Source organism: Rhamphochromis longiceps, linkage group LG19, assembly GCF_057381845.1.
Source record: "Rhamphochromis longiceps isolate RC_006_pf linkage group LG19, R_longiceps_female_GT1.1, whole genome shotgun sequence".
Classification (NCBI taxonomy): Eukaryota; Metazoa; Chordata; class Actinopteri; order Cichliformes; family Cichlidae; genus Rhamphochromis; species Rhamphochromis longiceps.
The window spans coordinates 13,244,903-13,374,545 of record NC_140575.1 but is presented as its reverse complement, the minus strand read 5'-3'; the positions used below and the strand labels follow the sequence as shown (position 1 = coordinate 13,374,545).

General features: G+C 41.5%; 2 protein-coding genes and 2 long non-coding RNA genes across 8 annotated transcripts; 1 reads left to right on the top strand and 3 right to left on the bottom strand.

Annotated features, from left to right (window-relative positions):
* Positions 1-8,631: 8,631 nt before the first annotated feature.
* On the bottom strand, positions 8,632-52,032 carry LOC146646367 (uncharacterized). Its single transcript, XR_014908771.1, has 3 exons — positions 51,947-52,032; positions 9,436-9,492; positions 8,632-8,785 (listed from the first exon to the last, which is right to left on the bottom strand). It is a non-coding gene; the product is annotated as an uncharacterized LOC146646367 (long non-coding RNA).
* Positions 52,033-52,052: 20 nt separating this feature from the next.
* On the top strand, positions 52,053-76,365 carry kiz (kizuna centrosomal protein). 4 transcript variants are annotated; one of them, XM_085391363.1, is made up of 16 exons: positions 52,053-52,240; positions 52,626-52,688; positions 53,096-53,258; positions 54,544-54,612; positions 55,843-56,146; positions 56,279-56,458; positions 56,541-56,790; positions 59,602-59,721; positions 60,335-60,499; positions 61,624-61,774; positions 63,714-63,870; positions 64,285-64,347; positions 65,678-65,764; positions 66,172-66,241; positions 74,517-74,563; positions 76,059-76,365. In XM_085391363.1, exons 1-16 carry the CDS (start codon positions 52,068-52,070, stop codon positions 76,154-76,156), a joined length of 2,160 nt encoding a protein of 719 aa, XP_085247489.1. In that variant the 5' UTR covers positions 52,053-52,067; the 3' UTR covers positions 76,157-76,365. The 4 variants fall into 4 exon arrangements, 3 of the variants coding, with proteins under 3 accessions (XP_085247489.1, XP_085247488.1, XP_085247490.1); XM_085391362.1 differs by having other exon boundaries at positions 55,843-56,458; XM_085391364.1 differs by lacking the exons at positions 52,053-52,240; positions 52,626-52,688 and adding an exon at positions 54,258-54,456 and having other exon boundaries at positions 53,102-53,258; positions 55,843-56,458.
* Positions 76,366-81,120: 4,755 nt separating this feature from the next.
* On the bottom strand, positions 81,121-81,786 carry LOC146646365 (uncharacterized). The gene is made up of 2 exons (XR_014908861.1): positions 81,381-81,786; positions 81,121-81,297 (listed from the first exon to the last, which is right to left on the bottom strand). It is a non-coding gene; the product is annotated as an uncharacterized LOC146646365 (long non-coding RNA).
* Positions 81,787-114,466: 32,680 nt separating this feature from the next.
* Positions 114,467-116,944, bottom strand: nkx2.4a (NK2 homeobox 4a). Of its 2 annotated transcripts, none has more exons than XM_085391201.1 (2): positions 116,361-116,944; positions 114,467-115,862 (listed from the first exon to the last, which is right to left on the bottom strand). In XM_085391201.1, exons 1-2 carry the CDS (start codon positions 116,728-116,730, stop codon positions 115,180-115,182), a joined length of 1,053 nt encoding a protein of 350 aa, XP_085247327.1. In that variant the 5' UTR covers positions 116,731-116,944; the 3' UTR covers positions 114,467-115,179. The 2 variants fall into 2 exon arrangements, with proteins under 2 accessions (XP_085247327.1, XP_085247328.1); XM_085391202.1 differs by having other exon boundaries at positions 114,467-115,835; positions 116,361-116,943.
* Positions 116,945-129,643: the final 12,699 nt, after the last annotated feature.

The window sequence follows — 129,643 nt, the reverse complement described above, 5'->3', positions numbered from 1 at the left end:
CGGAAAGAAAATAGATGGCTTTGTCACTCAGTATGCATAAACTGTTGGTCTGCTCGCTGTCAACAGAAATGATAGCAGTTCTATTTGTCTTATGAGAGAGACATTGTTACAAAGTCTGAATAGCAGTTTTCATGAAAGGGATTGTTTGTCCATTCTGAAGTTATTTTCTTCAGACATATCTGCACGAACCCTTTTAAATGCCGAGCGCCCTGTCACAAAGTGATATGTTAAGAGGGGAAACAGAAAAGTAACTGGTACTTTAATGAGTTACAGATTACTAGATGAGCTGTTAAAAATGTAATATCTAATGTTTGCATTTGAGATTTCTACACCGGGCAACAACAGTCCCCTCCTGGCTATAAATGTTTCCTTTGAGGCTGACAGAATTTGCACTGCAGCAACGTTAGTGCCCTTTTCTGAATGCGGACGCTGGTGTTGAATATCCGGCAGTAAAAGGGGTTCTTGTTAGACAACGCCACCGCCCGCCTTGGTGTCTGGATGACTGGACACAGGTGCTTAGAGCAGTGCTGTTGATTTCCTGCCAGACAAGAGGCGGGCAAATCAGATGACCAATTGAAAAGACGCTGAAAACTTAATTTATACACTGTTATTGACGCCATGACAAGAGAAAATATACCCTGATGTAACTGGGATTTCATTTTTTTCCCCTTTTTGAAACTTTCAAAAATTCACTTCATTTTGGTACCTATGTAACTTATGTTATCCCCCAACACTGTGGAAACGCTCTGCCTATCATCACCTGACATACACTGGGTTAAATTCAGAGGTCGCATCGAGCAAAATCGAACAAAAAACAAAAACTTGATACAAGTGCTGGTAATTATGAGCTACTCATCCAACACTAATAGTACACCACAGAGATTACAATTTGTCTCTTTATCTGAAATGACAGACTGTCATACACACTACCCGTCCACATCCACCAATGCGGTCTCATATCATCCCGCACTTGAGCCAAACATATATTTCTACCGAGGCGTGGGGAGAATAGCATCCTCCGTTTGGCGCAGAGGAGGTGTGTCCCCTTCTATCGCCGCGAGAGAGGGAGCGAGGAAGAGGGGAGAGAGAGAGAGAGAGAGAGAGAGAGAGAGTGGGTACCTCTCTTTTGTTCACTCCCCTCTCTAACTGGTAGTGTTTGACTTCCCCCAGCCAGGAGTGGGTAATTCTGGAGCCCTGTGTGAGGTTGTTAGATCACTGAGGCCCAAGACAGCACCATTCTTTGCAGACCCTTGACAGCAAATATGTGGTAATGATATTGTCTCCTGCTGGGTAATAACACACAATTCAGACCGCCACATACTGCAGTTGCCGGGGAAAAAATGGAGGGGAGAGAAAAAAAGAATTACACTGAAGTACTGGAGGAAAATGACAGGAGAAATGTCTTCAACCTGAAGTGCTACACTGAAAAAAAAATCACTCCTGCAGGACACTGCAGCGGGAACAACTGTTTTATTCTGCACTTCTCGGTGATGTAGCACAGGATGCAATGGCTGCCGATACCTGGGATAGGCACAAGGTAGTTTCCTCACGCAAATGCCTGTTTCTGGGAAGATTACTCTTCTTTAGAAACAGCCTTTATTATTATTTTAGTCAGCCTACCGGAATGTGGTTAACCACTCTTAACAAATGCTGTGGCTTCAAATGACTAAAGCCAAAAAACACTTTGCGTAGTGCACAGTGTTGAGTATAAACAGCATTTTCCCACCATGGAGACCTTTCATTGTTAACTAGACCACACTGGCAGCTTCAACCTTGACCTTTGTGTTGCTCCACTTGCTACTCGGCTTGTAACTGTCAACACCATCCATCACTAGCCAATCTGGGCCTGGGATGGGGGCCGGTCCCCCTGCTGTACTGTGAAATTGTGGCATGTGATCCTTAATGTGCGTGAAGTAGACAAGGCCTCGACACAATGCATCGAGCTTCAGGGGGGCTCCTCTGGGCTAGTCTATTAGCCTCCCGCTGTGCCTCTGGCTGCCTGGACTTATTCCTAGGGATAAGTTGGAATAATAGTGTTATGTCTGCATGCATCCAATACACTAGCCTCAGCCCTGCTCATACTCAGGGCTGGCTGTCAATCAGAAGCCTGACCAGGACAACCAATGTATCTGTCCTCCTTCCTTTTTAAATAAAAAATTATTGCTGACAGACGGGGAGGATATTTGGACAGTCTTCAGCTCAAAAATGAACCCCCTCCTCACAGAATCATCTTTGCCAATACGAATGAGAGTATCCATGATCGTAGATGCAGAGAAATGGTGTATGTGTGACTCCCTATCCTTATTCATACATTTGACTACCGGAGAAGCGCTGTGCAATGGGCTAAAATAAACGAGAGCCCCGCGTAAAAAGGTAGCCTTGATACCGTGCAACTGGGTGAAAAAGGGAGGCACATTCAAACGGAAGAATTCATCTTTTCTATCAGCCCCTCCGCTCAACTCGTGAGCAGAGGGGCTGATGGGTTCAGTCTCAGCCGCTCAGATTTGCATAACACAGACAGATGAACTCAAGTGATTGAATTGGGCTAGGTGGAGTGAAAAAAGAAAAGAAAATGAATTTCCAAGCGAATTAGGAAAGGATGGAAATGGCAAAGGGTACATTATTTATTTTTCACACTGAAATAATTACAGAATTAACCTTTCCTTCCCATGTGACAGCCCTCTGAACCCTCTTTATCGCAATGAATTTGGCGTGCCGGACTCTGTTGAAAAAGAAAACTGGGATCTGCTGATGAATAAAACAATGTTACCTATGCACCTGTGTGGTCTGCTGATCTGAATTCCTTGGCCAAGCCCCACCCACATGTCATGTCTTGCTTCCCATCGCTGATGTAACACTAATGTCCGTGTACCTTCCGCCGTAACTGGTAGTGACCATTTTATAGAGTCACAACACTACAGGAGGGGAAAAAGCAATTTCACGGTTCACTCTGTGGTTAATGTGCTGCTGTAATCTTTAGAGGGGCCTGTCCGTTTTTGTTTAAGTTTCACAGAATAAAGGGTTGAACTATCGGGAGCTCAGCCCAATTAATCACTTGGCTAAAAGGTGGCAGAAGCATCCACCAAGAACAGGCTCATGGTGGACGTGTGTCCCCATGAGTGTCTGCTTGAGCAAATAAGTTCTTCCAAGAGAAGTCGGGCTTTCGTTTTGTTGGTGTATGTGTGACCATCAGCTGGTGTTTCTAAGGAGAGGGTAGGGTTGGGTTACTTACTGTGTGTACCTTGTGTGTGTGTGTTTGCATGCTGTGCTCACACAGTCAGGTAAGCCTCTCTAATTGCTGCTAGGTGCATTAGCACTTAGCCACCACTCTTTAGCTCTCTCTCTCCCTCCCTCTCTGTTTCTCGCTCTCTTCCCGTGTCTTTGTTTTTCCTCTCAGTGCCAGTCTGTGGGCCAGAAGACAATCAGACCAGAAGGGTCATTTTCTGCAAGAGCTCACCTCCCTCCTCCGAGCCTCGCCGCTGACAGGCTCACGCTCGGCAGGAGCCCTAAATTAACACTTGACGTCTGCGAGGCTCAGCCCTGATGAGGCCACGGAGAGACAGAATGTCACAAAACAAACACTCCATCATTTTTGCTTCATTTCCTCCACTGTTGGAGAAACACACTCACCTGGAGGGTGACATTCACCCCCGTATCTGTTGCTGTGGATCAGCCCTGACGCCTATGGGCCGGGGTGAGAGGTTGAGACCAAAAATGAACGGAGGGATGCTGAGCAGGAACTGGCAATTAAATAATACTTCTCAAGAAACGAGTGGATTGTGTCACACCTGTTGGGTTTGCACGAACTTTCATATCATCGAATCAAGAAAGGAATGTGACTTTGATCTATAAATATGAAAATACATTTGATCAACATGAATGAAACCTAAATATTTTTTTCTTTTTTCTTTAAAATGTTTACAAAAAAAACCCCCAAATCCTTATTTCCCTTCACTGGGGTTGCATTTATCTCCTTTCTGCTATTACAAAGTAAATGATTTGTTTTCCCGAGCACATCAACAACAACCCTTGTAATTATTCCTCGCTGGGGATGTTCACAACACTAGGACTCAACACTGTGGAGTAGTATGATACTATTTGAAGCCTACTTCAAACACAGTGCCCCCAGCGAGTTCCGATAGTGCCCGTGTCTATTTTATTATTTGCTTTATCTCTTTGTTGCGTGAGAGTTTATTTGTTTACATGAGAGGGATTGGAGGTTTGGTGATCTGAGCAAATTGCAGCAGAAAGTACTTCAGATAGGAATGACTGTAATTAGCATGCTCTTAAATGTGGAACGCTCTCCTAATGTTTTTGTTTACATGGGGCAGCTGATCTGTGACTTGGTGCGGGGGCGGCCCACAGGCAGGTTAAAATCACTTGTCATGCCAGAGATCATCATTATGAGCTTACAATTGGTCAGTGTTGAGGAACAATCGATGCAGCGCCAAGCAGACACTCAACCAGCAGTCTATGCTGTCAGATTTTCTGTTTAATTTTCTATCTATAGTTTGGTCTTCCAGAGTGGATAATTTGAAAATTTGAGTGTGTTTATGTGCGTACATTTGTTTGCGGTCATGCTCGTGCAGATTTTTTTTTTTATTTCATTTTTCCGCTGCGCTCACCGAACTGGCTTTTCCTAATCTTAGCATCTACACTGAAGCATATGTTCCATGACACTCATTAAGAGCCAATTAAGAATTTGCTGCTGTGCCCAGTTATTCAGTCAGTGATTATATTTCACTGAAGGATAATATCCAGGTAAATTAAGATTTCGATTTAATTCAGCCCTGGTTGTCGCTGCATCTCCATTTCACATCATGGAACAATTGAGATCTTATCAAGGATTAAAGTGGGGGATATTACACCTAATTTAAAATATGCACATCTACGACTGCTCGCGCTGCTTAAGCATCTGCTATGATAATGTGGGGGGGAAAAGGAGAAGAGCGAAACAATTCTGAAAGCGCCTCACCTACAAAACTTAAAAGGCTTTGAGATACAATTCATCAAACTGGCAGAAGAATTCAGGGCGGAAATGCTGCCTTAAAGAGTTCTTGAGAAAGATGAAGAGAGGCGGCTAAATAGAGGGACACACGAAAGGAGCAAAGAGGAGACAGGAAGTTGGGAAACACTGAAAAGGGGCTGCCATGGTAGTCAGGTGACAGTGTGACAAAGTTCTGCTTGTTTAAAATGGAAATCTTCCCAGACTTCCTCCCTCTTGCCCTCGTTCCCTCCTCCACCCCCCTTAGAGCCCACTGCGAACACTAAGCTCCGGCATCTGAAGTGGCAACACTTGAGATGGTGAAAGTGACAACATCTTAACATAAGCTGAAGGGCTAAAGTGAAAGTCAGTGCAAACCCCCGACGAACCTCTCTTCCCACCAACCACTTTCACTCCTGCTCTCTCGTTCCTCTTAACTCCTCCTCCACCGCCCCGCGCCTGGGCCACACAGTGCCCATACTGTGGCTGCTCGGACATCCAGCCTGCCTTGTACAGTGCGATAGCTGCAGCTAGAAAACGACAAAAAAGACCACGTGTGATTCAAAAAGTCAACATTAGCGTTAAGAAAGAAATAGACTCGACAGAAAATGAGGGAACTTTTCCTTTCGCCTCTTTCTGTGCTTCACTGTTGGTTCTTGATTCCACCTCCAGTCACAGGTGCCTCCAAACAGAACTGGAAGCATGTAATCCGCCCAAATCCAGCCTCTTCCGAGGAGTGTAAAACCAGGAATGTTCTGTGGGGGTCACTGGATTAGACAGAATTCATGGTGGTAGCTTGGCTTGAGAAGAGGAATTAGAGGAGTAGGGGAAAAAGAGAGAGGAGACTGAACTGGTTTTGTATTAAAATGAGCTTACCAGGTGGTCTCCCTCCCAAAAGTGGACACAGTGTGTCAAGTAATCTGAAAAGCCCCCGGTGTTTGTTGCTCATTGGCCAGAGGCCTGGTAAAAAGAGAGCGCGGGGGACTGAGAGAAAGCGACAGAATGAAGGGGGGCTGGCTAGGGAGGTGGCACTGATGTAGCCATTGAGGCCTCAGTGAAATGTCTGTCAGGCTTGGTTTACCACAATCACAGCAGTGATTAGGGCCCTTTTGATGACAGGTTTAGTTTTCTGTCCATTGGCAAGAAAGTGAGAATGGACAAGAGGAGGGTGGGGAGCGGGGGAGCAGGGAAGCAGGGTTGGGTTGCATAGGGAGACTTTGGGGTGGGAGTTTACGCACTGTTGCAGGAAAATGGGAGGGGTGGAGATGGGAGGGGGAGGAGGGGGGGTGTATATTAATGTCTTGCACCAGGGAGCTCCTACGTAATTTCCCAGCAGGTCGTGGGGTCAGGTTTGTATTTAGTTAGTGGTAATGATCTCGTTAGGGATCTGAATGGACCACCGTCTAAGCCCATTGAGGATAGCGAGTGTGCTCCCCCATCCCCCACCCCTGCCTGCCTTGTGTGGGCTTACACAGCCCGTGAACTGTGATTAATGGACTTCCAGGGCTTAATAACTTGCAAAACAGTATTAAACAAGGGAGGCCCCGGGACAATCGGAGAGGCTACCCAGGCGGAGTAGGAGGTGGCTGTAAACAGTGCCCGGCAACAATTGCAATGCATGGAATTAACTGAGATGGGCCACTCACAATGCTACAGCTGGCTAGTGGCAGGGAGCCAGGCCTGGAAGAAAGCTTCACTGGTGCTTCCAGGTGGCCCGGACAGGGCCTGGCCTTTTCAGTTTTGTAAGTGTTAAAAAATAGAAGGGGAGAAAGGCTACATTTGTGATGGGAAGACAGTGAGAGGAAGCCATTGAGCAGAGACAAGAAAGAGATTAAAGAGCACAGAGAGTGATAAGCAGATAATGGGGGGGTACATTCAATAGAACAAGTAATCCTTGACATGCAAGCACAAATATGAAGCCTTTGGTCTCTTGTGTGTAATTCAAGCCAGGATGTGTAAAGTGGCGACGCAACAATGGCGATCCACATAAACAAGTACACAGACACAGATAAAACACACTCGTCTGTTCAAACGCACACAAACACACACATTTCATCACCGGCTCCCGCCCCACACCAACTTCCCACATCTCCTGGATGTCTTATATTCCTTTTTTCCCACCCTTGTGCCCTCTTGTCTGCAAACAAATGATCCCAGCATGGAATCGTGAGTACTGATGTGTAGAGACCACCCTCCACTCTGCCACAGAGCTTGTCTTTTCCCCCCTTTAGTATTAGTGTGCACTTTATGCCGATGTAATGTACCTCAGATTTGTAAATATAAGCAAAGGGCCCCACTTGTGCAGAGGCAAAAAGCACTTTTTAATGGAGCTGGGAACTACATTTGTTTCTCAGCTGAGTGGATGTGCAGTTAGTGACAAATACAATTTAATCGGGAAATTCTCAGTTATAGTCACATTTCCAAAGAAATTTGAAATACAATTCAAAGAAATATTGTCTCATTCCAAAACACGTGTGGACGTATGTCTGAAATGAACAGCAGAGATAGCACTGTTGATACAAACATGTCAGTGTGATTTTATTGCAGAAGACAGATATTGGCACGAAACAGCAAAATTGCACAGTGTGTGTTCAATTATAGGCAATTATGAAACGATTTGGAAAGCATTTGATTAAAACATGAACAGGTAGTTTCTCCCATCACGAGACATGCGAGATAAATGTTTGTGCCGAACATGACGTAGCGACTGTTTTTATTCCTTAATCTCTTAAAAATACATTTGGAGAATGATTCCCATGGAAAACAAGGAGAAAACAGTTTTAGCATGTTTGTCTAATGTTACGAAAGGAACAAATATGAACATTTGCATGTAATAAAAAAGAAAAAAAAGCGCTACACAAAGGAGGCTTAGCCGTTTCTGCTGTTTGACATTCTCTCCAGTTTGTTTGGTTTTTCTCGACAGCATCTCATCTCCAAATGAGTGACACCGGGGTCATCCTAATCTGCTTTTCTAGCAGATCAGAGATGAGTTGGACAAAAGCTCACTTCGCCATTCATTCTAGTATAGAAGTCCAATATGTCTCCAAAATATTTGCCCAAACCCTTTACTTAATCATGAGATGAGAGGTTATTCAGCACCCCAGTCTGATGCTCCATCCTCCACTTCTCTCGTGTGTGTGCGTGTTCGTAAGATTTATGTAAGAAAGAGAAAAAAACACTTCTACTGAAAGCTCACGGCAGAAACTTACAAAAATGAAATAATCAGGTTGGAGTTGTTAACCAATGCGATTATGTGGAGGGAAAAATATTTGATCTGCTCGTATTGCAGTTTGAGGTCCATTCACGTGCAGTAATGACATTTAATATATGTGTGTGGGAATACATACTGTTGCATTATCTCTCTATCTCCCTCTCTGTCCTCACAGCTGTCGCCCGAATAACCCCCACCCCACTCGCCCTCACTTGCATCAGGGTGTGGGTGCAGTGGGGGCCTTGGCCCTGATGAGGCCGAGAAGGGAGCCACTGCTGCGCTAAGCCTCTGGCTCCCTGCTCCCTCCCCACCTCCTCACATCATGAATAATGCATCAGAGAAATACATTTATCTTTTAATAGCCCCGGCCCCCTGGCTGAGACCGTTCAGTCTGGCCCAAACCGCCACAGCACAGGGCTCCCCCCTCCCATGCCACAGCACCCCACCCATGATTGTCTCTGCTCCTTTTGAAGTTGGGCACTTCTTAGTGTCCTAGAGATGGGTAATCAGGCTTGATTTTGGAAGGGTCAGGCCATCTTTTGAAGGGGCGGTCATCTTCAAGTTCAACCGAGGAGGGCCGCGCTCATGCTCTGTGTAAGAATTACTGTAATTTTATTACACACATACACGGCCCAGTGCAGAATTAGATGGAAAGAAAAACAGATGGAGAACAAGGTGGTTGTGACACGAATATTTTACAAGGATTGTGTAAGAAGGCACTCGAGCACTCGCTAACTGTAAGGTAAATATAAAGTGTTTGGCTTTTTTTCTTTAAAGTTGCTGCAGGAGAGCAGACACTGACGTAACCGTCCTGAAAGAACATTTGTTTACATGTTTCTAGCATTTTTTATAGTGCACCGAATCCTAAAACCCATGACTCGAAGAAGGACAGATTTATTTTGTGACACAATTTTGTATTTTTTCCCCTTTATTTTATTTTGTTTTAAAAAATTAAAAGCAATTGAACCAAAAGAAAACTTGCACCCATTAGCCTCAGATTAACCTAACAGGCAGAAATCTCCTGTCTATGAAATAAAGACAGCATCCACATGTGTCGTCACACTATTTTAAATAAGATTTCAAATCAGTCAAGGCCCTGGCGCTGGTGCACCGTAATGCGGGAATAGTGCCGTCTTTCTTGTTTAATCAGGATCAGGAGGATTTCGATCCAGCCTCCTTGCCTGCATTGGTAATACATGTGTACGTGTGGACTCTGGGGAAGGAAAGTGTAGCTGGTTACCTTAACCCTCTGTTTGTCTGTGATGATTTAAGGCTCAAACGGCTCTCACTGTGACACCTGCGGGAACAGATACCCGAGAGGGTTTAATTTCACACTCTATTTGTTACAATGAGAACATAGCTTATAAAAGAATTTTTCACAGTATAATCAGTTAGTTTTGGTTTATAGTGCATTGTGTAAGTGTATTAGGACTGTGTACCCACCGGCGTGGCTTTTACCCAGAATATGAATGGACTTTTATTTTATTTTTTTTATTTAAATGTCTCCATAACTGACACTTTCATTTTAAAAAAGAAAAAAATATGAAGGAGCCTTTAGTGAAGTTCAAAGCAGAATTTGCAGTTATTTCAAAAAAGATTTGTAACATTTCCCAGAAATTTTTTTATTAAAATATAATAAAATTTTACACATGCCATACTCACATTCAATGAAACAGCATGTCAGCAACACCCTGATACATTTCAGTGATTCGGATCTTTCATATCACTAACTTGTGGTCAGATTATCACATAACTGAAAAATACAAAGAACAAAACGCACTCGAGAAACACTGAAGCTGACATCACTTTTTCAGCCAACAATAACAAGTTCAAGCACACACTTCTTCCCAACATGCCCCCTCCCCGCCCTCTCCCAACACACACACACACACACACACACACACACACACACACACACACACACACACACACAGAGCAAAAACTAAATCTCTTTTCTCCATACCCCACACACACGCACACATCACCGAACCCCTCTTACCCACCACTCCCCTGCACCCAAAGCCTTCAAGCAGCCCTGGGCTTGTGTAGTCATGCGTCAGTTGCCCGGCACTGGGGATGAGGCCTCGCTAGCCGTGGCTGTAGCTGGGTCCTAGCCAGCAACTCCTCAGCTCCCTGCTCTGCTCTATGGAAGGCAGAGAAGCTGAAAGCACCATTTATCATCACTTGTGTGGGCAGCATCACCACGGCAACGCTCAGGCTGGCAAATGCCACTGCTGTGAATACTAATGAGGCTCTTGGCAGGCCTGTGTTGGCGTAAATGGGGCCAGGGTTGTACTCTGTGTGAGTGTGTGTTTGTGTGTGCATGCGTGTGAGCGAGTGCTGGGCTCTAAGAGGGCTACAGTAGAGGTAAACAGTCCAAAGGAAATCAATTAAGTGTTTCCACAGTGTTTGGCAAGAGCTCTAATCTTCAGCACCACATTTTAAAATAAGGGCGAAATCTGCCTTTAATACCTCCTCTGCCTTCTGCATGACAATAAACAAGCAGGCGACAATAAACAGCCGAGCACAGCCGAGCTTGACTAAGTCCTCCGGTCTCTACTTTGAGAAAACACAAGTGAAGTCATTATTCCCGAGTTCTTTCTTCCCCGTGCAGTATGTCTTTTCTTAAAGCTGAACATTAAAAACAGTAATTATTCCCTCACCGTTTCATATTCTACACTATTTATTAGTGAAACAATCGCCACTGACTTAAAGTTGGAAAGCCAGTGTAATGAAGTATCAGCAGTGCATTGACATGAACTGGAGCATACCTGCCTGTCTGCTACTGACACTGGCTTTTAGTTCGAGCTGGGCCTCCACCTGTCAGAGAAGCGCCCTCTCTCCGCTTCACTCTGACTCTCATGTTAGAGTGACGCTGGGAATAAATTGGACTGGAGCATGCCTGCTTGGCTCTTTATTGATTCAGGCACTTTGATTGAGCGGGGATCTAATCAATTCTTCAGTGGTAGTGAGACGCCAGAGTAAAATTATTCTTAGGCAAACCCTTCAAACGACTTGTCATTAATTTGCCTCTTTACTGGCACTTGTTTGCTGGGAACGAGATGCGTTTTGGGCTTTCTCCGTCTATTAGCGGGGTTGCGCTCCTGGGATTTTCATGGGCTGCTAAGCTTGGGGCGGGAGGGAAAGAGAGAATGTGTGTGTGTTTGTGTTTTGTGCACAAATCTGTTTACGCATATGTGAACTAGAGGTGATTGGGCACACTATGCTTGCTCATCCTTACAGAGTGACTTATTAGTGCTAATTGGGAAGGACAGTTCAAACAAGCACAGAGGAGTGGTTGTCACACAAGCGTGACAAGAGTGTAGAGAGGCAGGCAGTGCTGGGTGCTCTTCTCAGCTTCAGCCCTCCCTTTTCCCAAAGCCAGCCCCCCCTGCCACCACCCCCAATGCCCCCAGTCATCCCTGGCCCCCGGCCTGGCCACGAAGAGTGGACACAGAGTGGGCTCTTTGTCCGGACACAGCCATTAGCAGTCAGCGGACTTCAGAAATGTGAGCAGGACAAGGCAGTGGACAGAGGCGCAGACAGAAACACGGCTGTCTGAGACACTTAGGAAGTCAACAGCTGACGGAAGGGCCACACAAAGGAGGAGCTGCTGAAGCATGGGGAGCGTGATCAGCATAGAATATAGACCTCCCTCCCTTCACCCGTGGACTTTGTGCCAAGCAAGTGCACACACACTACATGCAACCACATTACGCGCATAAACATGTCTGATCTGCTTGTGAGGAAGGCACACACACACACACACACGCAGACAGAACTGCGCACAGACGTGACTGTGATACATCAGCGCCTCCATTAGCTGGTGCAGAAGATGCGCTGACATCACATGATAAGAAAGGCATTCTCTTTGCCCTGAACCCTCTAGCTAATGATGAATCAACTGGTGGTGCATCGACATTAAGACCTCTTCCTGGAAAATGCTCCATACTGTTATTTAGCGCTTTTTTTTTTTTTTGCTGAAAGATGCTAATTCCAATGATTATTTAGTACCATAATAGCTGCAATTATATTCTGCACAAACTGATATAAGGTATAAGCACCAATTAGTAACTGGTCATTATCTTAAGCATTTGGTTCAGGGAGAGTGAAGTAATAGGCAACCATTCAGTAACCCTTGCTCAGAAAAATGGCTGCATAGTGCCTCAGTAATTAGTGGAGCTTGTTTTGCCTTTAGTCTTGAAAGTGGGTTGTATTTCCAGTAACCTGCATTACTGCTTATTGCTCGCAGTCATATTTTGCGATTATAGAGACAGGCATGCTATTAATGGGTAGCATGAGGACAGTGCCACATTTAATTATTCTCTCTTTGGTCATGGCAAGAGGGCACTTTCAATAAAAAAAACAACATTTTTCTAGCTTTTTTAAATTTTACTTTTTCAAAAATGAACACATGTGCAATGAAACCAACCAAACATTTTTTTTAAACCATCAACACACAAAAGTGTCAAATAAGCCAAATTGTTATGCAAACGTGGTGGTGCCCAGAGGAAAAAAGGGGGATTTCATGACAAATAATAATGGAAAATTCAGCACTATGTGAAAAAAAGCACTGTATGTAATGGTGATGGCCTGAGCTCTGTGCAGTGTGTGTGTATGCTCTCTCAAAGCTATGGCAGCGAGGATCACAAGAGCAGTATCAAAGCACTTGGTCACCATGCGAAATGTCTTCTCGCAGCAGGAGGTTGTGGGATTGTTGTCGGCATTCCAACTCTCTTTGAATGTCAGCCTCACTAACAGGGCAGTTGGCCTACATGGCACTGCTGACAACATAGCTACACTTTCAACTTTTATTCTTTAATTTTTTCCCCCATTTTTCTTTTTTGTTGTTGCTGTGCCTGGCACAGCGCCTCTCAGTGGCAAAGAAGATGACAGATGCGAGAAATGCTCTGACGCACTTTTACTTCATCCCCACGTGTATGCGAACATGTGTTAAGGTGAGTGTCGGGTCAGCGTGCATTATTTAAAGCGGCGTATGCCATGAAACTTTTTGTTCACGGTGACACGCACAGGACTTGTGGAACATGGAGCCCAACATGCTGCTGAGCATCGGGGACAGCTGAGCACAGCAGCTTTGGACATAAATCTAGGCCACCCCAACAAACTGCTCCGCTTAATAGATGTTTAACTAAACCCCCTCATTTGAAACAGTTTGACCCCAGTTCGCTAAAACACAATGCGAGAACTCCCCGAGGATTAGGCCCTGACCTCACCGGGAATGGAGGGAATGGCCCACACTGGTTATAAAGGAGGCTGCCATTGTCCTGTCCAGGCATGGGGGAGGACAGTGTGAGGGAGATACATGCCAGTGGGTGGAGATAGCCTTGTTGTAACGACATCTTGATGGAGCATCTTTCCCACCCACCAGAGCAGCACCAGCTCTGTATGTATTTTAATGAGGCTTTGTGTCTGCCCACATATAGCCCCTCTACTGACAGGGAACGTGTTAGCAACATGCTCACCCTTTGTCACGACACCCAATCATATAATCGACTGGCTGGCTAGATTTATTCTCTTGACACTGTGTGTGTGTCCATATGTGCAGGGAGGTAAATAGTACGTGACCTTTTGCAGACAGTGCACGGCATAGTTGGCATGGGCTGTAAAGCTGCTGGGGCGAACTACAAAACCCATGGAGCTTTTGTGAGCTCCCTGTATGTGTGCGCGCAGGCATGGCGGAGCTTAAATAAAAAACGTCAAACTTTAACAAATCCACAGTTTACAAGGGTCACCGCGATGACAAAAGTACTTTGCAAAATGCTTGTCGTGAAGATGAATTTGCCTTTCATATTGCAGGATCAAAATAATAATTTTTACTTTTGAAGCACTGTCTTTTCATACCAAAGTGCCTCTATTGAGGAAACGGTGAATGTGGGGTAATTTTATTTTCTTAAGCGGGGATATGGCAGGGCTGGGGAATCCAATTGTGTGCCAGGATGCAATTCACATTTTATTTTCTTAGTTACTGACCTTGATCGAGGGAACTGCAGGGTCAGAGCCTCTCCAGTCTCTATTGTGGGCTCAAATAGAATGTTAATGAATTGGCGCACTGAATATTAAAACGCAGACCCGCTTTCAGCACCCAGTCAGACTGCTGCGGCATGTTGAGTGCTTTGGCGGCTAGACATGCAGTCTGCCTTGCTTTGCTCAGAGTCTGCTGCTGACTGGAGAAAAGGTGGGTGGGAATACCGAGGCTGATTCTTTTCTTTCCCCCCCAGCCCGGTCTCACCGATCGGCAGAGGGAGGGAGAAGGTATGCGTGTGTGATTTGTTGGTATGGATAGCCCACAACTGGGTGCTCTGTGGCCCTTAAGATTTTTCTTGCAGAGGACAATGGCTGATTTAGGGTGCACCCTGGTCCTTCTCACCGGCCCCGGAAGTGCTTCATTTTGTTCACGGGACAGCTGCACAGCTCTGTTCATCTTCCCTCGCCTTCTGATTGGCCTGGCATGCTTGACAAGGGCACGAGTCCTGATTGTTTCACAGAGAACCTGGCATGCTCTCATTTGGGAGGATTGTTTATTGGGGGGGAAAGGCAGCACAAAATCAACAAAGAGAGCCAGGAGCCAACAGTGGCTCTGAGAACATCCAGGGACAGTCTTCAAAGGAAACGAGCATCTATACAGCAGCTCCAAGCCACCGTGAAATATTACAAATGGCGACAGAATACTCATCTCTCTAGTGCCACCTTTCCAGTCAAGTATTAACCCCCGCTAAGCAGGAAGGAGCCACATGACATCAGCGGCCAACGAAGCACAGATCACAAGCAGAAGAGTATAAATATTAATTATTACATAAGCAGCCACCATGTTGGAGCTTTGCAGTTTGCTGTCCATGTTGATTTTTATGGTTCATCAGTTGAGGACATTTATCAATATATCCATCCCAAAATGTTCCGCGCGATGACGACGGGGTAATTTAAAATCAAAGGCACACCAAACGGACTCACTGACACGTGCTGAGATTTGAATAAATCTAATTATTCGTTTGCGGCTGCAGTTACAACTGCGTTTATTTACTCAGCCTATTAAAACGAAGCAGCATATTTAATGTCACCTAACTGAAAAGTTGAGCTGAGTTTTGGTATCTAAATGGAAAAAAAGAGGTTATCCTTTTTGAGTTCAGCTGAATAGAACAGATCCCAGAATTCATTTAGCCATGCCTATTTCTCTTTCACGGCCCTGCGCTGAGTCCCTCTATACAAGGATGAGTGAGTTGTGGCCTCGCGCTAGCCTCCATCTCCCTGAAAGAGGAAAGGGAGAAAAGGCAGCAAGTAAACAAAAACGCATCTTGGAGTTGCTTTTCCTTGCCTCTCCATCCTACTCATTTTGAAGCAGCTGTGCAAAGAATGTCAAAAATTCAGAGTGTCCTCTTTTTATATACCTTTCTGTCAAGTATTTCTTTTTTCCCTCAGGTTCAGATGGAAACCAATGTCTGATGACACATCTGAGGTACTCTAAAACGACCCGGAGAGAAAGGGAGAGCAAGAGAAGTTGAAGAAAACCCCTCGGGTGTGTATTCGAGCTCGTCTGCGGGTTTCAGTCGGTGCACGTGCCCAGCCGGGCGTGAGTGTGTGCGTGCGTGCGCGCCACGCGCCATCTGAAGATGGTGCAGATGTCCACGCTGTGGCTCTGCTCTCGCACACTGTTCAACATGCCTCAAAAAGAAGGGATTTTCCCTCTTTGTTTCAAATTTCACAGGCTGTCCAAATGGGCACAGGCGTGTTTCCAAAATAAATAAATAAGTGGATGTATCAGTGGCCAACATCTGCAGATTATGATTAGCATTTGGAAATTGCGTCCTTGAATGAGATTTGGATGTCGACTGTCAGTCTTCCTTTATGAGTGCGACTCCTATTCTGGGGAACTAGAGGGTACCGCTTTGTCCTTAAATTGGCTACAATTTGGAGGGAGAAAGAAATCCTCTTCTCTCTCTTCCCCTCTGCCCGTTATGATGTGCCGTCTGAACAAGAAAGAGACACTATTAATTGTGTTGAATATGAATAGCTGTATTTGGTTAAACAGTTTCAAAGGAAATTGGCCCAAAGGAACTTCTTTTCCTCTTCTTCCCCCTACTGTCTGTCCCTGCTTTTTCTTCTCTCTTTATCAAGATTTTTTCTTCCCTCTCTAATTTTACACTGAGCGAGCTGGCTGCTTTAGTGCGGCTGCATTATCTTATGTATTCAGCTTTCAGCTCCTCTCCCTCTCCCGATGAGGCGAGGCTTAATTGGGCTCTGGCTTTAAAGTCTGTAGAGCTCTCCACTTGCTCATAGAAACACATTCAGGGGCTGCTCATTCACTTCGAGTATGTGTTAGATGTACAAATATTATTTACTTTTATACTCCAAATCAAAAGGCGCACACTTCCTGCCTCTCTACACACAGTCCGTGCAGGAGAATTCACAGTTCAATTCACTTCAGGGTATTTTCCCCCTTCTTGGTGAGCCGCGCTACTAGAATGTGCTGCTGCTTCACAACAAAAGTATTATTTAAAAGGACTGTTTCATTACAGTGTAATGGCATTGTTGATAAGAACAGCGCTTTTAAAAGACAATAATTATTACACTGCCTTGCGGTGCTTGGCAAAGAAAATGGAGAAGCTTCCGCATTTTCAATAACCGGAAAAAAACCATTAACCAGAAAAAAAATGTAACAAAAAAGAAACTGTACCTGCCGACATCTGTTTACTGCAACAGATGCAAAAATGTGCTTTTTACTGCCACCCAAAATTTCCTTTCAAATCTGAATAAATTCCTAAAACAATCCAAAAATATTAATTGAGAAATCCAGTGAGCAACAGACTAAATTATTCCTAAATGACTATACAGTAAAAAAAAACAAACAAAAAAACCCCCCACACAAGTAAATAAAAACAGACACAGGTGGCAAAAGTGGAAAATCAAGGCTTCGCCTCTTGGAAATCAGGCAAAGAGAATAGCTTTGTACAGCCACTCCTGCATTCCTCACACCTAAACAACCTCAGCAATTAGCTGCACCATTAGAGCCTGGAGAAGGGGAAAGGAGCTGTTAAGAGAGACATGCTGGAAAGAGGAGGAGAGAGAGAGAAACTTGGCGGTTCTTGTTCTACAGTGAGCCGCGGCGCTGTTACGTGAAGTGTGGCGGTGCCGCGCAGCGTCGATGCCGAGGCCTTTTCGGGCGGGAGCTGATGAACTGCAGATGAACAATTTCACACTTCCCTTAGACCTGAGCTTACATACAAACTCCTCCTCATTAGTTTTTGTCACTTGCTCGTGTGCCAGGCACAGGAATAAATGAGACCACTATCAGCTGCCGCCTTGATAAGCTGCCTTATCTCATTAGGTTCCACATCAAAGTTAATCAGAGATGGGAATAGTAATTGGCCGACTAGACAATGCCATAGATCATGGGGCTTTTGTAGTGTATGTCATCTCCAAAACATCAGCAGGCTGGGGCTGGAAGATAGGGTGCATCTGCTGGAGAGAGAAGGAAAGAGGAGTGCGTGCAAGGGGTGCGGGGTGGGAGCGAGAGCTGGGAGTGAGTGTGCATGATGAGGAGCAGGGGGTGGGAGAGACTGCGAGAGAGAGAGGGGATGAGAGGGGAAAGGAGTAATGGCAGAGGCATAACAAGCAAGCTGCTCAGAATTAATGAGCTTACTCAATAAGAAAAGAATAACCAATCAGTGTGTGTTGGGCAAATATAATTTGGGAATAATTGCTTGATTGCTTTTCTATAGTAGGCTGATTTGACCACACACAAGAACTGAGAATTAAGATGTCAAGACAAGAATTAATTTGGCAAGCGAGGGCACACAAATGTTCCTCTCGCTCCCCACCCAGGCGGCTTGGAAGGCAGCAGAGCCGCGAGTTGGAGCGCACTAATGATGAAAACACAGTGGTAGATTGCGTATTCATTTCCCTGTCTCTATTTTACATAAAGAGAGCCATGGCTAATGCCACAGATGTTGGGATATCATACAAAAAAAAAAAAAACTGTGCGTATGCTAACACATTTAATTGGCATTTTTGCATATTCCACTCCATTGTTGATAGCTAGTTGCAGCTGATTGTTCAGTTTGTGTCCTCACTGATTTCAGTGGTTTTTTTTGGAGGGGTAACTGTCTGTGGATAGTAATTGGTGTATTTTGATGCTTCCCATCCCCAAACAGTGCTTATTTCTGAAGTCTTCTCTCCTCTCTCGATCGCCAATTCATGAAGGCTTAGAGTGAGTCTTTCATTACTCGCTACCTGCTTTGAGAAATCAGTGTCAACCTCACTCACACACACTTGTGTAAGAGGCAATGAGGAAATGTTTTTGTCCTCTAACAAAGTGCCGGTGGTCAGAGTAACACATTAGAGAATAACCGACAGGACTGCGGTTAGGAGAAGAGCAAAATAACACCCACCCTAGGACCCTAATGGCCAGCTGCACCCTGCTAATGATACGCACGCGTGCACGTGTGCACAAGCACACACACACACAAGCACCGAAGCTCTGTTTCCATTACAGGCTGCTGTATACCGTCTCCCAATGTACACATGGCAGGAGTATATTAATAGTAATCACGAGGCATGATGCAGGATAGAATACAATATTAGTGCCACATTTGGAATGGATTCAGCCCAGCCCCATTCAATTTAGATTTGAATAAGAAATGTATCCCAACCTGACCACATGCATATGAATCACCACATATATTTGCTCCCACATGTGTCTGGTACTTAGTTCCAATTAGGCTGAAAACACTGCTGCTGTGACGGAGGCTGCTCACACCGTCTCAGTTATCACTTCTCTGCAGGTTCAGCAGCTAAGGCTATTCATTTTCAAATGTGTGTGTGTGTGTGTGTGTGTGTGAGGGTGTCAGGGAGTGTATGTCCGTGTGCTTGTGTGCATTGACATTATTTGAGCAGTGAGGTAAGTAAAGGGAATAAATAAGCAGGCAGAGGTCCTGTCATGATGATGTTATTGCCGCCCTGGGTTTGCCTGCGGCATTATGAGGACAGGCACGCTGCCATATCCCTCACTGTCACATGCACACACTTCCACACACACAGATGCCTGCGTGCTGGGGATCTAGGGCACATGCTCTAGGTAAATTTGCTTTGATCCGCATTGCACCTAATTGAGTCGCAGGCAACGTCTCTATTCCCACATCAAGGAATTTGAAAATGTTAGATTATTTCGCATGGGGATTAAACCTAATTTTCGTGTGTTACGCATTAACCTATTAGGCTGGTTCATCTGCATTGCTAATGCCCTGGTGCAGACAGCTGTCACTACCCTGGAAAAAAAAAAACATGATCGTGCAATCCTTGAATGAGTGATCCCTGCGATGATTAGTGGCAGTGAACTTCGCTGAGCCCAAGCGATAAGGCTGCAAAATTCCCAAGTTGCCAATAGCTCCGAAAATTATCAGACTGTAGGCAAAGGAGAAATTGTGCCTTCCGGCTCAGGGGCTTCAATCCAGGGTTTGCCCAGATTGACATTATTTAAAGCTATGGAAATGGGCTCTGGCTATCTGGAGGATTGCTAAAATAAGAAATTTTCCGGCAACATTTATGAATACGCTGACAGGAGAGGATAGGGACATAAAAAAAAAATATATATATATATATATATATATATATATATATATATATATATATATATATATATATATATATATATATATGCTGTGCACATTCTCGAAAAAGCAATTTTAGGGTAATTTCATCATTTTATGATCTAATCTTGGTAAATAAATAAACAGATATATGTGGAGCAAAAACCCATATGGCTGTAATATTCTTAAAGGACCTCCGCAATCTCTACTGAGAAGCTACTTTAGCAGGAATCACTGTGTACTCTACGTGTAGACCAAGTGCATTGTTTTCTAACCTGATGCAGCAGAAATGGAAACAAAATCCCTTCAATCGCCTCCTGTTGTTTAGCCCGAGACATACTGGCAATGCAACATCTGCGCAATACATGGAAAATGCATTTTATATTTGTTGGTTAGTAAAACAATTCAGTGTTTTTGTAGATTCAGCTTTAGTGACTGCTGTGATGATACAAAATAGTGGACCTCCATCGTGGACAAGCAGAATGACTGCTGGCACATCAGCTCTCTTCAACATGCACAAGCACTAGTGAATTGCCGTTTTGCATAGCTTAACACAATTGCGCACACCGATCGAGAAAAGCCATTTTTGTGCAGGAGAATATGTTGTATGCGTCTGTATGCACGAGCGCAACACCTCAGTCTTCGAGTGTGCACGTGTCTGCGGATGGATAAATGTTATCATCACCTGTGAAAATGCGCGCTGGGTGTGGGGTGGAACTCTGCCCCTGAGTGCCAATTCAAATGAACACAAACATCAATCGCTGGCCAGCCCCTCATGTTTCCAACCTTGCTGGGTGACACTGCCACGCATATGCTCCACCCACGATGCATCTGTGGCGTTTTAATGACAAGCAGATTATTAATCCTGTCTGCCTGTTTACCGGGTTTTTATTTATTTAATTACCTGTTTTCACTTTTGCTTAAGCGCTATGCAAATTGAGGCATATGCATGTGTGTGTATGTGTGAGTCTCAGGGCTGTGTGAATGCAGTACTGGACACTTCAGCTTGGCTAATGGATACAACTTCATTGGATATGGTCATTATCACGGATGCTCAAGAGTGATGTGACCTCACATTATCACAATAGATCCCGTACTGTTCTCATCCACTGTCTAATTATGTATGGGTGCTGGGCGCAGTCCACTGTACTCACAATATCCATCTTGCCAAGGCTGAATAGATTTTATCTGTTTTTGTACGCTTAGTACATTTTTCTTCCTTTAGATGTAAAATCAGCCCAAATACTGTAGCTCATTGTAACAGGTACAATGTAAAAACAAAGAGAGTCTAGTCAGGAGAAACGGTGGTGCGGAGCTAACTCTGCATACTGCCCATTGGTAACCCGGCGGCTGCAGCCTGAATGTGGGGAGTCGTGGAGCACAAAGGCTAATCAATGTCAGGGTGGAAGCGGAGAATCCCTTGGCCCACCCTATTTGACTTAACTGCTCCGTTTGTGCTCCTACTGATCCTGTGGTCTTTGTGTACATTGTAATGAGTGCTGACATAATCCTGCGGATTTTCCTGGAGGCCAAACCTTTGCCACCCCCATCGGGCCTGGGGTTTCTCCTCCGATCAGGAGGGCTGCCAGAGGGGGGAAAGACAGAACCACAATGCCCCCCGACCCCCATGAGATACTTACATTTAGGGATGGTTTGAAGCTCTCTGTGACTGAGCTAGTAACCCATTTTAATCCTATTAACACTAGCCAACAAAAGCTAAATCTGCTGCAGGACAGGCAAGGCTGGGGCATGGAGGCTGGGCTGTGGATTGAAAATGGGGGCTGAGGGAGATATTGTGGGAGTATAAAAATTGTGCAGTAAAGGGAATAAAAAGATGCTGAACTGAAAAGCTTGCCCTTAAGGGCGCTTCTTTTTTTCATAGGTAAAGAGATGCGAAAATAGGGAACAAAGAACAAGGAGAAGAACATAAGGAAATGACACAGAACCTTGTGAACAAAAAGACCCTTTGTGCCAAATCGGCCTCAAAGAGGTGGGCCACCAATAACTGCTGGCAAATGTACACAAGGTTAACGCATTCAGCAAACATCCATCTTGAAGCTTGAAGGACATGTTTCTGACAGACCGGGATAATAAATGTACAGCAAAGCGCCAAGCAGGAAGTTGAGGCCGGTGTCTTGTGGCTGCTGGTACCTCGAGGTCGAGAAACAAAGACCAGGGAGCTCTCAATGCACTTTTGTTTTGGGTGCACAGTGGGGCAAAGAGGCCAAGCATGCTGGTGGTCCTTGCCCTAGCACCAACAGACAGGGAAGGGTTTTACACAACTAGTGTGGCAGCTTAAAACTCCCCATTGTAAGAAACAAGAGGGGAGTGACAGGACCCATACAGACAGAAAGTGTTGTTTTTAGCCAAACAGGGCAGGATATGACTCTTTAAGGGGCAACAGGGTGAATGAACAATAACTTCCATGGAGAATGAAACCCAGTGCAAGCGACACTGACACTGCCATTACTCTCTAGGTGTCGTCAGCTCTGTGCTTTATGCCTGGACATACTGTATTCCCTCGCCTCTTGCCCTTCTCTCTCCCAATCCACAGCTCCTTCTCCTGCCTCTGCGTCGCTCATAACCATATCAATTTGTATTAATAGTGGCTTCATCCAGCAGTAAAAGCTATATATATGATTATAATTGTCACTGTGGGGCCTAAGTGACGAGGTGCGATATGCCATTACAGCTGCGCGGGGTAGTCTTTGACATGGGTCATTACAGACAGAAGCCTTAACCAGAGATGCGACAGGCCATGAACCAAAACTCTAGGGGAACAGCGGGCACCCGTGTTCATGGCTCCAACATCATTATTTAGACACATCAACACAGAAAACCCTTTCCCAGCGGAGTATCTCCAGTGTGTCCTGGGAAGTGTGCATAATGAGTGAAGTGAGACATGGGATTGGCTGCGTGGTTGAGACAGACAGTGAGCTCCTGTGAACCTCTTGTGAGGTCTGCCCTTCACACTTCCCAGGGCAAAGTCCTTTAAAGTATTCTAAGATCCTTCTCTGAGAAGGACCGTGCTTGTATACATTTATGTATGGGTCTGACCTTTCCTATAACGAGTTCACATCATAACCACTGACCTAAAATCAATTCAACAAAATGTTCTCAGCAAAATGAACCACAACTGAAAAAAGGAAGTGTGGAAAAGAAATGAGGGGCGAGAGAATCGCACAGTGAGAAACCACATCAGAGGGTGACTAATGCTGTTCACGCGTAAAGTACCGTTTTACAACATGTTAGCTGGCAGCTAATTGAATAACAGCTTACCAGCGATCTTTGATATTGAAAATAGTTTTTTATAAAGATCCTCAAAGTAAAAATAGGACAGCAACCTCTCTGCGACTTGGAAAAATCTGTGGTTGTCCGACGAATGCATTGAACTTTTCGACATTTGGCAGGTAGCTATGACGCAGAGATTGAACATGCAACACACTGAACACGCAGCGATCAGCATAGTCAGTTTGACACTGAGTTACATTGAACTTAAATTAACTTGAAGTGATTTTGTTGGCCACCTTACGTAGTGTTAAAACTACACTTAAGCGTAAAAAAGGCTCCTCAGCGATGAACCAGTGAACCAACTTAGCAAAGAACCCATTTTAAATGGTGTCTTTAGGTTCTGTCGCAAAAACATTCTTTAGCTGAGTCTATGACAATGAGATAACACAGGTTGACATACACAACATAGTATTTTTACATCAACACCTCACCCTGATGTGTAACAGCTACTTAAAAAAATCTGAAAAAACTGGACAAATAACCTACATTCAATTTTATTTATATTACAATTATAATTCACACCAACAACAAAGAAAAAAAACTGTTACAGCAGATGAACAGGCCCTTCAGCTGATTCATCTACTGTTCACTGAAGCTTCATCAGAGATGGTCGCAGTGGAAGGACGGCTATCAAGAAGATGTTCTTAAGGAAAGAAAACAGGCAGAAAATTCTGCGGTATGCCAAAGTACACAAGAACAGTGGCCACAGGCATGCTCATGGTCAGGAGGACAGGTGGCAGGTACAACAGTGAGTGTATTCAGCCACCTGTAAAACACAGTGGAGGTTCTGGGTAGTTTTCATAGTTGCATTTCAACATCGCTGGCTGAAATGCAGCCCTATTTCAACACCCCATTGGTGGTCTTGTCGAAATTGATGTGCAAAGTTCTGAGCGGATTCGGTTCACCGTGCAGTTCCATCAGGAAAGCATCTGATTGGCAGCGGCTTCATTTGACAGCACGACAATGATCCCAAACGCACTGCCAATGCAGTAAAAGCATACCTGGATAGAAAAACACAATGAAGCAGTCATGGATTGGTCTCCAGAGTCTGGACCTTAACATTAATGAAGCAGTGTGGGATCATCTAAAGGAACCAAGATTCAAAGAAGAGTTTTGAATATAATTGAAGAAGCCTGGAGAAAACTGCCCAAGATTTCATTCTGTGATGAAGAATAAAGGCGGTGATACCAAATATTGTCTTACAAGGTTGTTAGAATTGTACAAATTGTCTGTTAGCCCACTGTCTTTTCATATATGTCAGCACGTGTTTCAATAAATGGCTGGACCCATACTTTCTGAAGACTTATGCACACCACTGTACAGAAGAACATCTTCAACACTGGTTGAGCTCTGCTCTTGCAAAATCAACCCTGCAAAGCAGTTTGCAGAATTTGACATTTCTCTACACAAACTCTTTTTTTTGACGAGCATCTCTGTCGGAGTTGAATTAGACTAAACAAGAGTTATATTTTTACTCTCAACTCTAACCCTGAAAAGCTAGCATTTTAGATTTGACTGTGCATCAGAAATAAAAACAAACAGTCAAATATTTTACATGCTGAAATAAATAACACATTTTGAAAACTAGGATTCAATAATTGAGATGCTGACTGGGATGAAATATTTGATCTTTACCATGAAACGCTGAAATAGCTTTCTCTTTGGCTCCGAATAAAACTCCACAAATCACTACATACGTTCAAAAATATTTATCAATCAAAGTTGGAGACTTTTAACACATCCGCATTGTTATATGTATAATAATCTCAGTAAGCAAAAATGTGGTTGAAATCGAATGTGTGCGTTCGCGCCTGTTTGTGAGGTGGAGAATAAATACCTGCTGTGGCACAGTGTGAATACCTTGACATCCTTGCGCGCCCTGTTCACAATAGAAGGAACCAACCTGCCAGTTCAGACTGCAAATTCAACCAGGCAAAGCGGGCTTGGAGGAATTGCATGGCTGTATTGGATATGGCCTCCTGGCTACAGGTATATGATAAGCACTTATCTATTTGCACTAACTGAGCACGTGCATTCAGAGGCTTCCTTCGCTTCTGCTCGAGCGTGTCTTCCTTGTACACCAATGCACACGCGCACAAACGCAGTGCAAATGTTTACGTCGCAGAAATAATATCTCCATACAATGGAAAGAAAAGCAGCAAAATAAGTAGACGCCCACCCTGCTCCTCACCCGGGTTCATCCTTCTCATAATTAGCTCTCTTGTGCCGTTGTGTGCCGCACACAGCCGCCACAAAACAAGTGCTTCACGGGAGGAGGTATTTATCAACATTTCCATTTACTGTGTACTAAAAGGACATAAGCAGCACATTCTCCTCAGTTCATGGACAAACTCTTTTAATTCAGCGAGGAAGCGAGCGAGTTTTCAGCACACGCAGCTAGACAAGCATATCGCAAATAGTGCCAGGCAGGCAGATAGGGGCTCATAACAAGTGATCATCAGTAATTTTCAAAAGTACTGAGTTCCGCCGCGAACGTCGCTCAGCGGGTCAGAAAGTGTACTTGACAGGAAATATGCATACTGAGTGGATCCTACTCCCCTGCTTTTCATTTGCATTGTGTATTGATTTTTTTGGTCCCATTTAATACAATATTATGTGTGGGTCTACGGCGGCTTTTAGGTGTCTCTGGAGTGGACCGGTTCCATTGGAGGCTTAATGATAATTGCAGCTGGTAGAGGCAAGCTCAGGCAGATTTCATTGCAGGGCCATCAGAGCCCTCTCGCCCACCTCTGCTTCCATTCCCATACCCTCTCCTTATGTTCCACGCACGCACACAAACCGACACGCGCGCGCAAATTCGCACGGGAAACGTTGCAGGACGAAGGAATTCATCAAGGGAGAGAAAGCACATGTTGATGACTTTTGTTTAAAGCAATCAGTCCCATTGTTATCATTAAAGACTGGCCATTTACAGTTTGAGGGAGGTGCTCAAAACCCTTTAGCTTGCTTCTGTTTTTCTACTGATAATCTTTTCTAGCGACAGCCTACTACGCATACGCTGATATTATTAGAGAGCCGTCAGCTGCTGCAGTGCAAATCACCTCTCTCCTCCTCCCAAGAGACCCTGATTAATGTCATTATTGTTATACAATCGGTCACAACGTGGCTTCCTTTGAGAAAAATAAAGTCAAATATGTAACTCCCTAATAACACGATACTTATCGCCGCGCTGGCTTATAAAACTGTTAAACCATGACACCAAAACACACAAATCATATTAAGATCCCGGTCACGCTCCCCAGCTCTCTCTTTTCACACACCCACACCGAGGTTAGAGATTATTAAACTGTCACAGACAGTGGGAGTGATAAGCGGCTATTTGGTCTACAAATTAGGCATAATTAAGGAGACATGTTGCCAAACAGCGATGCAGATATCTTCATCTGGCCCAAATATGACAGGACCCTATGCCTGGATTTACAGAGACGAACGAAGCTGGGGAAGAAGTCCCGTGGCAGGGAGCAGATAGCGATGTCTGCACGCGTTAAGTCTTTCAGCTGTTCTGTGTCTCTGTGGCTTAAAGGAAGCCGATCCAAAGTTGTATATCCAGGGAGGAGCCCGGCGGAGTCGATGACGGCCTTCTTTTTTTTTAAGGGCTTAATGCTCATCCCTTGTTTATATCTACAGGCACCAACAGACATGCACAAACATTAATGAGATTAAGAGGAAGCGCTGTGCAATATTTATTAGGCTCGACAAACACTTCTGGGCTTTAGTGTGCTGGGAACGGGGCTCTCTCCAGGGGCTTCCGCTGGCACAGGCTGCCCAGGCAGGAGAGGCAGATGTCGCCAATTGCCAAGAGGATCTGCCTGCCTGCCGCCCTCAAGATTGCTGCTCCACTTCTCCACGCAACTTTAAAATACACTTGCATGTGTGTATGTGTGCGTTTGCATCTCCGCCTGCACCCGATAAATTCCCTCCCTCCTTCCGCCTCTCTAATTTTTATTTTCTCTGTGACCGCTCTTATAACTTAAAAATGCTAATGTGTGGATTGTTGTGATCATTGATGAGGACCTCTTTGTATTGTGTGTTAACCTCCATTAGGCAGGATTACAGGGACAGAGGCACACACTGGCATTTGGTCAGTGTCACTGTGACAGCACTTGCTGCTGGAATGCCCGACTGTCACAGTCGGCTTTATCGCTGGGCTTTCTCTCCTCCGAGTGTGGACTAATAAGCCTAGAAATTACAATTGCCTCCCTGCTGAATCCCTGATAGGCGGAAATAATGATATCAGTGCCCTGCTAATCTTCTTGGCTTGCCGCTTGGCATCAGCCTATTGAGGCACCTGTCATACTTACGTCTGATGAGATGAATTTAATCTTTCTGTCCGTAATGACAATAGGGGGCATTTTAATGTTATGGATGATATTTGTCAGGGTTCTGTCTTAGTGCCTTTTTTCTTTCCCCAACCCTCCTCATTTTCTAGCACGTAGGCTATTGAGACATTCTGTCAAGGTATCAGGACACTTGGACATTAGCTAAACACATAGACTTTCTTAATTTTCTCATTTCATAAAGAAAAAAAAACAAGCTGCGATAGGGGTGCCGTTTTTGAATTTAAATAGATAACACGTAAAAGGTTTCTCAGAGTAATAGGATGTTAAAGTACTGGCTGGGCTAAGCAGATGTACCCACACTTCTGTCGAGAAAATATTTTATTTTCTTCCTTGTTAGCGTCTTCCACATCACTACCGGGTCATTCAGTGCTCAACAGTGTCCTTCAAATCATCATAATCCGAAGGACAATGTTCAGCATTCTCACAATAGCAATGCTTTTTAAAAAAAATACAAGGGATGCGTATCAATATGAAGGCATTTATGCTTCTTCTAGTTATTACTGATGTCCTCTTTGGACAAACAGGCAGTTTCTAAGAAGACTGCAATTTATTCTCTGCCTGTTGTTCACCGCCCAAAACCACAAAAACATTGTTGTGACACAGCGGGGTCACATGACAATGACCTGTTTGGTGCAAAAAGAACCTAAAAGCGAGAATTTAGCTAAGTGTTTTGGAGAGTCCAAGAGTGGAGATATTACTGACTCCATTTACAGATGAGTGCTTACATATAATGTGAGCTGCTTAACTATTCCTGCAACACCTGAAAAATGTCACCATTAGTTTTGCTTTCGCTCACCAATAGGAGATGATATACTTTCAGTTAAAGAGAAGGAGAATCACAGCGGTGGTGTCATCATAAAGGTCAAATGAAACTTTAATTATTTCTTAAATTTTAAATATCCATTCTCAATCATCTGTATAAAACTCTCAGAAGCAGAATGTGAGATTTGTTTCATCAGGTAATATTATTATCCATTAAGGCCAAAGGTTGACTACATTTTGCAGAAATGCTTTAAAAGATCCAGCCGCTTTACAACCGAGCTAAAAATTAAACTCTTGAACCAAAGTAGGAAGAAATTCGTGTAGTAACATTACAGGTAAAATTTCCTCTTCAAAAAGACACGTAGCCTGTTTCATGGTGCGATTACAACAATCTGAGGTGTTGTTATTGTGTTGAAGCCAATAGATTTCAGTCTTTTTGTTGACTCGGTGTAAAACCTCGGACACAACACCACGTGTCTGGTATGAAAGCACCACCTGCCTCATGTGACGCAAAGACATGCCACAGATTTGTGCTGTTATGAGATAATTGCAGAAGTATGTGCTGTATTTGTAGTGCAGCGACAAAGGTAATGCCTTTTGTTTACCTTTAAAAGAACGGCTACATTGCTCATTCTGCTGAACCAACAGTGAATACTAAAGCATGCGGCATCTTAGGAATGTATTAAAGTAACACCTCTAAAAGCAAAGTTGCACATGGCCACAAAGGATCTCTGTGCACTGATCCTGAATGTGCTTCACTGTGTTCAGCTAATGCAGGCAAATATTTGGCACCCCCCCCCCCCTCCCCAAGAATCACACGCGCACACACATCTCAAGCTGCAGGAGGATCGATTGTCGTCATAGAAACTCTGTCATTAGATAAATGACTGCTTCCCCGAGCTGTCAGATTAACTTTGACAGAACAATCAACACTATGTTATTTATGCCTGGCTGACAAAGAATCGTTTTGGCTTGGCGAGAACCGAACAATCCCACTGTGTCCCTAGTTGTCCTATTCACTAAAGTACGCCACGACAAGGGTTGAGTTATGGAACATTGGACTTCCTTTACTGCCTGTTTATAGGCCAAGATTTGAATCACTCTCCTATGTAGTGGAAATAAACCCTTGGTTATTCACTGGCAACTTGTTGAAATGTACTTCCTGTCAAGCTGACAGTTGATGTTTGAAATTAGGCAAAAAGAAAAAACATATGCTATCCCAGGCACAAAATAACAACAACCGATAACTTTTGTCAATCCTATGCTGCCAAGTATCAGCAGGAAAAACACAGCAGACATATATTAATATAAAGCATATATACAGAAGATGTTTGAAGAACAGCGGGGCGACGATAATTATCATTACGACTTGACGTGCCTGGCATCAACAACATTTGTTCCGGCAAGTTAGGGCGCAGGATTATGTTTTCCCGTGGATGCCTTTCATATGTTAACTGTGATCGAGAAATACAAAAGATGCAGAGTTTGCAGCAGTAATCACGGCCAAATGTTCACTAACTTTAAACCAGCGAGCGTACACAAATCCGTGCGCGTGGGAAGAGAATATCAATGCGCCGTCAGCTTTGTTTCCATTCTCGGTGTTTTTCCAAACCGTTTGCCTCCTCGCTTTATGCTCAAATTTTAAATCTGTTTGGCTTTTGTGGAGGAGTATTGTTCTTTCCTGCACTGTGCTGTTAATGAGTATGGTTAAGAACATCATTATATTTTAAGTATCATTTGGGTGTTCACAGTGGGTGATCTCGACAATAATCTGTTTTCTTGTTTCATATCCAGAGTGACAGCAGTGGGTGCCTCTTTAATACCCAGAAAATCATTAGCGCTGAGAATCTTTGGTATGCTGGAGAGAGAGGGAGGGAGGGAGAGAGAGGGAGAAATTGTAATGAAGACGTATTAACTACGGGTAATTTGGTTGTTCTTCAGCTCGAGTTTCCCTTCGCTCTGCTAGTTGGTTTTATTTGCATTGATGTCTCCTCAGAAGTAGTTTGCTTCTTGAACAAAGGGGCTGGCGTATGTTAAGTGCTTTTGAAATCACAAGCGTTCCAGCCATGAGGGCCGGGCCTGATGAAAGGGTGTGAAATACAATGTGAAAATCGATTTCGCTATCTTCTCATTTGGCCTTGCCAAAGCACAATTTTATGTCAAAGCAGCAAGCACGGGGCTGCCATGCGCGCATGTGTACATGCAATGAAGCACTGAGGAAAGGGCAGGCTGGCTTTAAGCGTGATAAACTCCCGGCGCCGAGCTGCGAACAAAAACGCATTAAGGCTGTTTAGATTTGACATAAAGGCTTGACAATTGCAACAAAAAATAATAATAGAGCGTGGTGGCATGAAAGCATGCGACTGCACCGTCAGCTTGAAGGCCACCACAGCAAAACACTGAGCCACTTATAGGATACAAAGGTCAAATACTTGATTTTCATTTCCTCAACAACAGATACAATCGCAATACAGTGACACAAATGTGAATGCTGTCATTCATAAAGGAAGATGGGTGGAAAAGGGGGCAAATCGCAGGAAGTAGGGGGTGCTTACATAGTGTATGCACATCATTATGCTCCTCACAATCAGTCAGAGCTGAGCCAGGCTAGCATCATCAATTTCTTTCCATTTCCAGAAAAACTGCTTTTTGTTTTTCCGAATAGCTACGTTGTTGCCATGACTCGGGTCATCCATCCTTTCGACTATCCATCCGTTTCCCCGCGTACGTGTCTGCTGAATGTAAATGACAGCTCAATGTCTACGCTGTCACAAAGGGCCACAGAAAGCCGAGGCGACGGAACAACAGTGTAAGAGCTCCACTGTGCAGAACTGGCAGTACCATCTGTGGGCTTGGGTAAACAGGAAGCGCACACAATGAAATTATAAGGCTTTCCCTCCCTCTCTCTCTCTCTCTCTCTCCTCGCTTTTGTGATTAATGGCAGTGATATCTGTCAAGCCGTTTCACCATATTCAACACGGCCACAGCAGTCTGCAGCTGTATTTTTTCCAGCGCAGACAACACGAAAGCAGAAAGTAGCAAGAGACCAGCTCGGTCGAAATACAGATTAATCGCTCCTGCCTATTCTGGCACCCAATAATGAGACCGTTTGACATGAGCCAAAACAAGTGATACGACACACATCGCGTTTCTCCGAGCTTTGCCCTGCGAGATGAAGACTCTTATTGGTTGGGTGGGATCAGCGAGACTCCAGGTCAGGCAATGAGCTAGGGGAGTCAATTAAAGGAGCTCCATCTTAATAGGGCTGTGATGTGGAGCCATAACAGTGTTATCTTGGCTCTCGCTTGAGGTGGCCAGATCTCTTTTGTGACACGAGCCAAGTAAATAAATAGCCAAATGAGGCCGCACAAAAGCATCGGCAATATCCCAGGGCACCTATTATGCAAGGGGCAGGGGAAAATTATGCCCACAACAAATTGCTAATGATGAGCCAGTGATGTCTTGTTAAGCGACATTGTTTTCCCTCAGATCCCTTTGTGTCTGTGCCGTGTTCTCGGTTTAACGAGACACGCGGAAAAGCAGCCTTTCTTCTCTCTCCCTCTTCTCTCTTTCCTTCTTCTTCCCCCTCTTCATCTCTCCTTTGCAGTTAACTTGTGTCTGCGTCTCTGTTTTTCCATCCCCTCACATCCGCTGCCACTCAGAGGGCCTGATTTGGCGCATGAGAACATGCTAGAGTGGGCCTGCTCAGCAGGGAAGGGCCTTTTGATGCAGACCCCCCTGGGATCCATCCACTGAACCAGCAGTACGTATCACAGATGTGACAGCTTTCATCTAACAGTTAACTTTTCCTAATTAAAGTCCCAAGTCTAATTACACACTAGCCTATCTGATATTTCTGAGATGGTCATAGCAGTTCTGGGGGTAGAGCCCATCAAAGATCCAAGCGTTGATGATTGGGAGGGTGGGTGTGTTTTTTGGAAGAAAATGGAGCCTTGCTTGCTTCCCTGTGTGGGCTGTGTGCTCACCTGGGTGTGGGGGGCCACGAGTGCCAAATGGCAAGGCCTCATCTCATTTGCAAAGACGCTGCCCCTGAATGTCGATGTGCAATTATGAATCGGGCAGGAAAAAACTGCTAAAAGAAAAAAAAATTCCATAATTAGCAAGGCAACTCCAAGCACAAGCGATGGAAATTAGTCCTGCTGTAATAAATTATCCTGTGCATATATTACATGCGACGGGCACCCTCGGGGCCTCCTATTAGCCGTTTTGGCTGTACACTTCTGTGTGTTTGAATAAAGCAGTCACTTCTCTGTTATGGGCCCAATAACAGACATTTCTCCTCAAAACCTCATTTTTTTTACAACTCATCCCCACGGTGTCAGCTGGGTGTGGTCTCTTTGTCTCCATAATACAACATGGGCTGTTGCATTCTCTGCACAGCCTCCCAGCCTTCATGGAGCCGTAATCATTGGATATTTTGTGTTCTATTTTACATTGATTAGAGTTACCCATTTCTCCCTAGCCATTTTCTCCAGCTCTGATAAACAAATGTGAAATTAGAACCAGTTGAGATGAGCTGGGAGGAAATTTGCATCAAAATAATACAGTGTGCAGCTAACAATCCAAAATCAGATAGCAGCAACAAAAGCTGGCAAATTGCAAATTAAAAGGCATGATGTAAATGGTATTTTGTCATTAAGCTGCAGCAGCCATTTTGAGGGCGGGAAAATCGTCGACGGTGGTGGCGAGGCGAGGGGGGGAGGAGGCTCGCGCTGCTGGTTGTGATGAGTCTTATCCAGAGCGATTATTCATACTTGTCCTTCTGCTTGAATTAAAGCAAGAGTGCTGGAGCCAGTTAAAGCCAAATACTTGAATGGCTAGTGAACTCTCACCTTCACGCGCATCCATTTAGCTCACAAATGAAAGCCAAGTACAGTCAGTGGAAAGCCATAATGGGTCTTTCTTCTTGCAGAGTGTGGCCATTACATACTAATTTCTTCTGGAGGCTCTTCAGGAATTTAAACACTTGGCTGGAGCTGCCGAGTCTTGTGCTGAGACGAGCCGACCCAACAATGCCAGCACACAGGGTGTTTGTGCCGGTCGCGCTCGTGCCGACTGACCACGATTGTGCTAAACTGGAGGGCTACAGCTTGTTGTTGTATTCAGATAAGGGACTGCATCTCTGTGCAGTGGAGTCTTTTTTTATGAAATGCCTTTGATTGCTTTTTACTTTTGCTATTCTGAATCTGTGTTTATGCAAAAAAATAAAATCTCTCACACACGTCAGGTAGCAAAAATGAGATCTGTGCTTTAGAGATTTTCACAGGTGTCACTTCATTTAATCTTAGTGCTTTTAACAAAGCGATTACACTATTTGAACTTTAAAAAACAACAACAACAGAACATAAAGAGAAATTACTAATCCAATCAGCTGAGACGGTGTCTACGCTCAATATATCGGCGACACTGAAGCCGGCCCGTTAGCCGGTGCACATTATGGAAAACTGACCATAACCTTTTGTGCGAGTTGCTGTGGTCCTAGCCATCCATTAGCATTATCAACTAGCCCACATTGTTGATGAGTGGTATTTTTGCGCCAGATTACCCACTGCACATCAGTAGCACCCAGGAGGCAGTGATTTAATTATGCAATTAGTGTGGTGGATGATTAAATGGCTTAATTAATAGAGGCAGATTGGGAATTTGGCTAGAGTTGACAATATTTAGCTAGCTCACTAGTTTGTGTGGATCTTTCAATAATTAGTCTTTAGCTCTTTTGTTTAGTGTAATGTACTGGTGTATGATGAGAGCGATGATGCTCAGACAGCCACTGAAAGACTTCAATGCCCGACAACAGCCGCATTCATTTGGCTAATATCAGTTTTAAGTGACATTCTTTTCAACGTGGCTTTCCACAACAATGGCTAATATTACTGTAAGAGACGTGTTAACTAGCTAATAACTCTACTCAGTGAATCAATAAATATAATTATCTGTCGCCGCACCAAATGTTTCTTGCTCTGCCTTACATGTAGGCTCAGCTGTTCCTGGGAAAGAGTCGGATTTCACACTTCATGCCTGCTTTGGAGTCATTAGATTCCTGTGTTCCCAGGTTTCCTCCTGTGGTTTGAGACTGGATCTTCAGACAGGATTTTTCTCCAGTCTGAGCTTTTCTTGTATTTACTGGATTAGTTCAGCTCTGAGCTCTCTAACACAGCGTAGTGTACACTTGTCCGTCTGATTGACGGCCCGCGGGGACTGAGGCAGGCAGTTATTTACTGCTCGTTTGTTTGCTCTCGCGCTGAGATATACGGCGATACCAGATTGTGAGGTAAAGTCAGTGGTGAGTTACACGGGCCTTTGTCAATCACAAATAGTTGTGGCAAAGGCACAATCATTGGAGCATGTCGTCTCCTGAGTCGAGCAGTGCTTGCTGTGAGTGCATATTGTTTGCAGCACTTGACACTGGAGCGTAGGCTGAGAGAAGCCGCTCACTGGCGCTCAGAAGCGTGACGTCGTCTTCCGTGTGGAGGAAGACGACCCCGCCGTCGAAGATGCTACTCAACATAATTACCGCCAGCGCATGACAATTTGTGTTATTTCTTCTTTGACACTGTGTGCGCACGTGTTTTTTACTGCTGCCTGGAGTGGCGCTTTAATGCTTTAAATCTACACATTCTGAAAAGAAACACAGTGGCGCAAGTCCACCGTTTTTAACAATTTAACCCCTGTAGCACAGTGAAAGCTATGTGTAGCCTGAACTTTCAGCTCCACTGGGTAAATCCTTTTCATGGATCAATTTAGAAAATGGACCATTCTATTAATTTACTGCAGCACATGTATTGTGTCCAGTCAATCAGACTGTCACTACAGTCACACGGTTGCCAGATATTTCTGTGTCTCGTTGCGAGCATAAAGGCAATACAGTAGATATAATTACACTATTTTAATCACATACTCAGCAGTCATAATCAAATGGACAAATTACTAAGTGTGCGATTTTCCATTTGTCTCCACAGAATTGCACTAATAGAGGCTTTAAAGCTGGATATAATTATTTGCTTTTCATTTTGCATGGTTACATTATTCCACTTTATTTTGAGCCTTCTGTCAGTTAATAGTAGTAGTCGGCTGCCGGTCTTACCTCCTAGTCACTCATATTAAATAAAACATCGTATCTCACTCAATAAAAATCCAGTTCTTTGCTCATCCTCAGTTGGGTCACAATTTGGTCACCACTGAAAATCTAAAAATCACAGTAAATTAAAGATTTTTTTTTTTTTACTGTATTTATTTCTGAGCCAGGTGCAAATACATGTGTGCATTCATTATTGCCTTCTTTCCAACACATATATCAATATAGATATTTATGCATGTCTATCAGATGGGGAGTAAGCTCTCTCTTTTTGAATTGTGTTTATTCTAAATCAGCGCTTTTGCTTTTTTGTGCAGTAAATAAAACCTAAAGCAAAAATCATGGTGTTTTCAAAGGGCAAACCTATTATAGGTTACAATGTAACAGCAGATTTCAACTAAAAATCATTGGCCTGTCTTATTTGACTAGTAAAGATTCGCTTTTTATTACCGTGTGTTTACATACAACTATATCTGAAGAGCTAAAAGTTTTTTAATTACTTACAAATCAAATCTAGAGTAATAAGAAATTTAAATAAAGTTTGAATCTTACAAACAGCAGAAAAAATAATTTTTTTCTGATCAGAAACAGCGTATCCCGCACAGACTACCAGCCCCGTACAAATCTGAAGCAGGTGTTGCTGCTGTCAGCAGCCTGTCAATCTGCCACACTGTGATTGAGACATCAACCTAATCCATGTTTACACTGTCCTGCATGTGTCACGCCTAGCCGTTAACCACACAGAATTAGGCCGTGTTTGACACCTCCTGCAACCCACCACTTGAACCCATCATCGACTTCAGGCTCAAAGAGCAGTTCCGGTGCTCTGTAAGCAGTTACTGCATTGTCAAGGGCCCAGAAAGCAAAAATAAAGCAGGAGGCTATAAGGGGATTGGGGTGAGGGCATGTGGGGGGGTGGAAGGAGAAACGATGGATAGCTATGGGTAAGTGCCACTCCTTGAATATCCTCCCTTCCCACTCTGCCCCTCTCCTTCTGTCCTTCATTTTCCTCATGTCTCTCCTCCTCCCATCTCTCCCCCATTCTCTCTATCTTCCTCTCCTTCCCTCTCTCTGTTGCTTACTCAGAGAAGCTGCCAGTGTTTGCTTCTCCTTATCCAGGTTTCTAATCCGCTGCCAGTGAAAGAGTCCACTAAATAGGTGCCGTCGAAAAAGGGGGAGAAGGACAGGCAGAACCATTAGAGGAGAGTTTATCGGAGTCGCTCAATCTGTTATCACGCCTGTCCCTCTGTCCCTCCCGCCAGCCGCCACCTCCCTTCCTTGTCACAGAGCTACTGATTATAGCCCCAACCAGTCCCCAAACACACACACGCACACACACACAGCCCACCTCTGCGTATATTTGCGCATGTCTGTTCAACAGCTTTGTTGGTGTGCCTTGCCATAAGTGAGCGCATATGTTATTGTGCACTGCTGCCTGTCAGTTTCTCCACCACCTGCAAATGGCTGCAGCCGAGAATAAATAAAAGCCCCCCTCTTTTCATCAAGGGTGTACTCTCGGTTAACTTCCTGTGCCTGATCACAAAGAGCCCGAGAAATAACATCAAATGTTGAGTATTTCGCTAGAAACCAGAGAGGAGACACCGAGTGTCCCTGAGGGCACTTTGAGGTGCGAAGCGGAGGTGCTCTAAAATATGCCTGCGCTGCTTTGTTGGCACGGGTGCCACTGGGACTGAGAGGGGAGGGCGAGAGTTTACCTAAAGGATAAATGTCAGAGGATCAGCTAAATTAGATCCTGCCTGTATTAAGACATCAACTGCTGCTGAAGTGTGTGGCGTATGTGTGTGTGCTCTGTGTGTGTGTGAGAGTCTGTTCCGGAGTGTGGACCTCTGCTCTCAGTCAGACTGCGGTCCAGGCTAAAATGGAGCTCAAAATTGAAGTGGCAGAATAAGCCGTTTCCTAGAGTTTCATCTAGTGCAGAACAAACCAGGAAGGAGGGACAGTCTTCCTCTCACGTGTTACGCCGTGCAGCAAGGAGAGAACAGATCGTTTCACCAATCGATAGGCGATCACTTCTCTTTATCAAGCCTGGCCAAAAACATTTAATGCCTAAATACCTGAAAACAGTCGGCTGAGACTCTTCAGCCTCTGATATAAAGTGCATCGGAGCTCCTTGACCAGTGTAGCTTCAGGCATCCTGTGCCTATCTTTGTTTGCCATTAAGGCTATACAAGTACACAGTGCAAGTAGCGCTGTGGCCCCTGTGTGCAAGACAGGAAACGGGTCGTCTCTTACACCCCAGGCCCTAAACACAGTACGCCGACTATAACGACACTCCTGGTGTGATGGGTGCCCCGCAGCACACCTCCGACTACCATATTTGTTCTTATATCCGAGGCTACCGAGAACACAGCCCGAGAAACATGCTGACTATCAATTTTATGTGGAAATACAGACGGGAAATGACTGCATTTGGATACGGCTCCTGTAGGTAATTTGCTGCGAAAACATTACAACAGGCTTTATTAGAGTTTGCGTTTCTCAAATTTGGATGTTTCCAGCTTGGTTTATGGGTAACCGGGAAAACGGCTGCTGCCGAGTGACATTTCTGCCACTCCGTCCATGTTCCGTCATTTAGAAGTAATGGCCGTGACCACTGCCTCCGTGTTTACATAGGAGTGGGCTCCCAGCACACAGCCTGTGACAAATTATAAAAGCCGGGCCTCTGTAGCCGGCCTGCATTTCATTAAACTTTAACTTCTCTTATCTGCAGCGACAGAGGATGGAATAATAAAGGCTGACAGGTATCTAAAGATGTATGTTTGGACTAGGGGACAGGAACAGCATGAGAGCCTTAGCCAGCTTTGTCACCAACGAAGGGACATATGTTGCGGGCTATAAAAACTGAAGGCAGATGTTGCTGTTTTACACATATGTCCACCATGAATAGCTGTCTGCTTCCCGACCAGTGTTTCTGGCTGCTCGCGACACAAAAAAGAAAGAAAACAATTCCAGGTGTATTTTTTATCTGCTCAAACACAGTGAAAATATAGCATTCAGTAAAAACCAAAAAAAAAAAAAGAGCCTTATCTGTTGCAGCCCCTCATTTAATATTTTATCTCTTGTTTTTGTTTGTTTTAGCAAAAATGTGTAACCAGAGGGAATATATGTGCAATATAAAGGGCAAAGTTCACATCAGGGAAAACCTGACATATCTAAACATCTAGAGATAGCAAAACTGCACAAATTTTATATAACAGCTATGCACTCATACAGGACTCATTTTGGAGAAAAGATGAACATACATTTTAAAAAATGACTGATTTAAAGATGTTTTTGACTACGCTGAATGAACGAGTCGAGGTGTGCTGTCAGTCATTATTAGCGAAAACAACGCGCCTCAGCCTTGCTTGTCTCTCTCTGGTTGTGTTTTTTCCCCACGCTCAGGCCTCTCTCAAATCCACTCTACACAAAAAGACCCCTCAGAAAAGAAACTTGGATCTCAGGCGTAAGTTGGATGAGGTTTATATCTCAAAAGGACAATGTGGCAAGGCCAACATTAAACCATGTTAAGATCTTCTGAGAGAAGCAGTTGATTGATTCCATAGAACCTTGTTCATCAAGGCCACCAGGTCTGAACCAAAGATATTTGGAATGTGAGGAAGAAAGAGGTAGTTACGGCAACAAAAAGCCGCTGAAGCGGCCTTTGTAAGTATCTGAAAGGACCTATCTGCAGCCTTCTAGGCTCTCCCGTTGAGCAGACGAAAGACTACCGCGTAAATAAAAGCCAAGGGTGAGCTCACAACTTTGCCCGCATGAATAAAAATGGCCACAATAACATTACAGATGCATACACAAATAAAGCCAGCCATTCATTTCCTTGTAATACTCGGCAGGCATTTTCTCTTTTATTCAGAGCTGCAGAAGTATACCGATTTCTTGCAGTTCAATTCATAATAAAAATATAAATTCATTTTCTCTCTCAAATTTGGTGTGTTAATGCTTTTTTCTCACCCTGTAATATCCAGTTTCAAGACTGACAAGGCTGTGCCGCCAATTTCGAGATGTTTTTTTTTTTTTAAACTCTCCATGAAAGGTTGTTTGTTTTGTGTGTGTGTGTGTGTGTTGATAGACAGCTGTGCAAATGCTGTGATAAGGTCAGAAATGGCCTTCCCTGTGGGTGGTGGTGGAGAGTATCCGCCAGCCTGAGGAGTGGACTAGGTGGCTGAGATAGCCTCCTCCTGCAGGCGAGTAGGTCTGGAGTGCTGCTGCTGCTCTCTCCCCCCAGCAGCCATGTCCTGCTGGAGTGAGCCCCTTCACCACAGCTTTGTCTGGGAAGAGAGTAGCCGAAAGGGCCCTCTGACACTGGACAAGACCCCTCAATATACAAGCGCCACCTCCACAGCCTCGTAAGCAATCTTGACTGCAAGCTCGCGCACACAGCACTAAGTCAGCATGCGCACGCACGTGTTTATCTGCTGTTTCGTTTGTGCGATTTTAGGTTTAACAGAGTGCCAAACTAAAACACAAACACGAGGCAGAGGCAAGAGCAGACCGCCACCTGCCCCGTTCACGGCCTATCAAGCTTTCAATGTCCATTTCCAAGAAGAAAACCTCTGCATTCACTGCAAACCAGGGAAGAGAAAAGAAGCGAGATAGACTTGTATACTGCAGAGTAAGTTTTAAATAGTTCTTTATCTACAGTGGTTTTTTTGACTGTGTCCATGGAGGAAATAGAGATGTAATCAATAATGGACAGCCTTGAAAATGGCTGTAAACAGATGGCCTATTGAAAAGAAGCATGTTTTCACCTTCTTCCCTCCTATATTTGTGTTTTCTAATTTACAATCAAAAAAAGGAAGAAGTTTTCTCCATCGCCGAGCTTTTGCCCGCATTTGTTCCTGAAAAGAGATTGCAAATCTTCTATTCAATACCAGCGCACAATTGTCTTTCACGTTATCATAAATAATAAGCCACCTCCGCTCGTCTCTCAGCAGACATTTTCCCCACAGATAACTCACACCATGTGTCACAAGGCGTGACAAAGCCCACCGTGTGACATATGTAGACAAACGGAGAGAGAAAAAAAAGAATGAAGGAGGAGCGTGAAAGAGGAATGCAGTATAATGTATAGTGGTTTTGTCCAGGTAACCGTTGGCTTAAATGCAGCTGTGACACATTTGAAATTGGCCCTGGCCTGCCCACAAAGCCGGAAAGAGGCGCTGCAAGCACTAGCCAATCCATACTCTCCAGACACCTGCTCGGCTTGGAGAATCCTCAGATATTGACCTTCAATTCAGCCGGTATTCAGAGTTGATGAAAAGAGATAAGCACTCTAATCTGTCCGCCGTCTTCGCGCTCCCATCTATCGACTAACTGACACAGACTTATTTTAGCACTGCCTGCACGCTGACGCCACATGCCAGTGTGATACATAAACCTAATAGATGTTTATTTGAAAAAGCCTAATATGAAAATTGCTTCTAAAGACACATGAATCAATTTTCAAAACCAAACATAATTGGATATTCTGAGGCACTTATTAAATGTGAATTGGTCCGGGTCTTCTCGTCTGTCAGAGAAGTCTCTCCCTCCTCTTTGCTGTGTTTCCTTTTGTGACATGTTATTATGCTCCGTCTCCCTCGGTCAGTTGCCTGCCACGGGGGAAAAGCCTTTAAAATCTCAACGGACGAGTGTTAAACCAATGAGTGCATACGACGCCTGAGCTCTAATGGGCACGCGTGTTTGCGTGCACAACTACATTTACGCGTTCTTATGTTCCGGTAGGTCCTTTTGTTACCCCTCCCGACGACACCCTACATTTTCACATGACAGTTGTAGGCTGGATGTTAGAGCCACTTGACAACGAGTAGAGGAGTAGGAGGAAGTGCTTACTGAGATCCTTTGTAGAGGACAGCGATGCCTACATGCTGGCGGTGTCACAAACCGGCCACGAAGGCGACCGCGCGGACAGAGGCGCGCGTTAATCGAAATGTGCAAAGATTACTGGAAAGATTCACGCACACCCGACTACACATGGCCACGCATCCCATATCAGAGAGCCATCCGGTCATTTTCATATTCATATTTACATGTATATGAGAGTCGGCGCATCCCAGGAATACAGATCTATTTAAATTTGGAATCCGTAAATACCCACCTCCGGAGAGCCAGGAGAGGCGGAGAGAGGGGAGGAAGAGGCCAGTATATTTATTTGAGTGACATTGTCTAAATTGAAGTTTGACACTCTTCACCACTCTAACCTTTATGCAAATGTGAAAACATCTATATGTGATGGACAGAATTCAATTAACTGAGATGACAGAAAATAATCTAGTGAACTGAATACATCATGCAGTTGAAAGGTAACATAATCATCCCGGTAGGAAAGGGTTGGAGGGTGGGTGGGGGTGTCGGCGCCAGAGAGACAGAGAGAGAAAGAGAAGGAGAGAGAGGGGGTGGAGGAATGGGAGGGAGGGCGCAGAGGAAGTAGAAGATAGAGCCCATTTCTCCGTCGTCTTATCGAATGGCACAAGCTCTATTTCTCCAAAGCGGAGTCTTCAGTCCACTAAACTCTTGATCTCAAATGAGAGACCCTGGAACACTGTTGCTAAGCAATTAGGGGGGCTTATTGAGCCGCTGATTCTCGCCGCTCAGTGTCCATCATTACAATTTCTCCTCACCTCATAGACTTCCATACTGATGAACAGCAGCCAGCGCCCAGTGGCCGCACACAAGAAAATGGGCTCCTCCGGCAAGGCTGCAAATTACACCGCCTGCACGCCACCGCCCTCATTTCACCCGATACTGCCCCAAAACAACTGTTGCTGCCTGGACCCCGGAGGTGTGTTTGGTTGAGAAAGAGTGAGAGAAAACGCAATCTGCAAGCACAGAGTGCTTCCTTTTCACTCCTATTCCACATTAAAAACCCAAAAATCACACGTCTAAAATGATTGAAATCGCATCAGAATTTGCATGGATAGCTCACATAAACAACCCATATTATCTAACAATTAGCTCTCACAATAGAAATCAGTGCAGTGAGCAAGCAGAGGGAGGGAGTAAGCAAAGAAACCGCCAGCACTTTGGCGAGCTGTCGGCCAGATGGGGGCACCCTTAACCAAGTTATGAGAAATCATGCTACATTAGAGGGGGCAGATTGCCACAGTAAAACAAGCATGTGCAGAGGACCGGGGATGTTTGTGGCTGTACTTCAAACTATTCACAACAACATATGGGATGCCACAATGAGCACCTACACATATTTAACTCAAGAGGAAACGTTGTCCAAAAAAACTCAACGTGCCATCAATTCAGAATCCCGTTTCTTCTCTAAGTTTTTATAATAGTATGCTAATATGCACCAAAACACATTTTCAGTGTATTTTCTCTGTGGTGGTGTGCCGAGTGACGACACTAGGTGGCTCTGTGCACTGCTCGTGGTCCTGAAGAGCCTCTCGGTTATACTGGATTGCTTCTGTGTTTGCATGCTGCTTATTTTTACAAAAGCTTGTGTCCTCACATAAATTTGAACTGAACTGGAACAAAAAATACACAGTGATTATGTGCTGTCTAGAGTACAGTGCATTTATTCATTTCAGTAAATAACAATGTAGCGTGAGACAGGAAGCGTGCAAGTTGAAAATCTCAGATAAATACAAATTTCCATCTTTTACACGTGTCTAGAAAGCCGCACCACAAACTGCCGCCGTAATGGATGGTTAAGTGACTCCTCACCAGATCTCTTACATATAATATAAGTTCCATTAGCCCGGAAATGGCTACTGTATGGCATTTAATTAAATATAGCCTTTCAAAGAAACCCACGGCAAGCAATTTAGAGTGTGGTAATATTTGAAGCTTGTGTGAGGTTACTAGTGCTTTTAACTACTGCACCCACTGCACTGACTGTTAATTAACATATTTAGAATGAAGTAGATTTGCCATGCACTAATCATTCTCTAATTCACTAAGAACTGTAGCCTTTCAAACACTGGACAGCAATCAGTGTGCCCGGCCTAAACATTACATAATCTGTAATTATGTTTCCCTGAAAGGAGAAATATATAAATAAGGGTTTGTGAATTAGCAGAAGCCCGTTGATGTGATTGGTTAATGGATGCCTTTAGGTGTTGTGAAGTCTAGGTCTGTTTGCCATGTATAAAGCGAAATACACTTTGTGACCTAAAATAGACACATTCACGAGGATGTTAGAGAGGGAGAGTCAGAAGACGGCGAGTGCTCTCAAGTGCTTTCAGCTAGTCTCAATACTTCCTGGAATGATTTATTAACCGCATGCAAACTGCGATCTCCATATGGACTAATAAGGAACGCATGAGAAATATCTGAGAAATATCACTGATGCAGCACTAGAACCACCTCACCCTGTATGGTGCAAGGGGTGGGCCTGTCCCAGAGGCACCGGTGCACCATGGGTAATGTTTTGACTCCTCAGGTATAATGAGTGAGCTGTGGCTCAGCTGCTGAGAGAGAGAGTGGCAGCACTCCAGCTCTGACCCCCTTCTAATCCCGGGAAACCCATCCTGGGCCGACTGCTGCCTCGCTTGCAGCTTTAGGGTTTGAGGAGCGAATTGACAAGACTGTTGCTGCTCGGTCTCAGAGAGGACCAGGAGATTCCATGTACCTGTGCCCATTAGCAGTTTAAACATCGGCCTTACTCTTGACTGTCCTACACAGCTATCATTCTCTCGTCTCTCACAGCTCTTACGGGATCACTAAGAATAAATGATATCTTTGCTAACAGATTTCATTTTACAGTTAAAACAAACCCCCTTGGTTTGTTACATGCAATCTTTACCCAGCATATAAAGCTGCACAACAGCAGAAAGATTTAGCCCTTTTTATCTCTCAGCATTTCTCATCTGTGGCAGAATTAGCCATGCAAACCGAGGCTGTGAAATCAGAAAATGTAAAGTCAAACTTCACAGCAGGAAGGCAATCAGCGTATGTTTTGCTCATGACCTGGGCAGACAAAAGCTAAAGCAAAGCTGCTCGGCATTATTAATTATTTGTGCAGAAGTAGTTAGTTGTTATCAAGACTTTGGTGACATGAAACTTAGGTGCTGTGAGGATCAAACGTGCACATATTCTGATTGAAAAAGGACCAATAAGCAGAAAACTTTCTGGGGGCTGAGATTTATGTATTTTTTAACATCGCATTACTTCCATCCCCGAGGCCTGCGGTTCCATCACATACACATTAGGGGAAGATCACACAGCATGCAGGCAGGCCTCTGCTGTACTGGCTGTTGTCAGGTGACTCTCTCTGCAGCTTCGGCGGCGGCAGATCCCAGCAGGGGACATTGCTGATTGCTGACCACGCACACAACAATATCGCCTGTGAACCCATTGCTCTGTGGCCGCCCCGGCTTTGATGCGACATCTAATTGGCCGAGATGAACTGTTGCTGTGGCAGCTTGAGACCCGGCTTCACTGTAAGCCAGTCCACACAGTCGCTGTCTGCATTTAATTAGGTCCCCTCTGCCTCTTGTGTGTGTGCGGACTGCATGTGTACGTGCGCAAAGTATATCGATATGTACATCTGACTTTGTGTTTTCAACCCCTTCTCTGCATCTGTGTGTACATGCACTTGTTTGTAGCATTAAAAAATATCAATTTACTATTTGCTGTCACCAAGCAGACAGGTGCAATTGTGATTTCACAACAAAAGGAGGTGCATCCTTTTAGAGCCTGATGTGATTACTGTATGGAAGATTTAGGATGGAGAGGTTTGGGGCTTTATCGCCTGGTGGTTTGTTTTCTCAGTTATTAACGTAGCTTGCAGTACTAGTGATCGGGTTGGACATTGACAGGGTGCAGTCGAGCAGAAGAAAGAGTGAAGGGTGTCATAGCGGTTTGTTTTCACAGACCCTTCACTTCTCAGCGTTTGGTGATGGGTCTGGAGCCTGTTGTCACCACAGAGAGGCTGTGTGTGAGTGGCGCTTTGTTTAACTTCCTCTCAGTGCTGGAGAAACCAGCAGGGCCTGGTAATGAGTCTGCAAACAGGACTCACGAGGAAAAGAAGCACGTTCCTCTTTGCTAATTGCACAGCGAGAAAGCAACGTGTTACGTAGTTTAGCACAAGACGTTTATGGCCGTGTGCTGCGATTTATCGTGAAAAATTACGAGAGCACGTAAAGCGCTTATACCTAACAGCTAGAAATTCGTGTTACACACCGGCAGACATTTTCATGTTAAAAACAAGGGCAATTTCAGAAAGTGAGTTGCTTTGTTTATTTGCATAAAATTGAAGAAAAAACACAAAGTATCATGAGTCTCAGCTTGTGCTAAACTCACCAGTGCACAATAACTGATTATGGCAAATTACTATCCCTGTACGAGCTCCCGAGAATCTGCTCTCCGTGCTGTATGCAGCCCTGAAGCAGGGGAAGAGAAATTGTTCCACCCAAGTACCATAAAAACAGATTGGAAGCTCGGCACTGTGAATTAGCTGCACAGGAAGCCCCCTAAACCCCCTGTTTTATTCATGAGCATGAAGGCTATCGGAGTCTAAGAAACCCCTGTGGTTTTGCCCGCCACATCAAGGTTGCATGCCGCGTCCATGGAAGGTTGCATTTTATTTTTTTTTAAACATGCCACGCTGACGCCACAGTAAAAAGCATTAGAGATTAACTGCTGCTGTCATTTGAAAGTATATAAACACGCGCTCCACTCTTCAGTCTAATGCATAAAGCCGCGCTGAAAGATTTTAATGAGCAAACTTTCATTCAACTCATGAAATCCTGCTCAAAATGTCCCCAAGTTACATTTTGGGCTTCACAGCTTTGTTTGGGCAACAAGGAGAAAACGAAGTGAAGGAGGGGAGTGGAGAAACTTTGCGCAACTGTTGAGGAAATGCATTGTTGCTGGTAATCCTTTGGAAATTGAAACAGGGAGAGGCGGTGGCTCCCAGGGGAGACTGATACAGTGGACACACATACAGTACGGTACCAAAGCACGACGGAGCCTGAGGAGGTGGAGGCAGCCATAGGGGCTACGCTGAATTGGGGCCAAGCGAAAGGAAGGTGAATAGGCCACATCTGCCAAAACTGCAGAGGAGGGTGTGAGGGGGAAAAAAAGGAACTTGTTCAACTTAGCAGTGCCTCATGCAGACTAGTTTAGCATGTAATTATGACAATACTTGAATCCCCACTTCAGTTTAATGTGATGGCACAAACAGAACCTAAAAATATGACAACATGCACACATGCATTCAAATTCACAATAAGGCGGTCGCTATAATAAATCCATGGCTGTTTGTGACTTTATTTTGAAAAACAGACAGGAAGGCTATGTAAACAGAATACACTTATACATTATATCTAAGCGATGTTTACACCCACGTGCTTGTCACAAATAAGGTTCTCTAGCCAGACTGCAAAGCCTGAAAAACAGGATTTTAAATTGCCTTTAACAAGCACAGAATCAGATGTAAACAACTTGCTTTAGCAATGAGCGGGGAATTAATTAGTCTATTATGCTAATGAACAAGCAATAATAAAGAAGTTGCTACTATGACAAGAAGAACCCAGCGGAAGGCCATTTATGGCATTTCCTTTTTGAAATCTCCTCGAAACCTATTAGATGTTTCTCACAGCGTCAGGCCAGAGTATATGTAAAATTCAGAGCCATGTGTCCTTGTTTACTTGGTTTGTCAGGGCGCCAGCATTTCCTAATTGTCCTCTCTGAATTTAGCAACTTGGTCTCTTGTCATTACGGTGGCACTGAAGTCCTAATGAGTGGAATTGTTATCTGAAAGATGGCCCCCTTTTTCCCTGCTGCGAAAGCACATTAGATCCAGACAGCTCATTTCCATTCCCCCTGTCATCTCTCTAGAAATGACGTGCAGTGCTTGAAACTGTTTATTTCCAAATTCAGACCTCCTCCGCGGCAGCCATCGGCTTCAATTACCAGTTTTTCCTGAGCAGAGCCATCAGGCAGCCTGACACTGAGGTCCAACCTAATTCCCACCTTCTCCAAAGTCAAGAGCATAATGTGCAGATAAAAAAGGTGGAAAATAGCCTGCCGCTCATTAGCATGCAGCGCCTGTCTGTTCATTTGCTTGCTGCGAATGAAAGTTCTGACACTCAGCGCCTTGTGCAATACGAGAATAGTCCTCTTCAGACTGCCTCGTGTCCTTACTGCCACGGAAAGGTCATCGCAGAGGTCTGCGCTCGCCAACCTGGCTGACTGCTCTTCACTGGCCCACCTGGGAGAGGGGTTAGCTGGGGGTATTGATTCAGGGAGAACCTCATTACCTGCTGAATCAACATATTATTGCCATGTTTCACCCAGCCGATTGTTTACAAGTGTCTTTAGTGCGGGCAAAAGCCTGCTCTGGTGGGCCATGACCGCATTCATTAGTCCCTGACCCTGGTGATTATGTGTTATCTGATACGCTGCTGTCTGGCTTGGCCGCATGAGCAGGGCCACTGGCCTGCATTGGCCTGGGCCCATTACAACCCCTCTCTTTTTCCACTCTCTGCTATTCTCTCCCCCTCCATCCCTCTTTCCCTCTGTCTGTGCTCCCTATGAATGTATCCATTAGCCTGGCGATGTGTAAATTGTTTTCACCTGCACCACGGGCAGATGGGGAGCAGTGTCTCTGTCGTGCTTTCCTATGCATGACCTTTCTAATCAGAGAAAGGCGATTCCCTTGTTTCTTCCCAGAACAAGGTGCGCTTACGTGAGCGTGCACACATACATTACATACACACAGCACCGCAGCCGTGTGCTCGCACTCACAATTTGCAATCAATATGCATGCTGTGTAGTGGGGATATTGGTGCAGTGGTAGCGGTGACAGGGTTCATTACAGGAGCTCACCTTACAACACTGTGATGGCTTAATACTGAGGAGAGGGCCTGGGCCCTGGGCTGATCCTTGCTGCTGCCATTCCCAATTTCAGGTTGAATTGAAGGATAATTTGACCTGGAAGACTAAACCCACACAAGCGCAATGACTTCCAATTGCAGTGTCAACTGAGTGTGACCTACAGAACTGACAGGAGAGGATGTCCCTCACGCAAACAAATAAAGCATTTTCTAATGCCTTAATGTGGATGTGACATGTGCCCCGTGGGCCTCTCCAGGAGGATTGGGTCAAATGGGCCATCCAGGACTGGATTGGCTCTTCGGGTATAGGGAAGAGGCGCTCATTTACTCAACTGTCTCTTCTCAGGTCTACTGTTCCTTCAATGAAAAAGTTACCGATCATATTAAAAAACAACTGCTTCTTGTGAAACAGTGGCAACATCCTTTCAAGCAGAACATTTTTAAGAAAGATCAGTGTTTCTGCACTTAAGCTGCATAACATGAAAAATGCTTTAAAGATAATAAACCCTGTTTTGGAATATAAACTGAATAACAAAAACTATGCCAAACAGAACTAATAACATAAATGTTGAAGTACAAACGAGGTGTTTGAAGAGGTTTCAGAACCTTTTCTGAGCCTTGCAGGGGAATACCTATAATCAGTGTAATCAATTCAAAACCTCAGTAAGCATGACACAAACAGTGAGACAAGACAAGCTATCTGGTTTTATTCACCACTCAGCAGCTGGTTCACTAGCACCAAACCTAAGCTAGCAAACATGGGGCAAAAGAGGGCACTGTTGTAACAAGGCAAGGCATCAGCATTACCAACCAGCACAACGACATAATAGCAAACATCAAGTCCTGACTGTCAGCCATCTGACCTAAACAGCCCAGCCCACATGAATCTCTTCATCTGATAACCACACACACACTGCCCCCGCTTGCCGCCGTGTGCCACACCGCTGCTCCTATCAGCTGTCGGTCAAACTCTAGACTAAAAGACTCTTGTCAAACTGTGAGATGATCCTCTCCTTCCTGTCTCTGTCGCCCCCAGTGACTGCAAACATGTGAAAATGACAGACAAGAGTCTGGGTGACACTGGTAGAGGATGCCCAAGAAAAAGAATAAAAGTATAAACAACACGGAGAATGAATCCACTCTGCAAAATACAACATCACAAGGCCTACATGTGCTAACAACAACAAGCCACTGTCATTAGAGCTTGGAGTCTTTGTTCAAAACCACAATGAAGCATTGTGCTCTCAGACAGCACTCGAGACTGCCCTGATGTTTATTCAGATAACCACCAAGTGGAGCAACGTGGTGAATCTGATCTCCTCGCTAAAACTCAGTAACAGAATAGACAATATCCACAGAGCCGAAAAAGGAAAAAGTTTAAAGCAAGAACTCAGCATGTGAAAAAAGTTGCACAATGTATTAACGCGGCTTAGCGCACCCTCTTAGCGTTCAATTTCTTCTCAAGTTGCAACCGAAAAGGTAAGCATTGGAAACTAGTTCCCCTCCATCCCATTCCATTTTGTCAGCTTTCTTTTCCATGAAATTATAAAAGGGATTTGTTGCAGCTTTTCATCCACTTGATAGCACTTAACTAATTGCTGTCCTCTCATAGACAAAAACGTACTTGCAAAATATCGACACACAAATAAACTGCACGCGGGCACACGCACAACACATAAAGATCTGTCTGTGATATTTTGTATCCTTTTCAAATTTAATCAGGCCTGATTTTGAACAGATACTACTAATATCATCCTCCGGACATGTTTAATCTTTTTAATATACCTTTGTGAAAATAAAACTATACCTGTGCCAACCACAAGAGCCTGCTTTTTGAAATGATTATAAAAACCCGGTCAAATCTCTTTCACTGTTGGTATCAGCCAATTATAGAAACAAGTGACCATTGAATTAACACGTGGAACTTGAAAGCTTTTGCACTCTGGTGCAGAATGCTCTCTGGAAAAAAATATGTCAGACCTTAATTTGTAATTTCACAGGGAGTCAGCTGAGTTGTGGGCTTTTGCAGAACGGAGGCACTGCACATGTTCAAATGTGCTGATCAATGTCACAGTTCTTTCTGAATATTTTTAAATGCTACCCACACAGAGCTGTGAATGAATAACAAATGTTCCGACAAAGTTCATTTTAAACTTGCCACAATAGGAAACTTCAGTGGATTTTTTTTTGCCGCAGATGAGAGTTGAGGATTTGCATTAACCCCAAACACTGCTTCAGTATCTAAGTGATAGTGAAAGGAGTGAAGGGAGAGCCATTAAAACCAGAGCTGTGGAAGAACAGCCACAAAAGACAGATAAACCCAACACCACAGAGAGGTGAGCCAACTGTCTTGCACAAGGAAAGGAAAAAGGGGAGGGAATGGAGAAGATAATTTAGCATTTGTGTAAGCTGTTTATCAAATTATTAACTGCACAGATGTTTCTGACTAGCTGGGGGGGCTGAACATGGGCTCTGCCAGGCAGGGGGAACAAAGGTCTGAAGGATTCGACGGAGATGTGCACTGAATATCAATTTAATTTACTTGCTGTTAATTCTCATGCAAATTGTGACCTCTGTTAGGGCATATCAATGGCCATACAGATTGTATGTTTGCACAGGAGCAACAGAGAAAGCCAGTGTGGAGACACTGTATAAAACTACAAAGAGTAAAAGTAAACTATATTTTCTCGGACCCTTCATGCAGTAAGATTTGAAAAATGGCACCTTTTTGTTTACATTGATAAGCACTTGTTAAAACTATTACTACTTTATCAAAATAATGGTTTTATTGTTGCAGCATTTTGGACTATATACTTTTTTCCTAACTAGGAAATAAGTATACTGTGGATAATTCACTGTAAAGCTAATGTTGTTTAAGAGATATGTGGAAAGGAATGCATTATAGATGAGAAAATGGGAAATCTGAATTTATTCAGTGCACCTGTTATTTCATAACTCACCTGGATGAATTAAGTAAAAAGTTCAGTTCAGAGTTTTCACATCAATTTGGTGTGCGATCTAACACGGGGGCCTAGTATATCTGGATATTACAAAGATATTAAACAGTGGTCGCAAATGTAGTCTGCATTGGGAGGCCACAATCTGCTGAAAATAATCACAAATGCATGTATGACATCCAACAAAGACTGATCACAGGCATCAACCTTGGCTGAGCTCAGCTGGAACGGCAGTGCTGCAAGTCTCATTTTCTTCATCACCTCCAAAGCACTGCCTTCCAGCTCTCCACGGCACAAACAAAAAGCCTGGCAACAATATCAATTATACATGCAGGAGGCAAACAAGGGGATTTATTTCACAACAAATAGCCTCATAGAGAGATACTGAATAGGGGTAGATTAGCATTAGAAAAGAACAACAAAACTCCCCAGTTCAACAGATAAAGAGCAGTTTGATGGGACTGGAATTGGGGAAATTGGCTGATTAGGGTGTGCATTTGAAGGAGCAGTCAATTTCAGTATCCCAGCAAGAACATGTAGTGCTGTCGCTTTGAGAAAATGACTCAGTCAAAACATGACATTCTGAGAAATGTCAGCGATGAACCTTGATAATGCAAGACAACATCTGGGGATGATGCACAGCAACCATCAGAGAAAATCAGACATCAGTGTGTGTGTGACAGAGCAAGGGAAGCTTATCAAATAAAAGTCAGACGTTTGATGGCTGGTATCTAGCCCAGGCGGGTTAGAAACTCTGATAAATAAACAGAAATGACATTTAAACACCTTTACGAACATCTGTGCGTCTTTCTAAATAAAGGGAATTTACGTTCGGGCAAATACTCCAAATACGCTGAAAAACAAATTCTTACCCAACATTTAGTCGATTTTTTTTCTTTCATTATTACTCTCGGATTTAATTCGTGCACGTCTCCGTGCTCCAACCACGTGTTCTCTGTGTTTATCCGCAAGGCTTTCTGGGAAGCGGTGCGCATGGCAACCAACGTAAACACCAGTGGCCCCCCTCTCCCCCTCCTCCTCGTCTGCCTCTTCTTCCAATCGGCTTTGCAACGGCGCCAAAAGCGGGAGAAAATGGCAAGCTCGGCTCGCAGCGAGGACCACTACTACGAAAGGATAACGTCAGCTCAGCAGAGCATACACGAAAGGTGAGGACAGTTGGTGTTTTCGTATTATAAAGAGCACGGCCCCGTAGAACCGCGGACTCGAGTTGTCACCGTTGCCGTCTGATAGCCTCACCTTACCCGTTAGCTTCCTAGCGAAGTCCGCGTACACAGAAATGAGCAGAAGCTAGTTCTTTAGCCTGCTTACTTGGATTCGTGGATGTGTATAAAGCAGTAACTGATTAGCGTTTGCGTATTAATGAAAGTTAGTCAAGTTCCCATGAAAGTTGCTATCCTGCATTAGCATGTGTGTTATGGAAGCTCGCTGGGTTCATAAGTCTGACGGTTTGGCAATAATTAGCCCAGGAAACCACGGAGGTGCTGGAGCGGTGTGTGTGGGTAACACCTTCTCTGTGCGCTCTGTGTGCAGGGAGAAACGGAGGCTGGAGCTGGAGAGGGAGCTGTTTGCTTACTCCAGATCCGATAAAAGAGCGTAAGTCACTGGTTTGAGTTAAATATCCAATTATATGTGAGTGGACTTTCATCATTGTATATGAAATTGATTTGAAAAAATTCCCATGTATTCATAGATTGACAGCTGTTTTATTATTTTCATTTGGGAATAAACAATCCAGGCATTTGTGTCAGTTTTTATTTAATACAATGTGTACAAGCATAACACTGCTTTAAAAAAAAAAAAAAAAGATGTAAATCATGTCTCATAAACACCAACATGCCAGGTCCATCCAGCAGGGCTTAGGTTGATGGGCGACTTGAGAATGAGATTTAAATTTAAAACATATTGTGCTTAACCTTTTCTCCTGAGAAGTCGAGCTCTTATTTTCTGACAATGCTCTTAGATAATATTTCTTTTGAATAATAGTTCTCCACTGCCTTCAGCTTACAGATAAAGTGTTCCAAACTGCGCAGTTATCTCAAGGAAATCTGTGACAGGGAAGCACGAGCGAAAATGAGAAACCTTGAGCTTCTGAGAGATGTGGAGTGCATAGAAATTAGCATGAAGGAATATAGTCCTGACCATGCCCCCCTCCAACAACAAAAGGTAGAACACACACATGCTCTGTCTCTCTTTCTCTCTCTCTCTCACACACACACACACACACACACACACACACACACACACACACACACACACACACACACACACACACACATTTGCTCAAGTTCATTTGTTCAGTGGAGTAGCTTTTGTCATTATGGAGTCGTACTGAAAGCAGGCTTTTAGTATGAACAAACACTCCTTTCACTGCGGTGGAATCAGATTTGACAGTTGTACTTTTCTTCTGACATTTTTAGATTCACGTGTAATAACCAGTAATTACTGCTGTCCAAGCTGTACGTTTAAGAAAACCGTAGTTCTACGAGGTTAACTTTGGAATAATGGCCGCCCATGCATGTGCAGGTATATATAAAATATATATATTTATTAGGGATGCTGCGTTTTTATAAATGAGCGTGTTGTTGATGCTCATTTGCCTTAATGCCTTGCTGCAATTTTAACAGAGTAGACATTCGCTTGCAATGGCTTGATGTGACAATAGTAAACACTCAAACTGTGCAATTTATCATGACAAGCAAATGAACGGGGGAGAAAACAATGAGCCAGTCAGATTATCACTTAAAACTCAACGACAGTGCTTGACAGCTTAATATCAAATTAACAAAATTGGCTAATTATGACTCACCGAGTTAATTGCCCAATATAGAGACTCTGAAGTGCTCCAGAGATTTAGCCATTCTCTCCCCTCAAGCAGTTGTTTTATTTCCTCTTGATGCTTTATGAGTCCTGCATGTTTGCTGTTATTTTGGTCGTCCTGTTGCACTTTGTTTCCATTGTGTAAAATCAACCACGGTTTTTTTCTGGTTGAACCGTGATGCTTTTGGTACAAAGAAAAACACATTTCTCAAACAGACAGTGAGTATATATTCCCTCTCCGATTAGCATGTATATTTATCTAGATTTTATTGTATTTGTATTTTTGGTATTTGTGCTGTATGTTAAAAGACACATTTTTTAAAGGTCTGTTTTTGTAATTTAAAGGTGTGGCAAAGGTTCTGTTGGAGTTGGCAGTAAGGCAGTGAGTCCGCCCGGCCAAATGAAAATGCTAAGGGGTGTCAGCGTCTGCATAGAGGACACTCACTTAGGAAAACCCTCTGTTACTGATAGGGGCTGCTTTCAGCTACTTTCCTTATTTTTTTTCCCCCCACTTTTACACCACATCCAGCTAATATTCAGACAGGTTAGACGAGTTTGCATGACACATGCCAGTTGAATATTAAAGAAGTCATTTATCTTTTAATTATTAATTCAGTCTTATTTCATACAGGCTGAGTGTTTGAAAAAGATTTCCAAATTTATGGAAGCAAAGAAGAAAATGGAGCGGGAACCAGCAAAGGTATGCAATAGCATGTGATCACACACATCACATCCTTTATGTATCAGGTAACCTGCACTCTGTTTGTTTGTTTTATATTTTTTGGATGATAAATGGTACTTATTTCTTTTTTTCCAATGTTTAAAGGTTTATGCTAATTTCAGTTCTATCAAGTTACGTTTTTAGGTTTGGAATAACAAAGGAACGTAGACATTATGCCTGGTAAATCTGTAGAGTCTACATTTAAACTGTGTATCTGTAATAACACAGGTGTCTAATCCTAGCTGCTGAATCTGTACAAGCGATGTAGTTCAAGCCCATGGCTGCTTTCTCCCTTCACTTAAAGCAGTTAAAGCTCTTTTAGATGAAATGTCTAAGACATCTCATAATAACTTGGAGCATGCTGTCTAGAGCAGTCACTTGTAACTGTGTGCAAAACCCCCCTCAGTCTGTCGATATTGTAATGAGCAAAATGGTACCGTCACTCCATTATGCATACAAGCCATTGGCTGGCAGTGTGCATGTCCCTCAGGCTGCAGCATTCATTAAGGGAAGCTTACCGGGCTGAAAGCTGGAGACAGATGATAACGGGATATGATTTTCATATTTAATACATTCCTTGGAAGAGCACACGCGTGCCGCAGATTGATAGAAGAATCAATTGCTACTTTAGTGAAACACTTTCTACTTTGCCCTGCAGCTACCGATGGAATCACTCAGCCAAGAAATTAACTTTTCCTCTTTTTTTACCTACTTTGTGGATCTGCTGGGCAGGCTGCATGGTTTACAGTGAATGTTATTAAGCAGCTAACTGTTTGGTATTTAAGACGCTTATCAGAAAAGAAACAGAAGCCATGCTTTTTGTTATTATGTTTGGAGGGAGGCTTTTTTGCTTCTCTCTCTCCCCGCCCTTGGTGACATTGCAGACATGAATCAAAACTTGTCTAAAGGATTTCTAATAAGATTAAAAGTTAAAACATTGATCCTGAGACATTCTTTTGAAAAATGTTGTGAAAAGAATTCTGACCTTGGCCCAAATAAGCTACATTTATTCAAATTTCTAAAGTGGATAGCTGACATACTTGAGTTGAAATTCTTTCAAAATAGCACTTATTTAACTGAAACAAGAACTTTGACATTTTAAGCGATCCATATTCATGCCTGGAAAAAAATATTTTATGAGGTAATGAAAAGTTTAGCTGATAAAATGAATATATTGTGTGTGTGTGTTTGTTTTCTTCATGAGTGCAGGCTGAAGCTGTTCGTGCACAGCACCAGGACGGATACGTCTCTCACCCAGCTAAGGATTTTAAACAAGCACCAGTGGAAATTTTTATGGGCCACCAGACCTCCAGAGGGCCTGATGCAGAAGCTGGCAGCACAAGTGTACACTCACACCAAGCATTGCATCATTCACCCAATCGCAGCCTGCACTCCCGCGAGCGTCTACCAAGTGGCCTTTTGAAGGACTTCACAGTCGGCGGAGAGGATGCCGCCAGCAACCGAGCACATTTATCAGATGACATTTCAGGCTCAAACGATTCCCCTGACGACGGTAATTTGAGTGACAAACATGAAAGAACGATGGGGCCGCTCCCATCTGTTCGTGCCTTAACAGGCACAGCTGGCGGTGTGGCTTTTGGAAGTGATGATGAACGGGAACCTTCACCTTTGGCGACCTTGACAGGGCCTGAGAAGAATCCATCTCCTGGCAGCAGAAGCCCGACGAGGACTCAGAATTCCATCGCAGAACACACCGACTCCAAAGAGGTGGCTCACGAGGCACGCACGATGGAAGATGAAGAGAGAGGTCACGGCCATTTGATGCTAAAAACCACTTTGGGAAAAGAAGCTGAAGAGAGAACAGGTTTGCAGTGATCTTTCTGTCTGTGCTAGAATCTTTTAAAGCACTTTTTTTCCTTTACACTACATTGTATATTTACATCCAGGTAAAAGTGAGAGTGTCAGCACACTGAGTTCAGATGTGGAGTTGTCAGAGAGCACTGCTAGTGACCTGTCTATTTCTCTGACACAATCTGAGCTGGAGGAGGATGCACCAGAGGGTGGGGCACATGAGGGTAATGATACTCACGGAAGGCGTGATCACAACCAGCACAGTCCTGAATCGTCTCTGCACTCTAATGGCTCCAAGAAAACACTCCACTTAAACAGCAAAGCTGCAGTGGGGGCCTTGAAAAGGTACAGTATATATGACTAATGTAGTTTGTTGTCTGACGTTTTCAAAGTGGGTCAGTGAAGAAAAACACTAACATTCTTCCTCAAACGGTGCTCAGTGCAGTCAGCAGCTTCCCTCCCCAAAATTTAAGGCTAAGCGGGCTAAGCAAGGAGAATGTTCTGCATGGCCATGCCGAACCACAGAGGGCTGTTGATGATAGCGAGTGAACACGCCGCAAACTCCTCCTTTCCACCTTCACATCTGAGGCTGACAGAGAGGATTGTGGGAGTCACGGTTCATGCCACCGTCCTCTCTGTAGTTCAGCAGCAGCTGCGGTGGCAGTGATGCATCTTATAGGGAGAGCTGGGGACCTGTCACCAACAATATTGCCATAATCCAAGATAATGCTGTAACAGAGCAATTTTCTGCTTGAGAGACCTCAGGAAGTCCCCAGTGGAGGAGGAAATTTGTGGCACCATAGAGTGCTGTGGAGGGGTGGGCATGTGGACAGCACTTACAGCCACAAATCCTTAGCGTGATGATGGCCTCTGAGTTGAAGGATCATTTTGGATGGGGTTAGAGCCACAGAAAATCCTATGTGAATGTTTGCACGGAGAGCCTTTGCATTTTCGCTACAGTATGAGGTCTTTTATGAACAGCACCTCTTATGCTCTTAAAAAAAAACCTTCATTTTGTGTGCACTTTTTTCTTCACTGTACTCTCAAGGAAAAAAAAAACACTGTTTAATGTTTGCCTTCTCTCTGTTCTTGGGTCACATTATGGACTATATTCTTAAATATTATTTCTTTTTCTGTAATTACAAAAATAAATAGTAATTTCTGAGCATTATTGGTATGAAAGGCTTTATTTTTTAATTGGTCTGCTCTCTGTGAGCATCAAAAATATTGTGGAGGATTATGTTTTCTCTCTGAGAGTGCTGCATGTTTGTTTGTGCCCGACTGTGTTTATGTGTGGTCGACTATACTTTTTATAGCATGACCCCAAGAGGAGCCTCAGTTAGGCTGTGCTGGGTAGACAATGGCGTTGGCTGCAGCTTTCATTGTTAACACGGAGAGCTTCTTTGTATGAGGAGAAAACCAGAGGCTTTGATGTAAACCTCGCAGAGCATCCAGTCTCTATCCTGCGTGTATTTCTCTTAAGGTTAAAGCTTATATCGCCCCAACAGTCAGGGAAAAACAACCTATTTCTCCTACAGACTCAAATATTGTATAGTTTAATTTTTAATACCATCACAATGCCCTCAACGTGCTTTGCTCTCACATGTGTTGTCTGAAGTGCTGCATGGGTTTGATTGATTGGTGACAGCATGTGATACAGTTAACACTGGCTTCTTAAAAATCCCAGTTAATCCCACAGATGGAGCTTAAAGCGTATAGGATTTTGAAAAAATTGTAATTGCAGTGTCATTAGGGCATTGCTCAGGTATTTTTTTTTCCTGTGGCTTAAATTCTAGTTTAGCAAAGGTCTCGCAAATTTTCACTCTGTATTTTCTTAGGTGAATTCTGACAGCGTGCTGGGCCTATCCCAGATTTAGGCAGGTGTAACTGCACTTAGTGTGTGCTGTTATTACTTGTGGTTATATTTTCCGTGTCCTTTTGTGTGTTACACTTGCTATTTGTGCCTGGATGGTGAGATTCGCCTGACACCAGTCACTCAATGGTGAGGCCATTCCATGTGATAAATAACCCCAGAGCCACAACTCGACGCTGTAGAGCAATACTGCTGCAGAGAGGCTGACCTCTTCCTCCTGGCTAACAATACACTCCTGATGATGTGGACACACGGACAATAGTAGCATCTAAAGTGAGGTTAGAGACCTTGACATGAAAGCTGGCAACAATACAGTAAAGAGAGAGGTTTGCAGGAAAACACAACTAATTCACTTTCTCACTCTCTAAAGGTCTCTTTTTGAAGAGCGTTGATAAATAAAGTGGAAAGAGAAAGATGACTATTTCAAGGCCCACGCTGGCAATAAGGGAAAGGGAAAAAAAAAGACAGAGCTTTTGCCTATTCTACTTCAGCCACACTGAAGAGGACTTGGCACAGATGTATTGCACACTACAGAATGTCATGGATATAATTCAAGCTGCCAGCTTAATCAGGATGTTACCAGGAAACAACCTGCAAAAAAGAGGGAGCAATTGTTTGCTGACCCCTAACCCAAGAGCCCATTACAGATTGTCATAAATTCTTTTTGGCCTCTTTTTATGTAAGGGGGCTCAGGATCTCTCGGCTTGGGGTTTCTGGGAGAATTCAATGAGGGCCACCCAGAGCTTAATGCTCAAGAAAGAGATGGATTCTCAATATCCACATGCATTAGGCATCCATTTCTCATTTTGTAGCCGCACACAGGACCAGATTAAAGTGTAAATCTCTCACCAAAGGAAATCATCCAGAGGCCCCTCTTTTTCCGTACACTTTTATGCACGAGCTACAACCGGTAATGGAGTTTAACTGTAACGTCATATTACTCGTTTCGAGCATTATTTCGCAATTTAACCAACTCTGCTCGATACCACATTAATTCAGCAGCAAACAAGCTCCGGATCTGAATGCTGGTTTTGTCGAGCTCTTCGCTTGCAACCTGTTATTACACATGGCAAAATCAACGAACACGGTGAACTGTTGAAAAGCTGTATTGTGGAAGTTTAATGATCACATTCTCCAGCAAGCCTTGAGTACCTCAAGGAAATCGCCCAGAAAAAATGTTATCATAGTTTTATTTTCATTTAAAAAAATATCAGACCTATCGATCACGTGACCTCTTCCATTTTTTTGTTCATTCACCACACTAATAGGTAATTTATTTTAAGTCTCTCCCAGGAAGGACTCTTTAATCTGCTAGACAGCATTGAAGGACGACTTCGCAGCGAACAGGCCAGTGTGTACGGGGATTCTTCTGTCGATGGACTCGAGCTCAGTAGAATTATCAGGTACACCCTTAGTGTCTTTCTTCAAACTTTTTAAAACTTGTCTCCCCATGTCTGAATGAAATGCTACACATATTTATTTAAGGGGGCAGTTTGTGCAGATGAGGAAAACATATTATCCTTCTGCCGAGGGCTCTCACATTAGATGAAGTGCCATTACCGCCATGCGTGCATCTTTATTTCTGAGGGGTTTTCAGACACGTGGGATTGTTATAGTAACCGCTCTGCTGAATTGTTACTGGGCAGAGAGAGCATTGTGCACATGATTTATTAGATAAAGGTTGGTTTTTGTAGAAGATTTTTCTACGTCACGATTCATTTACAGCAGTAGTGAAATACTGATTAACAAAGGCGAAGCTCTCCATCTGTACAAACGTCACATTTGTGAACGATGTCAACAACATCTTGGGCCATTTTGTGTCACAACCCTTGGTAGAGCGTTTAGCCATGCTGTGATATTATGTGAGCTGGAGTGCATGCGCCTTGATGTGTGTGATTATACTCATATTGTGTGTGAAGTATTAGCAGTTGTTCGATGTATGCTGTGTACTCCTGACCTGCTGGCAGAGCCCAGAGCTCCATGGCAATAGCTGACTGCTCTCTATATATTGGGAAGCCTTTGTGACGATGGAGCGGGCTTGAATGACGAGGACCTTGGAGCGTGTGGAGCAGTCGTCCTTCATGAGCTTCAGAGGTTGTCATGGAGCACAGAAAAGGGCTGCCTGCTACCACAGGATCTGGTGTGTGCTCATCAGGCCAGCACTGAGCCTAATGAAATAAGGTAAGGCTCCTGGTTTGTCTGTGAATCCTGCGCCAGAAACTGACATCAGCCTGTGCATGTTTTTTATATTATGGATTCATATGTTGCAAAAACAAAACAAAACCACAGGCTGGCTTATTTGTGTGCAGTTGCAGTTTTTGTTTAGGGTTATATTTTCATTTACTTTTGAATTGTGATGATGTAAAAATTATGCTTATATACATGTTATGTAAGCGTATTCATTGTTGCTGTTTATATATAGATCTATGATAAAATGTTGGTGATATTTTGGGTGTTGCGTGATTATCTACTTGTACCACCTCACAATGGAGTCGTTCAGAGCACAAATATCAGTGCTGTAAAAGCTGCAGAGTTCAATAGATATTTGTCTTCTTTTCTTCAGGAAAGTAAACCACCTTACAGTACGCATGGATGGCTGTGTGTGCATTTGATTTTATGTTACTATTATTATTATTTTTTTCCTTCACTAGACTGTGGGGAGGGTCATGCACTTACAGCAGTCAGAGAGATTTCATGCTACTATTTGATACAGTCTCCCTTGTCCACAAATGTAAAAGGTCATCTTTGGTGTCACCTCACACAGTAACACTGCGTGGGTGAATGTCATGAGTAAATTAAAATGCCCTATCTGCGACTTCCAGTCCTTTGGATAATGAGTAGTTATACTCTGAGCTAAATCCATGCTCTGCTTCAATACTCTATTGATTTCACTGAGACCTTTCCTGCTATATAGTCAATTCAAAGGAGCACATCTAACAGTGTCCCCCCTCTTTCCTCTGGAGATCCCTCCTGGCTGACCTCGACCTTTTTATTCAGTTTTTCAACCTGAATCAATTTTGCTGTCTGTGTCTATTCAGTGTTAACTGGAATTCATTAATAATCCATCACCTCTGAGTTGTTTTAGGATAACCCTTTCTAAAAAGGCTGCTTAAAGGAAGAGCTCTGAGAAATGCTTTATACTGGAGGTGTTCCAAACTTTTCAGCTTCTTCACTTTTCTTGATTATCTAATTATCTTTTACTTTGTGCGGGTATAAATATGATTTATGTTCGTATTTCCTGCTGTGTGCTCAATAACAAAGCCGCTATTTCTCTCCGTCTAATCCCACCCCCATCCTCACCGCAGCACCAGCCTCCCTCCTAATGCTGCTCGGCTGTGGGATCGCTGGTTCAAGCACGCCCTTGTGCTCAAGGAGCGCCGCGTCCTCAGCACTGAGCGCTTGGTCCAACTGTTCACGCCGCTGCTGCTCAGCCGTCATGCCACCTACAGCCACCAGGTAGCGTCGAAGGCACATCCACTCCAGTGACATGCACACAAACAAACAGGAGGTCACACACTTGCATCCCGAAAGCACACTGATATCTGCACAGAAATATGGCCCCCTTTTTCCCCTCTTCTTTCCAAATGAGCGAGTGTTTTTGTTTCTCTGCTTGTTCCTTTGCGTGTTTTTTTTTTGAAGAGGAGTGCAGTTACTGCTAAATGCCCTCTTTGTGTCTCGTGCTGGAAACTAAGCCCTGGCCTCCTGCTCATCAGATTGCTCCACACATTGACCTAGACAGAAGGGAAACCCTGACCCATGTCGTAATCGCAAATTACAGCCTCAGCTTGGCTTCTTTCATCTCATGTGGTGTATTCATCTGAGAAACACTTGCTTTTAATTTAGTATTAGCCAAAAGTATAGCCGTCAGTTGGGTCTGATTGAACGAGGGAGCCATTTGGACCTTCTACTCAATGGGATTATTTTAAATTTCCCACTCATTGACCTTGTGGATCATGCTCAATTAAACAAAGAAAGAAATGACAAAGAATATTCCCACTCAGAGCTCAACGATGATGTCAAGAGACATGTCAGCAAACCCACTATCTGGCTGCCAGAGTGATTATCTACACATGCAGGTTTTTGTCTTATTAATTTTTGTGGATTCATGTTATGTGGGTTCTTGTGGCTGTAGTATTGCTGACGCAGTGAGAGAAGCAAAGAGGGAGACTGTGCAGCCTCTTAAAAGTATGCACTGACAAAAGGAAGAGGGGTGCTGCCATCGAAATCATTGTATCCAAGCACATGAGGAAAAGCCTGAGTGGAAATCTTTCTTTCTCTTCAGCGTCCTCACTCCATCTCCATCTATTTCTCCGTCTCGTCCTCCCATTTCTCCGTCTCTCTCCTCTCTGTCCTCTCACACAACAGCTTACTCTCCACACACACAAGAGAAAACAGAAATTTCCATTCACATCTTGCCACACAGCCTGGCTACTCTGACAAATGGGAGCATGCAGCTCGCATGCACACACTCAAAGAGGCCCTTTGAATATTCAAGTGCTAACAGTTGCATTCATTGATATTTAAAATGCAGTGGGTCTGCGAGAGCCCTCAACCCACGGTACATTTGACTAAATCTAAAAAAAGGAACAAAGAGGGATATCGGGGACAAGGATCAAGACAGTTTTTATTGTGCAGCAGCATCAAATACCAAGTGGCAAACTCAGATTGTCCTGTGTTTGCGTCTCTTCTGCTCTCTGCAAATGAAAGCGTGAACATTGTCAGTCATAACTGTGACCCACTGATAACAACTTACAATGCACTTAAAGTTTGTCACTGTCAAAATCCTCCTGATCATCTCCATATTAGCGCTCATTAAAAGTTGCAAATGGCCATCTGAGGCTGAGAGGCAGTCTTTGATCACAAAAGAGAAATGGTGATGGCAGGATTTGATACGGGGGAGGGAAGAAGGAGAGAAAGGAAATCGGCATGTGGCATCTCGCTGCTCCCCATCTCCTGGAACAGCTCCTCTTAATTGTGTATCCTCATCTCCACAGAGATAAAAATGAGCAGAGTGGGAGGAAGAGAGTAGTTTGTCTCAATCCTCTCAGCCAAGAGGGAAGATATCTGGGACGTGTTGCACATTAACACCGGGGTGATTGCATTCTTTAGGCAGTTCTCTAATCTCATGGATGAAAAGAGAGAGTGAGAGGAAAAAAGTGTGATTGAGAGGGAGAGCGGGAGCAAAAGTGTGCGAAATCATCTTTTTTGAGTTAAACGAGTGAGACAATTTCAAGTTATTTTCTCTTGCCGTTTGAACACGCATTACAGCTGCACCTCTGTGCGAGCAGCCATGGCCAAAGTAAATGACTTGCCTAATCGGCGAGAGTTCAATTTGACACTTCCTTCACAAAATGAGAACAATTAAGAGTGTGGTTTTAATTTGTGCTGCTCACAGGCCAAAGTGCTGCTGAGGACACTTCTGTCCCGGTCCAGTGAGGAGTGCCCCTCAGCAGAGGACAAGAGTGACTTATCTTCTTTATGTGGTCCTCCTTCTCTGCTGGCTGATGGGGATGCGAAGCCTGCCAGGCCCGTATGGAAGCAACGGATCCAAGGTCACTGAAGATGATTGGTATAATATCACATGATCAATTCTAATTATGAAAATGATGCTAATGAAACGTTAATATGGGTTTGGGTTTTAACAAAACATCCAGAATGGATCTTTGTGATTCCACGCTGTGATAAGTCATTGTGTCACATGTAACAAGACCATTAATTGGAAGAAATATGGACTTTTTTTTTCTGGAGACCAACTCTGCAGAGTACTAAAACTTCCCTTTCATGAAAGAAATCAATTTCACCATAGAGCTTCTTTTTTTTTATATATATATATAAATCCCTCACAGCGCAGTTTTCATACAGCCATCCTTTCAGAGCTAAAGAAAGACCCCCCCATTCCCATTTCTATCCCTAGACTCCCTTCTTCCCTGCCATTGCTTCTCACTATGCGCTTCCCTTTCTTACAGAACTACAAAGTGCTGAAGAGGACAGCCAGGACGAAAGCCCTGTGGAAAGTGGTCCTATTAGAGGTAAAAAGGCATTGCCGGTGCCCCAGCATTCACACTGTCCTTATGTTGTGGTTTGTTTTCTTCCCACTGCAGTGAATAATGGGCTCTTTTACACAATGGCTGAGGCAGGATGATCAAGGTGAATCCAGGGTCAAAGTCCCACCTGAAGAGCTGTGCTAGTTCTCTCTAATTATCTCCGAGAAAACACTAGCTGTGTTTTCAGCTCGGTCTGAGGCATTCTAGCAAAATTGATAATTCACTGCCCCAGCATAATGCGGCCGCTTTAATTGTCAGGGCGCCAGGGTGGGAAGCGCAAAAGATCTGTCATCGGTTCTCATTATCTTCTAAACAATGCTCCGGCAAGGCTGGACTTAAAATACTAGATGTGACGGCATCCTGGAAGCAGTTGGTGTGCCCATCCCTCAGCTGCACCTCTGAAATGTAAAGCAATCCTATACTACCCTTGGCTATCAGATTTCCTACTGGGTTTTTCATGTGTCCGCATCCCTAAGGTGCACAGCCAGCAAAATGAGTCCAGTTTCCAATCGCTACACTTAATCAAAAGAGACATAACCAGCTAAAGATTTTGCAAGGGAAGGATTTTGCTGTGCTGAGCGACATCAATGTCACAATCAAAAACGGTGACCTTGGAACTGATAGTAATTGCCAAAACATGCACGCCTGTAGACCTGCTGGGGTTTTTGAGACTACGTGTAAAAGCAGTGGCTGTATGAAGTGGAGATTGGAATGCACTGTAAACATGGTATGGCTTTCAACAATGATTAAAACCTATGTTTTTATTGTGAATCCTAGCTGAAACTGTTAGGACTTGGTCACAGAAGATCACAATTTTGCTTTGCCTTTCACATTCTTTCTTTGAATGTGTACTTTTTGTAACATCAGTGAGATAACAGCCCATTTATTATGTACTTCTGTTCTGTTGATTTTTGCCAGCTCAGTCTCTCTCCTCCACTCAAATATGATACCGTTTTTAGTGTCACGGAAAGTAATTACAAGTGTTTCTTTTATTTTTTTAAACACAAAATCAATCATTCCCTTCCTGGTAGGGGATGCTGAGATAATGTGAGATGCTGATTGCTGTCTCATGGAAACTGTTGCTGCATACTGTAGGCTTGAATCAACAGTTTAGCTGAATGAGCAGAGTGTTTCTCACCCACTCTGTTAAGTGATGAAACCAAAAACACAAAAAAAACGGAGCCACTGAAGCGTGTTGTCTCATCAAACACAGAAACCTGTGAAAGTTGGAAACCTGGGTTATAAGCAAATATTTGACCGTGACTTTGTGTGTGTGTGTTTGTGCCTGTGTGCGTCCACGTGTGTCCCTAAATAGAGACAAAAGCATATCAGTTACTTAAACAATCAGCCATGATGGAAAGGCGGCAGAGTTCTGAAGAGGAGGAGGAGGATAGCCTCTCAGGTAAGGGATGTGGTCCACTCTTCCAGTCAAGTAGGGAACAACTGGAGCCTAATCATTGGTTACCAAGGAAATACGTGGACATGAGAAGCAACAGTTCTCTTCTATGCTCACATTTCTGCTCAGTGAAGTTTCAACAAATCCCATTTTTATCCCATTTTAACTCCACAAAACATATCATAGATTTTAGTTATCACATGATTTGTGATATGCGCCATATTCAGGGTGGATGCAAGAACTTCCAAATGGATTGTTAAAAAACATACTTTGAATACGAATTCACTGTACTCATAGCATAGCACTGCTATTAGCCTTACATGTTTCTATATAAGTATACAAGGTAAATTAGCTTGTGATGAGATCAATCAAGAAATCAAATGGTTTCATCCAGCCCTGTTTGCTCTTTTAAGGAATAAATCATGGCCATGAAGAGGACCTGCGGAGGGCCAAAAGCTCCTCACATCAAGACCCTTACCCTCGGTAAGAACATTGTTATTATTCAACGGGCCACACGAAATGGGCCACCAGACACCAAAGTGGTTGATGTACATTTGCATGGCTGCTCTCATAATTCCCTGTTCATTTCCATAAGATCAAGGGGGTGCCACCCATTAACTCGCTTACAAAGACAAAAGGTCCCTAAAGCCCCCTCTTACTCACCGTTTGCTGGGTTCAACCAGGTTTTAGAATTCAAAAGCAGATCGGCTACCACAAAAATAAATTGGAGCCCTAAACTGTCTTCAGGCTTGTTGTCGAAATGCAAACATATCACGTCAAGAAGAGAATCGGGGACAACGCTTTTGGAAGAAGCCGGCTCGAGTGTTGACAAGGACAAATGTCCTTTCATTTTTCACCCTTGAAACATTTTTAGGCTGGTCAAATCAGAGCTCTAAGTGGTTAAGAAAAGAACATCTAATGATAAATAGCTCAGTGGAAACTAACCACGCCACGGTTACATTTGAATATCAACACGACTTCATCAAATCTGCAATTGCATGTCAGGTCCTCAGAGCACCTCTTCACTGCAAACCATTTGGGCTCTAGTAATGGCTGGGTAAACGTTATGAGGAATAATCTTCTCTGATTTCATGTGATTACTGGGCACCATGCTGACACAAGGGCTGAAGTCTGCATCTCCCTGGCCTGGCAAGCAGGCGCTCCCAGTCTGCCTATTAGCCCAGGGAAGGGTCTAATGGCCTGGCTCTATTGTGGTCCTCATAGCTGCTGATGTCTGCCACTACCAGCCCGGGTGACCAACCTCTTTAATAAACATGAGCCAATTTTGGGCCCAGACCCTCTCAGATGGTGCCCATCTCCCTGTCATTAATGTGCATGGGAAGTCCGCAATATCTGTGATTAAACAAAATTTGCAGAACAGAAATTAGACTGCAAAACAAAATGCCACGAGGAGTTATGAGACAAGTTGTGTACACAAGAGAAATTGGAAAAACAGGTAGTTATGCATGGCCAACACTTTATTCCAACTGGAGTGTGGAAGGAAGCACCAAGCACGTCTTTGGTCATACTCGGAGTGGCTGTGCGCCCTGAATAGACATTTACTGATAAAAGAACTTTAATTGTAAAGCAGTGATATTGGACTCCTCTATGTAAGGATCCAGGTCAGAGATCAGAGTCTGAGTTAAAACAGCTCGTGCACAGATGATGCTGTAATTAGTCCATATTAAGTAATGTAAAGTAAAATGATATTACATCATAACATTTGCCCTGCTCAGTTCAGTTTTATTTATGTCCACTTACAACATATATTTTTAATAACCCTTTCAGGCAGTTTTGAACAATATTTCTCTTATTATTAGACTGATAAGTTTTATGTTGTCTTCTCTAGTTCTTAAAAATAGATAAATCCCTGATGCTTAAACACAGTGGGGGAGGGAGGCAATACAATGCAGAGGATGCTGGAGGAGATGGCTGGTTGGACATGGAGAGGGTTTAGTCACAAATAAACTTAGTGAAGTAAATGACAGCTGTTGGGACAGTTGGATTTCCTTTGGATCACAAATACAATTTTTGTTTCATTTTAATGTTCATCTTGACCCAACACCCATCTCTTTGTTTGGAAGGATTGTGTTTTTGCTTTTTGTTGTGCATTTCCAGAACAGGTTTCATCCTAAATGTAATTTAAAGCAGTATTTTGAAGGACTTTATTGTAACTTGTTTTTACCTGCTGCCGCTCTGATACAGCAATTGCGCCATTTCTCCCTCAACGCTTAGATGTAAGCATTCCACTTACAACAGTCACTTCTTGCTCTTTATTGCTTCCACAAGTGGTCTGGAAGCCCTGTGCTTAAGCAGAGGCGTAACATTGCCCCATTTTCCTCCTTCTTTCTCTTTGCGTCTCGCTCTCTCTCTTACCCTTTTTCAATCTGTTTGCCCCTCTTCCTCGCCGTCTTCCTGTGTTTTCCTCTCCCCTGTCTGTGTTAATTATTTGCTTTATTTTGTCAGCGAGCTGATGAGTGACTTCAAAAGGAGGATGGTGCTGGACTCGAAATAAAAAAATGGCTTCCTCTCTGTTGTCTTAGGCAATAATTATGATTTGCCAGTTAAGCCTAGACTACAGCAGAGGGATTGTAGTTTAAAGCAGAGGCTTTGGTGCAAAAAATGCATTTATAGCCTTTTGTGAGGCTTCTCATTATGTGTGGGCCTGATTCATTAAGTAATTGGTTTGCAGTTGTTTACATGAGTATTAAGGCCTTCTATTCAGGGCCTTTGAGAGATACATTGTGCAAATGTTGCATGTTATGAATGCAGAATGAGAGGCGGGGGGCCAGTGCTATTGGCCAAACACTGCACTCAGCTGAAAAGCGAGAGAAAAGCACTGGGTGCTGCTTTGCATAGCAATGACTGGGGTCTTAATAAGCTTTACAGATTAAATACATGCAGTCTATACAAGATGCAAAGAGATACTCTTAACACATTTATATGTGCTCATTTCACTATTATGAAGTTGGAGAGAATTGGGCTCTTTCATATTCTTTTGCTTTCCAGTGTCTCTCTTTTCCTCGCTCTCTCCCACACAGTGTTTTTCAGTTAGATACTTTTATGGAATGTTCTGTTTATTGTATTATAACTCGCGGGGAAGCGACTGATCTGCAACATTTATGAAGGATTTGTCCATTAGAAATCTTTTGCTGTCTTTGTGAGTAGCAAAGTAAAATCACTTTGTGGTTGAGTGGGGATGAAAGGAATAATGCACGAAGGAGTGAGTCTTAATAAGCAGCTGCACTCCATGTAAAGACCACTTGTTCCCCTTTGTATGCGAGTGCATGCCACTGCTTCCTCTCGTGCAAAGAAACATTGTGCTCCTTTCTACTGTAGGCATTTCAGATGGCACTCCTTTCTTGTTTTTATTTTGGGGTTTTTAATACCTTTTTTATGCCCCCTCCCCGCTCCATCGCGTATCCCCATTTTTGATCCAGAGACGGGGGGGGATGCTCAAGCACATGTGCACAGACACACAAAACAAAATCTGCAGCCATCAGACGGGGTGATGATTGTTGTGCCTAGTGCCTGCTTGACAAAAACCTTGACTCAACAATTAGTGGTTTACAGCTTTGCGTTGGACAACAGGATGTGCTCAAGCATTCGACCTCAGATCATTCAGTGTGTCAAAATCAGAAGCTGTGTGTGTGTCTTTCCTGCACACACACACACACACACACACACACATATGTGGAGACTATGTGAACATGTCACAATTCACTGGGAGGAGAGATGGAGGGGTGAGAGGGACCAGAGCTGAGAAGGGGGGAGGACACGTAAAAGAGAAAGCAGGACATAGAGGGGGAGAGAGAGACGGTAACGGACAAAGAAGTATTAATAGGTGGAAAATCGCAAATCCAGAATCCAAAAACGACATAAGGAGCACAAAGACAGCAGAATAGTTGGCCGTGTGAGACCGAGCTGCTTTTTACCCATACTGCATCTGTTCTTCTAAATGTTTTTATGGTTATAACGTCAGGCAACAAAGTTGTTTTTCTGTGCGTAAACATTTGACAGTATGTTAGCTGCACCCAGCCCACCCCACCCCCACCACTCCACTACCACAAACAACCATGAATAGATAAAGGCAGCATTTAGAGACTCCAGCCAGAGGAGGTCACTGTGCTGCACTGGCTCTCTGAAACGGATGAATGCCTGATTGCTCTTTTATAAAAGAAGCCGTCTTTCAGGCATTTTCTGTTTCTGTGTTTTCACATTTTATTTGTGATCACTTTATTTAACTTTGGGATTCGTTTAGGTTGACGCAAAACTTTAAAGCCAAAGACGGCACATGTGACCCGTGTTGTTATTGTTCAAAGCAGCTTGGATTCATTTACTCAGATGTTTCTGGTGCTTTATTTTCCTGTTTTCTCTACATTATTGCAATTTTTGTGTCGGACAGCCTGCAAATTTCAGTCCACCCTCGATTAGATGAGGCGTTAAAAAAGTGTAACCTGATCTGTCCTTCATCCATCCCTCACACTGGCTGTCTCCACTAGACTGCCACCAGTCAGGACGAGAGCCCGCTGTGTTGAAATCATTGGCCCAGTGCCTCTTTCTCTGAGTTGCAGTACTTACTCATTGCCAGCAGAGAGCACTCACATGTTAGAGAGCGCCCACTCACAGTGCACTCATAGTTGCCTCTCACTGTTTGCCCCCACTGAGGGCTATATCCTGCTACCATTCAGGCCTGTTAGAGTACATCTAAACGGAGCCTAAACAATGTTTCTGCAGGGTCATAGCTGGGATGGGAGTAGGAGTTGATGGGAATGATGAGGTGATGGGTCTCCCTTTACCTTTAGACGAGCACAGCCGCGCAAAAGTGCTATTGTGCTATTAGCATTTGTGTGTGGGTGGCAGAAGCTTATAAAAAAAAAAAAGCCAGGGTAAATAAAAGCAGTTTTCTAGCTGCTGGCAAGGCTGTGCTAAATGCTTGGTAAGCATTATTTCCTCTTACAGTATTCATTTTCCCTAATGTAACTGGAGGACAATGCATGAAAAAAATCTTAAATATGTCGAAGGACATGGATTTAGTCTCATGACTCTAGCATGAACGTGACCTTAAATTGTAAATTTGACACACTGTCAAGTTAAAATGTGAGATTTTGCTTTTTTTTCCCTGTTCGGTCCAGATTTAACTGTTGCACATGAACACGTTTTAGTATAATAGGTCATATTTAACTTGCAACTTAACTGTGTTAAAAAAAACTGTATTAGTAGTTTTTATTTGTTTCTCAAGAAAATGAGAAATATTCCATAAAACTGGATCGAGATGGTGCTCACAGAGTCAAATGTAGGATTTTTACAAAAAACAGCAGAGAATTATTTAAAACACAGTTGCAGAAATCCCAGGTACTCTCACATAAGTGAATCACTGTGTTAATCCACAAGAAGTGTGCCAATTTTTTTTCATTATTCAATTTCACTAATCCAGTTTCTGCATGTAAAATATGTGGTAACATGATTGTCCTTGCACAAAAGCGCTATTGTGTTATTACGATGTGTGTGTGTGTGTGTGTGGGTGGCGAGCTTAAAAAAGATGGGGTAAATAAAAGCAATTTTCTAGCCATCAGCAGCAGTATTAAATCCTTGCTAAGCATAATTTCTTCCAATAGTCCTCACATTCCCTAATGTGACTGTTGGTCATAAGTGAAATACAGCTTCAATGGTTTCAAAAAGACTATTCTTTTTAGCTGCAGCTCACAAAACTACTACAGTCTATGTGAAGATGGTTTGTATCCTTATACTTGAGGAACTGATGTATTGCCATCTAACTATAATAAAGGTTTTGTTATTATAAAGTGCATACTATAGTCAACCTACTTGAGTTATTGTGCGACTGTAGCTTTTGTTCATTTCTGCGCTCCTTTAGCTCTACAGCATGAACATGGTTTTTATGCCAAGAGCTAAAGCAGTAGCTTTTTTGTATGTGTGTGGTAGAAGACTAGATACTTACTTGCTGAACTACTACCACAGGCTAATACAGCACACAACAGTAAAGCAGTAAAATGGCACGAAGAGCAAAATGTAAAGAATAGTCTTTGAAGCCTCTGCCATGGACAGATTGTGTTAATCTTAAAGAAGTGTGTCATTTCTAGCTGATGATACCAACTTCTGTTCTTACAATGTGTCATAACATGATATTAAATTTTATATTTATCAGATTTTATATTTCACACACTGTCATTACCTTTGTATTGTAATGACAGACAATGTGTTGTCATAACGCAAAATATAAAAATGTAAAAATACACACACACGCGTGTAAATTTATCATACATTGAAAAACAAGAGTGTTTTACTTGACAAAAAAACAAAATAAACAAGAAGAGAAATTGAGAGAAATACTTATGTGTGTCAAATATATATAAAGCTCATACATTTTAAAGGTTATGTTGAACTCTAATGCAGAGTAGACAAAAAAACTGTTAAAACACGAGATAAACAACAATATGAAACCACTGCAAAGGCCATGAAAAGCGAATGAGTGCGGGGTTGAAAAAGAACATTACAATAGCTGTAATTTGCATCATTTTACACATTACATTCACCTCTGTGTGGCAGAGCTTGTAAAACACTGGCCAGCTCAGTCTTACATATTCAGATCATTGCCTCAATTAAGGGAAACTCAGCAGAAGATGAACTGGCATAAATGTTTATGGAAACTGAATATTAGATTGGTGAGGTCAGATCCAGGCTGGGCTCTCTATGGTAATAGACCCGTCTTGAAATCAGTCCTGTCCCTCACTGAAGTGGAACAGCTGATAGGCCATTCCCATCCCGAGGGGAAGTTCGAGAAAAGAAAAGCCCAATTTACTCGCTGTAACAGCTATTATTGTGGCAAAGGAGAGGAAGTAATGGTATAGATTATTGCTGTATTTTTGCTGCTGCAGGGTCTGGCTGGGATCTGTTGCCTAACCGTTGTAAATGGATACACTATTTGCCGCAGTTTAATGTTTTTACTTTATTCAGTTTAGAAAGCTGAATCGTGATAACACTTGGATTTCCTCATTGTGTCCGTCATGATTTTTGTGCTGTAGTGCAAACAAAGGAAAATAAATCCTGTTCTCTCCAAATAACGCAGGTAATTCATTTTATGCACCGTACAGACAGAAGGTGTTAATGTGTTAAACACACATTAACACAAATTAATTTATCGATGCAGTTCCTCTATTAGCTTGGTCAGACAAACCAGTATATAACACAGTATCATCATTGGTTAAATACTGTTTGAGGATATATTAAAAATCAATAATAGCACTTTAGATCTAAGCCACAATAAAAAAAAAAAAAAAAAGATGAATGATCTTTATTTACATAAATGTGTGTATTTAGCGAGATATTTCTACACGAATAAGCACATTTTGGAAATCCACAGCTCTTACATTCAGTTCACCATCAGCTTGCAGGCAGGCTGATTATCTGCTCTCAGGCCATAGCTTTTGTTTTCTCCCCCCACTGCTTTCCTTACTGCTTCCCTGCTTTGATTTTATTGCGTTTTAAGTGCCAGAGGTTCAGTATTCTCTCTGAACAGATGCACGAGTCGTCCAAACGTCCTGTAGGAAGTCCTATCAGCATATGAATGTAAAGGTTATATGCTAGTAATTAGACTGGCTCTGCGGTATATAGCTTGTAGCACAGAGCAATCTGCTCACAGTTAGGAATGGGAGGTGCATCTTTGTTCTCTCATTCGGTCTTAAGTTTAGAAAATAGCAACTGGAACGCAGCCAGAGCAATTTGGTCCTTATACTCAATGTACAGTCACATGTGCCAAGAGGGAGTGATGAGGAGATGAGGGTGATTGAGAGGGTGACAATCAAAGAGGTCACGGGTTTGAATTGATGCAGATGGAAAAGCGGACCAGATTTTTCATCTGTTTGAAACTCTGCATCTTTTTTTTTTTTTTTATAAGAAAGAATCAAATATAGGAGACCCAACAAATAAGCAGTATGGATGTGTATGCTAACCTGGGCGATGAGGAGGATACATTGTGGGCTTTTGAATAGGCTCTGTGATGATGTAAATTAAAGAGGAGGCCTTTAAAAGTGGAACAGGGGGCCTTATTGCATATGCATCGAGGCAGATCAAAGCCTTTTCGGAGGTCACACATTTACATAGCGATATCACCAGAGCTATGGGAACCTGGCAACCCTGTCTTTGGACTATTTTTGAATAAAGAGGGCCTTGTGGAAGTCCTTTGGCACAATTACACAGGAGTCAAGGAAGTTCCCTTTGCCACGATGGTTCTAGCCATTAAATATCATCTTTTGGAATTAATTAGGCGTCTTCACGCAAGTCTGTTTTGGTTGTTGTACGTATGCCAGTTGGACTGATTTATTTGTCTGTGTGTTTTATTATACTCAGACAAGATTTCTTTTACCTTTGTGAGTTTACACACAAAATGCCAAACATGTGAATGAACAACCACATAGCAAAATCACAAGCGCCTACAATAGGAGTCAAGGGAGTTCTCACGAGTGCACTGTCTGAGTCGAGCCACTAAATATCACCAAAGTTAAATGGATGCTCTTTTACAAAGATTTTATTTTATTCTATTGTACTGCTTTGGTTAGTTTGTGTGTAGTCCGTAACCTGATTACAAAGACTGATATCTGAATTGACGTATTTCACTTGCAGTATTTGGTCATGTTAAAGTTTTCTCTTCATTCTTTTCAGCAGTGAAAAAGTAAATCTCTCTCAAAGAGAGCCTGGGGTCACAACTTCACAAGGCTATTAACTATCTTTGTGTTTCCAGGAGAGAGAAGGCAAGCTCAAAGGCTCATTCTACGCTACAGTCAAAAGGTGAGTGTACACTAAATTATTTCATTTAAGTGAAAACACACAGTGTCAAAAAGAGGTTAATGACACCAAACGGATCACCATAGAGAATCCATGTGTTTACATCTGTGAAATTATTCAAAAATTTAAGCTTCATAAAAATACCATCTATTTGATTAAATTTCTCTCTAAATGCAGCTGGACCTTTTTGAGGATGTCTGTATAAAATGTGACCATGAAGCCAAGTCAGGTTCCTAAAAGATTAATTTGAAGCAAGCGCTACCAACTCAATTAATAAAAAAGCTAAAATGCTTTTATTTTAGGGGACATGCTGTGTCTTTGTCAACTTAAACAACAGCCCTGAACTTTGAGGCATTTAAGGTACTGCTCTAAATAATAAGCAGAGAGAACATTGCTGACTCTACAGTGGCAAAACGATGTTTAATGTTATGAGCTGCAATCAGAGAGTTCCCATGGACCACCAGGCCACCTTAATCAGTGCTGCTACATTTGATTTCATTGAATCGACTGCCTCCATTTGCAGCGCGAGCTGGATCTTCTCCACTGTGTTAAATCGGCAGTGCTTAACTTGATTTTCAAATTTGGGGAATTAAACAAATTGCAGGGAGGCAAATCTGGGGAGAAGAGCTGATGACTTGAGAGAATTGTGTCAGTGGAGCAAAGGAGACCTCCCTATTTTCAGTGCATTAGATGCTTGGAAACAAAGGTATCACAGTGCAGGTTTCGGTTAAATGTTCCTGAGTTGTCTCAGCGTGGGACTCTACACTGACAAACTGATCCTAGGGAATTCACAGTGCACAGCTCTAGGTCCAAAGATGCATAAGAAGATGATCATGAAGGGGAAATTGTCCTAATTTGAAATGAACTACAGTTTGGATTCTTATTGGCCAAGCTCAGAATTTTTTTTATTAATTAGTTATTGGTTGATTTTTTTTGTACATGTACAGCTGTGATCAGACCCAAAATTCTCCAAGCACAAAAGACCTACATTGAACACATACACTGATGAGCTGCAGCATTAAAACCACCTGACTATAATTACGTTCAGACCCCCTTCTGTCACCATAACACCTTTGTCCCATCGGTGCTCGGCGCGGTTTCCTCAACGCAGTTTTGGCGGAGCGCATTATTGCATTGGGAGAGGCTGCTGCTGTCGGGGAGCGCTTTGCCGCGGAGCCATGTTCAGTCTGTAAAGTTTTAAGTATAAAAACATCGACGTGAATGTCAGCAATGAAGCTTTCCCAGAAGACCAATGGGTTGTAAAGACACGCTCACCTGGCAGCGGTTTTAACGTTATGGCTAATTGGTATATAAACTGTGTAAAAGGAAGAATGTTAAGATTCTAAGTATTCCAGTAAGCTCACCTTGACAAAGTGAGTATAGAAATAAAATACTTATTCTCAAGATGTCGACAGTAACGGTCCATTTGAAGCTTGGAGTGAGCATTCTGCCACAATAATGTAATCCTGTGTTTTGTTCTTTGTACCTCTCTGTATAGATTTCTGGGGTCAATCGGATGACAGCAACTCTGAGATTGAAGCAGCCTTGCGTCCTCAACCTTTCAACAGCGATGGCATTTATGACTTCTATGAGTGATATTTCCACTGAGATATTTTTTTAATGTACTATATTATATCACTGCAAAATCTGCGGCAGATTGACTCGTGGTAGTTCACCCGCTGACCATTATTTTAGTGGTCTGCATTGTAAATCGTATGCACACTGTATCATAAAAACAAATAATAAAGTTGACAGCTCTCACGCTGGGTAAAGTATGTGAAGAGTTGTCCAACACACTGATGTTAACCCTGCTTCAGTCTCTTTATCTGAACAACTCTCCCAGCTCATAATAACAGCTCGAAATAGATTAAACTGATCTTTTAAAGCGATTTGTTTGCACTAGGCTGAAAATCATGCATTTTGAATGCCGCAAGCATCTCCGAGTGCTCTACCTCCAGCATGCTCGAGTGTAGTGATGTGAGTCACCTGTGAAATGACAAAGCACAATGGCCACTCTGCACGCTTCTGCGCGACCTGTGAACCCGCTGAAGAGGCCCATCTCCCAGGGCACAAAGTGTTGCAGCACTAACAAACTCTGAATATTTTCAGGCTCTAATAAACGCTCTGCACATATTTTCACAGGCGCTTCTTTAATAATTCTCCTTAAGCCTCAGAAGTGCAAAGACGTGTTTACATTTCGCTGTAAATAAGCCACAAGTAGCAGAATTTATGCCGAAAGCACACAATGGAGCTACAATTTATGATTTTCCAGCATATTGCATGTCTGTATCTATTAATATCTCAAAGCTACTGCGTGGGAGGCTACATTCCAAGGTTTACATTTATAGTTCATTATGTCTGTGGTGTAAATTTCCAAAACCACCATTCTGGGTTGGTGGTAAAAGCCCCTGGCATTCAGTGTCAGCAGGATTCCATTAGTCAGCTTTAGGTGACTTTACATGCCTGAACCTTTTAAAGTAGGACTCCACATTCATTACCAATAATGGCTTCAGACAGCCCTGACCCACCACAGGAAAGGGACTGGCAGAATAATTTGGAGTTGGCTAAAAAGGCTCCCCAACATAATATCCATGTTAAGGAGCATGTCAACAGATACTTGTGTGCGACAGATAGCTCACGGTGAAAGTGGAGTTATATTGTACTAATGTGTACTAACACAGAAACATTATTTTTTTAAATATATAAAGAACTTCTGCGAGTGCGTGACACGGAGGCGATGGTGATAATATTCAGCTCGTTCTTTCTAAAGCGCCTGCGTTTTCACAGCGGTATGGGAGGAAGGGCAATGTTGCACTTAAGATTTTTTCACACCCGATCACATTCAGGCATTAGATGGAGCTGCAGTGGTTTTATGTTTTGTGTTGGTCCAGATGGAGATTATTGCAATGATGCATGAAGATGGAAAATGTCTGTCTTAGTTACTTAAATTATTTTGAGTAAGTCTTTTGTGGGGGAATCCCTTTGCTTACAGGCTGAATGTGAACAAAAATGCAGATGCTTGCTTTTATTTGAGATGTGATTGGTCAATAATACTATCATTTGGGAATTGAAGGGCAAGAAATTCCAAAGTGCCGTAGCAATGATCCAGTAATTATAGTTTCAGGGTAATTGTACTGTAGTCAGTGTTGTGGGGCAGTAGAGACAACGCTAAAACAATAACATATATCTTCTAATCATCACTTATTTTCAGTACGAGTTTAATGACTCGCCATTGATAACATGGGTTGTCATGGAGAAGGAGGGATTATGCCATTTGGCCCCATCAAATTTAACAGCCATCCACCATTTTGGCTAAACAAACCCAGTAAAAATAGCCGGCGGACAGTGGGAGAAAGGCGTACTTTTAGCATTCCTAAAATTCCTGTGATGAAAACTATGAATAGATACATAAATACACATTTTTCACCTTGAGTGATTCAGTTGCTAAACTCGAGCCCCGCACAGTGCACAAGGTTCAAAGTGCAATGGTACATGGATACTGAGAGCGTTCATGTAAAAAATCTGCCTCTTCGGCAGCTTCTTTGGTATGTGTGTTAAAGAGACAAAAGGCTTTGCTTTTGATTACACAGGCTTCAGCTCTTTCAAAGAGATCCGGCACCATTATATTGCGTTAAACAATCTTCCACCGATCAACAGTTTTTGGTAAATTGTTTACTTTGGCTGGGATTAGTGATTTTGCCCTTGAACGCTGAAACAAAAACAGTTCATTTTGTTAGGAAGGCTTGATAGACCTGCGTCTCGGAGACTTTTGTTCCACGATTAATGCCCTGCTGCTACCTGCACCTTGAATTCTGCAGTTTATCTGTAGCTACATCAGTTGTTTCTGTTCAGGAGAATATAACGCGAGTACAACTTCTAATCGGCCTTTGATGCAGTTTGAAAATACTGATGTGTGTGTATAAGGGCGGCTGTTATTTACTGCCCGTTTCTACACCACCGATAGCACTGTACGTGTATAGGGATGGCAGTCTGTGGAATCAACACCTTGAGAAATTACTCAGGTGGCTTTCTGGGACATAGACACAGGCTGAGAGGAAGACAAACTACTGACGGACTCTCTTTTTCCTAAACTCGCAGCGTAATATTCCTTCTGCAAATGATCACTTATTCCTTTAACTTACGAGGGTTACAGACGTTAGATTTTTCACAACAGACGTTGTGATTTCTCATAAAAGGAAAAACTGATTTTATGCTCAATTTCATTTACACATTAGCTTGTGTAGCAGGACCCCGGAGCTAGCTCACCAAAACAGATTGCTGTTGTTTAATGTAATCAATTTCATCACTGCTCTTCCTGCTGTGACACCAACATGTCCTCTGTTCGGCATGTTTGTTCATGTTTTTTCAATGTCTGATTTCATCGTGGGATAATTTTGTCTCGTTACCTTCAGTGTTGTCTGTAGGGCGTCCCCAAATTTCTTCTAACAGTGCAGCTAATATTAAAGTAGAATAAAGTGGTCGAACTATTTTAAACAGTCCTTGATTAGCAAACTGTAGCGCCTAAATTGTAATGTGACTGATAGATATTTGTAAAAACAGTTTTTATCTAGGAGCTTTATGTTACTGCCATCCTTCATACTAAAATGGATCATTTGTAGCCTTTTGAGGGCAAGAGTTTGGACAACTGCAACAACAGTGCTACAGTTGTAGTGCCTTCACTGAAGGCTGAATATATGTGTTCGATTGTAGTGTCAAATAGAACTACAAAAAATATATTATTCTTCAGAAATTGAAGTTGGTTATTGTTCCAGCTAGTTGCATGAAGTTGGTTCTCCCTCTTTCAACAAATGCGAGTGCTCCGATAAGTCTTATTATACGTTTTCACAATATGAAACATATCTCCAGCCCTGCCTCAAAGCACACTGTGCGCTGTCGATGTTACGTGCTGCACAATAATGTTTAATATTTAGTATTTACTGTTATATTCCCATATATCATTGTGATGTTGTTTATGGTATTGCTCTCGTTTTCTTCTGCTTGTTTTCTTTCTCAACAGGTGATCCAGGTGATTGATATATGTATTTTTTGTCTGCTTATTTAGTTGGTTTTTGGGGGTTTTTTTGCCCTTTATCCCCGTCCCTCTTCTCCACTGTTTTTCCCCCCTCTTCCTTTCTCCCTTTTCTTTTCCTCATTCAAGTCTGTCCCATATCTAGCAAGTGAAATAAATAAATAAAATAAACAATAAAAGATTAATCAAATAGACCATTATGGCAAGGCTGGGATGGTCAATTTGGTAAAGTAAATCCGTTGGGCATCTTTCCTCGCCTTTAGACAATAATTCTGATGGCAAAAGAGCCAAATGGGACAGGCAGAAAAAAAAATAATCATCTTCCTTTGAGGTCCCTGAATCCATACAATCCTTAAAATAGTGTCATATTTTAAGAACAAATACAATAATGATGTTTTGTAATTGCATGTTAAACGCAGTATTGATGGTTATTTATATATATGACATTTTAAAAACAGTCCTGAGAGGCGTTCTTGCTCTCTCATGGCTGCGTTCGGTTTTGTTTTCATAGTATGATTGTGAGACGTGGATTCTTGTGCGAGTTGACATGACTGACATTGGAATTGATGAAAAACTATATGGGTGGGATGGGACTCTTCAGTTCCTTGTGTGTTTCGATAAAATGAGGAACTCAAGGTTTTGTCTCTTTATCAAATGTGAAGTTATCAAATGTAGACTCAGCTGTCCTTGATCACAGTAATAGCATGGCAGCTAAAGTATAAGCAATCAAACTACTCCCACTGGTTCAATGTGAAACCAAAGGGCAGAGAGACTGCTTGACTGCGAGCACATTTCCTTTCAGATGGAAATAAAAAAGCACAATTGTCAAAGCAAGGAACCCTAAACAGAACATTTGTGTGAAGCAATGTCAGACTTATGGAACGCTTCAATTTTCTCTTTCCTTGAGTTTTTTTTATTGTGGAAAAGGTCCACGGCTGCATAGGCTAAAGACGAGAGCTCTTTGTCCCCCCAATAATGGCTTGAAAAGTGAAAGAGTAATTTGTAGTAATGCAAAAGATCAGTAGTAGCTCATTTCCAAAGAAATACTTCTTACCGTTTGTAATGCGGATTAACAAAATAAGCAAGCGCAACAATAACATGCACAACAATGTCTATTTGTAACGTGTGGATAGGGATGGGTATTGATAAGATTTTAACGATTCCGATTCCATTTTCGATTCTGTTTAACGATTCGATTCCTTATCGATTCTCTTATCGATTCTTTTTTTTTTAAAAAGGAGAACACTAAAGTCGATTAGCTTAGAACTGTGTTTTATATCTTCTCTTTGAACAAGATAGAAATTTAGGAGTAACATGGCCTTACAAACCCAACAGTGAGATCTTAAGAGATCCACAGCCTACGGCTCTTCAATGGGGTGTCACAGGGTCCCCAGGAAAAAAAATGTATATGTAAAATAATAAAATAAATATTCTCCTGTAGCAATAACAAAGTTTAACATAAATTATTCTGTAGCAATTACACAAGAATATCCAGTAATGTCCCTGCCTACAATTAAACACATTCACTTACCAAAGTGAAATCGGGGGCATCTGCTGTGGCAAATGGGTGCAAGCCTTTGACCACAAACTTAGACACTGCTCGGTGACATTCGTCTATCCTGGCCTGAAAGGAGACGCTACCGGTAGACTGCAGCGAGAACTGCCAGCATCTGAGCCAGCCAGACTCTGTCTCTCTCATCATGGTTATCTAAATGCAACGCACAGTAATAGCAGGTTTTGTAATAAGGTAAATCGCGCTAACATAATGTGCAATGCTAATTGATTAGTTACCTGCAGTATTAACGGGAGAGGACGTGGAAACGCTACCGCTGCTGCTGAGTTGAGCTTCGCTAGTCCGGAGCGGATCAAAAACACGACATTCGTTGAACGCAATCGCGTGTTTTTTGAGCAAATGCTTTTGCATGTTCGTAGTGTTTCCTCCCTTTGATGAAATCTCTACTTTGCAAGTATTGCACGTTGCCCTGTTGTCATCCTTTCTCATAAAGTGTAACCAAACTTTTGAGCGTTTGTGCCGCTCAGGCGCCGTGTTTCCTACTGGGTAAAAGACGCTACTCAACGTGATGACGTCATTCGGGGCGACTGGAATCGATAAGGGAATCGTTTATAAAAGTGGCAAACGATTCCAAGGAATTGAAACAGTGGGAACCGGTTCTCAACAAGAACCGGTTTTCGATACCCATCCCTACGTGTGGACACGTTATATTTTTATATAGAGTACTGTGACTCACCTTTACGCATCCCCATAGCTCCATCCCTGTAGCTACCATATACAACAAAGGTTAAAGTGTGACACCTGGGGACAGCAACACTGCAGTACCGATCGAACACGAGGACCACGCATCTCAAGCCAGCTACACAACAGCAGTTGGTAAAAAGGGGAGCGAGAGCGGTGCCAGTATATTCGTCTTTATCAGAAACCAAACTAACCTAGTGCACAAAGAGAAAAAACGGAGACACCATCATGTAATTGCACTTCAACACACAACCTACAGTACCTCATGGCTGCATATGGTCATTGTCCACCATTCTAAGAGAAATTGTCTCGTGCGCTAGGTCTCCATGTTCAATTGTTGAACAGCGTTGGAAAAAGGCTCTTGAGTGTACAGCTTCCATTCTGTCCTACCCTACTTTTATTTTTATCAGTGAATAATCATTTAAAGCAAGGTCATTTTGATCTTCTGCCTCAATAGGCCTCAATTAAATATTCATTCATTCTGATGTGGCCTCTTCGGCAGCTTCTTTGGTATGTGTGTTAAAGAGACAAAAGGCTTTGCTTTTGATTACACAGGCTTCAGCTCTTTCAAAGAGATCCGGCACCATTATATTGCGTTAAACAATCTTCCACCGATCAACAGTTTTTGGTAAACTGTTTACTTTGGCTGGGATTAGTGATTTTGCCCTTGAACGCTGAAACAAAAACAGTTCATTTTGTTAGGAAGGCTTGATAGACCTGCGTCTCGGAGACTTTTGTTCCACGATTAATGCCCTGCTGCTACCTGCACCTTGAATTCTGCAGTTTATCTGTAGCTACATCAGTTGTTTCTGTTCAGGAGAATATAACGCGAGTACAACTTCTAATCGGCCTTTGTTGATGCAGTTTGAAAATACTGATGTGTGTGCATAAGGGCGGCTGTTATTTACTGCCCGTTTCTACACCACCGATAGCACTGTACGTGTATAGGGATGGCAGTCTGTGGAATCAACACCTTGAGAAATTACTCAGGTGGCTTTCTGGGACATAGACACAGGCTGAGAGGAAGACAAACTACTGACGGACTCTCTTTTTCCTAAACTCGCAGCGTAATATTCCTTCTGCAAATGATCACTTATTCCTTTAACTTACGAGGGTTACAGACGTTAGATTTTTCACAACAGACGTTGTGATTTCTCATAAAAGGAAAAACTGATTTTATGCTCAATTTCATTTACACATTAGCTTGTGTAGCAGGACCCCGGAGCTAGCTCACCAAAACAGATTGCTGTTGTTTAATGTAATCAATTTCATCACTGCTCTTCCTGCTGTGACACCAACATGTCCTCTGTTCGGCATGTTTGTTCATGTTTTTTCAATGTCTGATTTCATCGTGGGATAATTTTGTCTCGTTACCTTCAGTGTTGTCTGTAGGGCGTCCCCAAATTTCTTCTAACAGTGCAGCTAATATTAAAGTAGAATAAAGTGGTCGAACTATTTTAAACAGTCCTTGATTAGCAAACTGTAGCGCCTAAATTGTAATGTGACTGATAGATATTTGTAAAAACAGTTTTTATCTAGGAGCTTTATGTTACTGCCATCCTTCATGCTAAAATGGATCATTTGTAGCCTTTTGAGGGCAAGAGTTTGGACAACTGCAACAACAGTGCTACAGTTGTAGTGCCTTCACTGAAGGCTGAATATGTGTTCGTTTGTAGTGTCAAATAGAACAACAAAAAATATATTATTCTTCAGAAATTGAAGTTGGTTATTGTTCCAGCTAGTTGCATGAAGTTGGTTCTCCCTCTTTCAACAAATGCGAGTGCTCCGATAAGTCTTATTATACGTTTTCACAATATGAAACATATCTCCAGCCCTGCCATTACATTTATCACTTGATTCAGCAAGTATCTGAGAGCGCAGTGGGTGAACAATAGGTCCAAGAATGATTTGCACATGAATGATGTCTGTGAATGAGAGTGGGTTACAGAGGAAGGCTGTCTCTCCATAGTCAGGGCAGGAAGGTTTGCTCCCCTCTGCCCCCACTCCAAAGGCCAGGTGAGATTCTCTGACACAAAGGGCCAAGTGAAAATCTGCTCAGCTTGGACGCCTAAAACCCTTATTATGATGATGCTTTAGGGAGGATTTCAGTGGGCATATATAAAAGCGCAGAGTTGCTCCCATCTACAGCTGGATACCGTCTTTATGGAAGGATGTTACATGTCCATGGGACTTTGATCTTTCATTACAAGAATTTTTTTTTTCACTACAGCATCATAGAATACATATCACGGTCTGCATTCCTGGGCGTGTCAAAAAAAACCAGAGGTCCCTTGCACTAAGACTGTTCACAATCTGCAAGCACAACATGTTGGCTTCCTCATGCGAAAAATTATCATTTGTTGTTGGAAATAACAAAGACATTATATTTGTGAGTTTGGAGTTAAATATGATCGTCAGCGTCCAAGGTTTCATGTAACAGGATGTAATAAAAGCCATCTGACACCTATCAGGGTTAGAACTTCATATGAACAGCAACACGTGACCTTTTACACTATGCAATTATTTATTTAACTAAAATTCAAAATGCAGAAGCCGTGTGTGTAAAGGTAAGTGCTAGAGCAGGGCGATATGGCCAAAAATATTTATCACGATATATATTTGAAAATTTGCGATAACGATATAACCGACGATATAATTGATGCGAGACAATATACAACTCCACAACATTACTAGCGCAAAAAGACAACCTTCCATTTATTTTCACTTAAACAAGAAGCTGGTTTTTATGTACATTAAAGCTTTATAAAAATGTAACAGTGCAAATGCAAATTCCTTGCTGAAAGTTTAACCAAAAGGCATTTCCAGTAGAAATGGGCTGACATATCCTGCGCATAACCATGTATAATATCCACTGAAGTTAAAAAGAGGTGCTTTGCAACATTAAACTGCAGTGTGCAGTACGCATTTTTTGGACCATAAGGTGCACAGGATTATAAGGCACATTAAGCGAAACAAAGCAGTCAGATAAATCAAACTTTATTAAACTCATTCTTCTTGCTTCCTCCACTTCTGTACCATTGATTCATTAATGTTGAATTCTCTGGCAGCTGCTCTATTCCCATGTTGTTGCAGTATATTAATGACTGACCTCATATTGTGGATTGATTATCTCAGTTGTTCTCCTGACTGAAGTTTGGTCCGTTTACAGCATCCTGCCATGCGATTGCATTTGTCTCTAACCATGAAGAACCTTCACGTTAACTTTTATAAGTGGAAAAGTGTTAGTGTTCGTCCTCCAGCTTCACTGTTTATGTTATGCTAACATAGCTGTGTCGCTAGCGATCACGTAGCACATCATTATATACCAGCTAGCCCAACTTCAGTAACCCTACAAACGTCACTGCTGTTTAGTTTCCTGTCTTCATTTATGTTGGAAGTGATAGCAGAGCTGTACGTTTGAATTTTTCCAGAAATCTCTCAGTCAGAACATGCAATATCATGCTTAGGTAACTAGCGAAACTAGCGAGCTAACTTCCTGCTAACTTCTAACTCCGTTAAATGTAATACATTTTGGTCAAAGGAGCTTGCAAAGAAAAGCGTCTGGACTTCTTTAAGTTGCTTAAAGACGTTTCACCTCTCATCCGAGAAGCTTCTTCAGTTCTAAGGTCAAATGGTGGAGAGTCCCAGATATAAACCTAGTGGGAGTTTCCCCCCACAGAGGGACAAAAGGACCCCCTGATGATCCTCTAATCGCCTGAGCCAAGGTGTGAAACTGGGTGTGGGTCCCCATCAGCCAGAGTTTCAGGTGTGTTCATTGTGAAACCTGGCCCCACCTTATCATGCGAATTCCTGAGGTCAGATGGCCCAGGATGTGAGTGGGCGTTAAGGCGTCTGGGAAGGGATCTCAAAACTGGATTATAGATGGCAGAGAGTTGGTGTCGTAAACCCCCGCCTCTGTTCAAAGATGGTCGCTCACAGTGGACATAGATGGCTTCTTTCACTCCTCTTTCAAACCATCTGTCCTCTCTGTCCAAAATGTGAACGTTGGCATCCTCGAAAGAGTGTCCTTTATCCTTAAGATGCAGATGGACTGCTGAGTCTTGTCCTGTGGAGGTGGCTCTTCTGTGTTGTGCCATGCGCTTGTGAAGTGGCTGTTTGGTCTCTCCAATGTAGAGACACAGTCTCTCTACATTGATGGGGACCCACACCCAGTTTCACACCTTGGCTCAGGCGATTAGAGGATCATCAGGGGGTCCTTTTGTCCCTCTGTGGGGGGAAACTCCCACTAGGTTTATATCTGGGACTCTCCACCATTTGACCTTAGAACTGAAGAAGCTTCTCAGATGAGAGGTGAAACGTCTTCAAGCAACTTAAAGAAGTCCAGACGCTTTTCTTTGCAAGCTCCTTTGACTATGATGACCTGGATGACTAAGAACCTTCACAGACGTAATACATTTTGTTTTCATGAATGCCTGGAAGTTAAACTTCATAGTTACACCTGGTAAAGCAGCAATGCTGATCGTTTTATTAAAGATGAAAGAACTTAGACAGTTTTTAACTCTCAGTGATGCTGCAGTGTTCGTTTGACCTGAAGAGGGGGGTTTAGGACCCAGATTACTCCCAGATTTAAGAGCATCTTAGTCCGACAAATACGACAATAACGACGGCCGCTCGCATGTTCTGCAAAAAATGTGCTTTGACGGACAAACACCAAACCAGTTCCACATCACTGAAGTTGCACCATTTTTACAAACCAATTCTGGTTCATCTGTTTCACTCAACAATCGGCCATGTGCGTATGAAAACAAAGGCACTGCGCATGCGCGTTTTACTCATATTCTATCGCGATATTTCATTTTCCTATCGTTGCCTAACATTATACCGGTATTACTGTGAACGGTATAATATGGCCCTAGTAAGTGCACTGCATGATTCTGTAGCTTGCTGTAGCATCTTTAGCAGCAGGGGGAAGGGATTTATTTTTCCACGAGTATCAGTGTTTCACATCTTTGTGAAGGAGCTTCTGAGCACTCTTTAAAATGTTGCTTCAGTTCATTAAGGCCTGAGGCATTCATTTATGCACAGCTCTCTTAAAGCCCCACCACAGCTTCTCAGTCAGGTCTGGACTCTGACTGGGGAGATTTGCTGCCGTGCTTGAGGTCATTGTCCTGCTGCATTTCACAATTTGGTCTAAGGTTTACTTGTCGGACCGATTTTCTCACATCTGACTCTCGGATACATTAGTGTGCACAGGAGTTTGTGGTTGATTCAGTGACTGCAAGGTGCCCAAGTCCTGTAGTGGTGGTGTCCTGTGCTTTTACCAATAAACTGTATTAAAGTTAATGAAATGCAACCTCACACTATTAAGGTCATGACTGTTCTCTGAACGTTTTTATGATATCATCACTGATGACAAAAATCCACAAATAATTTATTATTTTATTTCACATTTTGAACCTTTTATGTTATCTTTGTGGCATTTTCAAATAAGTCTAGGTGACTTTCTAAAATCAAAGTGTCTACTTGTACAATAATGTGCAAGTTTTAGGTAACTGCTCTTTTACTTCAGTCAATAACCATCAGTTTCATAATATTTGACTGCAGTATTGCTGCAGAAATCCACTAAACATCCAAACAATTCTGTTTCCATCTGTTTCGTGTAACCACATGATCCTGCAGTCGATGTGTTTATCACTGAACATCTAAGGAGTCTTAACAGGAAAGATACTGCTGATTGTACAATGGCTTTTCTACCACTGCCTGAACACTAGCAAATTACTACTGCAGGAGAGTAATGTCGAGTTCTTTCTCGATTTCATTTTATTTATATAGCAGTAACTAGGGCTGTTCGATATAAAAACGTCTATCGTTTCATTTTACGCTATCGTTTGTTTCGTGGTGTCGCAAAATAAATTGTTTACGGCAATATTTTTCATTATTTTGATGGTCACTGTAGTGGCTATATTAATTTCTTCTTTCTCTCTTTCTCTTATATTTAAAATAACCACACTACAGACGGACAAGCGCCTGTTTTTATGCGTTGTCGTTAGCAACAACGACGGTAACACCACCGCGTGTCCGTTTGTTTATGTTCCACATAAACCTTTCACAATAAAGCTCAAGATCCTGTTGAGACTTTTCAAAATAAACTGAATCACGTGAAAGAGCAGATTATTTACGGATGAGAAGTAAAAAAAGAGCCGTCAGCTGCTAAAAAATAAACCTTAGACTCAAACGTTAGAACAGGTTTTTCCCCACAGCACGCCATGTAATAAATACTCACAAAGAAAACGGTGGCCGTTACAACTTATGTCTAAAAATGTATCGTTTCATGCATCAGTTAAAACACTCGACTCCAGCTACATGACGCGCAGCTGGAAACACTTCTCGCAAGTCGAGCTGCCCAAGATTCACTGAATTTACAGGAAATGTTACATTTTTGTGATTTATATCGTTATCGGGACGATAGAATTCTTATATCCGGATATGAGATTTTGGTCATATCGCACAGCCCTAGCAGTAACTCGAGGCACTTTATTGTAAGGTAGAGACAGTTCAATAACACCAAACCTGATGACCTCCTGTGAGCAAGCAATTGGTGACAGTGAGAAGGGAAAACTCCCTTTTGTCAGGAAGAAACGTCTGGCAGAACAGGCTCAGGGAGGGGCGGGGCCATCTGCCGTGACAGGGTGCAGGGCACAACTGAACGCTCCAAATGCTGATGAATCCCACTCTGATGTTTATAGCAGTGTAATAGGAAAACTATTACTTACTTTTCATTATATGAAAAGGATGCGCTGTATGCATCTGATCAAGGAAAATTTACTCTCATAATCATAAAGAGCAAATCATTTTCATACAGAAGAAAGGACTGATATTAAAAACGTGTACCACTAAGACATATTTAACTGCACTGACCTTGTTTCCACTGGTGTAGGTGCCACTAAGAAAAGCATATTTAAATGAATTACAAAGACTGCCTCTGGCTATCCCAATGACATCTGCACAAACATGAAGATCTATCAGCTGTACAGCAAATCCTATAATTATTTTTATATATATTTAGTTTTTATTAAAATAATAAGTTTTTCTGTTTAATTCAACTGCAAGATTTGATTTTTAAATACACCTTGGCAAGTGACGTTATTGGCTAAAGTTATTTTAAAAGGCACTACAGGACTACGAGTTCATGTGTCGTACATTTGAACAAACTCCTGTGTCCTAGCTTTATTCCAGCCTCAATCCCATTTCTGTGATCCTTAAGCTGAGAACACGAGAAGGGCCGCTATGTTGAGCTTTAATGAAGAGACCCAAACCGGGGCTCTGGTCAGAGAGCTCCAAATCTAGATTGCCAGATTTCTGCCCGAGATGCTTCAAATCACATTATAATTAACCGCATTTAGAATGAAGAGCAGAGTCCCTGCTTAGAGCTATTCCCATGATTCCATCTCTCTCTTTCCTTGTAACTCTTCCTCTGTCACTCTCGTCCTCCATGCCCATCTTTTGCTCTCCCTATTTTCAATTGGGGTAATTAATATGGAAAGATGGAAAGGCATCATATTCTACAAATTCCTATGAGACTGGCTTGCAAAAGCTGTTAAAGCCAAGTAGGCGAATTAGTATTCATGCAGGTTTTCCTGCTGCAAGTCATTTTTCCCTGTGGGACCAAGTAGTAGATTGGGTAGACAGGCAACGCTCATCCTTGATTATGTGAGCAGAATGCCACCACAGAGCCAGAGCCCAACTGGAAAAAAAAAAATTTCCTTAGGCAGTAAATCAATTTCTGTGACCTGCTAAATGTAATTGACTACACTCTAATTCTTTAACCCTGCGTATGAGGTAGAAAACACATCCTGAGGTAGAATGATTACCAGCTATTACACAAATCCATGGTTTCTGTATCGGTTAATAACCATTTACAGCAAAATTATACATATGCCATGATTCACTGGCAATAAACAATTGCTTTAATGCACTAGTCATGTCTTTGTTTAGTCAATCAACTGGATCTGAGAAAGCCACCTATTATTCAAAATGGGAAAATGGCTTGGGAAAGAGTTTTTTCGCTTTTAGATGCCTGAAAATTTGTATGTAAATTGACATGTTAATATTTCAGCTTGTGCTGAATACTGGATATGGCCTTTAATGTTATGGTTCGTACACCATAGAATTTACTGGAAACATTCGTTGCTGTTATGCTACACAAACACATTGGTGATTATAGTCTGCATTACAGGGCTTCTGGGGTTTGGCACTCCATAAACATTCGATTACGTCAACCTCGTCATTGCATTTTTTTTGTTTGTTTTTTGAACACGGATTGCAGATTTTGTGTGCGTTTATGTTTTAGAAAGCCCTCCTAGTAAATACTTTTGCTTATTGGACAGCATGTGTAGCCATCCCTGGCCTCAACTTGACCAGTTGACAGCAGCCCCAGGACATGGGCTCTGACTTTGGCCAGATTAATTAGCAGTCCATCCTCTTCAGTCTGTTCCCCTATTCCTATTAGACCCAGCTCAGCAATCTGGTGGAAGGTAATTTGGTGCATGCACACAGGGCGCCGCATTGACACCTTATGCTTCGTGATTGAAGGCAATCTCCTGGGGACAGAGCTAAATTTATTCATGGTACGCTCTCCCATAGCCACTAGAGACGTGTCTGTGCCCGCCTGCCACACATCCACAGATTTCCTGCTCTGCATCTTTCCTCAAATGCACAAATAATACTAAATGATCTGAGAGAGCTGTAGCGGTGTCTTATATTCCCGTGTATTCTGGGACCAGCTGATCTCCGGCTGAGCGAGTTGCCTGCGCTCTGCGTACGATTCTCTGCAGAGAAGAAAATACCTAATGTCAGGCCAGTGGGTGTTACTTCATTTAAAAATCTTCACTCTCACAACCTTTGGCTCCAAACCTTTCACCCGAGGGGATACACATGTTAACAAACGTACCCGCACACACACGCTCATGCTCCGTGCAGCTGGGTCACAGGAAGTGGCATTAATGTAATTCCTTGTTGATGACTGAAATCTGTTGATAATAGAGATGGTAGCAAAGGTAATCAAAGCAGATTAGACCAAGACACAGTGGGGGGATTGGCTGGACTCCCTGTCATTAACACAGGTTGTTATCTACGAGCCGGCACGCTCGCTAGTCCTCACTAGGGGAAAACCGGGTCAGCCATTAACAGGGAGTAGAAATGCTAATGCTCAACTTGAATCAACAGACCCCTGACTGGCTGCCATCATTTATTTACTGCTGGGGTTTCAAAGGCATTATTTACCTGTGACATAAACAGGTGAGCTGCAGCTCTGCTTTGCTTTGCTTTACCAGTAGTTGCTTTGGGGTACACAAGGTCACCTACAGCACAACTGAGGAGTCGCCTTTTGTTACGAGGTGCAAACTCTGTAAAATACATGTGTGGCTCAATCATAACATACCACCTGCCCTTTCATGTGACACATTTCAACATAAAGCAACAAATGTAACAAGCTGCGAGTGAGGCATAAAGGTGAAAATGCACTATTAGATCACGGTAACATTGCTAAGAGCTTTATACGCGCTTTCTGCTCTCGCAGCGAGAAAAAGAAGTATGAGCCCAGGAACACACACATACTGCGTGAGAGGCATCACTCCTGAGGCTGCAAACTTGTTTGGAGTTATTGTATCATCAGAGCAGAAGAGGCAAACAAGTACCCTCAAGTCTTGCAGTGCTTGAGTGGGAAGAGGTATTTTGACAATTAGCCCTATGAATTTGGTTCCCTCAGCATCAAAACATGAGTGCTATCAATATTTGTTACACAATACACACGTGTCCCACTCTGAGAGTAGCTTATTTTCTCTGGTAAGTGACAATATTTTACTATCAGACCAGAATCCTAATAGATCTTTTGCTACGATTACATGGATATGTTTCAGGAGTATGTCATCATTCAGTTGGAAGGGATTTATTACTAATCACATCATCTGTGTGACAGGTGGGAGGGGAGCCAGGTATTTGCAATAATTATCCCAACTTTATCAAGGAGGGGAGCAAATGGACAGAAAGATATGCACAAGTCTAAACATTTGAAATATAGAGTTTAAATGATTCCATATGAGCCAAACACGAGTTGTTCCGCAAGCTTTATGTATTAAAACGATAATAAACAGCTACAAATGTAGACAGTCCAAAATCAAAGATAATGCTTCAGCGTTTCAGCCAGATATCTAAATGATGTTTACTTCAAACATGCAGACACAAAAGCACAAAGGCTGAGTGTAGCCGAGTTGAACAACAGCAGAATAGCAGTCAAAGAGCAGACTAAGCAGCCTTGACCCAGCAGCGAACTCGGTTAAAGAAACAAAAGCAAATATCACAAAAAAATATATATCAATGGGAATCTACAATACAGAATAGCAGTTATGTTATTGTATGTAGATTTAACAAGTATGAAATACAGAAACTCACATAATATGGAAATTCACAGAAACGATGAATAAAAACTAGAGTGTAAACAACCATAAAAAACATAAATATTATTTAAAGACAATAATTATTCATTATTGACAAAACTATTTGAACAGAAATGTAGATATGCATACACGTTTTGACCCTTTTTCATGAAACTGGGATGGCAGCAGGTTCACAGATCTGTTCACCTGATGTTTAGATCCCATGCTGAGGGACTCATTCTCAAAAATCTTTTGTGCCAACATCTAAATGCAGAATCTAGCTTTTATTTATTTATTTTCCGGGTCTGTCACACATCAGTCAGGCACAGGAAAACAAGTGTAGCTCTTTGTATGCAAACACTGACGTGAACGCATGCCATTCAGTTAGTTCTCTTTTCAAACACTCCATACTCTGCCAAGGAAGGCCAAGCCGTAGACCTATTCATTAGTCGCCCCGCTTTGATAGGTGTTTGCTCAGTATTGCATGGGGAAAATGCCCTTCAAAAAATAAGTTTCTATGGGCCAATGTGTTTTTGTCTGTTAGTTTATCATTCACTCCAAAAGTGGTCCAGATGCTCTGATCAAGAAGACTATTCAGACTTGTTTTAGAAAGGATGTAAGAAACAAAGTTTAAAGATTCAGAAGCGACATGCCACTGCAGAGATGTAATACAGCCTGTGATGCCTGCTAATGTTTCATAAAATGTGAGGTTTATATAATTTCCCCCAATTTTACTGCTTTAGGTATTTCTGATACAATGCCCTGTAGCTCTTCTGTCCAGTGCAACGGAAGATTTCAACTGGTTGGTTGATAATGTGTGGCATTACAGTATTCCTAAAGATCTGTTTCAAATACCCTCACATCAGATAACCTCTAATAAGGTGCCATATAAATAGAATATTCATCCTTCAATCAGAAAACGAATCCTCTCGTTAGCCGCAGTAATCATATACCTTATGTTAATCAGAGCAATGCGGATTTTCTGTCTTTGGCAGTATGGTGTTAGAGTTTTCTTCATCACCGTGGAATTAGCACGGAACAAGGTCAGAGTAAGGCCAGAGAGCTTGGAAATCTATGCAATTTAACAATTTCTGCCCAGGGCACCTCGATGTAAAGATGAAAAAGTCATGCATGTAGTCGAGACTGACACATGTATAAAAAACACTTTTTCCCTTAATTCAGTAAAGTGAGCACTGAAAAACATTCAGTGACAACACGTTGACGCTCTGACTCGTTCTGAGTAGATCATAGGGGTGGGGGAAAAAATCGATACTGTGTAGTATCGTGATATTTTGTTTGCTAATAATGTATCGATACAGGGACAGCACAAATCGATATTTTGTTACAAAAAAAGTTTTTGTGGACTGGAACTCTGACTTCAGAGCATGTTGATCAGCTCCTTTTTCTGAGCAAGAATCCTGACACTGTCCAAATGTGTTTAACTTGTTTTTTGGCAGCAATAAACATGACAGCTTACTTCTTTTAATTTAAGACATGTTTTATTTTAATTAAGTTTAAAACTTTTTTATTTAATGTAAAATTATATTTTGTTTTAATTTACTTTCAAATTCTTCAGTTGCTGAATGGGCTGCATAGTTATCATAAATTGCATAGTTAAGAATAGCTATAATTGTACCAGATGGTTGCATTCAGTTAAGTTGGACTAGACTAGACTAATACAAACCGTTCAGTTTGTCAACAATAAAACTGACTGAAATGAGAGAAAGACTGAGTGTGAGACTTTGATATTAGATAAAATGAATATTGATAAAGTTTACCTTTATGTACAGAATCTGAATATCGCAAAATATTTTTAAAAATTGCAATAATATCGTATCGCGCGTTAAGTATCGTGATAATATCGTATCGTGGGATATATGGTGATTCCCACCTCTAGTGGATGACATTGAACTGTCACTTCCCTGTCATGGGCCCAGGCGGATGACTTCCCATTATGCACTGAACACTTTCCCCTCCTTTCATTTCTATATCACTGCTTTTGCTGTTCATCATCTCTCCATGCGTGTCTTTTCTGACTTTTCTTTCCCCTAACGCCACCTGATTGACTCAGATATACTCGATCCTCTCTAATCCTCGTACTGTCAGAGGTCTCCTTCTGTGAAGATGAGGCTCTTCCTCCCTGCTATTACCCAGTACTTTCTCATAGGAAGTCTTGTCTCTAATACGATAGGATTTATACCTTGGTATGAAGGCAGTACAGTTGCAGTTGCAGAATAAATAAAATGTAATTGATCTACATTTCTTTTAACGTCAATTACTTTGGCACCATCCCAGTAAAAACGAAGGGTTGAACGAGAAAGTCACTCTGGAGAAGCTGCTGAATGAAAACAGCCTGTAGCTCAGAGGTGCTGTCAGGAAGCTCCTCAGTAGCAAGACGCTGGGAATGGATGAGCTTCACTCTGAGGTGCTGAAGGCTCTGGTGGAGGACTGTGAAGTGGCAGACTGGAGTGGGTTTCCCATTTTCAAAAAGAGGCACTGGAGGGTAGGTTATTTGTCTCTTACTGTGTTCATGATAATAATGGACAAGAGGGACAGTGGAGAGTGTTCAGTTTGGGAACCTCAGATCTTTTTTGCAGATGACATGATTCTTTTGGCTTCATTAGAAGATGACTTTCAGTGTTCACCAGGACCGTTTTCAGCTGAATGTAAAGCTACTGAGATTAATTTTCAGGTCTCAGGTAGGGCTGATATAATGATGACAATATGAAAACATCTATAGTTTCATTTTACGCTATCGTTTGTTTTGTGGTGTCGCAAAATAAACTGTTTACGGCAATATTTTTTCATCGTTTTGATGGTCACTGTCACTGTAGTGGCTATATTAATGAAAGTTCTCTCTTTCTCTTACATTTAAAATAATCACACTACGGACGGATAAGCAACTGTTTTTACACGTCGTTATTTGCAACAACGACGGTAAACCCAGCGTGTGGCTCCTCTGTTCGCTTATTTATTTTCCAGATAAACCTTTCACAATAAAGCTGAAAATCCTGTTGAGATTTTTCAAAATAAACTGAAATGATGACAAACAGAAGGACCAGTCAAAACAAACAGAGGACTTTATTTCTAAACGAGGGGCTACCTCTGTAGCATGGACATGGTTTGGTTATGAAAAGTCTGACATGGACCAGAAAACTGTACTATGCAAATTATGCAGGAGACCGGTCCCCACCTCACACTCAAACCTCTTCTACACAAGAGTCACGTAAAAGAGTATGGAGAGAGTTTACGGATGACAAGCAAAAAGTAGCCGTCAGGTTCTCAAAATAAACCTTAGACTTAAACGTTAAAACAGGCTTTTCCCAGCAGATGCTGTGTAATAAATACTCACAAAGAAAATGGCAGCTGTTTCAACTTCTGTCTAAAAATGTGTAGTTTCATGCATCGGTCAAAACACTCGATTCCTGAAACACGACGCCCAGCTGAAAACACTCCACACAAGTCAAGTTGCCTGAGATTCACAGAATTTAGAGAAATTACAGAAAATGTAACATTTTTGTGATATATATCGTTGTCGGGACGATAAATGTCTTATAGGGCTGCTCGATTATGGCAAAAATGATAATCACGATTATTTTCACTGAAATTGAGATCACGATTATTTGACGATATTTATTTAACCCTTTAAGATCTACCATAGAACCAAGTCCGCCAGAGCTTATAATATTTTTTTTACATGCTGTAGTGCCATTTGTGGGAGCATTTCAAGTTGCTATACATCAATACAACTGTTATAGCCCATATTTTAAAAATGTGTATGTATTAAGTCCTTAGTAACTACATTAATTGCAAAAAAGTGCAATAAACTACAAAAAAATTGAAAATCGTTTTTGTTTTGTTTTTTTACATATATTTCTACTTGGAGAAATTTAAGAGGCTTATCCCTCAAAACTTTAAATACAAAAAAGTTGCAAAAAATAGTTTACAACAACAGGAAATTTATTTTGAGTGTCTTCATAGTTTTATTTTTGGAGATACAGCAATTTTTATATACACTGCAGGAAAAACAAAAAAAACAATCCTATGATGCAAATTTGCAAAGAATGTGCATGTGCATCAAAATAAACTATTTCCAGCAGTGCAATTTGAGTTCTAAGGCCTACAAGTAAAAAACTACATTTTCCGCGAAAATGATGTCACTTGCGATAGTTCGCGTTGACATCTTTTTCAATGTGGGAAGTGTTAAGAACAGCTGATCGGATCGGCAAAGCGTGTTTCTGGAATATTATGTTTTTGTTCCTGCAAGCGCTTTTTATGCAATTTTTGCAAAGCTTTATGTGGAAGGAAACCGTGACCTAGGACAAGCTGATGGCATAAGATGTAAGTACAACTCCTCTGGTTTCATATGGAAAAAAATTTATTGTGCTAGCTTAGCGGTTCAGGTTCTACAGGGATTTAAAAATAGTTATACAAAACGAGCATGCTGCTCTGACCGGCTTTAAAGGGTTAACAATAACAATGTATTGAATAATGACTTTAAAAAATAATATAAAATAGTGTGCAAATACTGATAACAGTGCAAATGTTTGCAATAAAAGAAATAAATGAAAAATGTAAACTTTGCAGTGTTGCTCTGTGGTGCAGCTACGACACAATAGCAAAGTTTACACACTGTGTCTACTTGATCCACGTCTGACTCCGCGAACCCATAATGTTTCCACACCACTGAAGTTTTTTTTTTTTTTTTTACCTCTCTTTTCAACCAACGGCAGTCCACTCCTCTCCAAATAACTTCTGCTTAGCTTTCTGAGCTTCCCTCGGGTCCTCTTAATTGTTGTGACGCGTGTTCGAAATGCAGAGCAGTGCGCTTGATTTGCCACACGGAGCAGCGCGAGAGTAAAGCATGAGGGAGGGGCTAATAATCGGCTCAGTCATTTTTAATGATCGTTGAAAGCCCAGATCGTAATCGTGATTGAAATTCGATTAATTGAGCAGCCCTAATGTCTTATATCGGGATATGGGATTCAAATCAAATCTCATATCTCGGCTTCTCCAAGCAAAGAAGTATCTTGAGCAAAGTATCTCTGGATCTGGCCCATGAGTCACTGTAAAGCAGAACGTGAGAGAGGCGGGTAGATTGATGCAGTGTGCAATCAGAGCTAATACCCTGCGGTAGGCCAGTTCTAGGTTCGTCAGGTAGCGTTAAAGGGAGAATGATTTGCAGGAGACAGGTGAGTTGAGGAGAACACTATTATGACACAGATGATAACACTGCAACATAGACACAACTATAGCCAGCAAAACGACTTACAACCTAAACAATCACACATGTATAGTCTGTATCAAGTGTCTCTGAGTCCCCCATGTGAGTCAGTGATCCAAAGTCTCAAGTCAAGAGTCAGAAGAATAAATCAACTCAAGCTCACTTCTTCTTGGAGAAGAAGACAAGAGGAAAAAAAATAGAAAAGAAGTCTTAGTGGGTGCACCCTTAGTTCTTTTTCTACTGTCAGCGCTGTTATTTGGTCTGGGGGGGTCCTACCAAACCGTGAATCTTCAAAGGAGCGAAGGACGATCCTTGTGGCAGACGAATTCTAGGGTCTGGGATTGCTCACCATCTCCTCGCAGAGGACAGTTCCAGCATTAAAAGTCCATGAATAACCACCAATGGGATGGAAGGAAACCAAAACCCAGCCTGCATGACAATAAAAACCCGTAATGCATACAGCTTTGGAATTCAGCTCACACAAACACTTATGTATTCAAGTATGTTTAACATATGAACATTGCATTATTTCAATCCTTATGCAAAATGCAAATACACTATTGAACTGATAACGTCTGCACTGAAAAACACATAACAGAAGAAGTGATTAAGTTTTAACCGTTGTTTACAAAGTCTGATCAGCTTTAACCAGAAAGTTATCAAGTTTTGCTGAAACAACTTGAACTCACCTCACAATAAGTTTTAGTCAGCATTTATCGTTAAAATAATTTTTTCATGTACAAAACCATGTTTTCATGTTTTTAAATCAACCTCTGGAACAATTGTAATGATTTGTGTAACACTCTTTATCCAGCTACAGGATACTTTTCAATTTTACACATTGCAGCAGCAGCAGTAACCTTCGCAGGTGAATAAAAAGGAATAAAAGTGGAATAAAGCAGGAATAAAGCTGGAATAAAGCTGGCTCAGACATGACTATCACATGATTAACTTGTACATAAAACACATTCTTACAATATCAGTAGGAACAACTGAATGCTCCAAACACTGTTGTGAAAACTTCATCAGTGCGTACCCGACACACCCACACACACCGATAAACTTGGAAAGCGGGTACCATGCTAGCAATGCTAACTTTCATGACACTCACCAAGACGGTCGGAAGTACTACAATTCCCGTAGAAACAACCTCCGGTCTTCTTGGTGACTCCGTTCTGATCCTCCTGAATCAAATCCCGATTACAGGCTGTTATTTTTTCCACTGCAGAAAGTATTTTTCCTCACTAATCAGGGATTGCTTGTTCTAGCATTTCACCCAATGCACTGCAGCTCAGTCAGCATGAGGAGGCGGGATCTACTTCTCCTAACCAATCACATGCAAGCATGTATGGTTTAAGACAATAAGGTGAAATAAACTTGATAGACATACAATTGAGCCAATAGATTCAAGATTCAAGAGCTTTATTGTCAATACAGCAATATACACAGTGTACCGAAATTGTGTTTCACCCCAAGCACATTTATAAGTATATAAAAGATATATCTCCAAGAGATGTAAAACTAGAAATTACAAATAAATAACGTGCTAAATTTCAGTAAAATTAAGGGATACAAGGGTACTAATTACTAACTATACAATACTAACTGTATGATAGACAAAGACAGGACAGAGACAATACAAAGTGGATTGTGCAGTAAGTATTGAATACCAGGTTCAAGTTATTGTCAGGATATTATAAACGAGACATGACAAATAGAGAATATGGTTGGCAAAAAACGGAGCAAACAAACTATAGTGAGTCATAAAAAAATAGATTAGGCAGAAAAGGAAAACAAATAAGCGTGGAAGCTCAATTCCACTGGGCGACAAGTGTCTGCAGTGATGCAGGCATTGTTCTGCACCATTGTAGTGAGGAAGACACTGACCCAGAAGGCAAAGTTCCAACTCTTATCTATTTTAATGAGCTACAGGTAGTGACCAAAAGAATGAGATCATCAATATGCAGCTAAAATAAATTTCCTTCATGGGCTGGCTGCAGAGCTGGGCAGTAACGCGTTACTGTAATCTGGTTACTTTTTTCGAGTAACGAGTAAAGTAAGGGATTACTATTGCAAAAACGGTAATTAGATTACCGTTACTTTCCCGTAGGAACACTGCGTTACTAAAACCGTGATTTTTTGCGAGAATGTCTCACGACAGTGACGTAAGCGAGTGCGCCGTTAGTGACAACAGCTGTGTGCAGATCAACAATGGATCACATATCGATTGTGGGAGAGAGTATGAGCGTGCAGCGTTTAAAGCGTGGAAGTACTGACCTTACTTTGAGTTTGATTCCATAAAAAGTGACAAAAACATTAGCGTCCATCGTGCGTGGGAAGAAAACTTCTTTTTACAGCGAAAAAAACCCCTTAAACTTCCAAGCAAGCACCGAGTGCGCTATGACGTAATGGGAAACTCACAGAGAAAGTCGCGGATTCTTCAACTGACCGCGGCACACCTGCACCAGGGTAAACCTCCGCCTACCTCAGTGCTGCTTAATAGGTGAAAATAGAGCAACAGGACCTCTGAGTCTTTGACTTTATTTATTTTCTGCTGTGTTTTACTTGCATCTATTTGAAAGAGTGAGTGTAAACACACACAAAAAAATATTTTATGTGCTGGAATGTGCAGAAAATAGGTTTAAATGTTAAACTAATTTATTCAACTCAGAGAATGTTGCATATAATTAAATTTTTGCTTGATGCATAAAGTTAAAAGATTAAAACTGATAAAACAAGTTAAAAAAAGAGATTTTTTCCATTTGATTACATTTTGTATGATGGATTATGTAGAAAAAGTAGAATTGGGCTGAAGGATCTATCGCTTTATCACCTCTTCAGGTTGTAAATCGTGTTTTTAAAAAGTAACTAAGTAACTAAGTAATTAATTACTTTTGAAAATAAGTAATCAGTAAAGTAACGGGATTACTTTTTTGGGGAAGTAATCAGTAATTAGTTACTGATTACTTTTTTCAAGTAACTTGACCAACACTGGCTGGCTGAGCCCAGCCTTAGTGATCATATGAGAAACTTGGACATATACATGTACTCGGTGTAGAGCCTGTGCTCCTTCACAGTTGAATTATGCCCCCTGGGATCCTTCTGTTGGAGGTTTTCCATGCCAAGTGGAGACCTTAGAACCAGAACTTGAGGCGTGTCCTCAGGCCTACCTTGCTTGACCTGCGCTACTTAGGAAAAAGAAAATCCACCCATCCATCACACACCTACCCATCCATTCATCTACTGAATAAGTGCATGGGTGGAGGTTCTGCAGGGTAGTTAGCAGGCACGATTACTTAGTGGGAACAATACTGATATTCTAAGAACATCAGAAACAAAATAGGCGATCTATTACTGACTTTGCTTCAAACAGAGGGTAAATCTGAATCATTTCATGTGAATTATTTATTCAAGACATTAACCCATTAAATACCAGAATATAGTACTAATGCAATTATCACTGATACCATCTCAGTACTGAGAAATCGAAATCTTAGTAGGAAGTGAGCATTTCATTTTCCTTGCCTTTGTTCCAAACAGATTGTTTTTCATAGAAAAACTCTTCATGAGCAGTTCCTGGTCATTTATATGAGACTTACTGATAATTTGACAAATAATTTTAACGGGAACTGATTTAATGGGTTAAGTTCAAGTTCAAGTTAATAATAACTGTTAATAATAACTGTATTAAATATTAATTACGTTATTACTCATTTGTGGCAAATTGTTCACGGAGCAGCAGAAGAGTAAATCAATATGAAAATAAGTCAGGAACATTACCTACTCTTCAAAGTCAATGTTTCCCGCTGTAGATAACTGGTACAGTGACATCAGTCTTTTTGAAATCTAATCAAAAAGACCATTTGAAATTTCCATTTTAAAATCTTTATATGAATTGCATGCCTAAAGATGTTTGACACATAATTTGCACTACTGAATATGCAATATATATATATAGCCAGTTATTGTAATGTAATTATGTTCAGGAAACCTAAAACTATTATTTTACAATAATACAAAACTAATCAGTCTTCCAAGACAGTTTTTGGCCTCCTTTTGATGTCGTCCTTTGAGGCTCCGAATGAAACCACTTGTGGTGCACAGTGATATAGCTGCAGCTGAAATGATGCAAAATGAAATTGCACTCTGATTTATTTCCACACAGACAAATCTCATTACAAATGCAAATGCAAAAAGAGTGTCGTGGCCTTATTATGTAGAGCCAGTACAGACAATATGCAAAATATATTTTATTTTAGGCCAATTTGAATATTGGATTTTTTTTTACTACCTGTGGATGTATTTTTTTCTAACCTACAATTTGAAATACAAACTGTTATGACAAAGCTAAAGCAGTAATGTAAGGGACCATGATGACCAGAGCCACCATATGCAGTCAGTTGATAGTCTAGTTTAATTTAATGTGCCAACAGATCTGGCATAGAAATAAGGAAGAAGTGTACTTTCAATTAATGCCTACAGTGTATTATTTTAATGTGTTTTTGGGCATGTTTTCCTGTGCATTCTGCACCTTTCCCCCTGTTATATAAATACGACTGTACACGCTAAATCATCATGCAGTTATTAAAAATGTTGGCAATGGACCTGAAATGCAATATGGTTTTTAGAAGTATGTAATAAGTGGATGAATAAGTTAATACAGTGACAGTGAAAAAAATTCCAAACATGATAAAAAATGTAGTTATTTTATAATTCCGTGGTAAAAGGAAGACTACACAGTGAGAAGAAGAAAACCTTGACCTGGTAGTTATGGCAGTACGGTATACATCTAACACCCAAAGCTTTACAACAACACTTTACAACAGCTTTTCACAGTCCTTGTTTCCCACTTTTAACGTCTACTGAGGCCGTTGATAAATCTTTAATTTGTGCGACTCATTAGTCACAACATTGTTTCTTCAAACCTCTACACCCCTGCCCACTTTTTGGCTACATTGGCATCAAATGTTCCAAAACAAAGAAGGAAACGGCAATCATTGCAGGCAAGACAGAAAAAAAACCCATGATAAAAAAAAGAAAGCTGGATTATTCTGCACCCCCAAAACAGAAAAAGCACAGTCAAAGTGCCAGACTTCTTACTTCTGTGAGAAGGTTGAGAGAGCAGCAGCAGGTGCTTAACACTTCTATTTAGATAAGTCAGTGTTTTACACGAGGGTAGCCTGAATATGCACTTTTTGCATGGAAATTACTTATGAAAATAACTCAGGGTCTAAACTGTTTAGATTCTTTGTTATGGGAATAATCTGCAACTCAGTGTAAGCCTTAATGAGAGCAATGGTGAACCCAAGCAGCAGCCTCCAGGGCTGAAATATGAATGCAGTGAGAAAGTGTCAGAAACCTCACTTCCTCAAGTGGCCACTTGAGGCTGAATCCAAAATCGAGTCAATCCCTGTGGACTCCCACAGCCACCTTTATGACTAAAATATACAGTTTGATACAGAGAAGTTTTACTTTCTACAGTATACTTTCACCTTTTTGCCTTTTTTTTTGGCATTTATATGACAAATAATATTTCCTGCTATGCTGTTAATTGTACTTTTCCAAAGAGGCTGTGCACTGGTTTTAGTGAGTGAATTCTACTATTTGTACATCTTCTAGCATCTGGTACTAGTGCATTAAACCTGCTTTCACTGTCATGGTCAGCAGCTGATGCCTCTGGCTGCAAAAAGACTGATTTTATAGAAGTTTATGGGAGAACAGCCCTCAGCTCCTGCTCTGTTACCTCAGTACACAGTTTCCTAATTACTTTATTCGTTCAGCTGCTGGTTTCATATCATATTGCCTAAAATAATAATAATAATAATAAGTTCATTTTCTAAATGATTGTCTTTATTAGAGTCAGAAAGCAGGGCCTTAGAGAATGTGGTCATATGTTAAGGACTTGTCAATCACAGGTCATTACCAGCTGAGCGTGGGGTATCCTTGTTTCCAGCTCTTCCTCTTCAGGAGCAATTTCAAAACACTAAGATCTGCAAAATGCTCAGCTTGGAGCTTCATGATGAGACTTCACTAACAAAAGTATACTAAGTATTAGTTCATCTGCTGTTACATCCATATGAACTAGAGTGACATCTCGTGTTAAATCAATACATTTAATATGACATTGACCCACCTTTTGCTGCTATAACAGCTTCATCTGTCTGGGAAAGGCTTTCCACAAGGTTTCCTCGCTACCATATTTGGAAATTTCACAACTGGACTGGTTACACCGGTCACAGTACTACACTGAACTTCACTGAGCTCCTGGGAGCGACCCATTGTTTCACAAATGTTTGTAGACACAGGTTGCTTGCCTAAGTGCTTGATTTTATACACCTGTGGACATGGAAGTGATTGGAAGACCTGAATCTAATGTTTTGGATTGGTGAGTGAATATTTTTGGTAATTTAGTGTATCTTGGCTCTACCATCCACATATGGTCTGGCTCAGAACGATGGAGAGGGGCAAATTGACCCCTCAATCATAGGCAAGTGCAAAGACAAACTCCCAGAATGCATTACTGACCACAGATTGACAAATAGTAAATAGACTGGGTTTTGTATAATGCTTTTCTACGTCTATGCTTTCTACCTAACATTCAGACACATTCACACTCTGATGAATGCATCAGGAGCATCTCAGGGTTCAGTGTCTTGCTCAAGAATTCTTTGTGAGTGGAGCAGCCAGGGGTTGAACCACCAACCATCCACTAACCTGGACAACAGTGAGCTGGCTATTAGTGAATAGTCCAGGGTCCATTTGTCAAAATTGAGCTAAGCTTTACACGAGACCCACCTGCTTAGCATGGCCAGCAGGAAAAACAGGAAAACTAGTGCAAGGTTTTCTAAAATGTCTATTGTGAGTTCAGCAACAAATAAAGTATTATAGATTAGTGAAGTCCTGTCTAAGTCTAGAGTAAAGGGAGCCTAAAGATGGAGGACGTTTGAGCCTGCTTGGTAAAATGCCTGGTTGGAAAATTGCTATGAGTGATTAGCTTCTGTGCCCTGATTGTTAACCCCATCATGACTCAAAGGATGCTGCATGACCCTGGAGACTGAACAACAAGTGAGCTTTCAGTAAAGTCCAAAGGATGAAACTGAAATCTGCAGACCTTCAAAAAAGATAAAGAAATGAATCAAAGCAACACATAAGGGAACTAATCCAGGCAATGCAACAAAGAGGAACACACGACTGTACATACACAAACGGCTGACAAGACACAGGTGGGGAATAAGACACATGTACATGTACTTAACACAGTCAGGAAGCGAGACACAAGACAAAACCAACTATCAAAGTAAAACAGGAAATGAGCAAACAACTGAAACAAGCATAAAGCATGACAGGCAAACACTGAACATGAATGAAGGGAAACACAAAAGGACAAGACAAAACAAGGAGGGCAGGAAACAGGGAACTACAGATTAAATAAATGGGAACCAAAACACAGACGCTCAAATAAATTTATGGTATTTGTTTATGATCATCATAAAGTGTAAAATGAGACTTAAAGATTCATCAATATGACCAGAAATATAATTTACTGTTGGAATAATAACAAATCCTTGGAACTTGGATACCAAAAAAACTGGAACAGAAACTCAAACTTAAGTATTTAGCTAACAAAAACAAAACCGCTAAACAAATTCAGGAGAAACTCTCAGGAGACCACGAGCAGACGAGTGGGGCTTCAACATGCACCTGTAAGCAGAATTGGAAGCCTATTAATGATTCTATACTCAGTGCATCTTCTGGATAATTAAGTTAAATCCAAAGACAGAATTCATGCACATGATATAATTAGAAATTCAGCAGTGTAAGTAAAAGTCAAGTTCAGTGTGTTCTCACATAAAATCCATAATGATAAATGTGGTGCAGGCATCATGCTGCTTTTAGCTTTCAAGTTTTCCAGTTTGGACCTCCCTCCTGGCTCGTTCCTTTCTGTGTGCCTTTCCTGTAGCTCTGTGGGTTTCTTCTGGCTCCTCCCAAATGTCCAAAGACACATTAGGTTAATAATTTTAAATTGGCTGTTAGGGAATTTTTCCGTGTTGGTCTTCTGATGGACTGGCACCTCGTTGCTCCTCTGATTATCGGGATAAGTTGGATACATTTTTAAGAAAACGGAAAGATAGATAATCAAATATTTTTTTAATTCTGTCCCTAAGGGCAATAACAATTTTAATTCTGACTCTGACATACATGCTCACAAAAGAAGCAAATACTTTAATGTTATACGACTATACCTTGATTTCCTGTTTTCTCCTGCGCTTATTTTCAACTTTAACTGTTATGTGATTTTAGAGCAACGAGAAGCCTTCTGTCAATGAGTGAGCTCGACAGTTTAGGCTGACAGATTGGACGAAGGGCAACGCGGTCAATCAAAGGCCACCTTCCCTCTCTCGGCTCTTGCTTTGGGGTCTTCCTGACGGTAATTCTCTGATTTGACTTTGATGTGCCAATTTGTGCCTGATGAATAATTGTCTGGTTTGCTGATAACTTGTGGGAGTCAAGTGTATTCTGGTGGCACTCAATGCAAATAGGAGATATTTGGGTCCTTCAAATCACGACAGTAGCCCCTCTGCATTTGCCTTCCCGTTCCGTGAGTAAACTGACCAATTAGCTGTGTTTGAAGAAGCCATTTTTGATTAGAGCAATCAGTAAACAGCATGGCCTCTCTTTGATTGTCCCCCTGATTAGATGAGTTGTCACTTGAGAAGTTGTTGGAGATTTTAATTTATGGCCTTATATCACTGGAAAGTATGGTAATTACCTAATCCATTCTCCACAGCTCAGCACTTGGATCCATACTGTTACTGTTGACGACCTCATTTTTCCTCCTAAAGTTTCTTAAAGTAGTCTCTGAATTGACCGAATCAAGCAAATAGGGCCGACACCATTTAGATGCAGATGAACGGCATTGATGTCAGTGTGATAGCGTGAAAAAAATATACAGGAAACACTAGGATACAGTTTTTAAAATGTTTTTTTCTTGTTGCATTTTCTCATTGTTATATTTACCTCCTGTCTCCTTTAGGAACCGGTACTCGGTACTCATAATTTACCACCGAATAATCTGCATAAGAAAGAAAAATATCTTCACTGTAAAACATAATTATTCATACCTATCTTTGAGTGTCTTTGCATTAGAGTCTAATTAACACGATGGTCCAGTTAATGACTAAAAGACTGCAATAAGTGATAAATTACTGCATTCTTTGCAACAAAATTACCAGCTCAATAATTTGAATAATAAGTGGTAGCATTTGGAAACATGTTTTTTAAGCAATTTCAGCAAAAAAAAAAAAAAGATGATACATTTGTCTTCAGTTTAATCAGACGAGTAAGGCAGTAGAAGATGTTTTAGCACAAGGCATGAAAGCTGATTAATAATGTAGTTAAATGAAATCGATTGTTCTGCTCACTCATTTTTTTATTATTTGTGCAGATTTGTCTTTATTCAGCACAGTGTAAACTCTGTGTTTGTTGGAACTTCAGTCCACACAAAGTTAACAAATCATTTTTATTCAGAGGGATTATTAAAGGAGTTTAACCTTTGAAGATGAAGTTTTTAATTATGTCACTGGAGCAGAGAATACATGAAGGCATCTGAGGGTAATCTGTATTAACTCAAAGAGCTTCAGAATAAAGTTGACATCCTATAAAGCTCAGAGACAAAAGACACATCCAGAACTCGGCAACATTACATTATAGTTATTAATAGAAAAATGACTTTTCTTCCTTGTGCTGTAAAGTAAAGTCGTTAACTAACATAACAGCACAGTTTAACTTAGTTGTTTTTATCTGTTACTCGTAGTTAGTTTTGACTGTATAAAGAAAGCGTCGCTACGGTGTTTGACACCACGCATGCCAGCTTTACTTTTACTGTTTAGGCCTTTTTTTTAAGTGTCATTAGATGACATCATACGAAGCTCAAACCCATAGCTCATTGCAGATTGCAGTGTATTGACCACTAAATCCCCAAATGATGCATCAATCAATACTGCAGACAGAGTAAGTAGCTAGAACAGGGGTGTGTGTGTGTGTGTGACACAAAGCCAGGATTAGGCCTGATTAGGGCAGTTTTAACATGTCCTGCTGATTAGGGGCCAGTGGATCTGACCGCTAATTAGATGTGAAGTGTGGCTGGCTGCACAGACAGGACAGCGGTGGGAGGAGGGGTTGGCAGCCCAAAACTCACCCCCTCACTGTCCCTCCCTCCTTCGCCTGTCCACTCACCACCCCCACAAAAGCGTCTGGGGGCTCTTTGATTGGGTGTGCTGCACTGTGGAGTGGGTAGTTGAAAAAGAGTCCCATTTCCCTTTTGCTGTGCCACTACCCCCTGCAGGGTGGAGTCAATGTACCCTTTCTGTGGCTTCGTATGACCAGCTGGCTGCAGCAGGGCAAATAAACACTCCAGGCCCACCGGCCAGTGTGACTCCCATCTGAGACAGGGCTGTTTGTCCCATATGGATTGTTCCCTAATTGGTATCCCTGAGAGAAATTCTCAGTGTGATGGTTATTAGCACTGATGAGCTTTTAATGGACAGATAATACACAGAAGATGCAAGCTGCAAGTAAATAATAGACTACTCTGAATAGTAATGCAAGTAGGGAATGTTTAGAATATTGCAAACGCTCAGTGTATCGTCCCCAAACTAAAAATTATAATTCAATAAAAATAAAAATATATTTTTTAATTATAGATTTGCTCTATGAAATAGCATTGAGCTCAATGTCATGCCTTTGTAACCAGTGTAACGACATCATCAGACATTTCTGTGACTTGAAATGACACAAATTAGTCTGCAATGTAAAAAAAGACCTTTTCAGGTTGAGCTCAAGCTTAATGGCTTCCCAACATGTTCACGTCCCCTAAAATTGATATTTAATTGGTAACTTTTAAACACATTTTTATAGTTTTAAACTTGGGTTATATATTACACATAATTTCCTTAGGGATTAATAAAGTATTCTGATTCTGATTTGTAACTCTGCCTTGTCCTTGTGTTCATACCATAAATATTTATCTCATGGCCTTTTGCGGCCATTCTTTTTTTTTTTTTTTTTTTTTTAAACTTCATTCAAACCACACCAATGTGTTTTTTTCTTCTTCTGTGTAACCTTTATCCACCCTCAACATACAAAAGATCATTGGGATAAAAAAAAAAGCCACATAATAATTTCTCTAAAAGCAGAATTCAAATGGAATTCATCTCCGTCCACACATTCTCCTTCCCCGTCTCCACCCTGAGACCTCCAGACCACAGTAACTTAAGAGGAGAGAGTAAAGCAACAAGGGATTTGGGGCGTAATCCTGTTTGTCCTTGGGGTCACATGCTCTACAGAGTTGAGATTGTCAGCTACAGTCTGGAAGTTTATTCGAGGAACAACCAGCGGTTTAATTGTAATTCCCTCTGGAGAGCAGTCAGTGTCTCTTGCTGAATGCTGGAGAGGAGACAGGTTGCTGCAAGATGATAATTGAAAAGAAAGTGGGTGGTCCTGCTTGGCCTCTGTGGCCCTCTGGGACAGTTATATTGAGACTCCTGTGTGTTTTGGAGGGGGCAGATTATCGAATGTTATATTTGAAGAAATGATTACATCCTTCTGGGCTTAATTTGACAGACATAGCTCGAGTGATAGCTGTTTCTGTTGTCTTTTGTCATTCGTGTTAATTTGCGTGTTTGCTGTGCTGGTTTACTGTTGAACCGCTGCCCCCGCTCAGCTGATTTCCTGACCTTATATCCAACAACGCTTTGAAAATATAAATATAAACTGTGTCTATAAGAAGAAATGAAACAATAAAAAGAAATGAAGCAAATAAAACGCCCTTACGGACATACAAATGACTTTCTCGTAACCAGCACACACTGATCTTATCCATTGCTTACCTTCATTGAACTGCTCTTCAGCCCTGGCCCTATTAACCGGTAATCCTTCGACTGGCAGCTGGCCATTGCCGTGGCAACGGTGAGCTGGGAGAAAAGTGCTTGCTGGTTCAAAAGTAAAGAGGAGTGTTGCGAAGGACGGAGGTGAACTCTTTTGTCCTGTGAATGTGTCTTTTTCATATTTCTGAATATAAAAAAAAACATCTCTTTGCATATGTGGAGATGATTAAATATCTTCTAGGCATGCTTGTATAATTTCCTTTTTTCTTGTTTTGTATAGATTGAAACCCATTCCAAGGATGGAGTAAAATTATATTATGTGTAGTCAAAGGAGGCATAAAGGCCAGCTTACAAATCTCTTAGCGTTTAAAGCTGTAGTCTCTCGCCTACTGTTTTCAAAAGTACTTTATTTAGCCATTTTTTCTCATGCATACAGATAAACACAAAACCCAGATGCTACATGTTTAAAAAAAGACGAAAAATGGAACAGAATTCAGATGGTCTGTATTGTCCTCTCTCGTCCGCTCATTGAAAGCTGGAGGCTCCTAACTAATCCTTAAACAACTCGAGAAAACAGAAGCACACAAGATTGCACCGGACAACAAGAAAACACAAAACCTTTAACAGAAAAAGTGATGCAGTGGTGTAACAAGGTAAAGGAGAAAAAAATGGTGCTGGTGGGTGGGTGGGGCACCCCCCGACCAGAGAAAAAAAAAACCCTAAATAAACAGAAGCGTTAATTAAACTTTCAGCACTCTTGGATTCAAGACGCCTTTTGACAGATTCATTTTTTTTCTCCTTTCACTTTTATGGCGACAAATATTTTATATAAAAGACCAAGGTCATATTGAGGTTTGGAAACCCAACATGACCTTAATAAAGATAAGTAAAATTTCTTAGCTATGGCCAAAAGAGGCTCTGCTACATTTAAATTACACTGGTATGGTGTATAATACCCTGAAACTACACAGAGGCCCGGTTGTAATTAAAGCATGTCGCCTAAATGTAAAATTAAAGAATTAGATGAGGATTTAAAAAAAATATGTATATATAAATGAGGGAATTATTAATTTTGACCTAAAATTTATTTCTATTAAAAGGAGGTAAAGGACACAAAAACTGACTGAAGGTCAAAGGCTTTCAAACGTTTCTCAAAAAGTTATTGCAGACTAAACAAGGTCTTCCTCCAAACTGCTGTCTAAACAGAATCAGTGTGAGATTCAAAACCGTAATAGATTTCAGAACTGGCTAAACCAATTTTCTTAAAGAACAGTTTGTGGGACTTAATGAGGCATAACTAATGGAGGTCCCACAATCATCAGCACCATGCTGGAAGCACTGTGGTAGCACAGAGCAGCCATTGATTCTTGCTTCAAACCTCTTGAGTTTCTAATCAGCTTCTTTAGTTGTGCGTTTCAGGCCTGACAAACCTATTGTTGGTCTGTGTCACTGGAGGTCAGTAGCTATTAGTAGCAACTGAAAACAGTTTCTCTAAATACTTATGAGAGAATTGAATAACATGCATAGTGGGACTTGGAAGGGGGATTAGTGGCAGTGTAGCGGGTCTGGTCACCACAGAGAGAGAATGTGACATGGTTTTCTAATAAGGGATGCCCCCCCCCCCCTTGTGCACACACACACACACACACACACACACACACATAAACACACACGCACATGCACACACACTCCAAACCAGGTTCTTCAACCTCTGCCCCCACTCTCTTATAGACAGTTGTGAATAGCCTCTGCTTTGGTCCTGAGGTACCTAATATTGCTAAAATGGTATTCATAGTAACCAGTGGAATTAGCCAGTGGAAGCCCAGGAATAGAAATAACCACGTGTGTAAATGTGGAGTTTGATGTTATTGTCAAACCAAAAGCAATGTTAAAAATATGGTTTCATGTATTTAATTTCATGAAAATCTATTAGAGTGAGAAATGCTTTCAGAGTCCTATGACCTACTTGAAATGTTGTTTTTCCCACTCTGTAGGAAGATGATTATTTTTTTTTCCCATTTGAAAAAGGCTGGAATTAGAGAAGTTTTTGCTTTCTGGGGCAAAGATATCCAGCTTTCAGTGACTCATTCTGTCGAAACCAAACAAATCACGCAGGCACAGGTTTGTCGTAGAGAAGAAAAAGACTGTCTCTCCTTGGCAGAATAAGAGGGCAATACACTAATTAAAATCTTGCTCTGTGCGTCTCAGAACCTGCCAATTCAATGCATTCATTCTTTCAGTGAAATGAAAAAGCGGACCTCACCTCTCCTAATCATTTCACATAAGTGGCAAGATTTGAGGACCATTTCTAGGAAGGAGGAATAGAAGCGGAGGTTAAACTTGCTACCATAAGCCCACGTTCCTACTGAATCAATATCATGATAATCATAACGAATAACACATTTCTATGAAGCATTTGTTTACATTTATTCTTCCCCAAAAACATGTGTGCGTTTCAGGAAAAATTTTAAAGTTATCCAGGTCAAAATATTGTTTTTTAGTTGAGACTAACAAAATGAAACAATTTGCCATCATATATATTTAAATGAAAGAAAAAACTCTAAACAAAACAAACAAGACAAAAAGCACTCTCTTGTGCATGATGATGGTTATATGTTAGGCCTGTGTTTCTGTGTAAACTATGCAGCCAATCACGTTAAGCCTTTGCCAATTAGCGCTCTCTAGGTTGCTAGGTCGCCATGGTCAATTGAGGAACACATCAATAGGACTTGAAAAGGTTTCTCTGCGATCAGACCTTCTGACATATTAAGTAGAATAATGGGGAGGAAGAGAGTTGGGCAGGGGGAGGTTGAGGGGGGGGGGGGGGGGGGGGGTTACAGAGACAGAAGCTTAGACTCCTTCTACGTTCACATTATGCAGTGCAACCTGCAATTACCTGAGACGAATAGTCTAAAAATTTCTTTGCATCCATGAAATGGAATATCCTCCGCTCCGTGCTTTGTGCTAACATGACATTGAAGTAGTGATGGACTTCCTCCAGCCATGATGGAAATATCTGCTTTTTGCAACAGAGGCAATTTTACACCATGTCTAACTTATTCAGTTGCTTTGTTTGTGTATGTAAATGTGAACTGTGTGTGTGCGCGCGTGCAAATGTGTGTGGGTGTGGACGTTGTTAGCAAGGACTTAAAGCTGGTTCTGCAACTATACACACAGAGGTAAGAGTGCACTGCAGCAACTGCCGTTCCAGAAAGTTTCCACATAGAAATGATGATGCCAGCACCAATTACAGTGCCCAGCCTGTCTCATATATCCTTACAAAGAGAGGTACCCCCCCAATAAACTGAGAGAAGCAACAGGCACAATAGCCAGTGATTACCAAGCATAGCCTATTAGTGCGCCATAACTATGGCTATTGAAAAGAGAAAAGAATGGCTTCACCTCCACTTTCATTTCATGTGGTCCACCATCAAAAGCTCTGTTGACAGCTCATTCATACCCTCAATTTAGAGACAAAATCTATCAGAAGCATCTTGCAGCATCATAGTGTATATTGTGGAATGCATTTCTCTTTTTAATGCTCTTATCAAACTCCTTTCTGATAGAGTTGCCACGCTCAATTCCAAATGTCAGGTGCATATTGGCTCTGGCGCTTCCTTCAAGTGTAGGGATGATAGCACATATACATACAGCTGCCAGGTATGTGAAGGGGTTGAAAATGGAGGCTCTCCAAGGTCTCCACTGATACACACTGATAGCCATCATCATCACCATCGCAGGGTGTCATCAGCAAGGGGATTGAGAAGTAATTTCTGAACGTGTTTAAATGACCACAGGAAATGAAATGTTACTTTCTATTATCAGCCGCCGCTGGTGTGGAAAAAGCTTTTGGAGGACAGAAGCAAAGGGGAACCGACAACGACGTTAAGTGATGACCTTAAAAACTTTGGAATTTGTTTGCACAAATCATTCACCTTCGACAGAGATTAAACAGAACAGGGCCAGTCCGTGCAAACGTGAGTGTGTGTGTGAATAACACTAAGTAGCCTACTGAATATGTTTACAGTGTCGTTCAGCGCTTTAGAAATAAATAAGTGGATATATCAGTGTTATTTCATTAATCAAGTAAAAGTAAATACAGAGCAAGACCCAGTATTAGCTCTTTATCTATATTTAGATTCATGGTACCTTTCTGGTCCTGTGCTTTACAGAGAAAAGGTGGGTTTATAAAAGAAAATTAACTGCAAATAAATGACATTTAACTCTAAATAATAACGGTCAATAATTTAGCTAATAGAGAAATATCCTCGTCATACTTTCTGTGAGTCGTCAAAATGATTCCTAAAACTTTACGGATTACAACACAGCCCCCCATTTATAATTAAATTACATTTACTAATAAAACATAATTTGGACTTCTTTTTTCAGTTTTGAATAATAAAAAAAAAACATTAATTCATTAAAAAAATATATAAAATATAACAAAAGTAATAATACAATTGTTCCTATTTGATTTTACAACGATGATACAAATGTTTATTGTGATACTAATAATAATAATAATAATAATAATAATAATAATAATAATAATAATAATAATAATAATAATAATAATAATAGCTGTTCTGTGATTACTGTCATTAACTCTGAGGTCACATAATAATAATGTGGAGCATGCATCTCGTTCTTTTACATACTATACCTACTATTTATAAGATTCCCATTTCCAATAATTGGTGATCATTGTGCATTCCACAGACGCTTGCATTCACAATAAAATTGGCCAATTGCACAGCGCAAAACCAACGTCTGGGCCTATTAAAAAGATTAAGATCAATATGATTGAATTGTTTAGTTGATTTAAAGGAAAGAAAAAAATATCTATTAATGTAGTGAAGCATGAATTAATCCCAAGATCGAGGCTGCTAAAAAGTGATAGTTTTTTTGTTGTTTTGTTTTTTTAAAAAAAAGGGTGATTTCCCGGTCTTAGACTCTTGCAGACATTTCCCATGAAAGGCAGCCCTCCAAAATGTCACCTGAACAATGCTGGCTCCCTCATCGACCTTGCTTTCCAGCTCAATTTGGTCTCAATCACAACATAATGAAAATGCACTCCAAAACAGATGCCTTTTAAAAAATTACTTGTTCAGGAATAGCTCTCACACTTCAAGTTATTTATTGTTAACGTTCAATTGGTTTTGAAACATATACAGCAGCCATCACGCATTTGTTCCTTTTTAACTTACAAAAGAATAAAGAAAACATAAAAGTGGACGCAATAACGATTATTATACAGTTAAACGCATTCTTGTGTGTTAGCCAAATATACAAGTCCCTACTTTATTCAATAAGTCTAAATGAATACATTAGTTTACAATATTAATATGATAAAATACCAGGTTATCACCGCAAATAAGGAGTGGTGGCTTAGTGTACTTCGAACCTGATCCCACCTCTCCCCCAGTCCGAACTCAAGTGAAGCAGCATTCCTTTTTGTTTCACCAACATAGACTACGTTTAAAACATCATGAGGAAGGTCCAAAACATGGATTACAAAAGGTCCAGAAACGACATAATTGCTTTGAAGGGCGGCCATTTCTGCAAAGTTCAAAAATAGACTCCCCTGTCAGAGATGTCAAGAAAATGTGCCCTGATCAGCTGGTGCGCCTCTGTGCGCCCCTTGCCCACTTCAACACCCTCCAAAGCCAAAGGGCCCCATTTTAAGCCCTCAGCGAGAATATATATATACATATATATATATATGTGTGTATGTATATATATATATATGTATGTATTGCAGTGTTTTGTTTTGCATGGGCTCATCCGCAGGTTCACATAGAAAAAGTGGAAAGTGACAGTACTGTATTAGGTCCTACCACGTTCTGCCGTACAGGAGGTTTGAGCTGACCATGTTACTGGTGTAATCTACAGCAGATGTGTCTATCTGTGCCATGTTCAGCTGGCTGTGCAGCGAGGGAGGGCTGGGCGACATCTCTTCCAGCTCCAAAGTGTTCACCTGCTGCTGGCTTTGATGCTGGCTGAGGCTGTTGGTGGAGGATGCGAGCACGACTCCAGCTCCGCTCTGTTGTTGGCTTTGCTGTTGGTTCTGTTGTACCTGCTGCTGGTTCGGCGTTGGCGTATTTGAGCCGTTCTGGCACGGTTTACCGTCCTTCACCAGAACAGGCACCGCTACGCGCCTGGGGGACTGCGCCTGCTGTTGGCACAGAGAACCGTCCTGTTGCTGCATCTGTTGCGCTGCCTTGTCCTTGGCCTGGCGCTTCATCTTGTACCGGTGGTTCTGAAACCAGATCTTCACCTGAGTCGGCGTCAGGTGTATCATACTGGCCAGGTGCTCCCTTTCAGGCGCAGACAGGTATTTCTGTTGCTTAAACCTCCTCTCGAGCTCGTAGACCTGAGCCTGTGAGAACAGGACGCGCCGTTTCCTCCTGGGCGCAGCGTGGAGAGCCGGCATGGCTTTGGTGGCGTCCGCCATTCCTGTGAGACTCCCCATGCCGGTCATGTTCATACCTGTGGAAGGTCCCATGAATCTAGAAACTTAAAAATATACATACATATACATGCGTTCAATAAACAGAAGAGGAGAACACTATTTCGCCTGAAGTAGTCTTTATTGATTATTGGCTGAAGTTGGAAAATATAAACAAACAAAAACATATAATAATAATAATAATAATAATAATAATAATAATAATAATAATAATAATAATAATAATAATAATAATAATAATAAATTATCAAATTATTGCTTTAAAATTGTTTCTTATTCCAAATTTTTAAAAAAGTCGAGTCAGACTGAGCCAAAGAATGATCTCCTTTTCGGTTTTCATCAGCATAAACAGTCATTTAAAATAAGATATTTTGTAAAATAGCGGACAATATATATCATTTTTAAATTAACATATAAAAAACAAACAAAAAGAAACTACAGGTTAGTCGTGTGCGTTTTTAACGGTCACTCTCAAAATTCATTTGTGGTTTTACGAAGATTAAAAAAAGTGTGAAAAGTGTTGATAAAAGGAGAATCGAACTTACTTGTGGAGTATCTTGGATCAGGGTTGGCGCTGTACCACCCTGTTGCTGCTGCACTATTCCGCATGCTTTCCTGGTACGACGGAAGATCTCCCATGTTGCCAATGCTTCCATTGCAGTATCCTCCCATTGCGCTGTGGGAGAACTGGGAGACGCTGTGCGGCATGTGGTAAGTGGTGGCCACCGTGGCGTTATGGCCCATGGAGTGCTGTTGCATGCCGGTCTGAGACACCTGAGGCTGTCGGTAGGCTCCCAGTGGAGAGGTTAGGTTCCCTGCGCCGTCCATGCCACTAAACTTCTTGTAGGTCTCCTCGATTGGACTCAAAATATCTGTCACTGAAAAAGGCGTTGTGTGCTTTGGGCTCAACGACATGATTCAGAAAGCAGGTAGATTTTTGTGTTTGAGCAGATCAACCGTGTTGTTGTATCGGCTCTCTCCTTGGTGGATGTCTACGTAAGAGAGTGCTTGTAGTGCGCCTGAGATCCTATTGATCGCCTTAGAGAAGGAGGCGAGCCCAGGGCGCTCTTAGCCCGGGTTTATTGGAGCCAGGAGCCAGGTTTACGACAAACACAGGGGGCGGAGCAAAACTCCTAAACCAGCAAACAATAGTCATTGACATTTTAGGGAAATAATTCATGAAAACACACTTTGCTTTGTATTAACTTGTATACGTGAATAAAACTACGACACATACTCACGATTCTGTGTTTGCAGCAGCTACATACAGGTGAGAATATCCCATTATGTTCCGCACATCAGCTGATCTGACCACATATGACTATTTTGCGTCAGTAGGGAATTCCACTCCTTCTAGAAACTTTGAGAGCACTTTGAACAGACATAAGGGCCACCGAGTATCATCAAAGAGTCACAATGAAGTTGTATGCTCGTTTATGCTTCTTGAGCATCATTTTATCCCAGCGAAGAGGAACAAGTCCAAATAAGCTCAAAAAGAAAAAAAGAAAAGAAAGAAAAATATGTTGAAAAATGCAGTATGGGTCCAAAACTCTTTGCCATTACACAGCACTCACACAGCAAAAGACATAAACGAATTTGTAAATTATATTTTTCCGAAACTAATCATACAGCATCCGACTCCATATAACCTAATTTAGGATCAAAAGGGAGGAAATTACTTTTTTTTTTTTTTTTTTTTTACCTATACTTCTTAGGCATCTACAATTATATTAGACTTGGTGCACTATTTTAAGCCTCAAACCCTCGAGTCTGGTCAACATGCATTAACGACACTTTGCAGTCTTGACCTGACATTGTAATCTCTGAGCAAACTGACTGGCGCCAGGGGAAGAATAAGAGGAAGAGGAACAAAACAAGAGGGTCAAATGAGAAAAGAGCCGCTAGAAACGGCGAACAGTGGTTAATAAAAACTTCTCAATTTGTCATTTATTTCTAAACTGATTTATGACGCCTATATCTGATAACTACTCAGTAATAAAGACTTGCCGCTACAATTCCTCTTGGAAAATATGTTTTCATAACAATGATAATGTTTCCTCTGAATTTTTTTTTAACTTTATCATCACCATAATACTGCAGACAACAATGGGAACAGGTGCTCTGCTCGGAGGTTATTTTCCAGACGTGAAATGTGTCGCTGTCTTCATTATTGTAGGAAGGAACCACTCGTCTGCATGAAGCCACTAATGTAATTTGCCATGGCATGGCAGCAAGTAGCTACCTACCCTAATTGAGTAAATGAAGATGTGACATGGTCAGCCATCAATTATAGAGAAATATCAAGAACAGCAATCTCCGGTTAAGTTGATAGGCTGATTGTAATCATTCATTTTTTCCTATGCATATTTCAGAAGCCGGATTTCTTATTTTTCTTTCCCCCCAGATGCCCGCACTCCGCGGCGGATTTAATGTGAAGTGGCTGGGCTTTATTGTTCTTCAGGAAAACAAAACAGTGCGTGCTTTTTCCAAAGTCAGCTGGAGTTGTCAGAAAGACACTGAAGACAAAAAGAAAAGAAAAAATGGCGTTTGAAAAGAATGCGGTCTAACCTGTGTAAAATAAAGAATCTCCCGAAAAGCTATTTCTATTAGAACATAAATTAGGGTAAATTAGCCTTTTTTAGAGTAATATTTCCTACCTGAAAATACACCTATGCTTGTCCAGACGTCTGTGAGCCTTTTCCACTCTTTTGGGAACAGCAGCATGGTGTCTTTTCAAGTAGAAAAGAAAAGTAGGCCTCGGCCCAGACCTCTAACATTATGTAAATGAGGCAAACCTCTCAACCTTGTGGATTACTGAGTCAGAGAGCAGGACCCCGGTCCACAAACCCTCCACATTAGGATCCCATAAAAATGTGGAGCTGGTAGGCTGCATGCAACTCTTATAGGCGCTTATAGTTCATTTTTATATAGTTTTCAGTCCTAGTTAACTTTTACATCCTGTGGAGATGATGCGGAAAATGCAACCGGAGCCATATAAAGGAACGCGCCGGGACTCGTGAAGAAGGCCCACCCAAGGTTGGTTCACAAATCTAAGACGAACAAAGAGAAAAAGATTTAAAATATTCTCCACTTTTCAAACTATGTTTAGCAATAATTTTTGTCTCGTGCTTAGTTTCGCTTGTCTGCTTAGTCAAGCAAACGGGTACGATGCGTTCTGAAAAACATCGGGGAATTATTCATATAAATACAAGAAATACAATCAATAAATTGTTGGCACTATGGCGAAGAATACTGCTTTTTTATTCCCAAAATTCCAAATGGGAAGCTAGTTAGTGTCTATGGAATACATTTTTCCTTAAAGAAGACGTTAAGCTTTCTCACTAAGTCACAGAGCAAATCAGTTCACATGCTTCTGTGACTTTATTCCTGAAGACAAACAGAAGTATGTTACATAATATTCTATAGGCATCAGCGTGCTTGCCACCAGGGACTAAATGATCTCTTAAATTGTGTTCATTAACGATAGAGATTACTGGCGCAAACCGCGGTGTTCAGATAAACAGCGGCGACTTTCTATAACAACATTCTAACCATTTTTCTCTCTATATCTACGCTTTTATCGGAACATTTAAGTGTTGTTAACGAGAACCTAATAACAACCCATTTATGTAGTTTGTATCCTACAGATAGCCTTTTGCTCAATACCCTCGCCTCCATCAGCTCAGCACAGCAGATGGATTCAAGCGCCTGGTTACTGAAGTGCTTTTCTCCATCTCTTCGATGCTAGTTCAATACCCTGAGAGATGTGGAGAGATGGCTAGAGGGCCAGGGTCCTGACCTGTCACCTCAACCACGCACCGGCCGAGCACAAAGTGCAGAAAACACGAAAACGATTTCGTCTTGCAGCTCCTACAACCCCTCACATTTCCCACTTCTATCTGTAAAATAATACGAGTGAAATTAATCACACTAAAAGTGGTTTCCAGTTTCTCTTACTTCTCATCTTCTTCTTTGTTTGGATGATTTTTGAAAAGTGGAAACAAACGTGTGCCGTTATTGTAATGTTATCTAAGCTACGGGAATCATTTATCTGGGTAAATTTTTCTGTGCGTAATTTACGCGTGAACCGTGAATCTCTCTTTCGATTGTCTGGGACATCTTCCTTAGATTTCTAGTGTTTTCGTTTAGATTTCGTTGTGAGTACACCGGCCTCTAGTTAAAAGAAAACAGCTTCTTGGGTATGTTAAGAAAAAGGTGGATTTGCAAAACGACGCATTTTGGTGTGGCGAGTTTACAAAGAAGAAGAAGGAGAAGAAGGAAAACCTGAAAATACACACCGAACCTTGTAGACTGGGATCGTTATTTTTAAATTTAAGTTCAAACATATTCTAACGGAAAAGAAGCCAGGGATTTATAAATTCATGTCAGGGTTCGTCAACGAAAAGAAAAAGAAGAAAGCAGCAAGTATTCTTTAACAGTCAAACAACACCCACCACGATATTTATTACATCTGTAAATTGAAGGATACTGGAGGGAGGTGGGGGATCTTATGTACAGCTTTTCTTCCAGATTACTGATATTTGTATTTGGACATTCGTGCGCATGGAATCAAAAAGGCTCGTATATTAGAGCATGGCGCAAAATAAACACAAATACTGGTATTAAACGCACCAGTCTTACAACAACTCTAATCAGTTTTTCTTCATGTAAAGCGCATCTCTATACTGCCCGGCCCAGAGGGTGAATTTTTGCTGAGATTTGTGGAGGAAATTCCACACCTGCAGTCAGTGTAGTACCATTTAGATCAAATACTTTCTCTCCTCTTAAATCGCAGAGCAGTGTGAGAGTAAAAAGCGGGCAGGTGCATATCTTTCAGCTGCACTACTTGAAACGGTCCGGTTCCTCAGCTAAGTAGGTTAAAGGTCCTCCCAAGTGGAGAAAGTATGTGACAGACCTCTTGAAGACCGTATTCTTCTGCAGGAGTTTGCATTCATTCACAATTAATGTCGCTTGATGGACGAAATGATGCTAATAGGGTGCCAAAAACAGAATATGGGCTTTAATGGGCACTGACCATAATCTGACAGCTGTGGAAAATGGAGGAAAGAAGAATTTAACATACTGTAATAGGATTAACGTTTAGAAGTTATTCTTAAAGTATTACAATACAGCTTTTCGTTAAGTTGATAAAGTTGCAGTAAAGGCCAATCAGACTGGATTATGTGCTGCAGCTGGGGGATAACAGCATGTGGGATATGTAGCTATGCTGGTGGTAGAAAACTGAATGTTCCTTCTTGTTTTTGGAAGCAAATTAAGATACTGAATTGTGTTAAATTCTTTTCTATGTTGCCTGAAAGAGGACATATTCTTTTAATTTCCATGCCATAGAACCCCCCCCCCCCCCCCCAAACAAAAAAACCCAAACAGTTTCTTTCTGCTTTTTTACAAAAATGTTAAACTCTTCTAATATCACATCAATGTAATAAAATCATCAATGTGAGTGGAAAGTTAAGTCAAAGATGTGTTGAGTACACCATTTCACTCAAGAACACTCATTGCAAAAAAATTACCTTCACATCAGTTGGCACAATTTTTTAAATTATTGAACCATATGCTAAACTAATCAGATAGGAAATTAAAAGTAGTATAAAAATTGTACCTTGTAGTACACATTTATGACAACAAGTGATTGTGATTCCAGGTTTCAAACTGAAGCTGAAGACTAGCAAGGCATATAACAACCTTAATTAAGGTTCGTTAAGCTACAGTGGCACTGCAAAGCGTGGACAGGCTGTCAGTGATCCATTAATCATGTCATGATGAGTTTTAAAGAATGACTGGTGAGATTAACTTTATAGATCATATTTTTATGCATATAATTTATACACACATGACTTAATAAATCCTGTATCTGTAACTATGACCAGTCACTTTATTTGAGATTTGAAAAACAAAACAACAATAACAACAACAACAAAGGAAAAAGAGACAACAAACTGTGCCCTTCCATGTTTGAAACTGATTTAGCTTCCTGAAATTTTAGGTCCTCCGAGTTCTGTGAGTGCCACTGTCCTCTGCACTGTTTTGAGTGGCGATATTTTAGCATAGCTGCTCTCTTTTGTAGCAACAATTAAAAACCACAGCAGCAGATCAGTGCAGACTACCAAATGCATGGCAGAACAAAGCAGATAGTGTACTTGGACTGGGTGCTTGGTTCCAAGGGTACCTGGTTCGTCCACTTCTCTGCTGCATTAATTGTGGCAGCAGTAAGGGCAGGTAAACAAAGCTGTTAGAGAGTATAGTTGTGACTCAACCGTGGCTCACTCTGGATTTGTCACCCAGTTACTCATATGGCAAAATGGATCTGCCAGTCCTTCTCCTGTATTTGGTTGCCCTTGCATTCAATTATTGTGATAAGATGAAATCTGTTTGATGTCCTGAAATGTAATTTTGTAGTTTAATTTGAAGTGGATCCCCGTTTTACTTGTTTTACATAACAATATTTAGACATAGTTCAAGTACTGAGGATTCTTAGAATTATAAGGTAGAAGATAATTTTTTGGACTTTTGGCATTTTCCAGTGACATGTAAGTGTTTGCAATGTTCTGCTTTGACTTTTCTTTTCCGTTTTCATTTTCTTGAGCCAAATTTGCATTTTTTTTGTTCTTAATAAATCAAGAGGCTGTTCAGATTTACAATCATGTCTGCTTTAGTCATTACAGGCTGCATAAAGTTAAAATAATAAAATAATTTAGATAATTTTTGGATTTTGGAAGAAGCTTCAAAACATTGTTCAAACATTTAAGTGCACTTCTTCTCCCCCCCCCCCCCCCCCCCCAAAAGAAAGCTTTGTTAATGTAGAAACAGTATAAAGTTAGATATATAAATATATTTTACCTCTGAATAAAAAAAGTGCCGTAAAATAAATAATAATAATAATAATGATCAAACATGGTTTTGCACCTGAAATGCATGCAAATAGCTGCAATTTGCATCAAGTGTTTCCTGATGTCCATTTATGCCAGGAATTCATTTATTCGGCTTATTTTCACATTAACAGTCAAGAGATGTATCTTCTAATCAAAAGTTTGAAAACACTTTGAGAGCTGAACGTGGAGACGGAAACTTTTTAAATGGCCTCACAACTCAACAATGGAAATGTGAGCAGAAGCTGCATATCAATGTGGCATTTTTACCTGTCTGTTTGTCCCCACTTTGGGATGCTTTTATCCAGTAGGCCACCTGACAGCCTACCATTATTTAGATGAATCCACATAAACACATCGCAAAACTACTTCAAATTGTGAATGTATTGATCCTGACAGTTACAAGAATGCACCATGTGCTGCAATTTAAAATATGAAGTCAAAGTCCAGTTTTCCTGCAAAGTGTCAAAGGATTAAAACTCTAATTTCTATTCGTTTTTTACTGAGCACTGTCTGAATAAAACGCTGTATGCTGGATGGGAATGCCAGGTAGCTGTAATCCTGAAAAGGTAGAAGACTGTATGCAGAATTTATTTTTTTAAAAATGGCATCGTAAAAAATAAATAAAAACATAGCTATTTGTATCTTATAGAAAAATAAATAACAAATTATATATAACATATACAAATAAGGAATATACTACTATATACTTTTACACTACTACAAATGTACAGTTGCAGTGCATGTATCTGTATCCAGCACACTTTCAGAAATTTATTCTTTACAAAGAATAAATTTTTGTTTTTGGAAATAAAATCTATTTTTACGGGTTTATTTCATTTAAATTTTGCTTTGTGTGGTTTGAATTTGTCCAAAAGAAAAAACAATATCCTTATTCCCCTTAAAAATATTTATTCATAGTAAGTAGCTTTTTGAATAAATAACCAGTCATTTTCTGTCCTGCCTCGTTTACAAAAAAACGGATTATTTATAAATGGATTATCCTTTTTTTAATGTCTTAAACCATTATTCACACAGTACATCTGTTATATCATTACACATTTTGTGTGTTGTGTGTCTATTAGAATGGTTGATATTTTCCCATATTGACTTTGTGCAGCAAATCAAGTGAATCAAGGAGTGCTCTACCAATTACCAGGCAGTTATTTTAGAAGGAGGAAGTTAACTTTAAAGAAACTTTAAAGAAACCAGAGGAATGTTACTATAAAAAGTACCTCTGAGATAAATGTAAAAAGTGTGACATGGGTTTCAGCTTGAATCATAGCAAGAGAGTAAAACCTGTGCAAAACGATCAAATTCAGGCCAAAATACACCCGTCTATAACAACAACATGCAACAGTTCAGTCTCTCTATAATTCTTTAGTGCTCTTCTGAGGAACTACAGAAAGAAAATGTCAGATTGTCCACATGTTAAGGACAGTTTTTATTTAACCAAACAGCCAACTGCCACTTCAGCTAATTCAAATTCAGATTCAGATTAAGATGCTGGTTTATTATCTCAGCACTGTGTCAGGCTGTGATCTGTAGCAAACTCGGCTGGTTGCTTAAAAGATATTAAAACGCAGAAAATGACCAAAGAGTGTTCGAGTATTGACACTTTTAAAATCAGCCTTATTCTGTGAATAACATTTATTTTTAAATTAAACATGTTTAATGAGAAGTGTAATATAAAATAATAATACAGCTTTTAAAAATCTACATACCTGTGAGTCAAAGTGCACCTTTGACACTTTTTCCTTAGTCGATTCATTAAAGTTTGGACAGTTTGTTTAGAGCTGAAGTTAGTGATGAAAAAACTGTTTATACTCCACTGGATTTAATCATGTTGTCAATGCATGAGAATCATTTAGAAGTTGTTAAATTACCTGTTACGTCTGGCAGATTTTTATAAATCAACAGCAGATCATCACAAACTGTGAAACGAGGCTCGCCACACAATATAAACCCTGCAAGAATTTGCACCATAAACTGTGATTTATTGAGATGCAGTTCAAAAAACAACTCTAAAATAATTCATCAGAAACTAATAGTCACATACATGTGCAGATATTATTATGCTTTGGCATTTATTATCAGATCTCATCCCAGGAGATGCAGACAGAGATTGCAATAACTATTTTATGAGTTGTGCACATGTGCACTTCGTAAAGATGGTTTATTTTATTGTGAAGTTGTTTGTCCATTTTGTTGGTGACTACTCAGAAATGCATGCTATTACACACATGCTGCAAATACCAGTTTATTATTGCCAACAGTTCATGTGTATTCGGTGTTTGTGCTCCTGTATGTGTTGCACAGAGACTGCGCTGACTTTGTGCTGCTGTACAGTAATAACAAGTCTTCTCGTGGTTAATGGCTCTCTTGTTTGTTGGTTTTGTCTCGTCCTGTTTCAGTGGTTCTTTTTGCCTGGAAGGATGTGAACTCAGTGTGTCTGACCGTCTCTGAGGACGCTCGATGTCATCTTGTCTACCTGATCATTACACTACCTGCTCTCCTCTGCAATACTGCCCTCTCGCTGCTCCGCCACTTGAAATGCTTGGCTGGCCTCTTCTCTGAAACCATCAGGAAATTGTGTGCTAAAACGCTGCAGACGGTTCGTCCTCTCTCTTCCCTCCAGCCATGAGTGCAGGAGTCATAAAAAGATTCCTCAGCTCGGATGACTACTGCTGCTGCTCACTCGACAGGAAAACACACAAAACACCCTTCAGCCGCCCGCCACAGCTCACCTCTCACAGCTTTTACTTGATTTATTGACGTTCACTACACTGCAGAAATGCAGAACACTGCATGTAAATTACATGGATGTGACCACTTGTTTAAAAGCAGGCCTAGATATATTACACATGGCCATTAGGAGTAAAACTAATTTTTAAATTACTATTATGTTACTAACATCTTGTCAGCAACATATTTAATGATGGAATGAGATTATATATGTTTAATATGCCTTTTTAAATAATCCCAAGGAATGTGAAGACTTGTAATATGTCAGCTTTCTGATCTGCAAATAAATTGGAAGTAAAATGGATTCTCAGTATTTCATATTTTGAGGTAAACAAGAGCCTCAGTCTGCATGTGGAGTCGCTGCATCGGCATTATTGCTATAAAAATACATCAGGCCTTCTTGCTGTAAAAAAGTTCAGTAACTCACATGAAGAAAGGACACATGCTGTTACTGACTGCATTCAAATACTCCTTTCTTAAACTCCCACGCTGCTGCTCTGTCGCCACCATTATGAATCTAAACAGGAACAGATGAGTGTCATGATGGCAAGTCAAAAAGTGAACTGCCAAAAACAGTTCTGAGTTTTTAAGTAACTGTAAAATGTCTCTTTGGTTATCCAATAAATTGTTGCTCCAGTCATCACTGATACTGATGAACAAACATTCCTGAGCTCCAAAAAGAGACCTTGAAAGCTTTCTCTTTAAAAAAGTGTCTCTGAATGCAGTTCAGTGCTCTGCATGTGAAGCTAATTTAATAATACAGGAGAAACCATCAAATGGAAAGTGAACCATGTTAAAGAAACTATTTCTGGCATCTGTCTGCTCACAGATGAAACATCATATATACTCTGCAGGCGGTGGATTTTTCCCAGTTACAGAAACTAAGAAGAGATTTTTACCTGATCAGTAAGACTGACCACTGCAAACAGAACCTGCTTCAATGGACCTCTCTGCTGGATTCAATTCATACACTTTTTAAAAACCGTATTATGAAAGTATTGTTTAAGTTAGCTGGGTTAATAATATGACACACATTCATAGATGAAAGTGTTTGACAACACGCACATCATCTCATTTTGGACTTTTAATAAACGTACCTTTTTGTAAAAATGCAAAAGTTCTTCTAAGCTTTTGTGAATTGAGTGAAAGTGAATAAACATTATTAAAACGCTGCACTCACTCAGACACAACTTTAAAAAGAATCACGCAGCAACATTTCTGCAGTTACCTGGATGATAATCGAGAGCTAACAGATCATGCCTCAGAGTTCTGTGCTTGTCTTGCTCAAGAGTACCTCAGTCTAAAATGCTGAGGGCGTGGTTACATTGTTTCTTAAGTGTTTCTGACTCACTGTGTGCACCTTACAATAAAATAAATGTGCTTTGATGTTTTCACCTTTTCCATGCGTGCGCTTCATGTGTCCTTCAGTTCATCCTTTTGCCACATTTACCACTATTCTTCATATTCTTCATCCAATCAAATTACACTAAAGTATTAAACCTCTGTTTGTTTTAAACTTTTTTGCATCTCAGATAACTGAAGATTAATAAACATAAGAGTTGTCATCACGAACCAGAACTCTGCTTCTGTAGAAGGCACAGAAATCAGCACTGTGACTGTGCCTTTCATTTATTAGTGGAGATTTTATACACTTTATACATAAGATTTTTGCCAATATAAGGCAAAAATAATGCGTTAGCACCAGAAATAGATTATTATTTACTTTTCTAAGCACTTGAACACTAACAGTAACACTATCTGTGAAACTATTAACTCTTGTAACTGAAGCATTTACAAAGTGTGTTAAACTGAACGTACAGCCTTCCTTAAAGTTTTACCCTGAACACATCCCACTGCTTCAGTTATATAACAGTCTACACAATAGCCTGTCTCTCTCTTTCTCTCTGTGTGCACTGCAAAACAGGATGCTATTTCCCCATGAAATGAAATACAACATATACAAACATAAAATTAGTAAAATATATAGATACATAAATATATTGTTTACAGATATGCAGTATGTGATGTACTGTTGTGCTGCATGATATCAGATATTTGGTCATTTTTTTCTTCTGAATCAATATGAATGATGTACAAATGAGGTACAAGTTTGTCATTTAGTAAAACCAATAAAATTCAAATAGCAAAGCAAATGCAATAATAACATTTATTTAAATAAATTTTGGGTAATTGTCTGTACAGTTCACATTTAAAGCAAACTTTGATGGGAAGAACAGATACAAATACATAATAAATAACATTTCATATGTACAGTGTTGGTTTCAAAAAGAAATGGAACACTTGACGACCTGAAAGTTAAATGTAGCTGCCTCTTTTCTTTTCCTCTGAGTAAAGGAAAAAGGACAATGGACTGCAGAGGATCTGAGGAACCTGCAGGGTTGAGGGTGCTGATGTCGTTTAGAAACGTGGAGCATGAATGGAGCCGAAAACAAAACAAAAAAATCAAACAAATTAAACTTTTGCAGTTGGATTTGGACCACATTACGAGTTAAAAAAGAGTTTTATGCATAAATAAAAAAATGCAAATTCATAATAATGAATTTGTCCCCCGAGATGTAAATGATTACATATTTGATGAGCTTGTATAGAGGGATTTTTCTGCATCACCATGCTAGTGTTAGAGTTCTTCAGCAGTTTGTGGCCATGCTTGTGATGTTTGTGGCACCCATGCTGTTTGGTAGGACGATCTATGCATTAATGACTACAACAGATGAATACGTTGAAGGTTATTGCTTCATACTCATACATTTCAAAGAGCACGCGATGTGATACGTTGTATAATGAAGTCAGGCAGTGCAAAAGGAAATATAGAGAAACTTTTATTTTCCATCTATTGCAGAGAGCCATGAAACACATTAAAAATTCACCACAGAGCACAAGTGCACAAACACATGATAGGCACATCCTGCTACACATATTTTACATCCTCTTTAAACAGGAAGTTAATTAGATGATTTGAATTGGTAAAACACTGCTGCTACATTGCTGCTCTTTGATCATCACGCCTGCTGATTGAAGCATGTCTGAAACAGATGACGGCCAGTCGTTATCAGCCTCAAAGGCCCAGGATCCATTTGCAGTGCTGGCATCTCAAGCACCTCATGTTCATCCTCTGAAGAAGGTGAGACAATCCATTAAGTGAAAGGCATAAACACTCAACTCTGGGAACCTGATTGTTGGCGCTGTCCCCCATCCAGCCCACCTGACTGCAGCGGACTGTGGGTTTTATACAAGACAATTCAAGTCCTGAGGTGGAACATTGAGAAAGAGAAGACAAAGGGAAATAAGACCATATGGTGATTTGCATATCATAACACAGCAGCACAACTTTTAATAGAACTCAGAGATGCAAGAGAGAGTCGACTTTGAGCTTAGTCGGCTCTGAACATTATCATTCACCGTGGGTTGAAATTTACCTGCAGGTGCTATGAAACGGTTTCAAGTCCAAATAAGAGTGCCTATCTTTATCGTATTTTTATTGCATATTTATTTGGGCATGTAGATCAGCTCATCTAATTAATCATTAATTACAGCATATCTGAAACAAAAAGGTAATGTGTCATATTTGCATTGTCCCACAGGCATTGCACAGGTACACAGACTGTGAATGATGTTGCCTTAATTTACAAATTAAGGACTCTGGATCATTTGGATATAATGTGTAGAAAAAGTCACCTGGTGTGAAATTAAGTCTTGTTTTTTTTGTTTTGTTTTTTTTTTTAAGAAAAGAAAAGAAAAGAAAGAAAAAAAAGACACTGTTGGCAAACCAAAGGGGTGCATGAACAGTCCACTCATACTATAGACACTGAAATTTGAATCATCTACTTTTCCTGCTTCTTCTGCAAAGGGCTTAACGCCCCTTCACGTGTACAGTGCATTAATACCACAGCATCAGAGCTACTAGGTCGATTTAAAAAGTTAAGTTGATAAAAGATGAAGAAATATTTGCTCCAGCACTTGACTGTTAAACATCTTTTCCATTAGAATAAGGTGGTGTGACTACATATTTAAAATGGCAGGCTCAAGAATCTCAGTTGATCTCGCAGGTCATTGTATAAAACTAATAATCACCGTATTCCCTGACCTTTGCCCTTACACTTTACACCAGCTAAAAATGATGGATGAATGATTTTATATCTATTTTTTCAGTAATGCATCAGAGCTTGCCCATCAGT

What these genes read in the sequence shown, in the direction of transcription:
- kiz (XM_085391362.1), top strand. Translation starts at nt 52,068, where the DNA reads ATGGCAACCAACGTAAACACCAGTGGCCCCCCTCTCCCCCTCCTCCTC. An exon ending in CCCCCCTCCAACAACAAAAG is followed by an intron (nt 53,259 to 54,543) that starts GTAGAACACACA and finishes TATTTCATACAG; the next exon opens with GCTGAGTGTTTGAAAAAGAT. An exon ending in CATCAAGACCCTTACCCTCG is followed by an intron (nt 66,242 to 74,516) that starts GTAAGAACATTG and finishes TTGTGTTTCCAG; the next exon opens with GAGAGAGAAGGCAAGCTCAA.
- nkx2.4a (XM_085391201.1), bottom strand. Translation starts at nt 116,730, where the DNA reads ATGTCGTTGAGCCCAAAGCACACAACGCCTTTTTCAGTGACAGATATT. An exon ending in TGATCCAAGATACTCCACAA is followed by an intron (nt 115,863 to 116,360) that starts GTAAGTTCGATT and finishes TATATTTTTAAG; the next exon opens with TTTCTAGATTCATGGGACCT.